We start from the raw sequence: 144,179 nt of genomic DNA on the forward strand, positions 1-144,179 counted from the left end.
AGAAGTTGAGGGAGATGCAACTTTAGACAAATGATTTCAGCAGATCCATTCAGGTGATTCTGATGAAGTGAAACGTGTAATGAACAAATTATTTATGGGATCTGGTAGCACAGTTTTGAGTTCCTACTGGTCCAAAGTAGGTAAAAGGATAGGTGAACTCAACCCACCTGATGCTACCAGATAGGAAAAAAGTACTAAATGAATTTCTATCAGTAAAAAAAAAGGAGGATTGTTGAATAGATTTTGTGAAATAACTTATGCAATTAAACAGTACCTAACTGAATGCTCTGTGAATGTTGGCTATTCTTATATTTGTTACATTTATATGTTTATAGAAATATATTTTGTTTACATATTTTATTTTATACAATAAATAAACATTTATTTTATATATTTGTTTCATGTATATATTAATATAGTATTTATATTATATTTTAAAAGTACACTAGAAAAAATATATTGATGACATACTATCTTATTTAGGGAACTAGTGTCAAAGGTTGTGCAGATGATATTCATCAAATAGACCTACATCTTCTTTAACTCTTCCTTGTGCCTCAAGAAAGTGCTAGTGGATAGTGTTGTTTTAACAACTGAGAGTGAAAAGGTGTCAGAGATGGTCCCTAGAACATAGCTGGGATTCATGACAGATCCAGAGGGAAGAATACTACCTACTGAAATTCAAATTTCAAAATCTATTTCTTCATCATGAGAACTTAATGATCATAATAAACTTAACAAGATGTAACACTTCATAATCATTTAATTAGTTAATCTGCGAAACATCTTTGTGAAGTAGAAAAGGGGCATTACCCTTACGATTACTCATAGGATTCGCCAAGAAAGCAGTTGAGACTCCAGGCCATGACTCTCCAACATCAACTGCTCCACTTCCTTAGGTGACTCAGGAGAAATTTTGTCTGATCATAAAGATTGGAATAGTGTTTGTGAGGAAATTCTCAAGCACCTCATTACATTTGTACTCTCTGTTTCTATCTGCCCTAGATATCTGTAGAGCCACTATTCTTAGTTCACACTCGGTCAATTCTTACCAAGAGAAACAGAACACCCTAGGAGGAATGACTTCCCTTTTTGTTGTTTGCGTGGATAACCCAACACATTACGAGTGTCTTCAGCTGGTTTTTGCATATGTTCTCCTAGATTTATGAAAGGAGTAGACCACCTACTTCTCTTTCTTGAAGGTAAAAGGAACTGGATCACTTTCCAAATTTCTTGATATTTTGCCCAAATTCATGATCATAAAACAAGTTTATTCCAGATTACTTTGTGTTTCAAATACATATTCTCCTCTAACTAATTAGGTATAATTTAGAGGACTTAAAATACTCATCTCCATTCCTCCTGTCTTTACTTATGTCCTTATATGTTGTAGTAAATATAGAGAGAAACATTTGATCCACGGCATTAGTGCACTGAGGTTGTTCTCAGTGGGTAATATTTACTTTATAACAGCTGACCAGACACAAACTCTCTTTTCTCTGAATTATTTTTAAGTCCAACCTGTAAAGCAGTTTTTCAACATGTACTGAAATCAAAGCCGAGACATTTAGGCACAGAGTATATTCAGTAGGTTTAAAATATCCTGCTTTTTCTTCATTTAGCTTTTTGTCAACTATTTATTCACTCAATAAATATATATTTAAAGACTTGGTACCAGGATATGTACCCAATATGAAAAAAATCGTATAGTGACTTCAGTTTATAAACACTTTCACAAGAGTAATCTATAGTTTAAGATGGATAGAGCAGAGTAATAGTTAAGAAAACTGGTTTAACGCTCATTCTAGTCTAAATTCAAGTCTCCACTTTGCTACATATAAGATCTGTGGAACTGGAAGATTTATTTTACCTTCCTGTGCTTGACTTGTCTGTTAAGTGGAAAATATAACCTCTCTGTCATGCTGCTATTAGGAGGATCAAATAAAATAATAGCTGTAAAGCACTTAATGTATTGTTTGAAACACTGTAGTGTTAATAAAGTCTAGCTAGTTTTATAAAAAAAATTAGGGATTCCCTTTAGATTGAAATTTACTTCGTCTCTCTCTCTTTAAAAATTTTTTTTACTGTGGTAAAAGTCATATAATGTAAAACATACTATTTTAACCCTATTTAACTGTACAGTTCAGTGGCACTAAGTACATTCACATTGTTGTGCAACCCTCACCATCAGCCATCTCCCGAAATTTTCATCTTCCTAAGCTGAAACTCTGTCCCCATCAAACACTAACTCCTCATTCCCCCTCCCCACCCACCCAGCCCCTGGCATCTACCAATGTACTTTCTGACTCTATGAATTTGACTATTATTCTAGGTACCTTGTATGAGTGGAATCAAACAGTATTCGTTTGCACCTAATGTATATTGGAATGCATTTTTAAGATTAACTTAATATATATCCTGCAAACAGATTGTACTTTTTTTCCCCCTGTGCTATATAGTAGGCCCTCACCAGCCATCTCCTTCAAATATAGTAATGTATGTACATCAATCCCAATCTCTCAATCCATCCCACACGCCCCTCCCCACACTAGGTGTCCATGCATTTGTTCTCTACGTCTGTGTCTCTTGAAATTTACTTGGAAACAAATCTTTGAACCTGACCCGGTACATCTTCAGGCCGGGAACTTCAAGTCCCCTTTCTATCTGTGATGCAGTGAACAAAAGTGCCTGAAAGTGACTCTGGATGTTGGTTCTGGATTAACTAGATAGTTGCCAGAGACTAGGAGATGTTCCCTCTCCTAGTGGGAGGGACTGCTCCCAAGCTCAACTTCCCACCAGACCTGAGGTACCTCCCAAAGTCAGGGTACTACAAATCCTATTTGCCATCTGGACTTCAGGTGCTGGGCAGCTGGCATTATCAAACGAGACCAGTGAACAGCTGGTACCCCATCTCCAAGTAGCCTGTGTATTGCCCCACTGATAAGGCTGCTTTCTCATTTTTGCCCTATAAAAGGCTTAAGTGGCAGGAAGCAGTAGCCCTCTAGCAGAACACAGACCCATAAGACAGGAGCAGAACCTCTGGCTGCTGTGTACCTCTCTGTGGGATGATGGCAGTCAGAGGACTCATGCTTTCTCTTCTCTTGCAGATCCAGCCTCCTAGGGTTTCTTTTCCCAGTACAGCCTGTATCCTGTGATGAGGTAGAATTCATCTTGGGCCCAGTGCACCACAGGTGGTGGCCCAGAAGGGACTCACCAGACACAATACTTCCAGATTTCATTTCCTAATGGATTCCTTTTCAGTTTGCTAAGATTCCCAATGGGAAAGCTAACATAATTGGCAGCAATCCTGGGTCCACACCATTCTGGGATTTACTATTCGAACATTTCCTTCTGTCCATCCAGGAATTAAAAAAAATAAAATAAAAAACCCAGTTAATATTATCATCCAAGTGTTCAATAAAATAGAAAGGTTTTTTCTTCACAAAAAGTCTATGGATTCATAGATGGCAGAGACTCTTGATGAAAAGAATGCATATAATTTAAAAGATTTAAGAATGTAGCCTGTTTTCAGTTCTTTTGCTCCTGTATTAATGGAGTAATTTGCCTTTGCTTTTCATTCTGGTGAGTAAAATGAAGAATATGATTCTAATCAAGTTCACTATTTTGTTTGGAGACATAAATAATCGAAGCTATTATAACATATTTTTCTTGTATTATAAAATTTTAAAAATCCCTCTTACTTGAAATATTTCTATTATGTGTATACCTGCTCTCTTAGGTGGATAAGAGAAATATCATAGCATAATGTAAAAAGCAATTTTCATTTCTTTGACACAGGTTAGGCTGAACTTCTTCTTTTTTGTCTTCATTGGTAATTCTTATTCTTTTTTTTTTTGTGAATTGCTTCTTAATTATTATTCAGATACTACCTGAAAGTATTTTTTAATTTGAAAATTCTATATATTGACATTTAAAATAGACATATTCGAGTATTTTATCATTTGGTCACTTCTCTACTGCTTTTGTTTATATCATAAAATTCAAGCATGCCAGAATTTCACATTTTTGTATAATTTAGCTTTTTTCTTTAGAGCTTTTGTTTTGCTTACATGTTTAGTTCATCCTTTCCTAATCTAATATTACATAAATATTTATCTATGTTTCTTTGTTTTTTAAACAAATTGTCTATTTTACATTTAACTAATTTAAGCTCTCTGGAATAAACTTTGCTTTAAAATGTAATATAAAGATCTATTTTCTCCCTGGTGATTAAGGCTTTCTTTCCATAGTGATTTTGTTGAATAATCTCTTTGTAAATTTTTTGTATTGGTGTAACTCCCTTCTAGCTTCATTCTGCTCAAAGCCTCCTTTCTGAGAGGTACATTCTATCATAATTCCCCCAATCATGCTTTTTATCTCTTTGCTCTGTTTTCTTCTACATCACACTTTTCATTACTTGACATTATACTTGACTTCTTGGTACACTTATCTGTTCATTGTCTCAGTCATGAGCATGTGAATTTCCAGGAGAGCAGGAACTTCTACGTTCATTCATGATTGTATCTCAATGCTTTGAAAATGTCCTGCATATATAAAAAACAAAGCAAAACAAAACCACTTCCTATATAGTTATCGAACAAGGGACTACTTAGATACAACGTAGATTTTCTGCCTTTCATGTTATCTGACTTTGTAAATACTTTCTCCTTATACTGGATCTTTCTTCATACAATGGATCTTTTAAGATGGAATAAACGACATATTCTTGTCTGTGCCTCATTTGAGTAACTGAGTTCAATTGTTTGCTCTGAATGTCTCAATTTTGTTTTAAGTGATAGAAGCTCTGAAAAGGTTATATATCTCAGTTAGATTGTGATTGGGTGTTCTTTTTGCATAGATTGGTAAAGTAAATGATATTAAGTAACTTTATGATTTCAGATGTTCTTAAGTAAACAAAAACAGCAACCATGATCATTCTTCTGTAAAAGGAAGTAACTTATTCTAGTTTTTTTTTTTTTTTTGTCTTTTAAGACTCCTTATAATGTAGTGTTATCCTAAGAGGGACAGATCTTATTTATTTATTTATTTATTTATTTATTTTTTAAACATCTTTATTGGAGCATAGTTGCTTTACAATGGTATGTTAGTTTCAGCTTCACAACAAAATGAATCAGTTATATATATACATATGTTCCCATATCTCTTCCCGCTTGCGTCACCCTCCCTCCCACCCTCCCTATCCCACCCCTCCAGGCGGTCACACAGCACCGAGCTGATCTCCCTGTGCTATGCGGCTGCTTCCCACTAGCTATCTACCTTACGTTTGGTAGTGTATACATGTCCATGCCTCTTTATTGCTTTGTCACCGTTTACCCTTCCCCCTCCCCATAGCCTCAAGTCCATTCTCTAGTAAGTCTGTGTCTTTATTCCTGTTTCACCCCTAGGTTTTTCATGACATTTTTTTTTTTTTCTTAAATTCCATATATATGTGTTAGCACATATATTTTATTTATTTCCATGGAAATAAATAAATTTATTTTCCATGGAAGCTGTCAGTCCTTAGAAACAATTTGGCAGCTCACGGCACTTTTTTTTTCCTGCCAGTTCTCAGACGTGTAAAATCATGATAGAGGAAGAGAAGGAAATTGGTTTGATGGTCTCTGTGATATTAACTGGTTGCTGAGCAGAGACGGTAATCTGTCCTGAGTTCCTACAGGTTTTCAGGGAGTGTTTGCTAAGCTATAAGGAGTTTGTAGTTGGAATTCCACTGGCTAATTGGCTCTATATTATCACAACTGGAGGCCACTTAGGAAAGGGTGGAGCACACAAAGAACTGTGTGTAATTTATTAGGGTAAGGTCTGAGTGCCAACTACGTAGACCTCTCAATTCTCTCCTAGATTACTTGAGGATTGAAGCTCTAATTCATCTTACTAATTAATGGATTTAGCTTAATTGTTGTAAGTTTAGATTTCGTGCAGGAGCCCAAAGACCGGAAACTACTGTATGTGTCATACATCAGTGATGCACGTAAGTCAACTCGATCTTTTGGAGCCGCCTGTCTCCCTATGATGGCAGTCCCCTGGCCATCATCTCAAAATAAAGTGACTGTGTCACCTTTCTTCCCTCCCAGGAAAGATCCCTTGACTTAAAAGAAAGGTGATTGAATCACAGGGCGCATCTGTGCATACCCAAGATCATTTCTTCTGTTTTTCAACTGTTTCAAAAATTGTTTTAACCGTACTGTGGCAAGTTTGGGGCAACATTCATAAATTTTGTCCTACTTCTTTGTTGGCACACAGCCACGGGTATGGAGCCAGGGCTTTCTTGTGGAAAACTGTCACGTTTGGGGTTTGGGAGCAATAAAGTTCCTTTTCATGTGTGAGGTCTGGGAGCCCTTCAGCACTTCCTGCTCTGGGGATGTCAACGTTCATCTCCAGTGAGACATGGCAGATGGAATCCAGCAAAGCTGTACAGGAAGCCAGGAGATAATCTGGTCTCTGCACGGTGGGCCAGAGCAAGTCCCAAGCCGGCAGGGCCCATGGCAGAGGGCTCAGAGGAGGCTGCTGCTCCCTTGTCACCTTGGAGAAGACGTATCCCGGCTTCTTTCTTAGGCAGGCTTTGAGAAGGGAGCAGGGGGATATTTGAGAAGTTGCTTCTCTTCTTTTGGGCTTTTTCCTGTGTCGACATCGTTCTTTTACTTCCAATTATGTAAAGAGACAATATAGATGGGGCACTTTTCCCATTACTCTGAAGTAGGGCAAAAAATCTCCAAGCTGGCCAATATTTTTACTCTAATCCATTGGGTTCATAGGTCACTGGGGGATATGCCCAGTTGCCATTTGAGGTCATCGGAAAGAGAGGGGAGAAAAGCATAAAGTTAATCTAACTTGCTGATTGAAGGACAGTTTTTTTTCTCTCTGCTTTTTTAGCTTGCTGGGGGCGTGAGAATATGACTTATGGTTCAGGAAGGTAAGTTCTCAAGATAAGGTAGAAAAAACGACTCTCCTAGCGACACGATTGAATTAAGCAAATATCCTCTTAGCACGTTAGAAAGTGCTAAGTAAATATTTTGGTGTACAGTTCCATGAGTTTTAACACGTGCCTAGATTCTTGTAACTACCACCAGAATACAGAACAATTCCAACGCAGCCCAAATACTGCATCACTGTGACCCTCTGTGGGCAGATGCTCCCCTCGCCCAACTCCACCTTTAATCTCTGAATTTGGTAGAGAGTTCTTTGATATATCTGACCCAGGAACACTATCCATAAGGGGGAAAACAATGAATAAATTGGACTTCATCTGAGTTAAAAAGCTTACTCCTTGAAGAAAACAGCGAAGAGTGGAAAGCCAAGCCACAGACTGGGAGAAAACACTTGCAAATCACCCATCAGACAAATGTTCATGGCACTTTGAGTGAGAGGAAATTGAATAAGGCATGATCTTTTTTCTACAAGAAACGGTAGTGAAGGGCAGCCAGAGATCAATATGTAATAAACTATATATGAAGAAGGATGTGACTAATGCTAAAATCACGGGAGTACATCAACGATACAGCAGTATTTGAGGCGGGGAGGGGGCTTTGTTCCAGCTTGGGAAATTAAGGATGGCTTCATGGGGGGCATGGAAACTGGCGGGAGGGGGTGTTCCAGAGGAGAGATTCATGGAAGAAAAGCTAGAGAAGTGAGAAAATACAGGGCATAAACGGGAAAAAGCAAGTAGTCTACTCTGGTCGGCTCCTGTGTCACTTCCACTTCACCGATGGCGGGAGGAGAAAGAATACAGACCTTCTCAGCTTCTAGTACATCTTCTAATGAGCCTATCCTTCAATATTTATCCCTTCCTAGGCCACAAGGATAAAAAGGCAGCTCTCTCATAAGTAGAAGTTGCTCCCAAAGAATAGACTCCCTGGTTTTGCTGAAACAAAGAAAATGACCCGTTAAGGGTCATTGAAAACAAACTGAACTGTTTTAGAAATGCAAATGTTAACTGCTCTGTGATAAGCATAATAAACAAAACAAGGAAACCATTTAGAAGGTTTTTTTTTTTTTTTTTTTTTTGCAGTACGCGGGCCTCTCACTGTTGTGGCCTCTCCCGTTGCGGGCGCGCAGGCTCAGTGGCCATGGCTCACGGGCCCAGCCTCTCCGCGGCATATGGGATCTTCCCGGACTGGGGCGTGAACCCGTGTCCCCTGCATCGGCAGGCGGACTCTCAACCACTGCGCCACCAGGGAAGCCCTTAGAAGGTATTTTTCAGACATTTAGGCTTTGATTAGTTATAAAGGCAGAGAAAAAGACCCAGCAGTTTGATCCTATTTGTCTGCAGATGAAGTCAATAATCTTAATAGTTTTGAAAGGTCCTGAATGTCTTGGGTCTCTTAGACACCTGCCACGGCTCCTTTGTGGTTAGACAATCTGTAATGGGACCAGTTTCCCCAAGTCATTTTTCCTGTGTACCATCAGGCTTAGATATAAATGAAACATAGGCTTCTGTAATACTTAAGCATCTTTTCTACTGGGCAACATTCCTGAAAGAACTGATTCTTTTGCTGCTGGTCAACTGTTGAAACAAGCATAGAATTAGCATTTAAATTATGTTAAACAGTGGAGGAGTGTCAGAATATAAACTTATGCCACTTTCATGTTTTAGATAGATGTCAGGCTTAACGGCTGCTTTTTAATTCTGTTTTATACCTTCTTTAATACAAATAAGATTGTATGCATTGAAAAGCTCTGATTTATGTCATTTACATTCATTTTCTTTCAGATATATTAGATGTGAAAGAGATTTTTCAAGAATTTACATTTACATTTTTGAGTGTGTATAGTACTGTGTGTTTTAACATGTGTATAGATTCTTGTAACCTCCCACTGCAAACAAGATACAGAATAGATCCAACCCCCCCAAATTATTCCCTTTTTTCTGACCCTTTTTAGATAAGCCCCCTGCCCCGTGATTTTGGCAAACACTATTAATAAATGAAAAATTGATAAATTGAATTTCATCAAAAATTTAAAAATTTGCTCTTCAAAGAACACAGTTAAGAGGTTGAAAAGGCAAGTACAGACTGAGAGAAAACATTTGTAAATCATGTATCAACCAAGATCGTATATCCAGAAAAAAGAACTCTTGAAACTCAACAGGAATTGAATAAACAACCCAGTTAAAAAAGGGGCAAAAGCTTAGAACAAAGACTTCACCAAGAAGATAAAGGGCAGGCAAAGCAGCAAATGAAAAGATCATTAGTCATTAAGGCCATATAAATTAAAACCACACTGTGATACCATTATACACCTATTAGAACCAATAAATAAAAATTACTGATGATACAAATTGATAGCGAATGTGGAGCACCTGGAACGCAGAATGGTACAGTTACTCTGGAAAACAGGCTGAGACATCCCATGTGACTCCACAACCCCACTTCCAGGAATTTATGTTAGAGAAATGAAAACTTAGATTCATACTAAAATCTGTACATGTTTATAGCAGCATTATTCATAATCACCAAAATCTGGAAACCACTCAAATGCTTGTTGAAGGCTGAATGGATAACCAAATTATGGTACGTCCATAACATGGAATACAAGAAATAATATAGCTGAATCTCAAGATAATGATGCTGGGTAAAAGAAGTTATATTCCATTTAGGGCTAATGAGTAACCTCTTCCTTTAAGGAATATCTCCTCTTATTCTGCTTATGAAACATCTTTTTCTTCCCCCTCTCCTCTCAGGCCTCAAATTATTCCTGCTTCTGTCCTGAAAATCTCATTTGTGCGTATTTTGGGTATCTTTTGCTACATAACAAATCACCCCAAACTTAGTGGCATAACACAACCACCTTTTTATTATTCTCATGGATTCTGTAGGTGAGGACTTGTCTTCGCCCTGAGACCACATTTTCCTGACAGCACCTAGGATTTGATCTTTGCTCTGAGGCTATTTCTTACTTTGAAGACACTTTACTAGCTGTTACAATCTCTCCAAAATTGCTAGTTGTTACATTTCCTCCAGCGTCTATGTTTCCTTCAAATTATAGTCAAAAACAAAGTAATTAATTCTTTAGCTTATGTCTTTTACTCTTTCATTTTATTTTAGGGTGTTAAAAGTGAGGGGACAGCTTTAACACTCTTCCTAAAATTCCTCTTACCTTGATCATTGAATTTAGTATGTATTCTCTTTCTTTCAAGCTGTCTCTGATAGCTTCCATGAGGCCCACGAAGCTTTTGTCTGTCATTGGGTTCTGAAACCAATGCCATAACTTTTAGATTTTGTTATAGCAGAGCCCACTTCTAGGTACCAAATGCAGTTCCAGTTATTGCTGTAACCACCCTAAGCTGGGAGTTGTGAAGCTTCAACCATTTTACTGTGCTCATGTATTCTCTGGGTCAGGAATTAGAGTGGATTATGGTGAGGACAGCTTACCCCTGTTCCATGTTACCTTATCAGGAACCTGTTGATGGCTGGGATATGATTCCAACAATGGGAGCTTGGGATCAACTGAAAGCTTCTTCACTCACTTGTCTGGGTCTTGGACTAGGATGACTTGAAGGTTGGTTTCATCCAAGTCTCAACCCAAGCATCTAGATACATCCTCTCCGTGTGACTCAAGTTTCTTACATCATGGCAGCTGGGAACATCCAACGAGTTAGGATGCCAAGAGAAGCAGGCGGAAGTTGCATCACATTTATGACTTAGCTCTGGATATTATTGATACATCTTCTGCTCTCTGCAGCTTGGTACACCCCTCTCCCCTCCAGCCATTAAAGTCTTTCCTTCAGAGCAGTTGTAAGTCTTTCCAGACTCTTGAATAGGGGACATAGATCTCACCTCTCATTGGAAAAAGTGTCAAAGAATTAAGAATGCTGTTTAAAAACTCCCACAGTGCCCACAGCTGTACCCATCCTCCCAGAGATCAAGTTATCTCTAGCCTGGACTTTTCTCCTGAACACTAGGCCCACAATTCACACGTCTCATAAATATTTTACTTAAATTCACCAGCATCAACAACAAACAGAAATGGACCCACCTAGAATCATATTTCAGAGCGTCTATCCCAAGAAGAGTACATAAGTCTATTCAACACAAGGTGATTTAAAATACCAAAAAGTCATAAGTAAGCAAAATGCCCAGCGATAAAAGAAACTGTGAAGTCAGCTCTAATATATCCACTGGATGAGATGGAAGATATCCATGAAAAATGATAAGTATGAAGATTATGTAGCAATGTCTTTGAAATATCACGTCATAAAAAAAAAAGAGCATCTTGTGATGGACACTTCCACTGCAATTAAAAGCAAGAAGATGTACATAAAAATATCATAAGAAAAATTGTCGAGGATCATTGTGTTGGGAAAGGTGACATTACGAATGATTTATTTTTCCTCCTCTCTTCCTCCCATTTTCCTTTCTGGTATTATATTACTTTAACAACCTAAAAAAGTATTTTTAAAATTCAAAACCAAAACGATCTGTCCCAAACTGAACTTGTCATTTCATACCTCCTGCCATTCCCCCCACCCCACCTTTTTTTTCTTTCCTTGACTCTCAATTAAAGCCATTATCATCCTCTTACTGGTCCAGGCTAGATACTCAGAGTCATCATTCTGACCTTTTTATTTATTTATTTTTTAACAGTATTTATGTACAGTTAACCTCTGAATACCCCAAATTCTACTTCTCCAATATCTTTGCAATTATAAAATAATATATGGAATTATAAAATAATTAATGGAATAGGCATAAAATTATTTCTAGAATTATATAGAACTATACTAATATCTACCAGGTTCCAATCCCCACTTCACTGCTTACTCTCTGAGTGAGCCTGGACAGGTTTCTCAGTCTTCCTAAACATCAGTTTCCTTATCTGGAGTGTGAAGATAGCATACGTGTCCTGTACATAATTTTGCAAGAGTTAAATTATACGATATATGTAATGGCTAATACAGTGTCTGGAATCAACTAGGCACTTAATAAGTGGTAATTATTGTACGCAATGTAAGAATCTTCAACTATAACTGTTTGTACTCACATGATTTCCTAGCACCTCAATGAGAAAAGCAAACACACAAAACCACACACACATTTAAAAGCAGGATTCTATATCGAAATAACTGTATCTAAGTATTTCTCACTCATTCTCTAATACAACCAATCAGCCTCAGGTGGCTGTAAAACAAGTTTACCATCAGAAATAAGATGCACAGAAAAATCAATAGCCTTGTGGTCAATATTAATCTCCCATCAATGAAGGCCCATATCTTTCACTCTTTATGGTAATTGTCCCAGTGATCTACTTAAAGTGCTTAAAATACTTAGAGGGGCCTGCTGATAGCATCTTATCCAGGCTCTGAGCAGCAGTGTCAAGGAACACCCAGGAGCTGGGGCTGGTTCTCCTGCTGTTTAATTGGACAAAGGGTCTTTGGGTGTCACAGACACCAGACCGTGTTTGCCGATGGGTCTGACTTCCCTCCTTCCTCTCCGAGATGAGGGTGGTTGTCCTTTCTTCTTCTGAGGCGTTCAGGGTTCACTGAAACAAAATAGGCCTGGGCTCAGCTCACCACTTAAGCCAGTGTTGTTAGGAATCTCATTGTATGCAGTCTAGGAGGCTTCGACATTAAATTACTCCGCTGGCAGCAAATGAGACCCCTCTTCTCCACGGAAGTCTATTAATATGCACACTTAGAGCTTATTGGCGTTGACGGCTGTTGTCCAAATAGCTCAGTTTCACTTCCAATAAAAGCCTACTATTCCCATAGAAATCTTGCTTCCATCAACTGACTTGCATTGTTCTCCAAATTAACATCAAGTTTAGGAATTTAAAGATCTACCGTCAGTGGGTTGATTTTGGTTCAAGACGCTTTGCTGAGAATGAAGACATGGTCTATGAAGGGTGATATCCTCCTTCCTAGCTATACCTTGTCTTCTTTTCTTTCTCAGCAGCTGACCCCCACTCCCACCTTAAATACCATTGTACCACCATGGAGGTCATGGAGGCAAGAATCCTTCCTGAGCTTGGTGCTTCCAGTAATTATGAAAAAGCACACTTATTTTTGAAGCTGAGAACCCATATAAGGCATTTGTAGACAGTGCTGCCCCAGTATAACCCACACACATACAGGTAGTTGTGCAAAAGTTTAATGTCTAATGCACTTGTTCATTTTCAATTGTCTTTTAGATTTTATACGAACAGACTAATTCAGAAATATACAGGAGACCTCACCTTCTACATGCCTATATTCTATTTTAGCTAGTCGACCACATCCATTTTTATTTTATATTTTACCCAAACCTTTCCAAGTGGAACATGCTGTTTGAAATCATAATGACAGGCATTACTTTGATGTTACTTTTTATCTTTAACTTAGCCATCATTCACAGCTGCTTCTGCTTCGACTGAACAAGGCACTTAAAAAAGGGAAGATATTATATAAATTAAATTTTCATTTGTCTGTAACTTATCAAAAGATTGCACCAGTTCTGATTTACAGTTAGGATTGGAAATTAACTTCAAAGGGCAAGAAATGGAAAAGTGGAGGCATATTCTTTCATGGCTTATTACTGAAAAGGGAGAAGTGATGTAATGATAACAAAAAGGTTTCTCCTCTCGAACAATAGAAGAAATATCAATTCCTCTTGTACCTGTGTGTTTATATCCATTTATAAGCTTTGTCTACCTCTTAACCCTTTGAACTCATAACTACGATGCAAACAACTCCTATGATACAATCATTATAGAACTATGGCATAACAGAAATTAGAGCTTGGAGACACATCAAGAGACCAAAAAAGGCCAGCCTACTGCTTTCAGGGAGATGTAGTATTAATAGAACCATTTCTAGATGTGACACAGATCAGAGAGTTTACCTGTCCAACTTACACCTGATTAGTGGTAAAGTGAACCTGGAACCAAGTCGTCTCATTCATCCTCGTTCAGTACTCTTCCCATTACTACGCAGGACCTAATTTTGCACTCCTCCAAGATCTCACATTTGATAAACCCCATCTGCAAACACTCCCGCTTTACTTGACACCTCTTCCATCCTCTGTGCCCACGCACTTTCTTTTTTGCTTCTCAAGCTTGTCCCCCTCCATTCTTCTCCCCTGAGTAGAATCCAAAAATCTATGGGACTTCCCTGGTGGTCCAGTCTTAAGATTCCATGCTACCAATGCAGGGGGCACTGGTTCAATCCCTGGTTGGGGAACTAAGATCGCACATGTCCTGCAGCGGGGCCAAAAAAAGTCCCCAAATCTGTGCCACCAGCCACTTATGTAACACCCTCAATAAAATTCTAGACGACTCCTTTTTTTTTTTTTTTTTTTTTTTTCACACTGTCTTTATCCTCTGATGACGTCCATCATTGACTTTGTCATTTGCTGCCCTGACAGCACATATCCTCATAACTTTCATGACCCTAGACACTTTTGCCAGTGTGGGTCCCTTCCTTCATTAAAAAACATTAAAGCATATTTTATGACTGCTTTGGTATAAAGATAAAGATAATCTTCCACGCTGAAAGTTCATTATTCCCCCCTCTGATCTTAAAAGAAATTAAAACATTTTCCTGGACCCCTTAAAAGTATTAGAGGGAGTAGGCTCAGTATGTACTCTACCTGATGGATTAGTTGGCCTGGAGTTAAACCATGGAAAAGCATAGATTCGATCCTGTGCAGCATTAAACTTTTCTAGTCTATTTCTAGTCCATGCTTCTTACCGATATACACAGTCAAAAGAAAGACACTCAGACGTGCACAAAATGGACGCTTCTCTCTATTCTTTGAAAAAAGTCAATATTGACTTTGAAAATCAGTGATGAATAGAGTGATAAGTGATGAAACCCAAAGTTGCAAGGGTTCAAGAGAGAATACGATTATGAAATGATAGGCAATCTGTGTTCTCTTTATAGTATTTCCAGTATTTTCTGATTTTTAAACGTGTATTATACATTTTAAAAATCAAAAAATTGACTTCCAAGAAAAGTGGTGAAGAGAGCATGGAAACAAATGGAAGAAACCGGAAGTTTAACTATGAATCTAAGAGAGAGAGAGGAAATAGTACACACAAAGGAAACTTTTAGCCTGATAAGTATTAGGGAATAAACATCAGATGACCACCTGGCTGCTCTCAAAGCCCAGTTAAAATTAATTCTGCACAGGATCGAATTCTAGCTTCTGAGGCTCTCTTTTTCCTTATCAGTATCTTTGGCATTTCTCGCTCACACGTACATATAAAGACATATCCATATTTTATTGAAAGACAGAACTTGGAAAAGGAAACCAGCAGGAAGTGTATTTTTATTTTCTGTTCTTGGCAAGTAAGTACATCAAATTCTTCATGATTTAGTAGGAAGAACATTTGGTTTCGAGCTAGGAAAACTTGATTTCGGTCCCAAATCTCTTATGTATTAATTGGGTAACCTTGGGGAAGTCATGTCTTCTCTGTATTTCAGCTTTATTATCTATGAAATGAGCCCAACAATACTTTATTTGCCTAAAGGGAAAAAGTTAAGCAACGTAATCTTTTGAAAGCCCATCCAACATCATCTGATGCAACAATTGCAATGAATGGGTGAATATTTTTAATTGACCAAGACTGTTTATTATCTGCCTGGTTATCACTTGAAAAATATATCATTTCCACATAATGTCGTCTGTGACACTTAACTATAATTATGGTTCCAATGTGGATATATATGGATACATATATCCACATATATTTTATAACAATTTTTTTGTGTGTGGTAAGTTGGGGTCACATTACATATTTTTTAAAGTTGCTAAATTCTATTAAACATAAATATTAGAAAGAGTATTTAATCTTGAGTATATAGTTGATAAATGTGATCTTTATCAAAATCTTAGGTCAATTACAATGTACTTTGGTTTCTTGATTGTAAATATCAGATAGCCCCTAAATATAAATTTTCTATAATTTGAAATTCAATTTTAGGAACATTTAATATGTGCCTAAAAGGTGCAAATTACGTTCTAGATACTAAACATAGAAAGGTGAGTAAAACACTGTTCTAGCAGAAAGATGAGATGCAAAAGACTGTGAAACTGGACTAAGTATATATTTGAAAGAAAAAAAAAAGACGGGAGTTTAAGAATTGGAGAAAACCCATTCTTTTGGAAATATCACTAAAAGACAGGTGAACTACGTAGTATTTGTTGATTTCTGTTTTAAAATTTGAACGCCTATTTATTGTAAAGAATGTATGCTTAAAACATAATGTCAAAAGTACTTTCTAAACTGGTTATGTAACTTTATGCCCCTATCACCTATGTACGGAATTGTTAATTTCCTCCTATTCTTTCAACAATGACAACTATCCCATTTTTATGATTTTCAATGGCATTTTAGTTGGATAGAAGAATACTATTTGTATCTAATTTTGGTTTTATTTTTAACACCTTTATTAGTGCTATTTGAAATTCTTTATATATGTGTCAGGCTTTTATGTTTCTTCTTCTTCTGTAAATTACTTGCTCATGCTTTCTGCCCACTTTACCACTAGAATATTAGTCTTTCATTTGTTGATTTATGACTGTTTTGTGTCTGAGGTTGCTGTTGTGAAGGGAAGATTCTTTCCCTTATGTTTTCTAACGGGTATCTATAGCCTACGTGGAAGCTGTAGATTATTTTTTAAGGCTTTTTTTTTTTTTTTTTTGGAGCAGTTTTAGGTTTACAACAAATTGAGAGGAAGGACAGAGATTTCCTGTGCACCCTCTGCCCCCAGGCACGTATTACCACCCCATTATCAACATCACTCACCAGATGGGTATATTTTTTACCAGGAATGAACCTTCATTAACATTTCATCGTCACTCAAAATCCATAGTTAGCTTAGGGTTTACTCATGGTGTGTACATTCTGTGGGTTTGGACAAATGTACCATGACATATATTCATCATTATATCATAAAGAGTACTTTCACTGCCCTAGAAATCCTCTGTCCTCTGACTATTCAATCCTTCGACCCCTGGCAACCACGGATCTTTTCATTGTCTCCCAAATTTTACTTTGTGGTACATACTTTTAACCACTTACTAAGTGTTTTCATTTTGTCTATTACTTTTCAAGTTAATTCTGGGTAGAGAAACATTCATCTCTAAATAATAATTTTATCTTTTCCTCAATATGTCTATATCTCTTTGTTTTTTCTTGTCCCATTTACTTCTCTGAAACATTCAGAAAAATATTAAGAACAGCCGTTCAATGACATTTCCTCCAGTATTTCACTATTAAGTATGTTCAATACATTTTCTTCCATCATATAAAATCAGAAATAGATATTAATTTTAACCAAATGCCTTTCTGGCATCTATTCACAGTAGAACATTATGTGAAAACAAAGCAGGATACAAAATATATAGAAATGGTTATCTATGTGATATGTTTTTTGGATGATTTTTTCTCTCTTCATTTTTTACATAATTAACTAGTATTGTGTTAAAGATAAACATAGGTCACAAGCATTCCTTGGGTTATTAAATATTCTTTAAGTGATGTTACTATGCATTTTGTCATTCCATCTTGTATATTTATCATAAGTTATTTAATTAATTGGCCATTAATGGAATATTTAGTCTGTTTTTCCCAATATAAATAAAGTTGCAATGAATATCTGTATACATCTTTATTTATGTTCATTACTGATTCTTTCCTTAGGACAAGCTCTCAGAATGATTTTACTAGGAAAAAAAGTATAAATCTTTTAAGGCTGACTAGGTACATTTGCCAAATTCCCTTCCAGAAATGCTATAAATTTTAATCCCTACTAGCAATATATGAAGATACCTGCTTTTCTTCATGTTTGCCAATATAGGAGGTTTTTTAAAAATTATTCCTTTACTTTTGGGGGAATCTAATGGGTGAAATAGTTTCTCATCATTGTTTTCTTTGGCTTTTCTTTCATTTTTAATGAGGTTAATCATTCTTTCATACATTCATTGACCACTTAAAAAATTTTTTTTTCTAAATTCTCTATTCATATCCTCAGCTTTTTCCTTTGCTTTCATGATTGGTAGGTTTTCTCTTCCCCTCCCTTCAAAAAACCCTACAAAACCTGTATTTTTTGTTGTTGTTTTTGTGGTACGCGGGCCTCTCACTGTTGTGGCCTCTCCCGCTGCGGAGCACAGGCTCCGGACGAACAGGCTCAGCGGCCATGGCTCACGGGCCCAGCTGCTCCGTGGCATGTGGGATCTTCCCGGACCAGGGCACGAACCCGTGTCCCCTGCATCGGCAGGCGGACTCTCAACCACTGCACCACCAGGGAAGCCCCCAAACCGTATTTTATTCTCATTGTTTTATATTTTTGTTTCTTAAATTTAACTCTTTAATTGACGGTTAGAATTTTGATAGGTAAGTAGGGTGAAATGAAGAAAGAACTGTTCTTCGGAAGAAAGAACATAAATATAAGGCAACATGTTGCACTATGTAGGAAATTAATAAAAATAAGCTAAATTATTTATAGGTAATGGCTGATATTAAGGAAGGAGAGGTAAATAGAAAAGAAAGAGATTCACAACCTTAGCACAGGGGAAGATATTTCTAGATCTTTCTAGGGAGCTTCTGTTCTATATATCTAACCATGTATCTGTTATATCCACTTGGATGTCCCACATCATGCTTAGATCAACACTCATATTCACATTCAGCCTCACACTCATTCTCACACTCAACGTGATGAAAACTGAGATCCCCCAAGCCCACTCCCCCTATATTTCCTACGTCAGTAACAGTGCTCTCCAGCTATTGCCTAAGCCCCAAGCCCCGGTGCTATCCCTGATTATGATTGCATTATAGCCCAGCCCACATTAGTGCCTTATAAGTTCCTGTCAATCCCACTTCCTCAATAGCTCCTGAAAGTGTCTAGTTTTCTCCAGGTGACCCTACCTCCGTCGAGGAGCATTTCCTTAATGCAGATTACTTTCCTCTCACCCAGATTAAGGCAACAGTTTCCTGTGGGATCTCCCAGCCTCTGTCTTGTTCTTTTCCAAGTCATTCTTCTCAGAGCAGCTGTGGTGAATTTCTAAAATGGAAACCTGATCATTTTTTTAAATTCTCTGGTTGTTACCAGTTACCCTTAGGTCTTTCCTGGTCATCCCATCTAGGATAACCATCTAATCACTCAATCTCATCTCCTTAGTTAATTTTCTTTGTAATATTACTCCGCCTTACATGCTGTTGTTGACTGGTTCACGTTTTTACGAACATTGATACAATTAGGGGCTCTCTTGTCTGCAATGTGAAGTTCATAGAGCCGGGACCAGCTCTCTTGTTGGTTAACTCCACACCAGCATGTAGAAGGGTGGCTGGCACACAGTAGATGCCCATAAATATTATGTTTTGAAAACCCCGCACATTCCCTGCTACTTCCAGCTATTATGATTTGTTTCTATTTCTGCTTCCTCAGGATCTCTGCTCTCATTCAACTTAGCTGTTATTGATCCTTTAGGACTCAGCTTTGAGGTTGTATCACAACGAATTTTTTCCTAATTCCCTTCTTATCAGTGTGTTTCCATAGCAACCAATATACTGCCTTGTCATTGCATTGATCACCTTACGTTATAAACATCTATCTCATCTTGGTTTCTGTGGTAGACAGTAAGCTACCTGAGGAGAGGATTTATATCATATTTATCATTGTATCCTCAGGACTTGGCAATATGTTTGGATCATCACAGAAGCTCAGTACATACTTACTTAAAAAGTAAACTATAGGGCTTCCCTGGTGGCGCAGTGGTTGGGAGTCCGCCTGCCGATGTAGGGGACACGGACGGGTTCGTGCCCCGGTCCGGGAGGATCCCACATGCCACGGAGCGGCTGGGCCCGTGAGCCATGGCCGCTGAGCCTGCGCGTCCGGAGCCTGTGCTCCACGGCGGGAGAGGCCACAGCAGTGAGAGGCCCGCATACCGCAAAAAAAAAAAAAAGTATATTATAATATATAATAATTATGATATTTACATATTTATATTATCATGATTTATTATTTACAAATATAATATTTAGTACACCACAAAATTGTTCATTTTGAGCAACTAAAACAGAACTAATTAAATTGTGCAGAATTTTTAAAAAAGTGTACAAATAAAAACTACTTATAAATAATGTTTCTCATGCAAGTGGTTAAAATAATATAAAGGGATATAATTCAAGTTTCTGGAAAATTCTTTGACACTATTGGCTAGCTAAGTTATAATGCAATAAATCATGTTATAATACAATAAATGCAATAGATTATAATAATGAACATAATAAGTTATAATACAATAAATCGTGTGATTACTGTCTTGTAATGAATGTTACATTGCCTCATTCCTTCATTGTCCCCTAAAAACCAAGGAAATCAAACAAAGATTTCTGTGGGGCAAAATGTTATATCCAATAAGTGCTTGGGTATTGGAAAGATACCTTCTTACTGCTAAAATTCTGTTGAAAGCTGTTTTGGACATTTTGAGATTTAGTTATTTCTGGAATTTAGCGGCGGCATTTTCTAGGTCAGGCTCTCTGTTTTGGAAACTCATGGCCTATCTCATTGGTGAAATTTGGTGATCTTTAGCCAGTGAACTGGATCACATTTGCATGTTTTAACTTTTTTTGAATTCTGCTTTAGGTGGGTCAATTCTGCTTTCTTTGGGAGGCAGGAGAACTTGAGTACAATGTCCCCTCAACTGCTTGAGGCAGCTTTCATGGTGGCATGGAATTATACACACAGGTCCACATAATGATGAAATCAATGGCAATGGGGATAAACAACATCTAACAACAATCATTACTACCATCCCATAAAACTATAACCACTGATTTGTTAGTTTTTAAAAGATATATTAACTACCCCGCCCCTGCCAAACATCCATATATGCTATGCACCTAAAATCTGTACCTTCTTGGAGATGTCTTTCATCAACCACTGGCACAGGCTGAAAAGTCTTAGCTTACCTCTAGTTTTATTGTTCAAAATAATTAATGTGCTTTCTATTTTAACAAAGAACGCTTCCCCCAAGAGATATTTATTAATTAACAATTTATGTATCGGGAAACAAAAATGCTACCTGTTTGTGACTCTCCATTTGATTGGAAAAGAACTATCAGAGCGGAAGATAGATAAATAGATTGATAATATCTTTTAAAATAATAATTACCATCATCAAAGTTAACATATTTTGACAGGTTAGTATATTAAAAGCCATTAACAAACAGCTGTTTAGCTGTAGGGAATTTCATTCTTAGGCTGAATCCAAAGATACATGTAGGTATTTATTCAGTAATCAATCATAGAAAGAAAAGACCTTGAATTTTAGTTGGAAGTTTTTATTTTTATCCTTTTCCTCACTCCTGGTCTTTAAACCTGCTCTGAGGAGAGCTATACATGCCAGCCTAATGCTCATCAAAAGCAAGCAATCACAGCTAAATCAGCATGCAAAATGCCACTCAACCTTGGGCCTTTATTAAAATTTGCTGGGACTCAATTTGAGATAGCGATCATTCTTATTAAAAAGCAAAATGTAAGATAGTTTTTTTATATAAATCTCTGGATGGAATGGAATTGTTAATCAGCATAGGCTGATGTGATTTCTCTGTTGCAAATCCTGCCGAGGGCTCAGAAGTGGCACATTACCATAATTCGTAGGCTAGAGCTGGCAGCTTGAAAAAGACCTGCAAGAATCTTTAAAATGCTTAAGCAAAGCTGCAAGTCACAGCAAAACAACACAGGAAGAGCTGTTCCCCGGTGTTTCTCCTGTTATATAACGAAGTTTTGGCCTCTTCCTCTTCAATTGCTTTTCTTCGTGCTTCCCTTGTTTATGTTGCCGGGCGTTGTTTATAAACAACCTCTGGGCAGAGCATTTCTGCGCTGTCAAATCCGTCCATTTACCATGTTCTGGGCTTGCCATGGAGGTTGACTGAAAGAGCTTGGGTTTTTCTTTTAGGACAGAAAGTGGAGCCAATCAATTAACCACATGCACTTAATGCATTGTTTGTCTCTCATACCATATCCTTTCTCCCTGTTTGACATCACCCTCTGTAATTTCTGTCCTTTAAAAAATAGAGCAGCTTCCAAAAGATATAGAACCCTTGCTGGTTGCACAATGGCCTGTTTATTTAATGCCTGTTTTTCACCTCAAGAGAATATTGTTTGATGGGGGAACCAATCCTTGGATTGAGCAGAGTCAGAAATTTATATCATTTTTCCCCACTGAGGGAGGGTTACACTCTCTCCTTTGCGGAAAAACCCATGGCATATCCACTAGGGGACGTCAGCATAAACTGCAATCATGTGATTGATTATATGGTGGAAAATTTACCAACAAAGGCCGTCGACTTTATGTGAACTGAAGACAATCTGACCTAACTGAATATTTACAAGGATTTCGTATGAGTCTATGGGCACGGACAACACAATAGACACACCTTTCTTATGAAAAGTCCAAATAGCTTGGTCATTTGTAAGCCAAATTGCTGTCGAATATTACGCGTGTTTAGGAGACTGGGGGTCTGAGGAAGAGAATTGCTCAGTGTCCTCGGATGTGGAGGTGTTGTATGGAATGGAGAAGTCGCTTTCTCCATCTTTTGAGCTATACTCTGAGTTCAGAGGTGTTTCATTAGAACGCTAAACTACAATAAAAGTGAAAGGCTCAAACTTTTCATCAGGGATCAATGATAGCGTCAGGCTGGTTCATCATCAACGAGATGTTAAAAGAATAGCTCCTCTGGAGTGCTCTCATGAGGACACGAGTTGGCTTTCACTAGAAAGGTAATTTTTTTAGAGTGTATTTCAATGCACTTATGTAAGTGGATGAGCACACGGGTTTTAATGAATGAAAAATATCTTCTGTTTTTTCACGGCAGCTGAGTTCTGTCGCCTTGATTCCACTCCTCAGGTGTACTCCGTGCTCATGAGGCTTTGATGGAGCAGGGTGACATCTAAAGTTCTGTTAGGAAATCTGAATCTGTTCAAGTATGAACGGACATCAGTTAAATGTGTTGGAAATTTATTAACTAGTGGTTGGGAAATCCAGTGGGCAGATTTTGACTGTAACACATGAAAAACGGGAACAAAACTAAACAAGACCCAGAGAAGAGATGAGAGCTAGATTCAAGGAGATGTTCGATCTAACGTCTCCTTTTGACATCTCGTCTGAATCCCTCATTAAAGCCAGAGAGCTGGAAATGGTTTTCTAGTTAAACACAGCAATCAGATTAAACAGATTAGAGGATCCGTGTATTTTTCAAGTCCAAAAACACATTACGAGGGCATTGTTTCAGAGCACGGGCACGGGGGCTTGGCGGCCCCCGACCTTTCTTTCCCGTTTCTTCCTCCAAAAACGACTCTGATTGCTCAGCGTCACCGGGCACAGCTGGACTCCACAACCCCATGTGCAGGCGATGCTTCATCTGAAATGCTGGTAGTATTTGTCAGCCTCGAAGTGTCTTGAGGCTGCTTCTGGGAGATACAAGGAGGAAACTGATAAGGAGAGCATCAGAAGGGCAGTTAATTGCCTCCAGTCTCTCGGTGCTGGGAATATTTAAAATCTATGGGATTAAAGGCAGATTAAAAACTGTGGAAGCAGGGGCCCAATAGCGCTGAAAGATCACAATCAGCAAGGGTAATGGCAGAGAAAAAATGAATGTGGCAAATAAAATGACAGATAGGAAATTCAGATCCGCTTCTAATGCTCTGAGTTCCATCTTGTAAGCACAATTCATCTACGTGTAAATCATTTTTTGGCTTCAAGCTTATCAGCCAATCGGTGAATTAAAAATGCTCTTTCCTTGGAGGATTAAAGAGGTTGATTGAAGTCAGTGTGAAAACTGGCTAATAAGTCTGGAAATGTCAGGAGGGGGCTTCAGAGGAACTCAGTGTACTCCCCCCCCCCACCTCAGTGTTATGAAACAGGAAGTTTGCAAAGCTATGAAGTTCTGTTACTTTGAGAAATGCTCTTGCATTTTCTGTGGGTGACAAAAGTGTCGGGAAGGAGTGTTTGGATTTGCAGGGTAAATGGAGGTATTTACACTTAAGACACCTAGGTAGGAAAATTTGAATGAAAACAATTGCTACTTACTTAGGGAAATCCATTCTCCAAAGGGAAGCTGTTATAAATCGGGGCCCATAAAGTTAGCAGCACTAGGTGTCTTATTTTTAAGTTGTAGCACTGTGACAAGGAGTATTTGATTTGGGGACCGTCAGTTTAATTGAAAATTTGCTGTTTATTTGGGCTCCTGGATTAAATGCACTATACTGTAAAATGTGAGTGAAAAAATTATTTCTCACTCAATTGAAATACTAGAGGTGGAGTCAGTTTCTCCTATACTAGACACTTGTTTTCTAAAACAACTTTTGTTTTCAAGTATGCGGCCATCTACAGTTTGGTTGAAATTTTCCTTAGAGGCAGTATTGATAAGGAGACCCGCGTGTTGGTTCTGGGCTTCACTGTGACTTCTGCAGAGGCGACAGCTTGGTGATCAGGAAGGTGAGATTGTTCAGGAAGGCATTCTAAATGCAGGTGTACCCTTTTCACCCCAAATGCCCAGGTGAACAGGGAACTCCAGCACAAGCACCAAACTGAGACAGGTTGTGAGTCCGAGAAACACTTCTTTTACTCTTCTATAGTTTTTCATGCTCATCTGCAGCAAGTATCAGGTAATTACTTTATGCTAGACCTTGTGTTACATCCGATAGAGAATGACCTAGAATCTTCTAACAGCATGGTGAAGTAGGTTTTATAATTCTGATTTGATAGATGACCTAGCCACTTGCTCAAAGTGACTCAGGAAGAAAAGAGAGAGATCTAGATTCCAACCCAGGTCTGTCTGACATCTAGAATCTTGACCACACAGCAATCTCACGTCCCTTATTCATTTTGAAGAACAGGTAACACACACACACACACACACACACACACACACACACACACACACACACAGCCTAATATGGAGAGGTAGTTTTTTAATATATTTATAAATCAAAGAGGTGGTCTTAAGATACAGTATTGATTGATACGGGGGTGCTAGGGCATACTTGAAGTGACAGATATGTTGTCTGATTTGAAGAGTCTTGGGAAAGTTCCTTCAGCCTTTTCCATCCTTGATTTGTAGGATGCCATCATTAACAATTTGTTTCATGGCATTAAGGTTTTCCTGTAAACTCAGCACTATTTTAAAAATCCTACTCTCTCTTGGTAAATTAACACATTCTGTTTCGATTACTTTAATACCTACACATTTGTTAGGATGGAGAAGTAGGGCCCAAAAGGATGGTGGTTTGATCTTACCCCGCCCCCCCGAAGTCACCAAGATCATCTCGGCTGGGTTTCATTCAGGACTCGAGCGACTTACTGTCTTTACTTTGACCGGGTCTTCCTTTCCTTACTTACTAAATGAGGTTACTCATATTTATTTTTCTCTCATTTCACTCTTTAACTTCCACAGAAATTCTAACAGTAGGAAGAGTCATTGGGTCCTTTGGTTTTGAGAGTGTGCATTGGGTCGGCTATTGGTTGAATCCAGTAGTGGACGGAATTTGCCTTGGCTCTTCCACACTCATGCTGGACAGATGTGGGGACACTCTTGCCTGGAACTCATGGCTCAGCTCTAATCTCTTATTCAGCATCTTGAACTGTCTTCCAAAAGTTTTCATTCTTAGTTCTAACACTTTCCCAGTCCTTACCCATACAATCTGGGAATTGATCAGTGCCATCTACGTGCAGAGGAGAACAACGAGATCAACCACTTTCTTTTCTTTTTTTTTCCTACTAACTTAATTCCTTGCCTGAATCTCTACTTCTCTATTTTTGGACTAGAATTTTGATAATTAATCTTTATTTACTTTAAAACAGTTACTGTTTTCTTCTGTTTTAAAAGCATTATGTGTTTGTTATTGAAGATTTGGAAAATTTATAAAAATATACAAAGAAAATTGAGTCCCTGCCATTCTGTGATGCAAGGCTAATCACTGTGAGCTTTTTAGGAATATATACATTTTGTTATTTATGGTCAAATAAAACTATATTTACTTTATTTTTAATAAAAGAGGAATTAATTTTTATCCAGTGTTGTTACTTAATTTTTCATGCAGTTTATCTTATTTTCTTATGCCAATAAACATTCTTCAACATTACATTTTAAAATTGTAGGTGCATAAGTGTAATGATATATGGATGAAACATACTTTGTTGAACTAATCCCTATTTATGGACACTGTTTTCTGTTTCCAATTTTTTGTTATTGTAAATAAAATACAAATGATCATCCTTTCACATTAAGCATTAATTAGTCTTTTCTAGATTTTTACAGTCAAGCTAATCATATTTATTGTAGGGAATTTAGAAAATACAAAAGGGAAACAAATTAAAAGAATCAGTCATAATTTCCATTGAACCATTCACATTCATTGTATATTCTTCCAACCCTTTTCTATAGATTTTGTGTGTGTGTGTGTGTGTGTTTATGTGTGTGTATGGTTACAAAAATGGGGGCCAGTTATTGATTCTTGATGCTATTTACAGATAACACTTTGTCATGCACTATTCTAAGTGCTTCACATAGGACAATTTATTTAATTAAATCAATTTTTAATTCAACAGTCTTATGAAGTAGTTACTCTTGTTATTCCCATTTCATAAGTGAGGAAACTGAGGCACAGAAAGGTTAATTTAGGAAGGGTAGAACCAAAATTCACCGGTAGAGTTTGGCTTTTGGATGCTAGACTCAGGTCCCTAGCTTCAGAGTGAGCCTAGGGCTAGCAGCTGGGAAAGAGAGCCTGACAGCCATGTGATTCTCTGGTGACTTGGATTTCTGGACCGATAGCTTCCAGCCTAGAAGAATGCTTTTGGTCTGCCTTCCCCATTCCCTGAGGAGAGGAGCCCTGTTACATTTACCTGTCCTGTGTTTCTTTTCCTCAGGGCTATGCTCTGCTAATCTGATGAACTAACCTGGGCTAACGAGTAGTATCTCTTGGGTAGAAACATATTTACCTGCGAAAGGGGGCTTCTAGAAACTTCTCCATTGCATAAGTATTTGTGAAACTGGAAAGTTATTTAGGGAAAGTGGATTTTTTTTTTCTGGTCTCTGAAATGGCACAATTTAACTGACAAGCCTCTCAGAAGTCTGGTTCTTGTACACACACATAGAAGATTATATTAACACATGAGGCTTCCTTTAAGACTGTCACTTTTTGAATGGCTTCTGCATTCAATTTTCTGCATAAAATTTCATGTTAGTAAGAGGAGTCAGGGATTCTCCTTAAATGAAAGTAGTATCCTAAGAGTAGAAGGGTTTATGCTTAGGAATCTTATTAGAATGTTCAAAGTTGAAAAAAGTGAAGTGAACAATCTTAGGGGCACAACGGGTGTTTCGGGACCTCAGATTATGACAACAAACAAAACAAGAAACGCTAGATTTTCTTAAAGAATAGAGCCTAGGAAATAAATGCTCTTGGCTTATCCTCCTCTACAGTGCTCGTGAGAGATTCATAATGGTCATTTCTGTTTGGCAATTTGTAAATATGAGATAGTCCTTGCTCAGACAAATAAGGAGTATTTCTCTCCAATGATGGATTTGGCCATTTTACATCATAGATAAGGCTGGTAAGCAATAAGCTCGTGGGGAAATTCAAGCAGAACTCCAGTTCCCTTTGCTCTCATTCAATTGTACCTTTGAAGGTCAGCTTTTGGAAAGATCCTGACGTTATATAAAGTCAACAAGATTACAGAATGTCCTTGTAAATTGTTCTCCCAACAACCACCACTTTGTTTTACATTGCCTTTAATTATAACCTTAGGTAGAAAGGCAGGAATTGCCAGGGCTAAGAATTCTTTTGCATTTGCATCACAAAAATCTTAAGATCTTAGGAATTTTCCATTTATTTTTTTACATTCTGGTAAGGTAGCTTCTGCCACACCCACAGGGACCAATATCGATGTTTATCTCTTTTAGTCCTGAAGGAAAAAGCCTCAACATGTACTGGTTCTCTGAGAATGGGGAAATAACATCCAAAGGACAAATTTGAGCAAAACATTTTCATTTTTTGAGGTCGGCCCGGCATTCTGCAATTCCAAGGAAAAACTCACTCATTCCAGTGAATTTATATCTGAAAGCAAAGAAAGGGGATAGAATAGGACTGGCAAAGAATACCCTCATGAAGCTGTACTCCTGCAAACTCAAATTGTTGGAGAGAGGTACTAGTTATGTCATGCAGATAGATAGCCGGTCTATCTGCTACGTAGGTTAGAGTAAGTCCTAGGTCAACCACTGTGTGAATTTCTCATCATCATCATCAACTACCAAAGACAGAGACTTTTTCTCTCCTCCACATCAGAGTACCTATCCTCATCCCTTCTCTCACTCACTAAGTGGAGAATTTCAGATTTTCAGATGCTGAGATATAACCCCACCCCACCCCGCAACACTGTATTGCCTATTCAATCAGATGCCCTGTGGTCCCAGGACGGGCTCTGACGATGGGACCTAACCAGCTGGCAGTTCCACCTAAGTACACTGCAGGCTAAGCCCCACCTGTCTGACCTTTTAAACTTGCATAGAAATCTCTCTAAGCTCTATCATCTTTTAAAAAAATTTTTATTTATTTAAATTTATTTTTGGCTGCATTGGGTCTTTGTTGCTGCACGTTGGCTTTCTCTAGTTGCGGCAAGCAGGGGCTACTCTTCGCTGTGGGGTGCGGGCTTCTCATTGCGGTGGCCTCTCTTGTTGCAGACCATGGGCTCTAGGCACGAGGGTCTCAGTAGTTGTGGCCCGTGGGCTCAGTTGTTGTGGCCCGCGGGCTCAGTAATTGTGGCTCGCAGGCTCAGTAGTTGTGGCTCACGGGCTTAGGTGCTCTGTGACATGTGGGATCTTCCCAGACCAGGGATCGAACCCGTGTCCCCTGCACTGGCAGGTGGATTCTTAACCACTGTGCCACCAGGGAAGTCCCTAAGCTCTATCATCTTTGACATTGCTATAAAAAAACCAGTTTTAGTGAAAAGATGAACCAAGCAGAATAGCAGTCTGGGATACGTGGCACAGCTATATTCTTGACCCATATTTTAAAACTTTGGATGCAACAGACATATCTAAGTAAAGTTGTGCCTTGCTGGCGAAAAGGGAAGATTAATATCCAATAAATTACTTCCCCAAGCCCTGCGTCCTGAATTTCAGTTCTTAATGTGTAATACTGTACTCCATCAAGGAAAATCAATTCATCTTCTTATTTTATTTTTCTCATTTTTTTTGATGAATGTGTTTTTATTTTCACAAATGTCTCAAAGGTCTTTGCATGTTATGAAATTTTAAATATATTATTAATATTTGATTTTTTTAAATCAAAGTCACAGAATTTTCCTCTCTGAATATGTAAAAGTAGAATAGGGTGAAGGATTATCGTTTGAGAATTATTTTGATCCAATCCTTTCTGGAGGCAGTAGAATTAATTTGACCTTTAAATGTCTACTTCAAACCTATGCGTCTCTAAAAACATAATCTGAGTTAGGTAGGGGAGAGCCAAATCTCTGCTAAAATGGGACATAATCCATACGGTAGGTACTGAATTAAGAGATAAAGTATCCTTAATTAAAAAAATTGTAACCAGATCAAAATTAGAGATAGTTCCTTCTTTCCTTTTCACAGTTCCTTCTACTTTTAGGGTCCAGTAATGAATACGTTATAGGGCTGGTTGACAGAATATGGATAGCTTTTCAATTTGAATCTTACCTCATGATCCTAGGATCTATTTTAGTTTGTCTACCATATTTCTTCATCTATTAAATGATGGAAAGTTTATTCCTTTTCACCCTTTATAGCAGTATAATGTGGTGGAAAGAACTTGAGTTTTGAAGTCAGGGATACCTGAATTTGGGGGTTATTTTTTCATCTTAATATCTGGGTAATAAAAGGAAAATTCCTTAGCGTCTCAGAGTTTTATTTTACTCACTGTAAAATGAAATAATTATATTTTGATCTCAGTTTTATTATGACGGTTTATGAGATTACGTATGTACATCACGGACATACAGTAGCTCCGTAAACATCAATTTCCTTCGCCTAATCTTCCTTCTCTTAGATCATTGCATCTGACAAGGGTTTATGATATTGAACAATAAGGCTAACACGTCTATAGCACTTACTAGGGCTTAGGTAATCTGCTAAGAGTTTGATATATTTTGTTAACTCATTCAATCCTCATAACGACCCTAAGAAACAGATGATATTATTGTCTCAGTTTTACAGTGAAGGAACGAAGTACAGAGAAGTTAAATAACAGAACTGAGGTCACAAAGCAAGGAAGCAGAGAAGCTATGGGTCTGAGCCCAGGTCGTCTGTTTCTTAGGCCCCAGATTTAGCCACTAGCCTCTGACACCAGTAACAAGCCTGGCTCACCTGACGGGGCGGGCCTGATGGTAGTTGGAAGGCCCTTTGAAAACTTTTGTCCAGCGCTACCTGAACTATTTGAACACACATAGTATTCTTGGGGAAATATGTTTGGGAAACATTACTAAATCAATTTATTTGTTGTAAACGTTTTTCAGAGTGTCTCAAGGAGGCATTTGATACACGAATGCATATTGCAAATCTCCAAGAATGTGCTCTGTGCGTGCGTGTGAAATTCAGTGATACCCCCAAATTATTTGACCGCACAAGTCTTTCAAGAAACACTTAATAACACTTCTGAGGTGCACAGTTTAATACCTATGAATACAATCCAACTGTCTCCTTTCTGGGATGGGGACGTGGACATGCACCGGTAGGATGGAACTTGCTCTCATCGCAGACAGAGATGGGGTAAGACTCAGGCCTTTGCTTTCAGATCCAGCGCTCTGGCCACGATACACCATGTAATGGTGCCCTAGGTAAGGAACCATAGTATTATTTTCCAATATTCCTGCCTCATTTATTTGGTACATTGACTTGAACGGACATGTAGCTTTACATCATAATATCTTAGTTTTTTAAAAAGCAGGCAGTGTTACTTCAAGGTGCATAATCACCGCAGCAGCTTACGATGGTGTGATTTTCCTCTCATTCCTGCTTCTGGAGCTCGTAAAAGTCAGACATCAGGCTCAGGGCTGGAACTTCGTTGGCTATCCTACTCTCAAGTGCCTAGAGATCACATCTCTAAAGCGCTCTTTAGAGAAGTGGGTCATACAAATGAAACAGCTTTGAAACATGATTCTAAAATCTCTGAAATATTTTTAACCTGACCAGACGTTTGAACATGACACTAGACTATCTAGCAAACAAAGGATGTCATTGTCATTTTAACGATAAAAGGTGAATTCTGAGTAGGGGGTGGATTGGTAAATGCAGGTAGGACAAACTACAAAGTGATATGAATAGAATGACGGTAGCTCTCATAATACTGGAAACCTAAATTCCCGAATATTAAAGAACAGTGGAACTTGATTTGAATCGGTAGCCACCATCTGCCTGTCCTTAATTTAGGGAGAAATTATTTCAAGGGAAGGACGGTACATTGAAGCCAATTTTCCAGTGCACCCTAATTCTCTGTAACGATAATGCATTTCAGTGGAGTCACTTGAGAATCTGTTGAGGATCCTTAGTGGTCAAGTGAGGTTTTGGTGATACAGGAAACTCAAAGTTTCAATGTTGGAGAATCCTGTGTTGTCATTCTAATTTCAGGAGAGTAAACACTTACATTAAAGATTGAATCAATCAATCAATTAAACCCATGAAACCAGGACACAGGAAAGATCTTGATTTCTGGAGGAGCGAATCTGAATAGGAGACGAGGATAATCCCCTGTCCCCCATTCTTCTCCCGTAATCACAGTGGGTTTACAGATGTTTCTCTGCAGCTCCAGTGGGCAACAGGTTCTGTAACCGCCTGCAAGCAAGGCTGTGCGGAGCCTGTTTAAAATGATATATTTGATATGCAAATGAAATGCAAAGGCATAAAAAGGAGCAGGCTGATAAGACTCAAGGCCAATTTCAAGTGAGGGTCACTGTGGGGGGATAAACAATGATCAAATTCATGAATTAGATTTCTGTTTACCCTGCCTTTGTCAAAACTAAATATTTATTCATTAAACCAAGCAAGGCTGGTGTGTACAGATGAGCAAATTAGCACATCAAAACCTTGGATAAGAATTCGTGGGAATCATAGGTCATGGGGAGGAACCTGGGAAAAGAAATAGACACTGGAGTTTACAGGGTTTTCTTTTTGATATTAATCAGTAATATCCAGGCGATCTGCTACATCTGAGGCAAAAACGTCACCTAACAAAATTGCTGTTAATTAGCCTGGAATAAGTTTTAGTTTCTTTTATTGGCAGGATTGATGACAGTAAATGTATAGAAAATGATGGTAGCAAATTTGTTGTAACAGCAAATTTCAACTCACCAACTCTTGTAAGAGTATAGCCAACGGACAACAGAATCTTACACAAACGTGGTGAACTTGGTGAAACTACTATCTACGGCTAGTCCCTCACTTTTACCTCCGCGGGATTTTCTTAACTGTCCAGTTCTGGAATTTCAGAGTTTGCTCTTCTGCCCGGCTTCCCCCAAACTTTAAACTTTTAGTAAGAAGTTCCGCAGATATATTTTTCCAAAGTGCCCTGGTGTACTCACAGCGGGGTGATAAAGGGTTAAGTAGGATTTACATTTTTATGGGGGACCTCACCACCACCATCTTTTCTCCATCCTCATCCCTGGCAGCCGTTACCGCATTTCTTCTGCTGCGGGCAACTCCCCTTGCTTCCCTTTACAATCATTTCAAGTTTCTTACTATTTCTTGCTCCCTATTTCCAGACTTTTCTTTTTGTGTTCCTGGTCACACACAGGCAGCTAGTAGGCAGGCCACCTCGCTCTGTGGGTTTTGATTCCTCATCAGTAAAACAAGCCTCCACTCTTGTGATTCTCAACCTTAGCTCTGCATTTAGAATCTCCGGAGAAATTCCGATTTGGGGGTTTTGGGGGTGTGGCCCAGGCATTGGTATTTTGGGGTTTTTTTAAGAAGATTTTAATGTACAGCTAGGGTCAAGCATCACTGAATTTCTAAAGCCTCACTACTCGAAGTGTAGCAAATAATTCCCCATCTCAAACAGCACTTCTAAATATTTTATATATTTATAAAATACTTAAAACATCATTATACATCTATCTTTAGTCTTTGGCAAGTCCTAAATGATGCTCAACCCCAGATCTTTCCTTTATCCAACTATTAGGCCAATTAACTACAAATTCCCCCAAAATCCCCTTTTGGGAAATTATAAAATTTATCGTTATTTCTATTTTTTTCCAGAGTACTTTTAGGAGTTCTAACTCACCTTCAGTTTATTCTTCTGTGCTATGTGATCCTAGAGAGAAAAGGATTTGGGTGGCTGAGGCCAAGAAAGAAATAGTAAAAGAGAGAAAAGTTTGTACTCTTATACGTTCTTAGAGAAAAGTAGTGTTTGAACATTAAAGCTCTCCAGGCTGTGGAGATGTAAAAACTGCATGCATATGTGGAGCTGTTATAATTCTGACAACCGAGGAGAAAAACACACAGCTTTGCACACATTTTCTGAGATTAAGAGAGTGGGGGGCTTTTATAGTCGCTTTCGTATACCTGACTAGGACCCTGGGTCCTGGAATAAAAAGTATAAATGAGGGTTGAAAACGGTTTCTCTTTTTACTCTTATCAGAGCTGAGAATGATTGAGAACCAACTTTTTCACGTTTTGATAACTCGCTGCCTAGGTGTTATAAATAGAGGGGAGAAAAGGTAGGTTATGACTCAAGTCAACATTTAAATCTTAATCTCACAGGCTTAGATCAGTTTTATGTGGGGTCTGGGACTTGAATTGAAATGAGTATTCCTCGTTAGGGAGCGGTGGTGATCTCTAAGAGACAGGCTTCCAAACGTAAACCTAAGTGGCTTTGTGGTTTGGGCCTGTGGTTACGCAGAAAAAAAAAAAAAAGCTCCCCCCCAGCCCATGTATTTACTTCCTGATCCCTGGAACCTGTGAACATGGCCAAAGAATGAATGTGACCTTCTATTGCAAAGGATGTGATTAAGTGAAGGATCTTGAGAGGAGGAGTTTATACCGGATGAGCCAGGTGAGCTCTAAATGCAATCACGTGTTTCTTTTTTTAAAAAAATTTTTTGTTTTATGTTGGATTGTAGTTGATTAACAATGTTGTGTTAGTTTCAGGTGTACAACAAAGTGATTCAGTTATACATATACATGTATCTATTCTTTTTCAAATTCTTTTCCCAACTAGGTTGTTAACAGAATGTTGAGCAGAGCTCTCTGTGCTATACAGTAGGTCCTGGTTGGTTATCCATTTTAAATATAGCCGTGTGTACATGTCAGTCCCAAACTCCCTAACTATCCCTTCCCCTTCCCTTCTCCCCTGGTAACCATAAGTTCCTTCTCTAAGTCTGTGAGTCTGTTTCTGTTTTGTAAATAAGTTCATTTGTATCATTTTTTTGTTTTTTTTAGATTCCACGTATAAGCGATATCATACAATATTTCTCTTCCTCTGTCTGACTTACTTAACTCAGTATGACAAACTTTAGGTCCATCCATGTTGCTGCAGCCACTGTGGAGAACAGTATGGAGGTTCTTTAAGAAGCTAAAAATAGAGCTACCATATGATCCTGCAATCCCACTCCTGGGCGTGTGTCCAGAGAAAAACCTGGTCCAAAAGGATACATGCACCCAAATCGTGTGTTTCTTTATGACAGAAGCAGGGAAAGATGAGATGGAGACCCACACAGATGAGAAAGCAACGTGGAGATGGAGGTGGAGATTCCACAGAGCCCTACCTAGGCCAGTGCATTAGTTTGCTAAAGCTGCCATAACAAAATAGCTCGGACTGAGTGGTTTAAACCACAGAAATGTCCTGTCTCACAGTTCTGGAGACTGGAAGTCCAACATGAAGCTGCCAGCAGGGGTTGGCTCCTTCAGAGCAGGGCTGTGAGGGAAAGATGGCTTCCAGGCCTTTCTCCTTGGCTTGTAGACGGCTGTCTTCTCCAGTGTCTCTTCACATTGTCTTCCCTCCATGCCTGTCTGCCTTTGTGTCCACGCTTTCCCTTTATAGAAGGACACTAGTCATATTGGATTAGAAGGACACTAGTCATATTGGATTAGGGCTGTCCTTAATGACCTCACTTTAACTTGACGACCCATGTAAAGACCCTCTCTACTCTCTGAGATTCCAGGGGTTAGGACTTTTTTTTTTTTTTTTTTTTTTTTTTTTTTTTTGCGGTACGCGGGCCTCTCACTGCTGTGGCCTCTCCCGTTGCGGAGCACAGGCTCCGGACCCGCAGGCTCAGCGGCCATGGCTCATGGGCCCATCCGCTCCGCTGTATGTGGGATCCTCCCGGACCGGGGCACGAACCCGTGTCCCCTGCATCGGCAGACGGACTCTCAACCACCGTGCCACCAGGGAAGCCCTAGGAGTTAGGACTTTAAGATATCTTTTTTCTGGGGAGGGAGGGACACAGATCAACCATAACACCTGGTACCTGGAGAAGCCTTAGAAAGACAGTCCCTGTTGACCTCTTTGCTCATCTTCTTGCCCGTGTCTGTACATACCGCCTCCTATTGTCTGTCATCTCACTTCTCCCTCTGCCTCCAGTGGAGCTAGAGTCATCGAGGCCATAGATAGACTGCATCAGACGGCTCATGCTCAACTGGATGCATTAATTGTAAATGTCTGCTGGAGGTCTTAGGTCTTGTTTCCTTGATGATTTAAATCATTCTGGAGAGGCAGTGAAGACTGATGATTTGGGGAGGGAGTATTTGCTGGATGTTGGTGAAGCAATATATCTACATTTTAGGAATATGGCAGTGAGGATCAAATGAGAAAATCTGTCTAATCAAGGCTTCATATTCAGCAAGAGTGAGAAGACTGGCTAGAGGTATGGGGTAAAGAGCCCATTTCAATTTGATAAAAACTTCCACTTTCCCCAGAACTAGAATAAAGTAAGGATGCAGCGTTCTCAGTTGTATCCTCCTGGTAATCCCAATGTTTATCATTCATTATGCAATATTTTTCTATACGGTGCCTTGAGGTCCTTAGAGGATTTTCAGTCTAAAAACTGAATGAATAATAACTGATTTTTTAAAAATGCAAGGCTAGTTTGGAATGGAGAGGCATTGAAGCTAGAATGTGGCAAAGAAAAAAAACACAGGTAGGGAAAGAAAATCTGACACAGAGATGGAGTATGTGGTTACTTCCTGCTACTGGAGGGGCTTTATTGATCAACGATATCACTCACCTTCATGGGCCGGTGTTAAAATCCCCCAGCGCTAAAGTGTCCCACTGGAGGTTCATTTGGGTTGGGTTTGGCAGAGTGAAAAGCCCATAAGCTGTAGAGAAAGAGTCAGACAGACTTGGGCTGGAATCCTGAAACTAGCATTTATTAGCTTTGCGATCTTAGGGGATTTATTTAACCTCTAAAAAGGGATATTTTAGGCTTACAGAAAAAGGTTGTTGTGAGGATTAGATGAAACAATCCTTGTGAAAACAGCTCTACGAGTGTCTGTCACACAGTGGGGTATTTGTGTATCTGTATATCTTCTCCACTCTCCACCAAGAGGTGGTCAGCGGGTTCCAAGATGTTTTAAACTCCAAACATTCTAGAGGAAGTGATGTATTACAGCACAGATACCTTCATCTTAGTCTGAAATAACCTTGGATTGTTAAATTGTTTTCTTTCCTTATGAGTGGAAACGGTTGGAATAATATGAAAGCATCAGAGGGTGAAGTGGGGCAGGGGCGGGAAGGTGTGAGGGGGTGACTTGGGTGCTGGAATGGAAAGTAGGACTCATTTGGGTTAAAAGCATAAGGAAAAGATCTTGGGACCTGGAGGAAAATATCTTTTATATTTTTCTTTTGGAACAGACTGGTCTTATCACTTAGAGTCCTATGATGTTATTTCTAAGTGGGTTGTTGCCTCAATTTGCTTAATGAAGTGTACAGAAAAGTGAAATTATGAATTTTATTAGAAATGATGATTTGGGTAAATAAGGAATAATTTCCATTCAGCTATAGTCAAATCAAACTTGACTGAAAAACTAAGTGATCTAATTTGGGACTAGTTTAAATGTGTTCAAAGTGCCTAGTAGACACCTAGAAGCATAAGACCTGCAACACGATTTTGTCTTTGTCTGTTTGGGTTGTCATAACAATATCATTGACTGAGTAGTTTAAACAACAAGTATTTATTTCTCACAGTTCTGGAGGCTGGGAAGTCCAAGATCAAGGCACCGGCAGATTCTGTGTCTGGTGAGGACCCACCTCCTGGTTCATAGACAGCCATGTTCTTGCTGTGTCCTCACATGGTGGAAGGTTGGGAGGGAGCTCCCTGGGGTCCCTTTTATGAGGGCACTAGTCCCATTCACAAGGGCTCCACCCGCATGACCTCATCACCTCCCAACCATCACACCTACCAGCCATCACACTGGGGGTTAGGATTTCAACATATAAAGTTCAGGGCAATACAAACATTCAGTGAAAAGCAGATAACAAATGAGCAGATTGGATCATCTTGGTCTTACTGAATCCATCCACAGTTGTGACAGCTTAGTCTCAGATTGCTGTGTGTCACTAATATTAATGTATATGTTAGCTTTTCTATTCTCAAGGCCATGCTATTTGCTTAAGTAACAAATAAAAGTAAGGCCTGACCAAAGCTTTTATGATACAGAAATATGATTTTTGAGCCTGCTTCCTTAAATTTGAGCAGAACAGATATGCATGCATATAGTTTTCTCAAAATCTAGATCTTCTGCACAGATACTTTTTTGAGAACAGAAAACTTAAAACTTTATTGCTTTATTGTGGGGTATCATTGAAATAAGCATTTAATAATTGACAGAGGCTGATGGTGTAGAAGTGACTAGGAAATGATTGTGTTCCACATTTCCGATCCACATGGGATGTCTACTGTCAGCGTGGCCATCATCCTGTTAAACAATGTCAGGCAGCACCACGTACAAAGGACGTTTGGGCTGAAAGGCATGGCCCCAGCTGGAGAAGACAAAGTACTAAATAAACCCACTTGACCCACCATTCGGTGCTCATCCTGGCTGTCTCTGTTCTGCAAGGGAAGGAGAAAATATATTCATGGAAAGACCAGGAAAACTAGGTTCCCACTTGATAGGCAGAGGAGGAAACAGAATCAAGGTCAGGTTCTCTAAAGACATCGAGGTAACTCCTTTCCAAATCATCTTAGTGAGTTTATACTCAGCTTTCATCTTCATGCTTCAAGATGCAGTTTGAATAGGATATTTGATAGGTTGATTTTCTGAGGGAGTAAGCCATCCAGATGATTCTTTTTTGGCCATGGATGGTTGACTCCTAGGTGTTACCTCCCATCTCCACATTTCATTTCAGGTATTTAATCCAAGACTGACTCCGTTAAAAGTATCAATTACCTAGGGGAATTTCCTAAAGCTCTTTTGGGTTCTTTAATTCCAGGATTGGCCAGGAATGAATTTATTTATCTAGGAATGCTAAATATAGTGGCTTAGTATTAAGTGACAGACATCAGAAGCAGTTTACTTTGAGATTATCAGCTGTTTATTATAACTGGGAAAGTAATGAGAGAAACTTCAAATGTCTCCAGGAAGATTTTCTTGTGGATTTTCTTTTTCTTCTCTACATGCAGACCTAGTAAGACTGCATTGCACGTCTCAGTCCTCAAGGTTCCAAAAATATTTTTGGATCTTGGACTTCTAGCCTCCAGAACCATGACAAAGTAAATGTTTGTTATTTAACTTATCCAGTCTGTGATACTTTGTTATGGCAGCCCTAGCAAATAAATACACTTGCTGATAAAAATAAAAATGTAATGAATAAATAACGGTATGTATGGCAGATTTTGGCTTCAAACTTACTTTCATTTCAGTCTACTAGTGAGGTTGTGTTTTGTACCTCGAAATTTTTTAGTGGATTTTTATATTGACCCCAAATAATTTGAGGATAGTGCACTAAAAGCTCAGCTTAGTTCAGTTCAGAGCAACGGTGATAGAAGAAAAATGGCTCAAGGTGAGCTTGGAGCAGTCAGCAGGCACTAGATCCCAAGGGCCATGTTGAAAATTTATTTTCAAATGCAAGGCTGTTCCAGCATTGTGATTAAGGAAGTGACATCATCCAATTTAAGCTTTATCAAATTATACTGGTTGCTGTGATGGGGTAAATTGGATGTGTCAAGAATGGAGGCAAGAAGACAATCACGAAGCTATCGCCGTTGTGGAAGATGACAAGATGGTAGGTTAATGTAGGATGGTGACAGTGGAGAAGGGGGCAAATTGCAAATGTATTTTGGAGGCAGAATGGACAAGAGTTGGTAGGGAATTGGATGAGCAAGTTAAAAAGGGTAGATGTCAGGGATGACTACCAGGTTTTGGGAACAAGGAAATGTATGGATGGAATTGCTATTTACTTAGATGAAGAAGACAGGCAGAAGGGGCGTGAAGAGAATGAGTTCAGATCTGCATCTCTTAAATTTAAAATACTATTGATACAAGACATCTAATAAATGGAGCTGCCAAGCATGTGTTTGGATACATGAATCTGAACCTCGGAAAAGAGGTCCAAGTTAGAAGTCAAGATTTGAGAGACACCGATACATAAGAGAGTTTCGAGGTCATGGGAGCTGATGAGATTTCACCAGAGGAAATGTCAATTTAGAGAAAGCTTAAGACACGATTTGATGTGGAAAAGTAATGGCTAATTGCCATTATTTTTGGCTGCCAGGCACCTAAACCATCATTGTGCTATACTAGCCACAGTGACCAGTGCTTGTTTTCCTGCCGAAGTTTCCTGCCTCTAAGAACCAGTCAGTCCTTTGGGATGATTTCTGGTATTTGTCTTAGTTCCATACTTCTGAGCCTCCCTCCGATTCTACAAGCTACTCATAATACTTAATTTGAATTATTTGTCATCCATCTTTGGCTATAGCTGCTTGTAGCTCAGCGCTCTAACTGATTTAGGGAAGGAGAAACTAGCAAGGTACTGAAAATAAAAAAATTTAGAAATGAAAAGAAAATTCTACTACTGGCTACAAATGTAAGAGGAAACCATGAAAGTAGAAGTCACATAAAACCGAATCATAAGGGGCCAAGAGTGTGAAAAGTTGCTGAGAAGTCAAGTAAAATGAAAACCATTGTCTATCGGAGTTTATTAATATAGTAACAATTCATGACCTTAGCAAGAGAAGTTTTAGGTTAACTGGAGGCATGGAAGATGAGCATGTTAAGAAAGTTTATATGGACTGTTTTGAGACATTCGGCTGTGAAGGGGAGGAGGGAGCCAGGGCAGGAGCCTGAGAAGGAGATGGGATCAGGATTTGGCATTTTTGAGATGGAAGGTGTTAGAGTAAACTTAACTTTGGCTTATGGCAACGTCCCATAAACACTGTGAATGAATGGGTGGGTGGATGAATGAGCTGAGTATTGAAGGGTAAGGAGGAACTAGATGGGAAGATGAGATTAGGAGAGACTTTCTAAAGAGAGAACACACAAGAGTAAAATTACAGAGACCTGGTAGGATGAGGGTAAATTCCCTCCACCAAGGTTGCTCACTTATTTATGTTTTCCTAGTGCTGCATATAGCTTTTGTCTCCTGAACACGTTTATTATAAACCTAACAGATACAACACGTTCATAATAGGAGAAATATGTAAAATAATAATATAATTTCAATGTTTTCAATGTACACATAGATCAAAATGATGGCGAGTAACATTTTCATATTTGTAACTGACATTTGCCCATATGCTTAGAGTTTACAGAGAAATCTTTCCATATGTTATCTTATTTGAGCTGTGCCACAAATGTGGAGAAAAAGAATAAGAAAGGTCTTAGTTTAGGTTCTTCTACCCTGAAATATGGACTTGTATGGGATGGGACAGGATAAGAAAAAGGCCATAAAAGACTACTTCTGAGCTGTCCTACCAGAGACCTGGGAGGCTGGGCATTTATGCAGTGACCCCTGTGCCCCACTGGTTCAGGACTGCCAGGGAGAAGCCCGGGTGGGATGGTAATTGCCCCGTACTTTTAGATTGGGCTGGTGCACGTACACAGTGCTTTCCAAGGTCCTCAGAGAAAGCCAAGAGGCAGAAAAGCTGCAGACACCAGCGCCTGTGCCCCAGGTGGGACACCTTGAAACGTGCCTATGGGAAGGAAATCCAGAGAAGAGAGGAGATATGTGTACATAGAGCTGATTCATTTTGCTGCACAGTAGAAACTAAACAACCGTGTAAATCAACTATACTCCAACAAAAATTAATTAAAAAAAAAGAAAGAAACGTGCCTACAACTGCCCATCACAGCTATGCTAACGGGCCTCAGGAATTAGCACGACAAACACCTGTTCCAGGTCCAAGTCTCATCCTCCCCAATTTCAAGATTGAGAAGATTGATGCTCAGAAAGGACCATGACTTTCTCAAGATCACACAGGAAGACGGGATTCCAGTTTAGGTTTATCTCACTCCAAAAGCTACGTTGTCTCAAAGCCGTCACGGAGAATCCACACAGGTCAACATATCTTACTGCATTTAGTAAGGTTGCCAAGTATATGTACCATTCCCCTAGAAACATCATAAACAGTGTGGTGGGACTGATGTTTCACTCCAGATCAGATCACATGACGTGGAATCTGAACACAGGATCTACTGGCATTTTGGGAAACATACATATACACAAATATATTTCTTTTTTCCACTTTCATCCTCTTTGGGAAAACCTAGAGACTCCTGATTGCCTCACTTCAAGTCAAGAGACTGTGGAGTGAGAAAGCCCTTTTTCTGAGACCCCTAAGTCTGTTGAGAGCCTATCGTGAAGGCATCATTTCATCTGCTGGGCTCCATGGGCGATGTCTCAGGAAAAGTCTGACTTTCCAGAGATCTCCTGCCTGAAAGATCTCTCTTTCCAGGGATCTCTGCCAGAGATCAGACTTTCCTGATCTCCTTCTCAGTGTGAAGGGGTTTCCAGCTCTCTAACAAACCTCTGGACCTATTTCTAAAGGAGACTTGGTTTGCATACTAAGGGTCCTTGGGGATTTGGTGAGGGTATCGTCCTGAGCACGTGCTGTGGTTGCTAGTGCAAATGAAAGAACTAGTTTGTTTGTGTCTTAATTATCTCTTCTAACAAGATCTACCCAGCAGTATTGCTCCACATGGCTTGAAAGAATTTAATTAAACAAACAAACAAACAAGAAAAACAGCCATGCCTTTGTTGTTGTAAGTTGCTGGAATGACATCAGACTATGATTATGCCAGTGTGTAGAGATTTTTTTCTTTTTCTTATTCTCCTGAAGAAACTGCTCTTAAGACTAAGGACATAAACACTTAGGGTCACAACACATTTGTTTATGTATTTATTCTGGATTCTATGCAGGGTCTCCCTCTTTCCAATGGACCAGAAGATTGCAGCTTCCAAGAGATTGGCACCCTTCTATCCCATGAAAAGGCCTAGAACTCTGTAGGCTAACTGAAATAGAATGAAAGGATTTCTGTAGAACATGAGTGCATTTTTAGTTCTCCAGAAAAGCCACATAGAAATAACAGAAGATGGCTGTAGTAGCACAAAATGTCAGCTCTGGGAATAGTTTTGAGACCAGCTGGTATAGCTATTGAAAGGTACAAGGGAAGGGACCAACCAAGAGTGGTTAAGTGGCCGAGTGGATTTCCTTGGCTAATAATGGCGTGAGACTTTATTCACAAAGGAATACATTGTTGTTTTCAGAAAGGGAATATTTCTACTGTAGAAACATGATTATATATAGACAAGCAATACTTGAAGATTCCTCAGACACTCATAGCATTGAAGTCCCTAGAAGACCTTACAGTTAGACTCTTCCTCTTTTTGTCTCATTTCCTTTCATCTCTTCTTCTCACGCTGTCAGAGGCTTGCCAGAGGAAGAGAGAGTAGATGAAATTGAAAGCAGACACTGATGGTCCTGAGCAGTTTAGATAAAGTACCTGCTGCAGTGGAGAGTCTCAATTTTTAAGAAGCTACCCAACCTAACAGATTTCTATGAAACACATGCTGTGTGCAGCCCACCATCCAGAAGCTTTGTGGGTATAAAAAAAAATGAATACGGCATTGTTCCTGCCTACCTTCAAGGCACTTACAATCTGGTTGGCTCCATGGGCAAAGTAGTGTATATTTTTAAAATACAAATGTCTTTTGGAGGTATTTTTCTTACTTGAGAAACAGGAGACACGGAGGTGGGACAGAAAAGTTCATCTCTCTTTCAGTTTCAAACTCTCCATTGTAAAGGTTTGGGTGGTATTTAAAAGTCAGAAAAAAAGAGCAAACATTGCTCTTAGATATTTCTCTTAGTTACTCATTTTGTATGTGATTCTTTTCTGCATCACCCCACCCTAGAAGCCAATATATGGATAACCATTTATTTACAGTAATAGATTTATTTTTTCTGCGTTGAGGAAATGTGTTTGCAGGTTACTTATTACTGAGACTTCAGAACTGATAAAGAGGTATTGATATGTTCAATAACTTTGTTATTCCTTCATTCACCAGATATTTATAACCTACAATGTTTTAAGTCATAGGGAACAAAACAACCAAACTCTGCTCTCATGGAACTTATATTTTATGACCAATTCTCTCTAGAGAATAGAACAATGGAACATTATAGAACAATGGAACTATTAATTAAACCTCTTAATTACAGGAGAAATATACTGTTGCCTATGCGATGCTATCTGAAGAGTGCTTTTAAATTCCTTACTTAAAAATCCCTTTCCATTGCCCCTGTAGAGATGCCCTAAATTCCACCAGCTTTGCTCCTTACAAAACACAAACATCTTTGAGACAGACAACCATTTAAGACGTAGTGACTGTCAGCAAATCAGTAGAAACCTAGTGGATCCTTTCTAACTTCATAGGTGGCTCTCAATGAATCAAGTGGGTAGCAGGTTGGTTTTGACTGAAGGATGGTGTCAGTTGGTAAGGAAGGCGAAAGGATTAACTCTTACATTCATGATTCAGGATCATGGGCTTCAGGAGGGGAAGACAGAGAGTGCAGAGCATCCGGAGAAGGGCACCAAAGATGAACTCATACATTCACTGCTTTGTTTTTGGTTGACCTTGATCCCCTCATGCTTTTCTGTCAGACCTCTCAGTCACTGTTCGTTTAGATGGCATAGAGATTTGCTGCAGATCACTGAGAAGAAACCTCCACTGCCTGGTTGACCTAAAGTTATAGTTAGAAGAATGACTTATTACTGCATGTGACAAAATACCTTCTGCCTTGTCCTCAAAATAAATGTTCAAATACTGACTCATTTGCAGTTTTCCAGAACGATCATATTTAGATTTTTTGCTCTAATTATTTAATCTAGCATCATTTTTGCTTTGACTGTGGGATACAGTCTTGAAGTACAAAATCCCAGAGTCTGTGGGATATAATTCTTTACCCTTCAGAAAGGTCAATCACGGGAAGCTTTTCAAAATTTCAATCATCCAAAACATGGATCCTCCAATGACTATCCCACTTTCCCAGTTTGAAGCTGGAGAATTATTATTATTTTTTAAGCAGACTGTGTCTGTCCCCCTGGAAGCACAGGTTTCTAATTGAAATGTTGACACGACCTTAAAAGTATCATAGCGTGAGTGGTGTTGTTCTAATAAATCTCATCCCTAATCCTTGGAGAGAACCTTAAGCAGAGATTCACTCTCTGTATCAGGTTTCATTCACTGAAAGACTTCTGAAGATAAAGCTCATAAACTATGAAGGGACAGATACAATGTGGGCTAAAGGGTTAAAGGGCGCAGAACGCTCAGTAATTCTCAGAAATGGGAAACAGATGTTGTTTGACATTTTGAAGCAGTTTCCTTCTTCTTTGCACACTTTTCTGCTATCACGGTTTTCAAAGCAAAGATGTATGGCTGTAAATGAGAATTGCTTTGCAATGAGCTTCCTGCTTCGAGAACAGAGGGACCTAATATTAAGACTAATTTTTATTTAATATAGTGTCTTTTCACGTAACGGAATCACAAATTGCATTGGAAAAAGGAACGGCATTTGTACCATTTATCAGGAAACCTCAGGAATTAAATAACACCTCATGAAAATGAGTAAATATAATTGGAAAGAAACACTACCTGAGCCTGGAACTCTCCTACATATTAATTTTTGTTGCTCGGGGAACTGCCCTGATTTACACTGACTTCTGGTGACTTCTATACAGATAAACACCTGCAGCTTCAGCCTTGCAGGTGCAAATAAGAAATCAGGACTTGGTATTATGTTTACAGAAAGAGGAGAGAAGAATCATGGTAACAGTAAATGATTAGCACAGGAGACTCTGGGAGGCAAGATCCAAAATGAAACAGTGGGCAGATAAACCCTCAGCTGAGCCATGGGCTCCCCCAGATGGAAGCTGGGAAAGTATGGGAGACTTTGTATCACCAGAGTGATTTCCTGGATGGCAGGGAGGGACCAGATTGAGGGGAAACACTGAATGAACAAAAAGAGAAGCGACAGTACTGGAATTTTATAAGGTGCAGAAAGTAAACCTCGTCTCTATTTAATTTGTATCTCTGCTACCAGTTGTGATATCTATTTTGGCTTATGAGATGTAAAGCATGAACGATTGCTACTTTGGCTCTTTCTGTGTGCTGGGGAGATGTCTGTTGGTTCCAGAGGGGTGTCAGATCAGAGGGAAAGTTAACGAGATGGACTGAACTGCGTGAGGCGTTGACAGCTTGTTCTGGATGTGTTCCCATGGCCACGGGACACCGTACTTACGCAAAAGGTGTGAATTTTCTGTGCTTATAAAGTCCAGTGTGTAATTACTTTTACTATGCAACATTTAATATTTAGGGAACTAATACAATAAATAAAGCAACAATATGAGCAATAGTATATATTTAATAGATAAATGTAGCTAACTATTTGACTAAAGCTACTATGGCAGGTGGGTATATATATAATGGAATATTACTCAACCATAAAGAAGAATGAAATAATGCCACTTGCAGCAGCATGGATGGACTTAGAGATTATCATACTGAGGAAAGTAAGTCAGAGAAAGAAAAATATCATATGATATCACTTATATGTGGAATCTAAAAAATGATGTAAATGAACTTATTTACAAAATGGAAATAGACTCACAGACTTCGAAAACAAACTTATGGTTACCAAAGAGGAAGGGAGGGAGGGATAAATTAGGAGTTTGGGGTTAAAATATACACACTGTTATATATAAAATAGATAATCAACAAGGACCTACTGTATAGCACAGGTAACTATATTCAATATCTTTTAATAACCTATAATGAAAAAGAATATATATACTCATATATATACATATATATATAACTGATTCATTTTGCTCTACACCTGAAAATATCACAACATTGTAAATCAACTATACTTCAATATAAAAGAAGGGAATTTTATGCCTTGTAATCACCATTAGCTGTCCCAGTGCCTTGTATGTAAGTCAACATCAATAAATGTTTGATAATGTTGCTAATAACATTTGTAATGAAATGAATCGTCAGTAAATATAGAAAAATATAATATATGTGAAGTTCCCATTTATGCCAAACACACCATGGAAACTTATGGCTTAGGAGGGCAAGCAGCATGTGTCAAATCTTTGGACGCACTGCTGTGCTTCCCAAGACAATCATCTTACTTCTCTGGGCTCACCGTCAGGAGTTCATGTACAACAGCTACATGGGGCTCCAGGGCTCAAAGCAGAGCCAATAAGCATGGAAATGATATTACAATTTTCTCTAAGATGAAAACAAATGCCTTTGTCTTCATGGCATGAAAACATACTACTCCTACCTAGAGCCTTGTAGGATAAGGGTCTGAACACTCTTAACAGAGTGGTTTATGCCATGACCTTTCTTCACGCCATTGTCTTTGTCATTCGAGTTCTATCAGTTGCCAGAATTTTGGTTTCTACAAGTTGGTAATGCTGCCTCGAGGTTTCTTGTGGCCTAATGAGAATGAAGTAACATGGAAGATGTTACTGCTCCAAGGGGAGGAATGCCACCTCCACAGGGCTATTCTCAGGCGTGTTTGGAGAGGCCAGGGAAACCGCTGAGGTTGGGTCTCCACCAGTAAGAGAATCCAAAGGCATATCCCTGCAATAGGGGCCAAGAAACCTAAAAACCATCATATAGAGTATTCATTGGTATTACTGCTACTTCTTTATTAAGGCTTCAGACTACTGCCCTTGCTTTTAGGTTTATGTATCAAACACTTGATAGCACACACCGTCCCCCCCTCCCGCCAAAGATATGGTTAAACAATAAGGTTTTATGTTCTCACCTGAGAAATGGGCATTCTTGGTGGTGTACATCCCTGGTTATCTGCCTCCGTCAACTTAATACTTGTGATTATTGATGTGGAAAGCACACCATTGTGCTGTGGAGAGATTCTTGAATTGTAAGGAATCAGGAGATAGAGTTCAAATTCCACAGTCTGTCATCTCTGTGGTCCTAAGTCCAATGAATTCACCTCTCTGGGTTTAGGTCTACAACATGTGAAAGGTGGATTAGATGAACTACAACAGGGGTCCCCAACCCCCAGGCCACAGACCGGCAGCTGTCCATGGCCTGTTAGGAACTGGGCTGCACAGCAGGAGGTGAGCAGCGGGCGAGCAAGCGAAGTTTCATCTGTATTCACAGCCGCTCCCCATCTCTCATATTACTGCCTGAGCTCTGCCTTCTGTCAGCATTATGGGGAGTTGTATAATTACTTCATTATATATTACAATGTAATAATAATAGAAATAAAGCACACAATAAATGTAATGTGCTCGAATCATTCTGAAACCATCCCCTCCCCACTCTCCCCAGTCCGTGGAAAAATTGTCTTCCATGAAACTGGTCCCTGGTGCCATAAATGTTGGGGACTGCTGAACTACAAGATCCTTGACAGCCCCAAAATTCTTGATTATTATAATTTTAATGTGAGAATTGCCCACTGGCTATTACTGATACGCAGGCAATGGAAAACAATCCATCAGAGCAAGGATTATTGAAGAGCTCTTTTCTCTGCAGCGACTTGTCTCAGTGGATTACACAATGTTCAATAAGAACTTCAGTGCCTTTTATTACCACGATACCTCTTCTGCCAGAAGATGCTTTTGCCCCAAGAAAGCCTCATGGCTTGTTCCTTCACCTCCAGGTTTCTGCCCAAATGTTACCTTCTGGAGAAGTCTTTCCTAACCCTCCTATGTGAGTTGAAACTCATTCTCACCTCAGTACTTCCTGTCCCCTTTCTCTGCTCTATTATTTTTTTCTCCATCATACTATCACCATCTGACATTCTGTATCAGCCAGGATCCCTTCAAGAGACAGAAACCACATAATTAAATTAACAGAGAGAATGTAATATAAAAGAATCTTAACCAAGCATTAGAAAACTGAAAAGAAAAAAAAAAGGAACTGAAGTTTCACAGTGATGGTAACCATAGGAAGCAGCTAGGGCTGTGTTTTGGGGTTGAATTGTGTCTTCCCTAAAATTCATATGTTGAAGTCCTAAATCCCAGTACCTCTGAATGTGGCTGTATTTAGAGATGGGGTCTTCAAAGAGACAATTAAATTAAAATGGCATCATCAAGGTGGACCCTAATCCAATAGGTCTGATGTGAGGACACAGGAGGGGACGGATGTCTACAAGACAAGGAGAGAGGCCTCAGGAGAAACAACTCTGTCCACACCTTGATCTTGGACGTCCAGCCTCCAGAACTGGGAGAAAATAAATTTATGTGTGTAAGCCTCTAAGTCTAGGGCACTTTGTATGGCAGCCCGAGTGGACTGATACAGGCTGGAAGAACAACAGGAGGAGGTTGAAGTTATTAAAATTTAGAGGCATGGAGGTGGGGTTCCCTTGGCTGAAATTCCATCTTCTGAAGAAGGGGTATTGCCTCTCTGGGGTGGGCATACCTCAAGCAGTGCCCCTTCCCCAGAGTGAGGGGTACAGTGAAGCTGGTTCTTGCAGTGTGGAAAACCTGCAAATTGGAACCACTGGCTGCTTCTGGAATCAACTGTTGCTTTGAGGGTGCAGAGCCATAGCAGGGGCATTGATGGCAGGAGAGAGGAAGCAAATGGGAAGCAGCAGTTTCCATCTTCCTGCCCAACCACTGCAGGCTCCCTCCAGTGCCCTCTGTTGGCCGAACTTAGTAGAGCATCTGGCCAAGCCCAGAAAGACTGCAGGGTCCCAGCCCCATCATGGTAAAGTGGCGTATAGAAGCGGAAAGATGATAACTTAATAAAGCTTGCAACTCTCTTTTCTGTCTCCCCCACTAGCAATAAACTCCATAAAGACATGAATTTTGTTTTATTTCTGGATCCCAAAGACTGAGGAGAACCTGGAATATAGTAGGTACCTACTAAATGTGTATTGAATGAATGAATAAATGAATGAATATCTTCTAAATTCTGGAAGGCACTTTGGAGGAAAAAAAGTGCAACATCTTACCAATGAGAAAACAGAGGCTCATAGAAGCTAAATAATTTTGGAACTGAGTAAGGATTCTATAGCCACAACTTTCTTCCATCAGTCAAGTAAGCATGGATCATAAGGTATGGCAGGCTGGACCTTAAAAACATTTTGGAGCTTTGAGTTTTTCTGCTTATCTTTATGGGAATTTGTGACTTTGGAGTTAGGACATGAGAGGTGATAGTTTTGTCTAAAAATCATTGGTTGACAAGAGATGCAAGAAAGTGTGGAAGGATGTTAGTAAAATATTTTTGGTGATGTCTTAAATAATTCTCAAATTATCTCTGTAAGGTAAGTTTTATGATGACTATTAAAAAGACAGGGATCAAGACAGAGAAAGTTCAAGTCATTTATTCACTGCATTAAACAGTTTAGTGGATCAGGTAGGCATCAAAGTACCTAAATGTGTATCTAGGCATGGAGTACCAAATCATCATAATTTCCCTTTAGGTTAATCACATTAGATAAATTACCTAAAATTTTGTTCTAGTATGTGGTTTTTCTTCTGAGGAAGATGATTTTCAATTGTAAGTATCTTATCCATCTTTCTTTCTTTTATTTTCTCCTTTCTACCTATCCATTCTCTTCTGATTAATGCACCTCTCTCTACTATTTTAATGATTAGACAATTAATTGAAGACTTCCAGATTGATTATATAAATTAGGATTATATTCTGTTACATTCTGATACAAATATCCTAAAACAACTGGCTTAAGCAAGATAGAGTTCATTTCTGTCACATGAAATAGAAGCATTGCATAATGTATTTCTGGAAATCCACAAAACTCTGCTTTACATCTCATTGGTCAGACTTTAGTCACAAGGCCATATCTAGCTGCAAGGGAGGCTGGAAATGCAGTATGTTAGCTGTGTGCCATTCAACATAAATAAAATTGAGATTCTGTTACTAAGGAAAAGAGATCAGACAGGTGGTAGAATCTACAGATAGATCAGAATCTATCAGTAGATTCTACCACACAACATTCGTCTACTTTCTGCCTCTCTCTGTTTAATCTTGTATCTAATCTTGGCCCTTTCTGATTCCTTGGATGCCTTGACTATTTGGCTGTTAAAGAAGAAGATTTGGGAGGAAAGAGGACACAGGAGTTTAGAAGTCTCAAAACTCTAAAGGCTGAAGTATATTTATGAAGGCTCTTGAACTGGGAATTTTGATAAAAATATAGGTAACATTCACTGAACACTTACTGAGAGCCAAGATTTATGCCAAAGTATTTTATCTATACCACCTCACTTAATACTGAAAGCAAACCTATGAGGCAGTCATGATTACTATCCTTGTTTTACACTTGGGAAGACAGCCCTAGAGAGATTTGATAACTTGCCTAATTTCTCATGGCCAGTGATGGCAGAGGCAGAGTTTCTTTTTTAATCTCACTAACTCCAAAGATTTATTCAATTTCTATGTTTCTCACCACCTCAAAATGGGGAAGATAAGAGGATAGCAAGGTAATGGTGGGAAAGATCTATTTCAAGGTACCTGTAGATAGTTCTTTTCCCTTAAGCTTCTAAGAGAATATTGGCAGTGATGTATGTGGTGTGGACCCTGATTCTTGAGGCAGAGTTGATTGGTCCAGGGACAGACATCACCCCTTAAACTGCATCATGATGATTCCTTTCCTTGGAATATCCAGTTGGATTATGGAGGAACTGAACTGCAGGGGAACAGAATTGAAAGATTTATTGGAGAAAGTAGGGGCTTGGTTCTGAAGATGGAAACGGGAGAAGCTGCACAGTGTGGGTACAACTGTTGCTTCTGAAATGCCTTGAAGTCAGAACTAGTCTCTGGTTCTAGCTCTCGGATGTCATGACTAGGAACCTGAGTTTCATGGTCTCAAGGGTCTCTGTTGGGCTTACAATCAACTCTTTGATTTCATGTTTGTTTCAGTGTGTTTCTGTTTCTTAGAACTGTAAGCACCGCCAGTGTGGCAGATACCTACCTGCATTTAGAATAAATTTATTTCAGAGAGTAATGCAGCCAGACTGCTTGGGTTCAATTCCAGCTTCCCTACTTACTAATTATGTAACTTTGGGCACCTTACTTTCCCTCTCCATGCCTCAGTTTCTTTATAGAATGATCCATTAACTATGCATGGCACATAGTTAATATCACAGATGTGTTTATTATTCTTATTACTCTTCTGTGTTACCTTCTACGAGAAAAATAGCTTCTACTGCACAGAATAGAAAGAAATAGTAACAATAAAACAGTAACAATAATAGCTACTATTCACTGACCTGCCAGAGATTGTGAAATATTTTATGTAAATTAGTTCATTATCACTCCCAGCAACACCGCGAGGTAGGTAATGTTACCCCCCTTTTTTTCGAATAGGGAATTGAGGCCCAGGGAAATTAAGTAAGTTTTCCAGGATCACGAATAAGGGATCAACTCACAATTCACACACCTAGGTCTGATTCTAAAATCTCTGTCCCTTGTCTGGACCACCAATCACTAGTACTTGCTCTGTGCAAAGTAGGCTGGGGAAAATGGTCCAGGGTCTCTTTAGACCCTAATGAAATATACCATAAACTTCTCAAATACCTTGTATCTGTATAGTTCTTTTTTTTGGCATTATGAAATTACTTTAACATGAATTGCCTCATTTTCTGTTGTATATGCCAGAGTTCATTGGCATAAAAAGCACATAAATCTTTTGAGTCGATAAGAAAAATTCACTCAAGGCTTCGTTAATATCTATGAGTGTGATTTTTTTTCTCCTCTAGCTCTGACCTATAAATGGCTTATTTTGTCAGTGTGTTGAGCACGGAACTTTCAGCCGGTGGGCTATGAATGAAGTCTGTGACTGATGGTGGCGGAGTTCAGGGAAGGGGAAAAAAGTGAATGACAGAAAAAAGAGGCAATCAGTGTTTAAACAATAGCCCGCCATCAGCAAAAGAAATTCCCCGCGGGCTTCAGAACGCTGCTTTGTGTGGGAGGGGTCAGAGAGACCACAACCGTAAGCCGTCTCATGTCTTTTGAATCCATCTTGGCAAATTAGCTACTTGATGGCTTTCAAATGAGCTTGGGCAGCTTGTAGTTGTAATGACTGACAGGCTGGGGAAATCTGGACCTCTATGGAATAATGGTCTTAGGGGAGAGAAAAGAAAATGTTCTGATTAGATGCCATTGAAGGCTTTATTTGCACTATTCACAACACTAAATTATGAAGGTACCATCCTGACTTGATCTATTAAAAGGGCTTAAACAGGTCTAGGAATGACAATACAGATTCTTATATAGCTAAGCCTAAAGCAAAGCTGATTTTCATCCAAATTGGCTGGGGACTGGGGGAGGTTAAGTTTGGTGTCAGGTTTGAGCAGACACTTGTCTGGTTCCAAAGCCCTAAGAAAATTTCTAAAGAGTCTTAACCCCAGACATCGCTTATTAGTTTCTTTCTTGCCCATTCTCATTTCATGTCCCCTTTCATAAACTGAAAACATCTTCTTTGGGGGTCAGATACTTTGGGGAAATGGACATCAAGACCTAGTTAGTTTTGTTCCTTTATAACAGGAAATGATATTAGTGTTCCACACGTTATTACAAATATGCTAATCTGATAGACAAATATTTTAAGACTAGTGAGAGAATCCCATCTAACCTCCTCTCCTGAGACATGAAAGTTTATTGTAGACCACAATGTTAGAGATGTTTATATTTCAGTTCAGGCATACTTTGTTTCATCATCTAGGCAGTAACCATGGTTGACTACATAATATTTTTGTACTTAGCTATGCAACTATTTCTTCATATAGCCTTCTTACATAGCGTCTTCATTAATAACCAGCTGAAATGGAGCTCCTGTAACAGGGATGATAGCAAAAATTTTAAATATGATTGTTTAGAAAGTAATACATACTAGTTTTCATAAACTTCTGATTAAAAACATTTCAGTGTTTCTGATATAATACTGTTGCATTCCTATGATCACAGTGTAGCAGGTAACAAATATATGGTAGAATGATTTTTTTGGTATTTAGAGTTCGCTTAGCATTTTTACATGCTACCTCATTAATAATTGAAGTTAGTTATTTGTTCCAATTTAGAGATGAGAAAACTGACATTGACGGGGCAGGTAATTTATCTAAAATCATTCACTGGCAAGTAGGCAATAATCAAACCCAGGTTGTGACTCTAAGGCCAAGCTGTTTCATTCTCGTGTGAGAACAGCAGAACAGGGCAAGGGGAGTTATTTTGGCAGGTAGCCAGATACAAGGGGCCAGAGACTACCTCCCCATAGAGGAAGTCTTAACAAGATGCTCTTCACTCAATTCAAAATCAATTAGGAGGAACTAAGAATTTTCTTCCTAGATGAGTTCCCATTACCTGCCGTATTCATCTTCTTCCTTTTAAATCCTTTTTGTCCTTCTTGTTAACATCACCAGAGATGAGATCTTCACTTTGCTTTTCCAGCAGAAGTTCAGGTTTTTATGGGTTAATGCCCCTGAAGTTTGCCTTGGCTCCCAGGTTCCCCAATGAAAGCTGCATAGCATCGTCCAGTGGCAGGCTTACAGAGATAGATCCACCATACAATTATCGGGTAGAGCTATAATTACCTCTGCCTTCTAAATCACAGTGTAGGATCCTTATGCTATTTCCTTTGAACGTGATTGAATTAATTGCTATTACTATGTTATCATAAGCATGAACTAATAAACCCAACTTAGCTACCTCGTAATTCGAGAGTGCTTCCATAACAAAGAACCTGGCGCCTGAGAGTGGGATCGTTGCACTGATGAAATATGCAAACTGCCTTCGCCATCAGATTGCTGTTGCTTGCCTTTAGCGGGGGATTATAGCTCTCATGAAAGTCTTAGAGGTAGTGTAGTGTCCTGAGCCGGAGGCTTGGAAACGCCTGGAACTTCCCAGAGGCTCGAAGCCCTAGCATGGTTGACCGCACAATGGAACGTCGCTCACAGTACCATTGGTGTGTGTTTAGGAAGAGAGCTTAGGACTGGGTTTCTGTGTGCACATAAATGGACTCAGGACATTTGGGAAGGAGTAGGTATGTCTTTACGTTCCATCAACAGGCAAGCCTGTTATACTGGTAATGCTCTGTCATGGAGAGATAGAAGAACTGGTTTGGAAAAGCTTAAACCCTTGTTCATCCCACTCACGTTCTGACCTATCACCCAGTTTTTTAGGAGAATCTGGAGCCAACATTTGCAACATTTTCTCCCTCCTTGTAAGGTATGTTTGAATTCTGGGATAACAAACAGGTATCCTTCCAATTATGCGCTGTGCCTGGATCAGTCGATGTAGCTTGGTATCAGTCTATCTGTGTATCTTTATAGCTATGTACATGCCTATTTGTGAACTTCTGTATCTCCTTTTGTATCTTTTTGGGACATGCTGGCATGAATAGGCCCAGATTACTAACTCCAGGCTGGAGTTCATGGATAACAAGAGGAAACTTGAAGAGGACCTAATAATTTAGAGCCTGAGGCTTTCTGGCTTTCCAGAAATCCTACAACATTTTTTCCCTCCCTAACACGTTGCTTCTGTGATGTCTCTCGCATCTGTCTGCTCCAACTGCTACCATGCCAGCTCCTTTATTTATTACCCATCAGATGGACAGTTGTGACAGTTTAGTAACCAAGCTCCCTGCCTCTTCCTTCTCAACCATCCTAAACCACATACCCTGTCTCCCGTTCAGACACTGCCAATGATTCCCCAAATCTTGGCTGGCAGTTTAAAGCCCTTCGTCCACATCAGCCTCTTTCTCCTTCTTTTTCCTCCCTGGTGAGGACACTTTTTTTTAAGTCCCACTAGGGTGGCTGCTCTTTTTGAGATGTTATGTGGCCCTTCCTGATTCTGTACCATTTCTTATACAAGTCCTTCCAACTAAAATATTCTTTCCCCCACCTCAGCATTTGAGCCCATCTTGAATAACATTCTGATATTGAAAAAAAAATCTTTGATTTCCCCAAAAAGAAGCACGGCATGGCATGTGGGATCTTAGTTCCCCGACCAGGGATCGAACCTGCATCCCCCTGCAGTGGAAGTGTGGAGCCTTAACCACTGGACTGCCAGGGAAGTCCTCTTTCAATTTTACAATCCTAAGTATATCTAGCTTGGATGCCCCTGTCTACCCCCATTGCCATTGCTTTAGTTTAGGGGATGATTTCTTTGGTTTTTTAATGAGCATTTTTTTAAAATAAACTTATTTCTTTATTTATTTGTTTTTGGCTGCGTTGGGTCTTCGTTACTGCCCTCCGGCTTTCTGTAGTTGCGGCGAGCGGGGACTACTCTTCATTGCAGTGCGCTGGGTTGTCCTTGTGGTGGCTTCTCTTGTTGTGGAGCATGGGCTCTAGGCGCATGGGCTTCAGTAGTTGTGGCACGTGGGCTTCAGTAGTTGTGGCTCACAGGCTCTAGAGCGCAGGCTCAGTAGTTGTGGTGCACGGGCTTAGTTGCTCCGCCGTATGTGGGATCTTCCAAGACCAGGGCTCGAACCTGTGTCCCCTGCATTGGCAGGTGGATTCTTAACCACTGCACCACCAGGGAAGTCCTAGGGGATGATTTCTTCTCTGCAATGTTGCAAAATGTTATTCCTTATCTTCCATCTTCCAATCATCCACACATATTGCTACCCTTGTGATATGTTCAGAACGCTAACATGATCATTTACTTATTACTCCTCTACTTAAAATCATGTCATAAGACGAGAAAATTTGGATGGATGAGTCAGGGGAAGCTATTGCATTATCCTTCATATTTTTATATAAAAACACAAATTCTTTTTATACTACAAGTAAATCCTTTCATTGTTCCTTGCTTCCTACAGATTGGAAACCAGTCTGTTTACATGACATGGAAATCCCTTCATAATTCAATCGGTGACCTGTTGGAAGGTCAAGCTTCCTTGGATACCAGTTTCCAAGATGCACTCTTGACGTTTGCATTCACCATAGAGATTTGAAGGCTCTTTGGCATCTGTGTCCTGGCACAGCCTGCACTGCATCCCTGCCTGTATCCTTTGCAGGGTGGAGGGATCTCCTTAACCTCAGTGTTCAAGTGCCACCTCATCTGTGTAGTTTTATCTCCCCAGGTAAAACATGCCTCTGTTCTAGTACTTACCATGTGGCCTGTACTATTCATTGTTATTTATTTACAGACACCCAGATCCAAAAAAAAAAAAAAAAAAGATTTAAGGTAGATTTGTGTATTTCCCAAGCCCAGGAATCTGGTACTTTTTATTTTGTACCCTGGATACCTGGGTCACACCAAATTATAGAATTTATTATTATTATTTTAATATGGATTTGTGGACCAGTTAAAACAAATAAAGCCATAAAAGCTAGAGTTAGAAGAATAAGTAGTGATTATTTATATAAGCCTTTTGCAATGCAGCTGAGGGGTCTAAGGTTTTTGTAGTCTCCTTAGCATCCAATACAATTTGCTGTATTTAAATAATTTAGTTTCTTTTCTAAATACATGTTACTAACTATACATGATTGCCTTTATATAGATTTGTCTATTTTTCTTCAAAGATTTTCTCTTCCGTCTCCTCACTGAGTTGCTTCTGAGCAGAAACCTGCTGTGATCTTCATCTTTGTTTCTTCATCTTTGATTCTTTATCTCTGATCCTTTTTCATATATTAAGATATGGAGTTTATCTTTTTCCTCTGTTTTTAAGATTTTCTCTGTATCACTGGTGTTGAAGAATTTGGTTATAATGTGTCCCGGTGTTATTTTCTTCATGTTTCTAGAGATGGGATTTGTAGAACTTCCTGTATCTATTGGTTTACAGTTTTCATCAGATTTTCAATACTTTCAACCATTTTTCTTCACATAATTTTCCCCCCTCCTCCTCTCATTTGGAGACTCCAATTACATGTATTGGCTGCTTGACATTTTCTCACAGCTCAAGGATGAACTATTCTTTTTGAGTCTCTGTGTTTCATTTTGGGTAGTTTCTATTGCTATGTCTTCAAGTTTATTAATTTTTTCTCCTATAATATTTAATCTGACACTAATCCCATCTAGTGAGTTTTCCATTTCACACATTGATGTTTTCACCTCTAGAAGTGGGATGTGGGTCTTTTTTTATATCTTCCATCATTCTACTTAACTTTTTGAACAAAGGGAATATATTTATAGTAACGATTGTAATGTCCTTGTCTGCTAATTCTAGTATCTGTGTCTGTTCTGGCTATGTTTTGATTGATACATTTTTCTCTTCATTTTAGATCATATTTTCTGTCTTCTTTGCTTGCCTGATTAGATGTCAGATGTGAAACTTACATTATTGGGCGCTGGATATATTTTATTCTCAGAAGTGTTCCTGAACTTTGTTGTGGGGTGCCGTCGAGTACTTAGAAGCAGTTTGGTCCTTCCGGGTCTTGCTGTTAAGATTTGTTAGGTGCATCGGATCAATGCTCATTCTAGGGCTAATTATTCCCCACTACTGAGTTTCCTCATTATGAAACTCTCTACCCAATGACCTGTGAATCTCGAGGCTTTCCAATCTGACTTTTGGGAACTATTCCCAACTTTTTGTGAGTACTGGGCACTCTTCCTCTAAATCCTTTTGGATGGTTCTTTTTCTAGCCTTAGTAGTTTCCTCACATGCATGAGCTGATCAGTACTAAGTTAAATACCAGAGGGGGTTTCCATGCAGAATATCTGTCATTCTCTCTCTGAGCAGCTCTCTCTTTTCTGATACTTTGTCCTTAGAACAGGGCTGCCTTGGTCTCTCCAGAGCCTCAACTCCATCTCCATGCCAAGCTCCACCTGAGTTACCCCTTCAAGTCTTGTGGGCTGGAAACCTCCCAAGACAGTAAGCTAGGCTGTTAGAAGGCTCAGTGTTTGCTTCTCATCTTTTAAGGATGACTGTCCTTCATTGTCTGACATACATGGTCTTAAAGATCATATTTTTGTGTCCTGGGCACCTACGTCATGCCAAATTATAGAGGTTATTATTTTAATACGGATTTGTGGGCCAGTCACCAGTTTCAGGTGGGAGGGAAATTTGGTCACCATTATTACCTCTTGGTTGGATTCTCTTTATTTGAAATTATATTTCCCATGTTTCTCCTCAAATGTATGGCTAGAATTAAGTCTTCTACTTACCCAATCTCCTCTCAATGTTATTATCTTTTTAACTTTTTTTTTTTCAAGAGAATAGTTCCAACCTTGCTAGAGTAGAATGATTCTTCTGAATAATGAGTTCATTGTTCTGCAGGTTTTTCTCTTCTTCATTCCCCCAGCTATTGTCCTTTATCATTGTAGAGTTTTGACACTGATCTGCAAATGTCCTGGGCAAAATATAAACTGACATGTTTGCCTCTACTGTGTCTTGTTGTATCATAAGATGTTTTATTGCAGATAGAGTGTGCAAACTGTGGGCTAAGAAGGTTCAGACCAACATTTACAAAAGTGATACACGCTTTGGGTAAAAAGAAATCATATTTCTAATATTTTGTACTATTGGATAATGTTACTGCAATCCTACCTGTAATGGTGGATTCATATTTGATTCTTTCGTGTCTCTCTCCATCCCCTGATATCTGATGTTTAATTATAGCAAGTATATTTCTATAAAATCTTTCTCAACTGTTCTTCCCTCTGTATTTACACTTCTTAGTTTAGGTTCTAATAAAATATTCATTGACTGCTCTAATAGTTTCTACTTCCAATACCTGTGCATATTGGACAAGTCATCAAATATGTGTTTATATTCTTTGCTCTAGGAAGTGTTGAGAGCTGGCTTGGGATGGACCAATAGTATTAAAGCAAAGCTTTATTGGCTGCCTCCTTCCTGTTCAAAAACCCTAATGAATTCCTCCCTCTAAGAGAATAAAATCCAAACTCCTTTTTATGACACTCACAAGATCTTATACAGCCTACATTTTTTGTTAAACTAAAAAGTGTTTTTGTTCTTCTGATACACTGAATATTCTCTTTGCTTTGCTAGACTTTGATACAGTGCTTTGCTAGACTTTCTCCTTCAAGTTCTAACTCAAACTCTTCTTTACCACAAAGCCAAATTTGATCACCTCCAAATTGGGTTTTCTTTTCTCATGGACTCTCTCACTTTTTACCTTATGTTATTTTTACTTATGTTTATATATCTTATCTCCTTCACTGACTATAAGACAGTTTGAGGACAGGGTTGGCATTGGCTTATATTTCTATTTTCCGACATGCTTTGCAGTTAATCACAGGTGTCAATAAAAGCTTGGAGAATGGATGAGTAAATTAGGACAAGGAATCACTTTTTATCAAAACAGTTCTAAATGAATCAAAAAAATTCAGGAATGTTTTATCTTGTGCCTACTTGTGACTATGGGAACAAACAGAACTCACGGCCCATTGGGTTGAGCAGCGGAGAATAGAGTCTTGTGAGATTGTTTTTGATGGTTTCCTTTTGGATCAACACAGAGTACTAAATTAGCAATTCAACACCAAGCTTCAATTGATAAAATACCAAGATGACTGGTATAGAGGTATTATAGTCCAGTTTAGTGTCCTTCATAACCAAATCCTTTGAGATCTACCATTATGGAAGCTGAGCTAAGACCAAGGTGAGTTGATAACAAATGGAGATGCCTGCTTGGTACATTGAAATGCAGAGTAGATTCATATTTCTTTTAAGTAAAAGTTGTTAATGGGGACCTTGAGGTCATGGAAGTGGAAAATAGAAAACTTAGAAAAAACAAACTCCTAGCTCTGCCTCTCTAGCTAGATAACTAGATAACTAGATAAGCTAGATAACTAGAGCCTTAACTTAACCTAAGCCTCAATTTTCTCATCTGTAAAATGGGAATAATAATACTCCAGAGTGTTTTTGTAGGAGTAAATTAGTTATTTTGAATTAAATTCTTAGCACAGTACTTTTTGTTATGCTAGTAAGCATTATATAAGTTCTATTATTACTATTATTATTATTATATCATGACTTACAAAATATTTACATTTTCCTTTTATCCGAGTTTGATTTGGGGCTTTATTTGTGTGTTGGACGTGCTTAAACTGTATTTGTTGACAAAATAAGTGAGGCTAGGCCTTCCCTCGTGTCTTGTCATGGAGGGGCTTATACTGGAAAGCATCCCATGGCAGTGAGTGACATTAAACACTGAAATGAGAGAGAGATTCAGGAGGACTCTTCACTGAGACCTTTAGGATTAGCATAGGAACTCATTTGCGTCATCTTAGATAGAATCCTGTTAGAAGGCCAAGAGAAGATGAGAGGGCAGGCGAAGTCATATCTAGTTCATGATTTTAAAATTGCAAATATCAGTCATTCCGCCATGTAGACAACGCTGCCTCCTGGCATATTCCTCATACCCAAGTTACCTGCTTCGGAGAATATCAATTAAATCCCTTTGGGAGCATGACACTTGCTAGATTACTACAACCTAACATTCCAAACAGCACAGCAGGCTCCAACTTGCCATCAATATTAAAACATAAGACAAGAACCGGCAAAAATAATGTGTAAAAAAATATAGATGGTTGCTTAAAGTGCTGAGAAGGCACCTTATTTCCAGACACACTCCTCTTCTTGTTGCCACAACGTCTAGAACTTCATAGTTATACATCCATTCTTTTGGGACAACATATTTGACCAGACTCATCTTTCCCCTTTCAATTTGCTATTATTAAAAAGAGGGGAGGCTTCCCTGGTGGCGCAGTGGTTGAGAGTCCGCCTGCCGATGCAGGGGACACGGGTTCGTGCCCCGGTCTGGGAAGATCCCACATGCCGCGGAGCGGCTGGGCCCGTGAGCCATGGCTGCTGAGCCTGCGCGTCCGGAGCCTGTGCTCCGCAACGGGAGAGGCCAAGGCAGTGGGAGGTCCTAGTACTGCAAAAAGAAAAAAAAAAAAAAATGAGGGAAACCTTAAATCCTAGAACTGTTAAGACCTTAGGTGCATTTTCCTAGCAGGGAGGCAGGATAACATGGCATGGGGAAAACGTTACTTTTACATGAAATTGGGAGGAGTGGGAGACTATTTGGGTGGAAGACACAGGACTTGTTAGGAGCGGAGGCCACAGTGACTCAGTGTGGCTTGGATGGCAGAGGTTGGAGGCAGGTCAAAATAGACACAAGAGGACTGAGAAGGTATTGAAGTAAAACATCTTTGGTTTCTCACTATGGCTGAAAGCCACGTCTCATGACTCTCATAATTCAGATAAAGGTGTTGGATTAGATACAGTGTTTCTCAGCCCACCTTATACTCAGACCCTATACCTCCAACCACCTTGAGTGAAAGAATGGAGGAGAGGTTTGGGTGTACATATGGGTGGGATAAAGACCTGGACCATTGCTACTGTCAAGGTAGAGAGAACACATGACTCTTTATTTTTGTAGAGGTTTCGTCTTCTATGCCTGTGCTCGGGGGCTGGAACCCTGGGCTGCAATCCCTTCCAGCTAGAACATGCATGGATTCTGTAAACTCAGCACAACATTCTGCCTTGGAGATGTGCTATGTTCATCAATTTGATTTAAATGTATGATCTAAGTATTTCCAGCAACGTAAAACCACTGTCCAGGTATACGGGCATGTGATGTGAGAAATGGAGCCAATTACCAGCACAACATGGGAAAAACAAACCCAAACAGAATTCAGCACGTCTTCCTCACTTATCTCTTGATTTCAAGTACCCGTGGTTTTAGGGTCTGAATTATCTACACGAATTGCCTCAGCATTTCCCTTCAATTTCTATATGGAGATAAATCAAATTATGGCCAACATTACCATTGCCCCCAATCTCTTTTAAGCTTCAAGATAATAAACATCTCCTAACAACTTAAAAAAATTGAGATGCCCTTTTCACTTTGACCATACAGATGGGAAAGTTGTAAGTAATGATGCTAGACCCTCTTCAGAAATAAAATGTGATGAAGAGTTCAGTCTTCTGATTAAATTCTCCCAATAAAATCTCACCTAGCCTATTCTTCCCCCAGGGATAAAGGGTTGTGCATACAATGGACATTATTTTTCTTTTGAACGTACTTGTATCTTGTCAAGATGTCATCAGTACAAGTACTTTGATGTTTTTAGTGCAACGATTGAGAAGCAGGTTGAATTTTTCAGTCCTCCCAGCCAATATAAGTCAGTCTGAGATACTTAATTTCTACTTGAGATCCTTCGTTTCTATTATAAACAGATCCCGCAGTGGGAGATAAATTTCATGGTAACAGTTTGGACTTTTTTATGAACCACCTGCAAGTTTTCTGCAAACAACATGTTTTATGGAAGCTCAAGGCAGTGTTCACCCATCAAGCCCTGACAGTAAGAGGAGGATGGATGGGGCCTTATCTCGGGCACACATGTAACCTTCCTTGTCCCCTGGCCTGACCTTCCTCTGCACTCATTTATGAAAATGATTCATCTTTAAAAAGCTTCCTCGCTCTGCCTGTGGGCTGTAGATCTTTATGCACTGGGCTTGTGTAAGCTGAGGTTATAAACTTCGGTGTGTAAGCCATTTGGAGGGGCTTCATTTTGAATATTGGAAGAAGGAAAGTGCACAATACATGTGTTTCCTTAAAGGAAAAAGTCCTGGACTCTCTTCTACAGAAAGATGCTCCCAAGGGATTCCATTGAAAGAGATTTGTTGGGATTCGCCTTTTATTTATGTTGCTAATGTGCTGCCACATTTAGCACATTAACTGTTTGCCATGCCAGAGCACGGCAGACGGTGCCAGTGACGTGAACATGCCACGCTCCACGTGGAGAAAGAGACCCTGCACTTCGCATTTCATGTTTGTAAAGGGCACTGCAGCGGGAGTTATTTGTGTCAGGACTAGTGAGAACTGCTAGCATCCCTCAGAATATTCCTTTGAACTGAAAAGCCTTAGAAGGTGGGAGTAGGAACTATAACTGAGGGAATCACGAGCTGAACAGAAGTGGAAATAGGAAGAGAGAACACAGTGTGAATTGATTCACCCATTCAGGCTGAATTGATGGGTTGGAAGAGCCAGGGTTATTTCTACAGTTCTTAAGAATTGCGTCACATGTCGGAAATAGGGCAAGACACACAAGGAAATAAACATGCATGAGAGTTTTGAGTTAAGAGAGAGGAAGAAGATAGAAAATGTTGATACAATGTTTTTATTTTTAAAAATTTTTATCTTTGAATTATTTGTTTATTTTTCTTTATCTTTTTCTTCTTTTTATTGAACGACAGATTCTTTCAATTCTATAGTGCTTTACAATTTTCAAAAGGTTCACACACATGATTTCATATAATCCCATAATAACCCTTTTACCCCTCTCTCCCTAGCTTGCCCCTCCCCACCGTTAACCACTAGTTTGTTCTCCATTTCTATGAGTCTGCCTCTTTTTTGCTTTATTCACTAGTTTGTTGTACTTTTAAGATTCCACATGTAAGTGATATCATACAGTATTGATCTTTCTCTGTCTGTCTTATTTTACTTAGCATAATGCCCTCCAAGTCCATCCATGTTGTTGCAGGTGGCAAAATTTCATTCTCTGTTATGGCTGAGTGGTATTCCATTGTGTATATATATATATATATATATATATATATACCACTTCTTCTTTATCTAGATATAATGTTTTTTAAAATTCAAAACCTGGCTGCATCAATCTTGAGCTGCAGACCTTACTGGTAAAGACCTTGGCCTTCTGTAAGAAAATTTAGGGATAGGGAGGGAGGGAGGGAGACGCAAGAGGAAGGGGATATGGGGATATATGTATATGTATAGCTGATTCACTTTGTTATACAGGAGAAGCTAACACACCATTGTAAAGCAATTATACTCCAATAAAGATGTTGAAAAAAGAAAATTGAATCTATACAATTCTTAACCATCACTTAGTCTAGGCTTAACCTGTACCTAACCGTTATAACCATCATATTCTTTCAGATGTGATTCCTTAATATAAAGAGATTCTTTGTTTATCCAAAATAAATTCTCCGTAGAATAATTCTTTGTATGAAATATACTTTGAAACATACATCTGTTCCATAGGGTTAGATGGTCGGTCATCAGTAATGTGTTTTGGTCTATTTACTTCTAAGGTATTTACTTTCACACCTTTGTTCTTGGATTTGAAATTCTTGGCTTTGAAATGTCCGATCAGCCAAGCTGCCGCTTCACCATTGTTTTTATAACATTTGCACAGGGCCTTTCTTCTTTCACTTGAAGCTCCATGCTTCAGTACAAAGATGCAGAGCTGTGTGATCACTGTGCAAGGAGCCAGTTGACATGGAGTGATAGCAAAACCTGCCCAGGTACTGGCTTGAAAATGCTTTTGTCTTCAGTCCAGTCTGAGCATTAACCATGGCACTCCAGAACTCATCCGGTGCTTTGCATCTTCAAAGTTCTTTGCATGCATTGACTAATTCATCCTTATGACGCTCTTGCCAGGTAAAAGTTACCATCATGGTGAATTAGAAGATTAGGAAATCTCAAAGTCCTTGCAGTACTAGACCCTCAGGCCCCTCAATAATGCCTCCAAACAGGAATCCCTTCAGCGGTGACCTCCATTGTGTTCCTCTCCCAAAGCAGATGCTGCCTTAGTTGGTTCCAAATTTAAACCTCAAAACAAACAAACAAACAAACAAAACATGTATTTTGGAAAGACCAAACACTGAATACCTGTAAAATACCTATCTACCTCACTGAGCTGCAAGCAGTGTTATAGTTTTCCTTTAATTAAAAAAACAATTAAGGTGTAATTTACATACAGTGTAATTCACCCTTTTTAGTGCAGGCATCTGTGCGAGTTTTCACAAACGCAGACAGTTGAATAACCACCATCACCATCAAGACATAAAACAAGTCAATCACACCTACCAATTCCCTGCCACCCCTCCTCCTGTACTCAGCCATAGGCAATGCTGTCTCTAGAGTTTTGTCTTGGCAAGAATGTCAGATAAATAGAATCATATAACATACAGCCTTTTAACTCTGGCTCTTTTCACTTAGGGAAATGCTTTTGTATGCAACCGTGTTGCTGTGTGTGTTAGTATATTAATATACTCATTTTTGTTGCTGAGTAGTGTTCCAGGGTAGGGATGTACCACAGTTAGTCTATCCCTTCTGTGTCTGAGGGACACTTAGATTGTTTTTAGTTTTTGGTGAGTGCAAATAAAGCCACTATAAACGTCTGCGTACAGCTCTTTGTGTGAACGTAAGTTTTCATTTATCTTGGCTGGGGTGATACGTAAAAAAAATTTTTTTAGGTGAGAAAATAAGGATGGATATGTCACTTCAAACAGTAATGAGAAATTATTATTGACTCCTAATACTTAAACTTTTTGAATAAGAATGTCTTTAGACCTTAACTCACAAGTCTCCCAGATCAAAAAACACTGTGTCTTGGGGCTTCCCTGGTGGCGCAGTGGTTGGGAGTCCGCCTGCCGATGCAGAGGACACGGGTTCGTTCCCCGGTCTGGGAAGATCCCACATGCCGCGGAGCGGCTGGGCCCGTGAGCCATGGCTGCTGAGCCTGCACGTCCGGAGCCTGTGTTCCGCAACGGGAGAGGCCACAACAGTGAGAGGCCCGTGTACCACAAACAAAACAAAACAAAACAAAACACTGTGTCTTGATGAATGGATAAAGGAGATGTGGTACATATATATACAATGGAATACTACTCAGCCATAAAGAAGAATGAAAAAATGCCATTTGCAGCAACGTGGATGGAACTAGATATTATCATACTAAGTGAAGTAAGTCAGAAAGAGAATGACAAATACTGTATGATGTCACTTATATGCGGAATCTTAAATGTGACACAAATGAACTTATCTACAAAATAGACTCACAGACAGAGAACAGACTTGTGGTTGCCAAGGGGGCAGGGGGTGGGGGAGGGATGGAGTGGGATTTTGGGGTTAGCAGATGCAAACTATTACATATAGAATGGATAAACAACAAGGTCCTATTGTATAGCACAGGGAACTATATTCAATATCCTAAGATAAACCTTGTAATGGAAAAGAATATTTAAGAAATAATGTATATATAGGTATAGCTGAATCACTCTGCTGTACAACAGACATTAACACAGCACTGTAAATCAGCTATATTTCAATAAAAAAAAGTGTCTTCAGACTGCATCCAAACACTTGATAATCACTTTTTCAGTCATTTAACAAATATTTTGAGCGACTACTGTGTGCCAGCCATACTTTAGGTACTATTTTTTTTTTTTTTAGGTACTATTTTTGATAATGAAGTAAGAGAGAAGGATGTTTCTGAACAAAAAAAAATTCACATTTGCTGCCTTATACACCAGCATTCTCTATTCCTATTATTCTTTCTTAAAGTGTGTGTGTATGTGAGAGAGAAAGAGAGAGAGAGAGAGAGAGAGAGAGAGAGAGAGAGAGAGAGAGAGAAGACTTTCTCACAGATCCCCTGTATCTTCCAGCAGGGAATGGTGTATTGCATTTCTACTCTCTGTTAATTCCTTTGAAGATTTCAGAAAGCCTTGTTTACAGCAAGCACTAAACTCTCTTATTATGCCCCCAAATTGGGTAGTGGATTGTGAACCTATAGCCGAATGGTGTTTCAGTAAGGTAAGTGAGGAGGGGGGCTGCTTATTGGTTTGAGGGGAGAGAACCTTGGAAGGATCCTAAGAGCAAATTTTATCCCCACTGTCTTGTATATAAACGTGTGAGATGCTATTAGATATTTGTTGCTTTGCATCAAGCATTCTTATAAATAATTTAAAAAATAAAACATCACATTGTACTGGAAAAGAGCATGCATACTCCAGCATTCTCCTATTCTTGTTTAGGGGCATGAAAGCAAATCTAAGGAAGTAGCTATATGGAGAGGAAAAAAGAGAACAATTGTATTGGAAGCTTAGAGGCTGCTGTGTGCTGAGGTAAGCCATGCTTACTTCACATTTTTGCCTAAGATCGATTTCCTGGGGTAAAAGGAGACAGAATTCTGTGTCCAGTGATCTTGCTTTTCAGTCTTAGAGTGCTTAGTTTTACAACCAAATCAAGAAATTAGCTGGACAAGTAGGTCTTCAATTCATTGAGTAATTTTGTGGCTGTAGAAAAAAATTTTTAGATATTTAATCAATAGAGTTGTCCCATATGTACTAACTGGTTTGGGAAACAGGAAAAGCTCTTACCTAATTAACCATGAAACAAAGTGTAGCGAAGACATTTGAAATGACAGGGTCCTACCCTACCAAGGAATCTGGGCATTTGTCTCCTAATGGAAAACTCAGAACTGGCTGCAAACATTTCCAAATGAGACACTTAATTGTTAAAATGATCTGGGCTATAATTATTTGATTTCCTATCAGCACACTTTAAAAATTACAAAGAGCCTATTTCTTTCCCCCAAAGGGCCGGGACCCATCTTGTTAGTCAAGACCACTTGGGCTAACATTTGGCTCCAGTGATAGGGAAACCTCAGGAGGACAAGCAAGGCATTTTCTGGGAACCTTCGCTCACTCCTTTTCCTGATGAATTGTCATGCCCTTCTGAGAAAGTAACCCATCAGTCCTCTGAAACAGAGAATCAGATAACCAAGTTATGCTAAGCTGATTTGCCCGCTGATAAGTGATGAACTTCACCGAGGCTACCTGCCCACAATTCTTTTGAGAGCAAAACGGCCAGAGCCTGAGATAATGAGGATGTACATCAGAGTCACGCTTTTCCTTGGCCTGCGCGGCGATAACGGTGACTTCCGGGTCTTCATCAGCATCCTATGTGTACATTTCATCTGACACAGCAAATGCTGGTATAACAGAAATGACTAGAGAACTGTGCAATGCCAGAAATGCAGTCAATTTTCAATCAGTGTTACAGAATGTAGCTCACGATGGTGATCATGGCTCTTCTCAGTGGTTTAAGCAACACGCTTCTCTAGACCTGTTGCCTTAACTACCATGCCAAAGAGGCATTCCACTAAAACATGACACAAATGAACTTATCTATGAAACAGAAAGAGACTCATAGACAGAAAACAGACTTGTGGTTGTCAAGGGGGAGGGCAAGTCGGGGAGGGATGGATTGGGAGTTTGGGGTTAGCACATGCAAACTGTTTTTTTTTTTAAACATTTTTATTGGAGTATAATTGCTTTACAATGGTGTGTTAGTTTCTGCTTTATAACAAAGTGAGTCACCTATACATAGACATATATCTCCATATCGCCTCCCTGTTGCGTCTCCCTCCCACTCTCCCTATCCCACCCCGCTAGGTGGTCAAAAAGTACCGAGCTGATCTCCCTGTGCTATGCGGCTGCTTCCCACTTGCAATCTATTTTACGTTTGGTAGGTAGTGTATATAAGTCCATGCCACTCTCTCACTTCGTCCCAGTTACCCTTCCCCCTCCCCGTGTCCTCAAGTCCATCTCTACGTCTGCTTCTTTATTCCTGTTCTGCCCCTAGGTTCTTCATAACCATATTGTTTTCAGATTCCATGTATATGTGTTAACATACGGTATTTGTTTTTCTCTTTCTGACTTACTTCACTCTGTATGACAGTCTATAGGTCCATCCACCTCACTACAAATAACTCAATTTTGTTTCTTTTTATGGCTGAGTAATATTCCATTGTATATATGTGCCACATCTTCTTTATCCATTCATCTGTCGATGGACACTTAGGTTGCTTCCGTGTCCTGGCTATCGTAAATAGAGCTGCAGTGAATATTGTGGTACATGGTTCTTTTTGAATTATGGTTTTCTCAGGGTATATGCCCAGTAGTGGGATTGCTAGGTTGCATGGTAGTTCTATTTTTAGTTTTTTAAGGAAACTCCATTCTGTTCTCCATAGTGGCTGTCTCAATTTACATTCCCACCAACCGTGCAAGAGGGTTCCCTTTTCTCCACACCCTTTCCACCATTTATTGTTTGTACATTTTTTTATGATGGCCAGTGTTACCAGTGTGAGGTGATACCTCATTGTAATTTTGATTTGCATTTCTCTAATGATTAGTGAAGTTGAACATCCTTTCATGTGTTTGTTGGCGATCTGTATATCTTCTTTGGAGAAATGTCTATTTAGGTCTTCTGCCCATTTTTGGATTGGGTTATTTGGTTTTTTGATATTGAGCTGCTTGTAAATTTTGGAGATAAATCCTTTGTCTGTTGCTTCGTTTGCAAATATTTTCTCCCATTTTGAGGGTTGTCTTTTCGTCTTGTTTATGGTTTCCTTTCCTGTGCAAAAGCTTTGAAGTTTCATTAGGTCCCATTTGTTTATTTTTGTTTTTATTTCCATTTCTCTAGGAGGTGGGTCATAAAAGATCTTGCTGTGATCTATGTCATAGAGTGTTCTGCCTATGTTTTCCTCTAAGAGTTTTATAGTGTCTGGCCTTATATTTAAGTCTTTAAATGTATTTAAAGTTTATTTTGAGTTTATTTTTGTGTATGGTGTTAGGGAGTGTTCTAATTTCATTCTTTTACATGTAGCTGTGCAGTTTTCTGGAAAACAGGCTGTCTTTTCTCCATTGTATATTCTTGCCTCCTTTATCAAAAATAAGGTGACCATATCTGCGTGGGTTTATCTCTGGGCTTTCTATCCTGTTCCATTGATCTCTATATTTCTGTTTTTGTGCCAGTACCATACTGTCTGGATTACTGTAGCTTTGTAGCATAGTCTGAAGTCCAGAAGCCTGATTCCTCCAGCTCCGTTTTTCTTTCTCAAGATTGCTTTGGCTATTCGGGGTCTTTTTTGTTTCCATACAAATTGTGAATTTTTTTGTTCTAGTTCTGTGAAAAATGCCACTGGTAGTTTGATAGGGATTGCACTGAATCTGTAGATTGCTTTGGGTAGTATAGTCATTTTCACAATGTTGATACTTCCAATCCAAGAACATGGTATATCATTCCATCTGTTTGTATCATCTTTAATTTCTTTCATCAGTGTCTTATAGCTTTCTGCATACAGGTCTTATGTCTCCTTAGGTAGGTTTATTCCTAGGTATTTTATTCTTTTTGTTGCAATGGTAAATGGGAGTGTTTCCTTAATTTCTCTTTCAGATTTTTCATCATTAGTGTATAGGAATGCAAGAGATTTCTGTGCATTAATTTTGTATCCTGCTACTTACCAAATTCATTGATTAGCTCTAGTAGTTTTCTGGTAGAGTTTTTAGGATTCTCTGTGTATAGTATCATGTCATCTTCAAACAGCGACAGCTTTACTTCTTTTCTGATTTGGATTCCTTTTATTTCTTTTTCTCCTCTGATTGCTGTAGCTAAAACTTCCAAAAATAAGTTGAATAATAGCAGTGAGAGTGTGCAACCTTTTCTTGTTTCTGATCTTAGTGGAAATGGTTTCAGTTTTTCACCATTGAGAATGATGTTGGCTGTGGGTTTGTCATATTTGGCCTTTATTACGTTGAGGTAAGTTCCCACTATGTCTACTTTCTGGAGGGTTTTTATCATAAATGGGTGTTGAATTTTGTCGAAAGCTTTTTCTGCATCTATTGAGAGGATCATATGGTTTTTCTCCTTCAATTTTTTAATATGGTGTATCACATTGTTTGATTTGCATATATTGAGGAATCCTTGCATTCCTGGAATGAACCCCACTTGATCATGGTGTATGATCCTTTTAATGTGCTGTTGGATTCTGTTTGTTAGTATTTTGTTGAGGATTTTTGCATCTATGTTCATCAGTGATATTGACCTGTAGTTTTCTTTCTTTGTGACATGTTTGTCTGGTTTTGGTATAAGGGTGATAGTGGTCTTATAGAATGAGTTTGGGAGTGTTCCTCCCTCTGCTATATTTTGGAAGAGTTTGAGAAGGATAGGTGTTAGCTCTTCTCTAAATGTTTGATAGAATTCACCTGTGAAGCCATCGTGTCGTGGGCTTTTGTTTGTTGGAAGATTTTTAATCACAGTCTCAATTTCAGTGCTTGTGATTGGTCTATTTATATTTTCTATTTCATCCTGGTTCAGTCTCGGAAGGTTGTGCTTTTCTAAGAATTTGTCCATTTCTTCCAGGTTGTCCATTTTATTGGCATAGAGTTGCTTGTCGTAATCTCTCATGATCCTTTGTATTTCTGCAGTATCAGTTGTTACTTCTTTTTCTTTTCTATCGATTTGAGTCTTCTCCCATTTTTTCTTGAGGAGTCTGGCTAATGGTTGATCAGTTTTGTTTGTCTTCTCAAAGAACCAGCTTTTAGTTTTATTGATCTTTGCTATTGTTTCCTTCATTTCATTTTCATTTATTTCTGCTCTGATCTTTATGATTTCTTTCCTTCTGCTAACTTTGGGGGGTGTTTTGTTCTTCTTTCTCTAAGTGTTTTAGGTGTAAGGTTAGGTTTTTTATTTGAGATGTTTCTTGTTTCTTGAGGTAGGATTGTGTTGCTATAAACTTCCCTCTTAGAACTGCTTTTGCTGCATCCCATAGGCTTTGGGTCATCGTGTTTTCACTGTCATTTGTTTTTAGGTATTTTTTGATTTCCTCTTTGATTTTTTCAGTGATTTCTTGGTTATTAAATAGTGTATTGTTTAGCCTCCATGTGTTTGTATTTTTTACAGGTTTTTTCCTGTAATTGGTATCTAGTCTCATAGTGTTGTGGTCAGAAAAGATACTTGATGCGATTTCAATTTTCTTAAATTTCCCTAGGCTTGATTTGTGACCCAGATCCCCTGGAGAATGTTCCATGAGCACTTGAGAAGAAAGTGTAATCTGTTGTTTTGGAGAATGTCTTATAAATATCAATTAAGTCCATCTTCTTTAGTGTATCTTTTAAAGTTTGTGTTTCCTTATTTATTTTCATTTTGGACGATCAGTTCATTGGTGAAAGTGGGGTGTTAAAGTCCCCTACTACGATCATGTTACTGTCGATTTCCCCTTTTATGGCTGTTAGCATTTGCCTTGTGTATTGAGGTGCTCCTATGTTGGATGCATAAATATTTACAATTGTTATATCTTCTTCTTGAATTGATCCCTTGATCATTATGTAGTGTCCTTCTTTGTCTCTTGTAATAGTCTTTATTTTAAAGTATATTTTGTCTGATATGAGAATTGCTACTCCAGCTTTCTTTTGATTTCCATCTGCATGGAATATCTTTTTCGATCCCCTCACTTTCAGTCTGTATGTGTCCCTAGGTGTGAAGTGGGTCTCTTGTAGACAGCATATATATGGGTCTTGTTTTTGTATACATTCAGTGAGCCTGTGTCTTTTAGTTGGAGCATTTATGCCATTTATATTTAAGGTAATTATCGATATATATGTTCCTATTACCGTTTTCTTAATTGTTTTGGGTTTGTCATTGTAGGTCTTTTCCTTATCTTGTGTTTCCTGCCTAGAGAAGTTTCTTTATCATTTGTTGTAAAGCTGGTTTGGTGGTGCTGAATTCTCTTAGCTTTTGCTTGTCTGTAAAGGTTTTAATTTCTCCATCGAATCTGAATGAGATCCTTGCTGGGTAAAGTAATCTTGGTTGTAGGTTTTTCCCTTTCATCACTTTAAATATGTCCTACCACTGCCTTCTGGCTTGCAGAGTTTCTGCTGAAAGATCAGCTATTAACCTTATGGGGATTCCCTTGTATGTAATTTTCCCCCTGCTGCTTTTAATATTTTTTTCTTTGTATTTAATTTTTGATAGTTTGATTAACATGTGTCTTGCAGTGTTTCCCCTTGGATTTATCCTGTATGGGACTCTCTGCTTCCTGGACTTGATTAACTATTTCCTTCCCCATATTAGGGAAGTTTCCAATTATAATCTCTTCAAGTATTTTCTCAGTCCCTTTATTTTTCTCTTCTTCAGGGACCCCTATAATTCGAATGTTGGTGCATTTAATGTTGTCCCAGAGGTCTCTGAGACTGTCCTCAATTCTTTTCTTTCTTTTTTCTGCTCTGCAGTAGTTATTTCCACTATTTTATCTTCCAGGGCCCTTATCCGTTCTTCTGCCTCAGTTATTCTGCTATTGAGTCCTTCTAGAGAAGTTTTAATTTCATTTATTTTGTTGTTCATCACTGTTTGTTTGCTCTTTAGTTCTTCTAGGTCCTTGTTAAACGTTTCTTTTATTTTCTCCATTCTATTTCCAAGATTTTGGATCATCTTTACTATCATTATTCTGAATTCTGTTTTCAGGTAGACTGCCTATTTCCTCTTCATTTGTTTGGTCTGGTGGGTTTTTACCTTGCTCCTTCACCTGCTGTATGTTTCTCTGTCTTCTCATTTTGCTTATCTTACTGTCTTTGGGGTCTCCTTTTCGCAGGCTGCAGGTTTGTAGTTCCCATTGTTTTTGGTGTCTTCCCCCAGTGGCTAAGGTTGATTCAGTGGGTGTGTAGGCTTCCTGGTGGAGGGGACTAGTGCCTCTGTTCTGGTGGATGAGGCTGGATCTTGTCTTTCTGGTGGGCAGGTCCATGTCTGGTGGTTGTTTTGGGGTGTCTGTGGCCTTATTATGATTTTAGGCAGCCTCTCTGCTAATGGGTGGGGTTGTGTTCCTGTCTTGCTAGTTGTTTGGCATAGGGTGTCCAGCACTGTAGCTTGCTGGTCATTGAGTGGAGCTGGGTCTTACTTAGCATTGAGAAGGAGATCTCTGGGAGAGCTTACATCGTGTGACATTATGTGGAGCCGGGAGGTCTCTGGTGGACCAATGTCCTAAGCTCAGCTCTCCAACCACATAGGCTCAGGTCTGACACCCTGCCAAAGCACTAAGACCCTGTCAGCCACACGGCTCAGAAGAAAAGGGAGGAAAAAAGAAAGAAAGAAAAAAATAAAATAAAGTTATTAAAATAAAAAATAAAACTAATTATTAAAAATAAAGAGTAATAAAAAAAGAAAGAAAGAAAGAAGAGAGCAACCAAACCACAAAACAAATCCACCAATGATAACAAGCGCTAAAAACTATACTAAAAAGAAAGAAACAACAACAAAAAAAAACGACAGACAGAACCCTAGGACAAATGTAAAAAAAAAAGCTATACAGACAAAATCACACAAAGAAGCACACACATACACACTCACAAAAAGAGAAAAAGGGAAGACTATATATATATATTGTTTCTCCCAAAGTCCACCTCCTCAATTTGGGATGACTCGTTGTCTATTCAAGTATTCCACAGATGCAGGGTACATCAAGTTGATTGTGGAGATGTAATCCGCTGCTCCTGAGGCTGCTGGGAGAGATCTCCCTTTCTCTTTGTTCGCACAGCTCCCAGGGGCTCAGCTTTGGATTTGGACCCGCCTCTCCGTGTAGGTCGCCTGGGGCGTCTGTTCTACACTCAGACAGGACGGGGTTAAAGTAGCAGCTGATTCGGGGGCTCTGGCTCACTCAGGCCGGTGGGAGGGAGGGGCACGGAGTGTGGGGCAAGCGTGCGGCGGCAGAGGCCGGTGTGACGTTGCTCCAGCCTGAGGAGCGCTGTGCGTTCTCCCAGGTAAGTTGTCCCTGGATCACAGGACCCTGGTGGTGGCAGGCTGCACAGGCCCCCCCGGAGGGGAGGTGTGGAGAGTGACCTGTGCTTGCACACAGGCTTCTTGGGGGCGGCAGCAGCAGCCTTAAGGTCTCATCTCTGGGGTCCCCGCTGAGAGCCGTGGCTCGTGCCCATCTCTGGAGCTCCTTTAAGCAGTGCTGTTAATCCCCTCTCCTCGTGCACCACAAAACAAAGAGAGAAGAAAAAGTCTCTTGCCTTTTCGGCAGCTCCAGACTTTTTCCCGGACTCCCTCCGGGTGTGGCGCACTAGCCCCCTTCAGGCTGTGTTCACGCAGCCAACCCCAGTCCTCTCCCTGGGATCCGACTGAAGCCCGAGCCTCAGCTCCCAGCCCCGCCCGCCCCGGCGGGTGAGCAGACAAGCCTCTCGGGCTGGTGAGTGCCGGTCAGCTTCGATCGTCTGTGTGGGAATCTCTCCGCTTTGCCCTCCGCACCCCTATTGCTGTGCTCTCCTCCGCGGCTCCGAAGCTCCCCCCCTCCACCACCCGCAGTCTCCGCCCGCGAAGGGGCTTCTAGTGTGTGGAAACCTTTCCTCCTTCACAGCTCCCTCCCACTGGTGCAGGTCCCGTCCCCATTCTTTCGTCTCTGTTTTTTCTTTTTTCTTTTGCCGTACCCAGGTACGTGGGGCGTTTCTTGCCTTTTGGGACGTCTGAGTTCTTCTGCCAGCGTTCAGTAGGTGTCCTGTAGGAGTTGTTCCACATGTACATGTATTTCTGATGTATTTGTGGGGAAAGAGGTGATCTCCACGTCTTATTCTTCTGCCATCTTGAAAGTCTCTCTGCAAATTATTATATATAGGATGGATAAACAACAAGGTCCTACTGTATAGCACAGGGAACTATATGTAATATCCTGTAATAAGCCATAATGGAAAAGAACATGAAAAAGAATATATATATGTGTATATATATATAAAACTGAATCACTTTGCTGTACACCAGAAACAAACATAACGTTGTAAACCAACTATACCTCAATAAAATAAATTAAAAATAAATAAATAAAGCAGAAAAGCTAAGTGACATTCCACATACATATGGCCTGATTAAATAAGATAAACGTGGGGTTGTTCTAATTCACAGAGGTTCTTTATGAAGGTTTTACTATCTCCTTGTTCTTCTTGTGACCCACGAGTATTGCAAGCAAACACCAAAATGCTAAAGACGGCGAGTAATTTATCGGTGCCTACTGCAGATTAGAATGTAGCTAGGTACCGTAGGAGAGCGTTCTGGAGAGGGACAGCAAGAACTCTGTTAGGTGCTGTGCATATGAGATCTTCTGTTTTCTGGAACGGTAAGAATATGGAGTAAGGTGGAAATTTTTTTTCTGGGGGCTGTGTGTGGAATCAATAGCGTGATAGTATATTGGGGAGAGTGGGGAGGGTGATAGTATAGTGGGGAGAGTGGGGAGGGTATTTAAAGGGCTTTTAATTCACCTCTGAGGTAGAGAGTCAGTCCATAGAGAATTGCAGAGGTGAACTTTAGGAGATGTGGTATTTTAATGTTTTTACCTGGGGTGATGGTGTTGTGGATAATAGCAGTGTTAATAATAATAATAATGCCAATAGTCCTAAGAGTGAACATTTATTGAGAGTTTACAGTGTGCTGGGAGTTGGGGTAATTGCTTAGCATGCATTAGTTGACTGAATGTCTACAGCACCAACCCTGTGAGATAACTACTGTTATTACAATGAGGAAGCTGTGGCTTAGGGTTGAGTGAACTGCCCAAGGCCACACAGCTTGCTCAACACGGAGGCTGAACTAGATTCTGGAGCTGAACTACATTTCATTCAAGTGATATAAAGACGAACGACAGACAGTGCTTTTGAGACTGAAATGAATACAATGTGAAAATGGCCGAAAAAATAACATCACGATTCCAATTTCTTTCCAAATGTCTTTGTTTTAATTGTTTTTCATCTCTTTGATCGAGGGTTAGCAAGGCATTGATGGGCCAGATCTGGCCTGCAGCCTGTTTTCATATGGCCTGTGACATAAGAATGGTTTGTACATTTTTATTTAATTAATTAATTTATTTATTTATTTATTTTGGTTTGTACCTTTTTAAATGGTTGGGAGAAAACAAAATCAAAAGAAGAATGTTTTATGACTCATGAAAATAGTATGAAATGCAAATTTCGGTGTCCATAAATACAGTTTGGCCGGAACACAGCAAAGCCCATTGGTTTAGGTGTTGTCTAAGCTGCTTTGGGGTTAGAACGGCAGAGCTGAGGTGCTGTGGCAGAAACTATTGGGTTGGCCAAAAAGCCCATTTGGGTTTTTCTGTAAGATCTTGTGGAAAAACCCGAATGAAATAAATAAAACAGTTATTATCTGGATCTTCACGTACAAAACTTGCCAACTCTGCTTTTTGATTATTCGTGATAAAGGAGTTTAGAGCAAGGGCTTTGACTTCAGGCTGCTCGGTTTGTATCCCTTACTTGCTGTGCAAGCCGGGAAAAGATGGTTTGACTCTTCCTCACCTCACTTTCCACATCTGTAAAATGGGAATGATAGTACCAACTGAGTACCAACTCAGTCCTCAGAGGACTGAGCTCTTAAATGAGATACTCCATGAAGGAGTTTAGAAGAATGTCTGGTACATGGTAAGTGCTCAAACAAATGTTTGTTAAATATTACCCTTATCATGCTACTTATGATAGATATTAATTGATCTTCTAACACCTAGTAGGCCCACCACTGATGAGTCCAGTTAAGGAAAGCGGTCTTCGCGCATCTCCTCAGCCTGCCTTGCCCCTTCCCTTATCAGAGCTGGAATGGTTTCCTTGGGTCAGGAGCTGGTGAGACACAGATAACGAATCTACACCTCCCATCTCTTCAGTTACTGCTGGCTCTAGCCTCTCTGCCCTTGGCTTTGAGCTCCATGGTTTGGGTGGGTGTGGGAAAATCCCTGTGGATTTGGAGACTGAAGCATGGCTCGGTAAGTCTGTTCATGACCCCAAAAGGCTAGGAGGCTTAGAAGGCTTTGCTTGGGTCTGCAAATTATACCGAAGGAAGTGGGCTGGCTTATGGGAGAGGGGTGGGAAGCTGTTTCTAAGAGGTGACTTTTAGGGTGTCCATCACCAGCTGGGCCATACCAACTTTATTGACTGTCATTCTTCTTTTAGGAATTCATTACTTCATCAACAGAGAGTGTGCATGAGGGGACTGGGGTCTAGGAGGAGGGGACACCAGGAAGAAAGAAGGGGATGTGGCATACGGTGAAGAGAATGCAGACCAAAATATTAGCAGCAAAGCTGATTTCCTCCTAAGAGCTCCCAGGACAGGACCTTTCTAGAGCATTTATGAATCTGACCCTTAAGCAGGTAAGGCCCTGACATGACTATTTCAAAACAGGGCATTACTAGCTAATTAGTCACTTAATTGGACATTATCACAAAGCAGTAGTGAAACATTCTAGTTTCTTTCTCAAAACCCACAATCTGTATTTGTCCAGTGGTTTATTCTGTGTTCTGTTTCTTAGGGAAATCATACCAGAACGCAATTGGGAGACAGGTTTACAGGTCCTAGCTTGCGACTCAATTAACCTTCAAGCTGGCTCTGAATTTTTGTCAGTTAACCCTCTTCTTAATCTTTGAGGAGATAAGGGAATTGTATCAGATTCCCGATGGTTAAATGCATGGATTCTGGGTTCAAATCCAATTTATAACCACTTCTTATTGTCATGATGCTGCATAAAGAAATTCACCTTTCTGTGCCTCAGTTTCCCTGACTGTAAAATAGGCATAATGGTAGTATGTCACTTTGAGGTTGTTGAGAGGATTAAGTGAGCTGATTTAGAGGGAATGCCTAGAATGGTAAGTGTTATCAGGCTGTTTGTTAATGCTGCCTTATTACCTCCCGAGTAGTGTCATTCTGCTTAGCATGGAGTATATTATCACAGTGAATCCAGACAGCAGCCCTCTGAGATAGGTTTTAGTCCAACAGATGAAATCATGGTTCTGCAAGGTTGAGTAACTTATTTAAAGCCACACAGCTGGTGAGAGAGTTGGCTTTCAAACCCAGTCTGATGAACTGCAGAGCCCAGGCACTTTCTGTGCATACCCTTGCCGTTCTGAGATTCATTGATCCTACACTTAGACTGGGTCTCATAATGCAAGCTATGTTAATACTTGAATAATTAATAAGGTCGCACACGATCCCTTGAATATTGTCATGTAAAGTATTTGCCTTACATTCTTTTTATCAAGAAGTAAAATATGAAATCGAAGAGCGAATGCTGTTTAAGATTAAGCTACATGACTTTTGGGACTACTTTTTTAGTTTTAGGTTTCTTTTTTTTTTTTTTCTACTTCCAGGTACTCAGTAGAAAAGCTATAGATATTTTATTTCTTATCTCTCTCCTCTGAGTGCCAACCAAGCGAAGCTTAGATGAGCTTGTAAAATCAGAGTGAGTGTGTGTGGCCACGTAGAACACGTGATTGGATGTTGGTGGAGGTGGGAGTGGGAAAAGAGAAAAATGTAATTAACTGTTACCAGAGGGAAAAGGTGAACTGGGTGGAGGTTCAGAATGATTCAGCTGGATCTTTGACTCAAGTGTCTTAATGAGCTTCTGCAACGCCTCCTGACAAAAATTGGGCCAAGGAGACGATATTTTGTTCAGGGTGTAACCACTCTGAACCTTGATTACGATTTAGAAGCAGCGGCTGCTATCTTGCAAAATGATGATTCACAGATTGAAAAGCCAAGGGGAATGGCTCATCATAACTGGAATGTTGGTTTAGGACTCCAAATGGCACAAGCTTTAGCTGATTACCCTATTAAGAGTTAAAATAATAATAATAAAAAAAAAGATTTAAAAATACCCAGGAACTAAACTGCATTCCAAAAGAGGGGAAAAGCAGATCAGAAGGTAGAAAAACAGATCCAAGTAGAGGGAAGCAGCCTTTGTTAGAAAACAGTCCAACCCAAACAACAAAAAACAAGGATGGCAATAAGGACTTGTCTTCCTATGAAAATAATGGATTCAACGAGCACTTGGGAGTCCACAGGGAGAGGTTTTAAATCACTGTGAACCTTGCTGTACTTATACTAACCTATATAGGGTACTGAACTTGGGAGACATCCCCTGCTATTCATTTTTAAATAAGCTAATTTTAAAATATCTTATTCCATTTGGTAAATATCCAAAAGAGAAAAGTGAGATGGTCCTACTAACCAGAGTGGTTTTCTAAAGTAAAACAGTTGTGTTAAGGCTTCTCTTTAAAAAGCTCTAATGGTTTGCAGTTGCAAAATAGAGTCTGGGCTTATTAGCGTGACGTATAGATCTTAATTTTATTTTTTTAATTGAAGTATAGATTTACAGTGTGGTGGCAATCTCTGCTGTACAGCAAAGCGACTCAGTTATACACATGTAGACATTCTTATTTAGATCTTGTAAAGACTGGTAGTGGCTGGTTTTTTGTTTTGTATCTTATCCCTTCTTCCTTCAAACTCTATGCTCTAATCATTCTGAGGTATTTGGCTTTTCCAGGCCACAATAAGTGTTTTTAAGCTTTTAGCCTCTCCACACATTATATTCCTTCTGCTTGGAATGTAATTCCCCATTTTTCCCACCTGAGAAACTTCTATTTTTCTTCAAGAGCCAGATTCTGACCCTTCCAAAGAATTTGTGTTTTGGCTGCATTTGTTTCTATGCCCATGTACTAATTTCCCCAATCATACTTTCTGTGGTTACATAACAGTATACATATATCAAACTTTATTTAACCTTTTCTCTAATGGGAAGTTGCTATTTTTTTCCTTTTGTAAATATATCACAATAATTGACCTTGTACATGAATCCTTCTTTGCTTTACTGATACTTTTTTAGGAAATAATTTTTAAAGTAAAATGATTGGCTTGAAGGGTTTTAATACTTTCCTACCCTTGCTACGTATGTCAAATTGCTTTCTATAAAGTTGCTTTCTATAATGACATTTCCTTGTCTACTAGTAACATAACAGTACTTGCTTCAAGAGATCTGCCTCGACTCTGGGTCTCACTTAAAATAATAAAGATAGAAAAAGAAAAATTTTGCTTATTTTGTAAACAAAAATGATGTTTATATTTAATATTTATTTCTCAGACTAGTAGTTAAGCCAAAGTTATCTTTCTATGACTAGTGAGCATTTGTATCCCTTGTTTCATGAATTGGCTTTTTTCCCCCCATTTTCCCATTTTCCATGGCACGATGCGTATTGCAGCACTCAAATAGGACAAAACCCACAAAATCTATTGAGCTCTTATGATATTCCAGAGACTTTGCATTATCTTTCCTAACAACCTCAGGAAGTAGGCGCTAAAACACACCCATTTTAAAGATCAGAAAGTTGCAGCACAGAGAGTTTAAATAATTGCCTAGGGTGATGTAATAAGGAAGGAAGGTGGAAGAAATACAAACTCCAGCAGCCTGACCTGAGAACCTTCACTCTTATCAAATTAAATTGCTTTACTTATCACCATTGAAACTGTCATTTATGTTTGGTAAAAGTCATCCTTCTTAGATGTATAGCTCCTTTCGCGTTGAAAATATATGGAGTCATGCAATCATCCCCATAGTCAAGATACAGAAGAATCCTATCGCCTAACACCTTCTAGATAATCTCTTCTTCTCCTCCACTCTCTGGTGACCACTGATGTGTTTTGGTTAATATAGTTTTGCCTTTTATCACATAAATGGAATCATACAGTATACAGCTTTTTGAGTCTGCCTTCGTTCACCTCACATCAAGCTTTTGAACTGTGTCAATAGTACATTTCTTTTTATTGCTAGATAGTATTCCATTGTATGGATATAACATATTCTTTTGCTGTGGCTTTATGTTTGTATTTGTGTCCCTCGTTACGATCTGTGCTGAGAGCACGGACGGCATTCTGTTCACCTTCATGAGCTTCAGTCTTGACACAGCACTTGGCACACAGCTATGGTCTGTAGATTTCCATTGCATGGATGAAGCAGTAAAGGATCACGGTGAATGATATACAGTCTCATCAATAGAAAAATACGTGAATATTATCCAAATTTTAGATATTGTCATATGCCAATTAACCCAGGCAAACAAAGGAATATAATTTTAAAAACTCAGTGAAGCCTGGACTACAGGGAAATGTACATGATTATATGACGGCCATTGGTGGCATTTATAAATTGCATTAATCTTGCTGGCCACAAACCTGAAATGATGTAATAAGAGATATACGTTTTTCTAGACCTAGAGCCAGTCGTCTGATTGTCAGGCATGTACACAAAAGAGAAATTTGAGTAGAGATATTCATAGCAGCACTATATATACGACCCTATCCAAAAAACCTTCAAATTAGGAAATTTGTAAGTTAACTACAATATTACAGAATAACTGTGTAGATTAAAAATGAAGATAACAGGACCGTTGTTACTTACAAATGCATGAAAATAAGGGCGATCAAAGTGATTGAGGATTGGTAAGGTTCTAGTAATTTTTAAAATTTGTAAATACTTCAGCTTGTAATTAAAGAAATATATCCTGAAAAGTTCTTTCCCTAAATTATATTTATAGGTATCCCCACACATTTTTATTAGCCGCATTATACTCAAATATTATTACTAAAGTAAGAGAAACAATCTCTTTGTGGCAATGACAATTCTGATGTTAACGTAGATAGCTCTGTTTGAACAAAAGAACATTTGGAACACAAACCACACCATCTGATGTTGTGGTGAAGGAAGTGACTATCTGTATGAAATCAAAAGAAAATGGAGTTAACATTATAGATTTTTCAGATCAACTTCCTTATCTTCTTACTACCTCTTTTCTCATACATATGTTACCTCAGTGACCAGAGATTTTGTGTAGAATAGTTTAAACAAATTAATTGAATATGTATTTTAATCCAAATAGGACAATGTCATATATTTTCTTCAAAAGTTTTCATGATTGCTTGAATATTTGTTTTCTATTTGATTCTAGGTCCTTCCTCTTTCTTGGAAGACTGTGCTAGTTTGGTGAGTGCCATTCAAATTTCTTCTATGTAGGAAGCATTGGAATGACATTACCTAAGAAAATTCATGCTAAGGGCCACAGGCTGTATGAATCTAAAACTGAAATATCTGATGCTCTAGCTCTATCCTTTTTATCCTCTTTCTTTCAAAACTTGTTTCAAACATATTAAAGAGATTTTTGTCTATGCTGGTGCAATCCATTTTGACGCTCATGACTGACTGTCAGATTAGTCATCTGTTTTGTTGATAATTACTTTTGTAATATACTCTTGTATGGAGCTAGTAGGAATCTTTCAAGTCCTTCTCCTAAGAGATGAGAAAACTAAAGTGTTGAAAATGACTCGTCCCACTTAAAAGAAGGAGCCCCAGATTAGGGAGCCAGAACATCTTTGGTCATAAAGTCCTGATTGGTTCTTGGTAGGGCATATTCCACTCTGCTTCCTGTCAGTAAACATTCCAGCTCCTTGCTAGATGGAAATATAATGACAGTCTGTCCCTGTTACATGAGAGTGAAGGGAGAAAGATGCACAATGAACCATAATTCACAGGAGGTTAGGATGTGAACACTGGAGAGATGATGATACATCCTACGTAGACTTTTTGAGCATCATTTGACTGCTAGTGAATGCACAAGGGTCAGGGGTAATTGAAGATTTAAGAAGAGCAGTGCTTACCCAAGGAGTTCAGAGCTGAAGTTGGGAGACGTATATACACATGCCTCAACTTCACAATATTTATCTACAACGTTCCCAAAAGTGAAACTATTGCACATCCATTTAACAACTACGTTGAGAAGGGATGCAGAGTAAGGACTGCCCAGAGTAGATTCCCTTCGGAAGATTTCCTGAAATAAACATGATTCATAATATACAACATAGCAGAAGGGGCAAATACTTCAGGGTGAAGAAAAGTATGCACAGAGGAAGGGAAAGTTAGTTGTTTTTTTTTAAATTTATTGAGTGCATATTATATACCAGGCACCATAGATGGTACTTGGAAGCAGGGGTAACTGAGACACCATGATGAAAAATTGGTCCTTTCCTGAAGGAGATTTCAAGCTACAGGAGTGTACAGGCAAGCAGAAGGCAATTACAAGAGAGTGGGAGGAGGTTCAATCGGGCTAAGTGTAGGGTGCTAACCACTTTTCAGAAGAGAGTAAATAGGGAATTCTCTCAGGAGACCTTATTCTAAGTTGAGGCTTGAAGGCAGCAGAGGGGGTGACCTAGGTGAGGGAGGCCCTGGCTGCCGTGGGAAGGAGTTTGTATGTGTGGTTCATCTTACGTCTTCCTTGCAGATGGAAACGGGGAGTCGGCGAAAGATTGTAAACCAGGGAGGGATAGCATTAACTTTGCATCTTAAAGAAATTACTCTGGTTGCAGAATGGACCATGAATTGGAGCGACGCAGAACTGAATTTGGGCAGCGTAGTTAAAACACTGTGGCAGTCATCTAAGCAATGGGTGGGCTAACTCAAGGTCTTGGGTATGGAGGTGCATGATTCAATGAGATGGAAAGGAGACAGAATTAGCAGGAATTAGTTCATCTTGTGGAAGAGTGAGGCCAAGGGTGACTTCCAGGTTTTGGGTTTTGGCCACCATGTGGGTGGTCACACACATCCTGAGATAGACAACATGGGAAGAGTTGTAGGTTTCAGGATGGGAGGCGTGAGAAAGGAAGAGATGACAAGTTTAGTTTTGGTTTTCTGAAATCTGAGATTCTTAGGGACCATCCGAATGGAACTGTCTCAAAAAAAAAAGTTAGCAATGAAGACGGTAAAGGTCTCAAGTTATGAAAAAAAGGCGCATGGCTTTGAGGACTATGGGAAGGATATGGGAAAACTTGGAAGAGATATGGAACCAAATTATGGATTCAGAGATGTTATTTATGCTCATGCAGGAGCTATGGAGGAGAGAGCTTAATATTTTCAGTGTGTTGTTTTCCGTGAATCCCTAAGAATCAGAGTGTTAGTGGCGCTTAAGGAAAAATTTAAAAGGAAGTAGTAGCGAACATCAGGCCCAAACCTACTGACTAGAACAGTGAAGGCATTTCATTTTGGTGCTGTCATTAATTTCACTTCAATCGTTAGCTTCTAGGTAACTTCCAACTTTCATCTGTAAAGTGAGAAAAACCATCTGATCTACAGCACTGTTTAACAGGGACCACAATCTACCTTAAAAGAACAGCAGTCTTGATCATTTTAGGACTTCTTCACTAGATTTGATATGGGATTTCCAAAGGTCGTGTTTCCTTTGCCTAACAATGGACATTCATATTCATAAGGTAATTACCTTTGTACAAACACCTTGAAAGATGTTACATCATTTGACTCTCACAGTCAATCTAGTGAAATAGGTAAGAGAGTTGTTATTATTCTTTCAGTTTTACACGAGACAACTGAAGCTAAGGTAGGTGAAGTGACTTGTCTTAGACAAGTACGTGGCAGATTTAGAGATCAATTTCAGGTGACTGGGCCACAAATATGATTATAATCTTTTTAAAAAATTAATTAATTAGTTAATTAATTTTTGGCTGCGTTGGGTCTTCATTGTTGCACGCGGGCTTTCTCTAGCTGCGGTGAGCTGGGGCTACTCTTCGTTGCGGTGCGTGGGCTTCTCATTGCGGTGGCTTCTCTTGTTGCAGAGCACAGCCTCTAGGTACGCCGGCTTCAGTAGTTGTGGCACACGGGCTTTGTTGCTCCGCGGCATGTGGGATCTTCCCGGACCAGGGCTCGAACCCGTGTCCCCTGCATTGGCAGGACTCTTAACCACTGCACCACCAGGGAAGTCCCTGATTATAATCTTTACAACTACTCCCTAACAGTCCCTGCCTCTATCTGTGTATTCAGATTAAATGATTTCAGTAGATCAGTGAAACGATCCAGATTACCTAGTACAATCAACATCGATCACATGCAAGGCAACACGTAAGGCACCGGACAGACATAAAGACACAGAGGACATCTCTGGGAACTGGAAACCTACTTGAGACATATAAAATAGAAATGCCAGGTCAATTAAGTAGTAATAGAGATACACAGTAATTGCAATAATCCAAGAGATTTTAAAACGTGTGGAATGAATGATCAGGACTCTAGGGGGCTTCGGAGAAGAAGCCACTTGTAAAAATGCCATGGAGGAAGCATGACTTAAATTTAGCTTAGGAGGTGAGCAGAGAGAAAAGGGGTAGCACCTCGGGCCAGGACACAGTGGAGACAAAGGCAAAGGGTGGGGAAGGGGAAGACATTCTTGGCAGTCAGTGGACCAGGTTGGCGGGAATAGATGGTTTATACAACAATGCCATGTTGAAAACCTTGTAGAGGTCAAGTGGGTCAGATGGTAGTGGCTTTTGAAATATCCATCTAAGAGAGTCAATAAAGTTTTTTTTCCCCGAATTATTTTATCAGCCTAGTTTAAAAATTAGCCGTTCAATTCAGTGAAAGACTTCTGAAATGCCACTGCACTAATTGATTAATTTGGTCAAATTGGTCACTTTGGTTCACTTTCCTAATCACAGTTTGGGAAAACCTTCAGGTTCTGGGTGAGATCAACTTCCTTTAAGTACCAATCAAAGTTTAATATTGAATGGATGTGCTAGTTTCTATTGTCACTAAGGTTTTCGAAAAGCAATTTACTGAAGATGTTTGGAAACTATTTTATCTGCTAATGGAGGCACAGACTTCAGACTTTTCTTGGGACTTCCCTGAGAATTTCCTTGAGGTTAGCTCTCATTACACTCACTGGAATCAAGGAGCAATACCTTGAAATCGGCAACTTTTCCATCAAGGGAAAGCAAATGTCGAAAGCTGACCATAAAGTCACAAAGCTTAGGAAGCCTTTGGCCTCTAGTTAGAGAAACACACCCAGCAGCTTAAGTCACTTGTTTAAAACAAACTAAGAAACAAACCCATAAACAAACCCCAGTATTTAAGGAATCTAAGCCTGAAGTTATTTAAAATCTTATCGAAACCACTATCAGGAAAAGATGACAAAAAATGCTGTACATATTTACTGATCACTCCAGTCTCTATTAACGTCTGGCAAATTATATAGCCAGTAGACACCTTTGCGTTATCTCTTAGTGATATCAATGATATTACAACATTGAGGATGGCTTAGCGTGAATGGTGACGAGAAGCTAAAAGCTTCTGTACTGACACGTGATTATGTAATGTTCAAGATGTACCCAAAACATCTAATCCTGATGAATGAGTTCTGAGCAGTGAAAAGGAAAATGCGTTATTTGTCCTGGGTCCTGAGATGTGCATCAGGAAACACAGTTCGTGGGTCCACAGGAGCGGTCGTGGCTGGTGGTACTTCTTTGAAAGGAAAACACTTCCCAGCGAGACAAAGGTTTCCCTATCACTCGACGAAACTGAGTCAGGTGCTCTTTTACAAGTGAATGGAGTCAAAGAGGCAGCCATATGTATAAATGTCCGATCCTTTTGACTCCATGGAAGAGGTAATTTCTACTTCCAGAACACAGGCAGACTCTAAAGAAGGAAGGATTTCTTTCAACTCCAGCATGAGGTGAAATTAAAATCTGAGAGTAGCCAATTTGAGGAATTGTTCCTTTAAAACACTACTCTATTTTTTTTTCTTCTAACAGATCTGGGTCACATAATACAGGGTAATAAAAGATTTTTGACTTGAGTTATATAAACAGTCTTTCGACTGTAGCTGGCAAGTAGTAATTCTGAAGAAAGACATTTATTTCTTGATATGTTGATAATATGATGAATCTTTATTGGCTGTGGGGATAAGTTCTAAGCATATTTTCATGTGCAGTGGCCCCCCCTTCTCCACGGTAGGGGTAAGTTCCAAGACTCCGTGGATGCCTGAGACTGTGGGTAGTACCAAATCCTTTATATACTATGTTTCTTTCTTACATATATACCTATGATAAAGTTAAATTTATAAATTAGGCACAGTAAGACATGAACAACAGTAACATAATAAAATAGAGCGAGTATAACAACACACTGTAATAAAATTATGTAAATGTGGTCTCTCTCTCTCAAAATATCTTCGTGTACAAATGTAATGCCTTTTTCCTATTTACTAAGCGCATCATGCCCTGTGGTCATAACTTTTGCAGTTTGGGATGGGATGGCAAAACCAACAGAAATTGCTCTTTCCCTTTTCACAATTTCACAGATAGAAGATTCATTCTTATGGTTGACCTCAGTGTATATTTTTCTTTCCTTATTGAGAGCTTTCATCTTTTCACTTAAAGGAAACACTTTCCAGCTTCTCTTTGGCATATCCAAATTGCCAACATTGCTACTCTTGGGCTTTGGGGCCATTATGAAGTAAGATAATATAATTAAATATGTTATCTGAATCTCATCAAAAAATCTTGTGGGTAAGTGGTGGTATCCCCAACATACAGGTCAGGGCAGGGGAGGCAAACCTTGGAAAGCCTTCATAATCCACCCACGGTCACACAGATGGCAGATGAGGGAAGGGGATTCCAATCCAGGTCTCTCTGGCTCCAAACCTATACTTCACCTATTATGCTCCAATGGGATGTGATAAATTATGGTTGAGTAAGAGCCATTAAAGTCCTAGATGCAGTTGAAACGGGCATCAGAATGGCTGACGCACCTCAAGCTGTACCAGGTCCTGTGCTCTGCCTCTAGGACCTCACTTATTCTCTTCAACATCCCTGGAGTTCTTATTATTCTTCACATTTTATAGATTTGATGAAGATGTGCAGAGAAGTGAAAATGTTTTGCCCAAAGTTGCATAGCTGGCAGGTGGCAGAGGCAGGATTGAAACCTCATTGAGGTCTGCTTGAGTCCTAATTTCTGAACCCATTACTTTCTTGGTTGGAAAAAGAGCCAGAGGATGTGAGAGCCAAGGGAAGAAATCACTACTGTAGATGAAAATGTAGGAAAGCACATGTGACTGGAGTTTGAAGTCAGGCTTCACAGGAAAGCTTGTGCTGATCACCTGGCCCCAAACGCTCTCACCCTTAGTCCAACTCCCCGTTGGGAGACAAAAACAGTTCTGGACAGCCATACCACCTCCACCGTGGTTCTGGAGCTGCCAGACCAGGAGAGATGCAAGAGGGCCAGAAAAGCTGGGGCAAGGCTTCAACGATAACCAGTGACCTTCTGCCCAGAAGGAAAATGATCAGAAAACTGCTCATCCCCAAGCCTGGAAAATGCTAATAATTTGGCTAGAAATAGTTCTAAAATTGGTGGCTACCTTGACCAGTTCACTAAATGTAATCCAAACATTTTAAATGACTTGAAATCTTGGTGGCGTTAGTGTACTTCATTCTGTGATCATAATGGTTTACTCTTTTTTTTTTTTTTTTTTTGCGGTACGCGGGCCTCTCACTGCTGTGGCCTCTCCCGTTGCGGAGCACAGGCTCCGGACCCGCAGGCTCAGCGGCCATGGCTCACGAGCCCAGCCGCTCCGCGGCATGTGGGATCTTCCCGGACCGGAGCACGAACCCGCGGCCCTTGCATCAGCTGGCGGACTCCCAACCACTGCGCCACCAGGGAAGCCCCATATAATGGTTTACTCCTGATGTCAGATTGTTTGCAATCACCCTTGCATACAAGGTGTTTTTCTGCCAATATTCTTTCTCCTTCCTAATTTGGGCTTCCAACTTGCTGTACTCTGAGAAATCAGATAAACATGTTGTTAGAACTGCATGTAAAATAGAAAGCAATAAGGCCCAAGTGACTGACCAGCAGCAGGGTGGATGAAAATAAGTTCTGACGGGGACTCTTTGTAGCTACAGAGATTTGGGGAGGCTGGGTTATTAGCTGCACCCTAAATGATGGTTTTCCTGAGGATGTACTGAAAGAATTCATTAGGTCACCTGCTCTGACCCTCTCCTGTTCTACACGAGGAAACAGTGAATCAGAGCTAATAACAATGGTTCATATTTATGGAGGACTTCCTATGGTCCAAACAGTATTTTACATTCTTATCTTTCACCACAGTCCTATGAACCTGAAACTATGATTATCCTCCTTTTCCAGATAAGAATACAAAGGTAAGAAGGTTAAGTAACTTGCCCAAAGTTACACAGCTATTAAGTGATTGAGAAAGGATTCAAGTCAACGCAACTTGGCCAAGAAGAGCTCTTGAGATGATGGGGACACTTGAAGTGACTGGTCTGAGCTCAATCAGGAAATCAGCGAAGGGAAAAGATTAGGATTAGGGTCTTCTGATATCAGCGCGGGGTGTGTACACTGTGCCCGGATATCTAAGTCAAGTGTAACTACGTGTAACTACACACACACACACACACACACACACACATGGTCATGCTGGCTTACAGATCTTTCCAGGGTGCTTTTCCATATCACTGCTTTCTTTTCGCTCATCCCCTCTTCATATCATCCTGTGATAATTCTCAGCGCGGGTGTAGGGCTGGGATAGGGATTTGGGCTGTTTAGCACTCTGCTCTTTGGCAGAATTACCCTGAGGATAATGATTAGGGAACACTTTGGAAGAAAAAAAAAAAAAAAAAAACTGGAGAAACCACCCTGAGTATCAGTTTCACGAGGGACCAAAATCAGCCTGTAAAAGTTTTCATCAAGCTAGTAAATTCAAATATTTTTTAAGAAGTTCTTTCCAACCCAAAGTCAATCAGCAGCTAATTAAACTCTTCCAGTCTTTCCCAGAGCTTGATCAGAAGTCTCTCAAGATGTCACCTTATTTCTTTGATCACATTCCCAAAACGAAAGGCAGTATTCAGGGTCGTCTTCCTCCTCCGAGATGGTCAGCGGTGTCGTATGTGTCATCAGGCTTATTGTGCCACGTTAAAGCTTATTTGTCAGAGTAACTGGCAGTTAACCACCATTCACATTTCTTTAGGAGCTTTTATTCATAGCTTGGAAGATCCTTATTGCATAGGATGGTTACCACTCTTGAAGAAAATTACACTTAAGTTAGCAACTCTGCAAGGTGTCATTCTGTCAAATCAATATTTTGCATTTGCATTGTGCATTTACTTTTCATTTAATAGTGTTAAAATTTTGCCAGGGTTGCCAGTAGAATATTTCTTTGGTCAGTTTTAGGATGTATGCAGGACTCGTGTTTGGTATTTCTGGTCTCAAATATCATTGTTTGTATTAGAAAATGTTAGTCTGATTAAGCAAACCATACCAGCTTCGGGGATAAAAAGGTCAGTGAAACATCTATTGAAATCACCTAGTGAATTAATGCATATAGTTCTTTTTTTGGGCTTATGGGCTGTCATATATTATATGTTATAGGAGGGAGACGGAAAGATTTTCTTCTGTCCTGCTGGAGTATATTGCCTTTCTTAAATGGGAACTCCTGTGGCCCCAGTGATATGCTCTCTTTTGCCCATCACTTCAAAAGTTTGCAAAAAAGTGGTCGATTCAGTGTGGCTGGTAGTAGCCTAGATCACGCACAGTCACAGGAGCATTAGAGAACCGGTCCTTGGTTGTTTCATTTGTGGCCCATTTACTCTTCTTTCCCCTCTTTTTCTACCTTGTTCAGGTGACATTTGCACCCAACACACGGTTCAAATGTGCATCAGGGGCTGGTTCCTTAAAAGGAAACATTGCTTTCTAGAATGCGTTTGTGTTCATTTCCTTATAACTCCTATGCATGCCCCACAGACACGCATGCATGTACAGACACACAGATCCGTTCAAGCATGCCAACACACAAACATACAGACACGGACAGAGTCACATTGTGCCACATACATGGACACATACAGACACAACTTATGAAGAGCTACACAGACCTATAGGTATAGACAGACACATCCTCAGATAGATACATCCTCTGACAGACACTGACATACCTACAGATGGACACATGCATATACAGACACATACATATACAGATGCATATACAAACACATACAAATTTAGACAAACAAATACACAAATAAAGACAAAGACACACATGTGTATGCCCTACCTATTAATTCTATGTTGGTCACAACTGCTCAGTGAAACTCATTGCTCTCAGTGTTAGAAATGGTAGTAGTAGTCAGAAATCAGGATGTATGAATTAGGTCAGGTGTAACCCTTTACCATTTGCATTCTCCATACCATGGTATGAGAAATACCAGCCTCTAGGATTGCTCCTGGAAGCCAGTGACCTCTGTGATCATGGAGAGCAGAACTCCAGCTTTGTTTCAGGAGCAGCACAGAGAAACTAGGGCCAGAGCAATGAGACAAACACCTGGAGAGTGAGCGGTTGCCCTACCCCCAGCTTCTGTCTATGCAAATCTTGTAACCACATTCCTTCTCTGACGGGGGCGGGGGGGCAGGAGGTGAGAGAGGATGAGAGGAAGAATACACAGTAAAATGTGCTCTCAACGTTCTCAAGACACACGGACTTAGGTTACTGAATCGTAAATGTATTTGGATGGGCCTTATCTAATTATAGCTACATGGCTGTAACTTTCTTCTTTCAATGAGCGTGCCTATCCGAGTTTCCATCTTTGTATCTGCTCTAACAGATCTTTCTAAAACAACTTTCACCATCACCCATAAATACTTCCTTTGAAAGCTGATGATTACGTCCAGGGAGTATTAGTTTATGCATTTGCTATTTCTCATCTGGAGTTCTGTTCAAGGTATCATGTCATAGCATCGTGGTTTGTTTTGATGGGTGAGTGGGAACTTGGATTTCCTTCCTGAAGTGAGCGTAGACATCTAAGTGCAAGATAGATCTGATAGTAAGGAAGACAGGGAAAATACCCAATAACAGTTATAAATAGTAGCTTCCCCTTATCCATCATCTATCCTGTATCGGCCTCTGTGCCAGGAGTTTTACACCATTATCTTAATCCTCACAACAACCCTACAAGGCAGGGTAGCTATTTCCATGACGTGGATGAGGAAACTGGGGCTCTCCATACTTCTTGGATATATAGCATAGTTATTCATAGGTGGCTTCAGATGTACAAAATTCGATCCATGAATTTAGATTCGCAGACTTTAATTATGGATTTTGGGAAATCACTCCTCAACTCAATCTGCCACCTTTTCCATAACTCTTTGTATTTACAGTTTTTACCTGGACCAGATTTTACAAGTGTGTTGACTGAATGGGACTTTATTAAGCAATGCTCCTGTATTGTTTTCAGTGGAACAATAGGAATTAAGAATGTAGAGCTGGAATCAAGCTGCCTGGATCCCAATTCTGACTTTGCCACTTACCTGCTGTGTGACCTTGGGCAAAACAATAAACTTTTCTGTGCCTTAATGTACTGTTCTATAAAATGGGAGTAATTATAGCACCCAGCTTATGGATTTATGACAAGTCCATCTGGGCGAGATTCTCAGAACTGTGCTTGACATATAGTAAGCAAAATATTAAGGTCAGTTATTACTATTTTTATTTTCAGTCACAGTTTTGGTTCCTCATTTCTTTACAAGTTACTGGAATGTCCTGCTTCCAAATGTAAATGTGAAGAAGGAAAAAAATAACATATATTTTCATACATGTCTTAAGAGATGGAATGCTAAATTGAGAACATATCTCAAGCAGCACTTTCATTATCCAAGGACTAAAGAAAAAGTGTTCATGGTCCTAGAGGGCCCCTCAGTCTCAGAGAGCCAATCAGCTGGCTTGTCTGGCGGAGCCTGGGAGAGCAGTGAAAGCCACCGGAGTGGTCAGAGCCATTTCATTGCTTTTGTTCAGTGGGATGGAGGTTGACCAACTAGTAACCTATGGCAATAGGTTAGTCAAATGGAGACTTAACTCAGAGACCGACCATCATAATGTAACAAGAAAAATGAGCAAGGCATTTGAGTGGCAAGGTTGTGTGGGTGGGAAGCTTGTGAAGTAACTGGTGTTCTAACTTTATTGCACTATTATTTCAGTGAAGGGAAAGAGCTCTGGGACAAGCCAAGACAGAGCTCTGAAACAATACGTGCTTATTGTTCTTTTCTCTCTCTCTCTTTCTCTCTTTTTCTTTCCTTCCTCCTTCCCGCCCTCTCCCTCACCCTCTCTTTCTCTCTCCATCCTTCACTGCTTTGTCCCTCCTTTTCTCTTGTTACTGTTTTTATCATGGGAAGTCTGCTCTCCTGCATTGGTGAAGGCCGCAGAAACGACCTTGGTAACCCATGCATTGTAGGCAGCTCCAAAAGCATAGGTTTCTATCTGCTGCAGGATTAAAGAGACATTCCTGTCAGCACCGAATTGTGAAAAACGTATGGTGGATAAATTGTCGGAACACATTAAATCAGTGTTATAACAAGCGTCGAATTGTGCAGAAAGTTTGGGCTAAAATGGCTAGACATAACAAAGGAAGTTTAAAAAAAAATGACAGGTCGAATGTAGTCTTCACTTCTTCATTAGCTTTGTTTTTGCGAATCTGCACTGACTTGTTAGAACTACCATTACGGTAATATGGGAATGGTATACAAAGAAAAACAGAGCATAATTATTCAGTGTGCTCAGAGATTTCTTAAACACCCCCGCCTTATGCTTCAGATAGAAGTCAGCAAATTCATCCCCAAACATTTTTACAGGAAAGGAGTAAATCAAACTAAACAAATTAAAAACCCAACAAAAGGAAAAATAAACACCTTTTAATGTTTGTTTCTGTTGCCACTTCCTCTATGGTGATGACCTCATCTCGAAAGCTTTTCATTGGTTAGAGAGTATTTTAAATGAATTAAGGAGAGTCAGGAGCAATAAGATGCTGGGTAAATTCTTAACATCAGAAATAATTATTGTCCCACCTCCAAAGTCCTTCAGATCTTCAAATGCTCACAAGCTATGATTTCTTTCTTTCCCAGCGATCTCAGGAGCCTGTGATCTCACTTTTCTCAGAATCCTGCAGGATGTACTTATCATTTTAGTTACACTTAAATTGTAGACCTTTCATGTGTCACTTTTTTTGGTGAGTCTTTCTCAAAGTCTCATTTGAAATCTCATCTGCTCATGGAGATTTTAAACACCTTGAAGGATGGGTGGTACCTTATACTGATTTTTGTACTCCTGGCAATCACCTACATACAATGATCAGTCCTCAATGGGGTTTGATGCTTGAGTGATGGTACATTTAGACCTTTTTTGTGTGGGTTTGAACTCAGGATGGAGTTCTTTTCTGGGGGCTGCATGGTTGCCACTTACTGGACTTTTCTGTTCTCCACAAAAGGAGGATGAGATGCTGAGTCTGATTCAACCCTCCTCTCTCCTAGTGGTGTGAGATGCTGGGTCCCCCGTTTGAGTCAAACTTCTCTCGTCCTAGTGATGTGATGTCTCCGTAGACAGCACTGTTTACAGTCGGAGCAATTCCCAGTTTGTTTTACTTGGGAGTCCAGGAGAAATTACGCTCTTGCCTATAAATTCTCGCTGGCTTTTACAACATTGCCTGGCTCACACCAGTGGCCTGGTCGGGGTGGGGATTGGGAAGTGTGAGCAGATGAAGACTAAGCTCCTTGGGCTCCTGTCTGACCTGCTTCCCACTCTCCTGCAGCCGAATCCGGGGAAATGAGACAGAGGCAGACATAGCTGGAGGGTTAAACCTTATTCTCACACTGAGGCTCTCTGGAGGTCTTCAAGTATTCTTTCTGTCTAGAGGGAAAGAAAAAAGCTAGAGAGGCAACTACAGCTTCTTTTTATCTCTTTTTGGAAACAGAATTAAGATACTACCCTTGACTTCAACCTATGCACACCATCCGGACAATTTTTCAGACTCTAGCTTTTAATTTTAAAGCCAATCTTTGAGTGGGAATGTTCAATCAAACACAGAGCTAACGAATAAGCAAACAGACAAGGTTGAATTTATCACCGAGTGTTCAGGTCATCTGCTAACCGTTCCAGGTATCTGATTCCAAAGCAAACATATCATCTAGCTATTAGGATCCCCTAGAGGCATTTAAGCTAAGTGAAAGGGCAAGCAAAGATCTGTGGCACCGATTGCCACTGCAGTCAAAGTCACTAAAATTTCTGGAGGTGGAAATTTCATTTTGTTACTTTCGCATTAAATTATTCATTATGGCTTTTCACTTGTGCAGTTTTATGGAAATGACAATTATTTAATTGGATATACAGATAAAACTAATAATTATAGTCATTACTCTTCTCTCCCTGATGGCTACTGGGTCTTTCCGGGCTATCCACCAGCCTCACTGATCCTATACAACCTTTTCCAGCACCCGTGGGCATGTGCAAGTCGGCCAACTGTGCCTCAATTTCTTTCTTCGTAATAAGGTGATATGAAGTCACTGATTTATTTAATATTATTATCTTTTTGGTGCAGAAAACAGAGTTTTATGATGATTAGTGGTAGTAGCAACTTATTCAGAAGAATACGCTGGGAAAAATATTTAGAATAGTAATTGCATGATGCGATAAAAGCTTGTTTATCTCCACCCCACTACTTCAACTTTAGGTGTACTTGGTGGAGACAGGGGATGGGAATAAACCTCCTCTATTACATTAGAGCAGCTTGTATTACACAGAGTTTGAATCAACTGGCCCAACTGAACTAACGCTTTTTTTTTCCCCCACTTGTTTGTTTTTTAAACTAGTACATAGGCGGCCTGGATGACTTCATATTCTCTATAAAAACTCAGAGTTATTAACCATTGAGGTGTGTGGGGAAGTTGGGTGCAGTTTTCTCAATCAAAAGGTAAAACTAACGCAACTTTCATGTTACTATATTTATTGACATTTTGTGGCTTCAAAATGAATATTATTTTCAGCACAGAAGAAGAGAAAGCACTATGTTTTTGTGACTGCACGAATCCATCTTACTCAAAGTAAATTACCAGCTTTTACCTTTAGAAGTTGTATTCTTGCATGTCTACCCGGATAGCTGCACAAAGACATAGTCTTCTTAGGTTCACATCTTTATGACATATTAAATTCACTGCATTGGGATGGATTCTAAGAAAATGCCAAGGAGCTCCTGGATAATTAGATACCGTTAGGTGTTGAATAATTTTTCTCTTTCATTTCACATTATTGAACAATTTTTTGACTGCTACGTTTGAAAATTTTGATCCTATCTACCTCCCTAAAGCTTTTGAGATAATTTTTAAAAATATTGCTGTATGTATGTTTGAGTATATTCAAATTGGACGCCAACTACTGGTTCTCTAAACCTATATACCAGACCTCAGAAGGTTTCTAAGGAAAGGGATCACCGTGTTTTGGGGGTGCTATGGTACAGATTCCTCTCTCTATTCTTCCTGGACATTTTGTTTTTCAATATGAAATCTATTGAAATTAAGCTGGGTTTCCCAAACTTGCCCAACATAAGCATCACCTGGGAAACCTTAAAAAATGCCTATGCTTAGGAGTTTTCTTTAGAGATTTTGATTCCATAGGTCTAAGGGCAGTGCTCAGGAATATATATTTTTAAAAAGCATCCTAGGAGGTTCTTAGGCTTAAGCAGGTTTTAAAACAGTGCTACTGAGTAAAGACCAGAGTCCTTATATCCTCAGAAATGAGATAGTCGCACAGAATTTAGCTGATTAATTGAGTTAGCTTAAAATAATTTTTAAATAAAAAAATTAAACATTCTACACGTGTCATAAAATTGGGGAAAATATTCTTTCCTTTTGATCTTTGCAAAACCATAAGTTCTTGGAAGGATATCCACTGACAGCATCAGGAACTATACAACCACACAACTGATTCTGCCTACAGTTACTATAGTCGAAACAGTCCCAGACTGGATGTTAAAATGACCAAATTCCCTCAGTCATTTGCCTCGTGGTCCAGACATCTTGGCAGAAACAGACTCAATGGTGATTTTAAATTTTATTTGATACTATTATGCTTAGTTTATCATCAAAAGCATGGACACTGGGAGATTTGTTTGCATAATTTTTAATCCCTTGTGAAAATCTAGAATTACTACGGTGAAGAATAGAAATGGCTCTGCCTTCCTGGGTGACCTATACTGAGCTGCTGTTTCTCTCTCCTTAGCCCTCTATTGTGAAATCGTGGCCAAGCTTGTTTTTCCTGCCTAAGTTCACCACAGCCAAGCCCACGTGGAGAGGAGATTAAACCGACTTCCTTAAAGCGCACAGAAAAAGTTGACTGGCTGTTTTCTTCTCAATTTTCACAATTTTATGAGTCTTTAATAAGCATTTTCTCAGAGCTTGTCAGTTTCTGCGTGTTTTAAAATCATTTTTACTAGCGACTTCCAAAACACACCCATGTTCGAAGTCTGTGCTCTCAGCCATGTTTTTGCAGGAGATGTGTAACCAAAGATGCAACGAGGAGAGACAGCGTTTCACTTTTTTCCTGGCTCTAAACCACAGGGAGAAAACAGGAGGCCTTGCCTGTTTCTTCCTGTTTGGGGTTATATAAGTTGTCGAAGTAATGTGGTTCCAACATGCAGGTGCTTTAATGTCATTTTGTTTCCATACAGAAAGCCTCCTCAGAAATACGGTTTATGGTAAACCTGGGAAAGTAAATTCTCCAAGTCATAAGAAGGACTGCATGACTTCAAAAAACAAAATGAAACAACAACAAACTTTTCAAAACTTTTTAGAAATGACTATGGAATTCTAGTTGCTGAGAATAAATTGGGCACTGGGATTTTTCTGTGCAGGCGCATGACAAATTAGTATAATGATATAATGATTTGTATACATCTTTTCTTTGCGTGGAGGGTGTTTAATTTACTGAAATGTAAGCTCGTGATTAAGATCTAAGACTTTTCATTAATAACTTTCTGATTCTTCAACCCACTTCTAGAAGCAATCCCTTACCTTTGGCCCGCTGGAGCTCTCGCAAAAACTAATTATCACAGTTCCAAATGAGTTCCGAATATGTCATTATTTAACCCTTCTCTAACTCAAAACATCCGCTAATCGCTTAATTGCATCATTTACTGGGCATTTGAAAAGTTGAGTTTAAAGACCTAATAACCCCCTTTGTACCTTTTTCTCTTTGACAACACTTCAGATACATAACCGTAAGGAAATAAAGCTATTAAGGCCGAATTAATAAAGAATAGACTCATGTAAAGTAGCTTCTGTTTTATAAGCTTTATACGCTTATAAAAAGCATAGACTTTCTCCCCCCTCCAATCAATATTTAAATTAATCGGTTCCTTGCTCATTAAACAATGTTTTCAATAAGAAGCCATATTTTGACAAAGGGAGGGGAAGACTCAAGTTACATAAAGATCTGCTAAATTATTTTTATCATGCGTATATATTTTTACTTTATTTTTATGTGTATGAGTTTTTAAAACAAAACCGTAGTGCTGCTTTTGACATTTAGAGTTGAATTTCTTTCTGCCCTCGTGGAACTGAACTTAAAGTTGTTCCTTCTGCTTTGCCTTTTCTGTATAAGGTTATAAAACACATAGTCCAGCAAATGGGAGACCAAGTCACTGAAAAATACCCAATACCTAGAATGAGTGAAAACGGAAAATGTTTATTTATGCTTAATAACTTGTTAACTGAGGGAACTGATTTCCTTTCTCAAGGCAAAAATAAAAATTCATATTTAGAAAAATGTACTTTCTCTGACTGCACAGATCAAAAGCAAGCAAGACATATATTTTTGAGAAATATCAAATTATGTGCCTGCATCCATATTCTTATATAAAGGTACAATATATGACAAAACAGGTTAAACAAACTTTTGAATTTTTCAGTGCTACTACACGTGCTGTCATGTAAATTAGTATATATTTATTTACTTCGTGCTGATAATATTTTTACTTCACACATTGTAAAAACTGTTTTATATTTGCCTCAAGTTACGGATTTGAAATGATGCAATAAAAAGTCAATCTATATTTTAGTAATTACTCTCTTTTGAACAACTTTTGGGGGAATAGTGTGAGATAAGATCATTTCATCCAAAGAAACATGAATAAAGTAAAATTTCTTACGTGAGGTTTGGTGAGACTTTTTAAAATTAAATAGGGACAGAATCCTTCTATGATGACTTTTAGATCCAGGATACCGCACTGAGATGAATTTTTCTTTTTTGTCTGTTCCTCTTTTAATTAATACTGATCATCACCATTATTATTGAAAAATTGACATTCCTAATACGTGACCTTTTACAGAACTTTCCTTGTACATCAGGGGATGGGCCTGAGTGCTGGTGACCTGTTCTATTGCGAAGACCTCTTCATGTCAGTGTGGCCTGGACTCTGACAGTTTTTGCCTCATGACTAGTGATTCAGGTCTGACTATTCTTCAATTTCTTCTGTGGCAGAACTTTGGAACTTACCTTTTAACAGTTAACATTGAAATAATGTTTCAATTTCTTTCTTTCCATTCAATCGAACGGGGAAAAGAATGACAAAAAGGAAAATTGAATCAAACTACCTTGTAGAAATTGGGTGATTTCACTGCAGCTGGGATTGACTTTCATAGGATCCTTCTAAGCTCTTCATTGTACGGTGAGGGGAAGGATTTTAGCTGCAAAGCAGTTATTTCTCCCAACATCGTGGGATCTAATAGTTTAATGCATCCTACGAGAAAGACAACGATAAAGATATAATTTGGCATCATTGTAGCCAACTTTACTACCCTTCCTAGTAGTAAACCTATTTATATTTTTCAGTATCTTTGAAACTCAGGTCCAGTCTGTGAGAGTCAATTCCTCAGGCAGATCTTTAGAATAAGCGATCATTTCCCAAGGCAAAAGGGTCGGACTTGGAGAACTAATTAACCTGTAGTCATAAGCCTGACGGAATGAATCCGAAATGCGAACCACGTCGTAGACAAGGACACAAAATGGAAAGTGTCACCGAGACCAATCTGGTAGCAGTGATTCAACGCATACATATCCACTCATCGCCCCGGACCAAAACACACCGAACCCTCCCAAAAATTCACTCTCAAGGCATGCACATGAAAACAAAGAGAAACCCAAGACTCACAGTTCATTTGAATTCACAAGGGAACATTTTCGGGATGAATGTTGCTTTGACGTTGCCTTATTGATGCAGAGGGAAGCCAAACCTGTTTTTAATTGCAAAGCCAAATGGTTTATGCATGGGCTCTGCCATGCTTGTGAGAACATGTCGCTTTTATAGCCCCCTCCCCCCTCCACGAGCACGAGACGAGGCTTGCCGGCCCTGTGTTTGAGCAGGGTCACACTGAAAAGGAGAAGCCTTCAGGTGTTTTTCAAGGGGTTGGGGGGGGGGATGTCAATCTGTCAGAGATGTCACTATAAGTGGATGTATCTGCTTATCTGTTACCACTTGCTAATTACGGATTTGGGCGATAATTGTCATAAATCTTGCCACAAAATGCGCTCTAAAATGCATTTTCCGGGAGTAGAGGGTGATGTGGGGAGAGGGATGGAGGTAGATTCTAAGTTCTTGGGATCAAGAGACCACAAAGCCTGGGCTGTAGAACTGTTTCATATTCCAGTGAATACGCATATTGTTGCATGTGTCAGGTCGCTCCAGGCAACATAGCTGGCATTCCATTATAGGAATGGTGAGTGTACACAGAACAGAGTCTGTCAAGAAGTTTCTCTTCATATGGCCAAAAAAGGCCTTCAGGAATACTCTGTCCTTCTTAGAGCTGTCCTGGAGAGGGCTAAGAAAGAAAACCAAATAAATAACTGATAAAATAAGGAGCAGACCAATCACAGCGAAGTGAGATCTTGGAAAACATTTTGAGATGAGTCTTAAATATTTGTTGTTCCAGAGATGACTTACAGATAAGGAAGACAAAAGCCTGAAAAGAAGGCCCACGGTTCGTGAAGAAAAATGGATGCTTTTCTGCAAAGAGTTGGCAATAAAAGAAAGTGTAACCTAAAAATAGCATCTGCTTCTGTATCCAGTTCTTGAAGGTATTGCCACCACCAGCTGCTGACTCATTAACGGTCACTGTCACCTTATCTCTTCCCAATCTCTGCTCCTTCTTCTCTCATCAGCTCTCATGAACACACACACACACACACACACACACACACACAGCTTAAAATATTAATTTCACACAGTTTGCAACATGAATCCAAAGGCTGAGTGTAAGAAGCCCATCCTCCCCTTAGAGGAGGAAAGAACTGTAAATTGGTACCTTGGGCTGATATTCTATGAAAGACTGAGTTTTCTTAAGGGCAGGACATGGACTTATGATCCTTCTGCCTCAAAGTAGATGCTCACTAAATATTGAGGAATAAAGGATTCTTCCCCGAAATGCCTTCCTCTGAGAAGTAGAATTTTAAGAGACAGTGAGTACCTGGCCATCAGGGTCTCAGGAGCGCCGCTGGACGCTGATGCTTACCACTCCTTGATGTAATCAGGCAAGCAGCTCTTGGCCTGTTAGAAGGGAAACATAGAATTTTTTAAAAATGCAATAAATAAGAAAATGCAGTCCCTACCTATAAATATCCTATGTTCAGATGCAGACCACAGATTCTAAGTAAATATATGCCAATTTCTCTATTGACTCATATGCACATTGAGCAGTAGTCATTGGCCAAGGCTTAGGAGTGACTGATTCGTACAGCTTCAAAGCAATAGGAGCCTGGAGCAGTCTAGGCCAGCATCCAACACAAAATGCTCTTGGGTTACCCACCCTTTTGCCCACCGCCCACTCTACGCACATAGATTGGTTTAACTGTGAATAAGAACACTGTCATGTGCATACTTTGCCTACATCTTCCTCCCAGCCTTGAATGTCCACCCTTTACTTCTCATCATAGACTAGAACTACTTATTTCAGGCTCCAGCTCTTCCATGAAATCTTCTCAATAAGAGAAACAAGGTGGATAGTCATAGCGCTTAGCCGCTTCAAGGAACAGCCTTCTCTAGTCTTTATGTGCTCTTAACTAGACAGTCAAAGGATGCAACACTGATTTGGAAACTAATAAACTCCTTGAAGACAGGAATAGCAATACATATCAGTTACTCATTATGAATCTAAAAAATATTGGCTAATATTATAGAAACGCCATGCGCTCTCTGCGGGGTAGTATTATCACATGTATTTAACACAAGGAGGAAACTGAGGCTCAGAAAACTTGAGTGCTTTGGCTAGAGGCATTTGCTAGAAGCCAATCTAGGAATCTGGTCTGTAGAAGTCTATACTGTCATTTATGTCTTCCATTTCCCTCTGACATAAGTGGCATGATAGACTGAGAAGTGTCATGGGAAGGAAGAAGGGGTTTGTTGTTTGTTGCTAGGACATGTTTCTTAGGTAGAATCAAATTATTTGCCCTTGTATTTAGTTCAACAGAATACGGAAAAGACAAGAATATAGTTCTCTCCTCTACAATTAGGGACTAAGGGAGAATAGATTTTATTATATATGTTGGGGGAAGTGCATGCAGGTGGGTGAGCAGGTGGGCATTGGGAGGACGAGATGTAAATTAGTTTACTGATGTCGGTGATCGGCTGCCGTCTGCAAGGCCCCATGTTCAGGGTCTGGACGTGACAAGATGAATGACACCAGTTCCTCGACTTCATCATCCAAGAGCTACTAATGGTCCAGTGAGGAAGGGAAAATGCAGGAACCAAGCCAACGTCGAATAAGAAGTGATGTAGTGAAGCTCACTGAGGACTCCCGGAATACAGAGGAAGGTGATTTAGTCCAGCCAAGGTGAGGGAGGTGTAGGGAATGAAGTAACAGGTATGATGGATCCAGTTGCTTCAAAGCAGTGGGAGGATAATTGGTCTTGCTTTCCCAAACACACCAGGAGTTCCCTGGGCTGAGTGTGACTCAGGACACATGGGAGTGAACTCAAACAAGAAAGGGGGGGGCTTCCCTGGTGGCGCAGTGGTTGAGAGTCCGCCTGCCGATGTAGGCGACACGGGTTCGTGCCCCGGTCCGGGAAGATCCCACATGCCGCGGAGCAGCTAGGCCCGTGAGCCATGGCCGCTGGGCCTGCGCGTCCGTAGCCTGTGCTCCGCAACGGGAGAGGCCACAACAGTGAGAGGCCCACGTATAGTAAAAAAAAAAAAGAAAAAAAAAAGAAAGGGGGATGCCTCAGAAACCCTCTCGCTCTCGGGCACGTGCAAGTTGTCAACTAGGGCTGCTACTGGGCAGATCCAGTGCAAAATAAACACGAAGAGCCTCGTTCAAAAATCAGGAAAAAAGTGTCATTAAAGGCATAAAATATAAAGCTTTTTCCCTTTCTTCTACAGACTCTCTCTCTCCACTGGTCGTGTTGTTATTTGCTATTTAATGTCATTCTAGGTAAAGAAAACATAAAAAATTTAAACTATTAGCATGAATTTTACCATTCATCTTTATATTGTTCAATGCCAGCTTTCAGTGCAAGTATAAGAACATTTGACCAGTATGCACCAAATTACATAATGAATATGTCATCACTCACATATGCGTATGTAGCTTACTGTTTTTATTTTACTTTTTGACACGTACACATTCTAGCAACATATCTTGCTTACCTTGTACTCTCCTTCAGTCTCTCTGAATTCCGTACATCATGGGCCACAAATTTGATACCGTTTGAGGTGACAAGGGATGGAGGAAACCTCTGCTCACATATATTCTCCATTGTCTCATTGGATGCCACTTACAAAACACCCCTTCCAAGATAAAATTATTAAGATTTCAAGACAGCGACAGCAGAGCCTGTAATCAAGCACAGGGTCCTTCTGAGCATGAGGCTGGGGTGAAGGTACAGCTTTGCCAGCCCATGATCGTAGCTTTCCTGTCAACACAATTTCATCTTGGACAACAAAGCAAGGTCAAAAGATCAAATAGGAATTCTCTGCTCTTTGACTCTTAGGCTGAGAGATCAACCATCCTTTATCTTGCAAAAATCCAAACCAGGAATACACACTGATTATTCAAAAGGAAAGATAAATCATGGCCAACATTTATTAAGATGGACTTGAGCAGGAGACCAGCTAGGTGTGCACACACAGATTTGACCCTCCTGTCCATCCTCTAGGTTTTTCGCCCTGGATGGCTTGAATTTTCCTCCTTGGTAACAATAGGGTAAGGAAAAAGTGAAGGTCTCCTGTCTCTTTTTCCTGAGAACTCAGAGGACAAGATGAGGAGGAGCCTGTGGTATGGGGAAGAAGGGAGATCTAGGAATATGCTACACTGCTTTCCTTTCCTCAAAACCCAACATCCTTGCATAAGCTGATCTTCCTGGGCTAGATTTCCAACCACAGGCTCTGTCCCAAGCAACTTTTGGTTCAGTTTCCTCCTGGCCAATCAGTCTCTTTAATTTCATGTTCCAGTATACTGTATACATTTTCCTGAGCTTTCAAACCCTCTGGTGCTCACATCTCAATTGCATTATCCTTGAATATTCCACTTTTTTATAGATGTTGCCCATTCTCTTCTAATGAATTTTTTCTAGAACATTGATTTGTCCTGGTTTTATTCATCACCGGCTTTGTATTCTGCATTTTGAAGAGGCAGCAGAGTATGATCTTACTCATAATAATACAATTAGTTAATATTTATTCAATGCTTATTATGTGCTAGGCACATTTCTAAACATTTTACATATGTCAAATCATTGAGATACTCACAGGTCTGTGAGGTTGGTATTATAGCGAAAACTATTTGAAGGGCCTTCAGTCAGGGTAAACCCTGGTTCAGCTGTACATCAGCTGGGAGACCATGGGCAACTCACCCTCTCTGTGCCTCAGTCTCTCCATTGATAAAATAGTGGCTGCCTCATCATGTTGTTGTCCTAAATGAGATAAGACCAATCAAATGCTTAGAATGATGCTTGGCACATAATAGCGTTCAATAAACTTTAGCTATGCTTATTATCTATTTTTACTCCTTTTCCTCCAGAAGGGGTTTTCTGTTGAGTGGCTGTGTGCTTCTGGGATAGCTGTGTGATGCTTCTGGGCCTCTTTTTCCTCAGCACCAAAGCTGTAAAAACATGGGCTTCTGGTGAAGATTGAATGGAGGTAACGCATGGAAAAGGCTCAGTGCAGAGCTGGACATTGAGTAAATTCTTGTTAGTGATTATGAGTGTTTTGTTAAGGCATTCCTGCCTCATTCTCACAACCTCATTGATTCTTGACCAAATGATGTTCCTTCTTTTTTAAAATTGAGACATAATTGACATACAACAACATTGTGTAAGTTAAGGTGTATGGTATGTTGGTTTGGTACATTTATGTATTGCAACATGATTACCACCTTAGCATTAGCTAACACCTCCATCACCTATCATTTCTTTTTTTTGTGGTGAGAACAATTAAGATTTCTTCTCTTAGCAACGGTGAAGTTTATAGTTACTGTATTGTCTTGTTGCGCATTAGAGCTCCAGAACTTGTTTATCTACTAGTTGCAAGTTCATATCCTTAATTTTATTTTTCTTTAATCTTTAAAATACTGACAGCATCCTCCATGCAGTCTCCTGCTTAACATTTTTTCTCCCTTCTATCAAGAGTCTGAGCTCTGTTCAGTTTTTCCTTTCACCAGTTTCTTGTTTCCTCCCTTCTCATCAGTATAATACACTTGCATTTTTATAACACCTTTGTCTGGTACCTCTCACCACTCCAATGCTCTGTTTTCTGTTTGGGTCCAAGCAATGAGCTGAGTTTGCAATCAGTAGATGCCTCCAATCTTTACCAGTGTGGTCAGCATTCCAAGGAAGCACCAGGGAGGATGTCAGGGGTGGAGAAGAAATTTAAAATATCAAAGTGCATTCAAAGGTGATGGTAGGTTTTTAACTTCCTGTCTTTAACTGAGATTTTTCTGCTCAATTTTGAATGTGTGAAATACAAGGGTGACCACGAACATTGCTTTACCATCTCTTTTCTTCATCTATTCTTTGTCATCAATATCTGCTATTTCCTCTTTCTTCTCCAAGTTAGGTGCCCCCCTCTTTTATAAAGTGAAGAAAAAGAAACCTCATTAGATATTTTCCTTAGTTATATTTTGAGGTTAGAATTTCTTTGTGTCCTTAACCAAAGTTTAAGCCAAGAGTTAAACTTTTCTTCTGTCTTTTGAATACTGTTACCAATTAATAACTATGATTCATACATTTTAAAATCCAATTCTTTACATTATATTTTAATCTACTTACCTTTTTTGAAACTCAGTTTTCCTTGGAGCAAAATGGTACAATAACACTTTATTGTGGACTGTGTTTAAAATGAATTAATTCAGGTCTATAAAGTGAATTGAATTCAACTGGAATACTTAAAGGCCACTTTGAGTAAAACTGTCACCATATTTTACAACTTGAAACATAATTCTTTCTCCAGAGCAGGTTAATTCATAGGTAGTAATTCCAGATCACTGGCTTTATCTACATAACTCCTCAGGCCCCATCTCACCTTTTCACCATCTCCAGGCTTCACTTGCTCAGACTTTACCAGCCATGGGTTTGTTGAGTCATCTAATTGAAGGACAGAGAGCCATTTTTTTCCCACACCCTCAAATTTATATTGTTAAGAGCATATAAATATCAAATTCATTACCAATGCATATTTAGGATTTACAAGGCAGCCTCATGAGAATGATACTTACAACCTTTACAGAGAACTTATATTCAACATATATCAACAGTTATAAAAACTGTTACGATATAGGAGAGCTCTCTCTTAGGAAGCACAGGCCTGGGTTTAGGTACAGTTCACCCAATATTCAATTAGGTGACCTTGTGTTGATGATACTAGAAGTGATAATATCACTTTTAGTATCTTTATAGGAATAGTGTGACAATTCATTAACGTAAAGTATGTGGGTGAAATGTTGTAACTCACAAATGACTAAGCCTATCACAAGTACAATTAGGACCATCTACTGTAATCTATATGTACAAAGCAAATTGAAGATCTGAATGAATTACCCACCCACCCCCTTTTTCTCCTGTCATGCTACCAACTGAGATATTGATCAGATATCTAGGACAGAGTGCTTTAAAAATATTTTTGGCTTGTACTTTCTCAATAAAACCTCAATTCTCTATTTCGGGTCTTATGTTCTATCAGTACCTGAAATATTTACTTCTGGAGTCTTGCTCAACTATTTCCAGGAAGAAAGAGTCCTATAAATGAATTCCGAAGTTATCTTCAACAAAATCTAACTTGTTCTTCTTTACATAATATAAATTCCATTTAGTTGTTAGTTTGTTCTTTCCAGAAGGGACGTTCAATCTAATTGGCCATTTTAGAGTGAAGATTCTTTCCCCAGAGAGGAGAGCAGACCTCTCCTTATCTCTAGTCCATGAGTTTGCATAAAAATAGTGGCAGTACAGCTGCTGGGAGGCCTTTCACGCTCCCCTAAAGGACTGTCCTCTCTGAATGTTGGTGTAGTCTTATCCAGGCAGAAAGGCCACCAGAGGACAGGATGTGGAAACTCCCTACTCAGGAAATCTGTTTGTATCCAAGATTTTGGAAACTTCAATATCAGAGAAACTTGTACCAAGACAAGAAAGATCTTAATCATGTTCCTTCTTAAGTTTTTAAAAGCTTATTCTTGTTAGGGGTATTGGAAACAAAATGGACACTTCTGTCAACTCTGAAAATGTGTAAAATCCTTTTAATTTTATTTTTTTAAGCAAAGTAATTTTTTAAAAAGGGGGAGTGGGAGGGAAGAAGAAAGAACAAGACTCACCAAATTCAATAAATAGCACAGAGAACTCTGCTCAATAGAATCAATTTTGACAAGATAATTTCAATTTATGTGCAATGAACAGGAATTTGGGGACTAGGTGTGAAGGTCATCTGTCCCCCAATTATGACTAAATAAAATTCCATTGTATGTGTATATATCACAACTTCTTTATCCATTCATCCAAGGATGGACACTTAGACTGTTTCCTAATCTTGGCTATTGTAAATAGTGCTACTATGAACACAGGGGTGCAGATACCTTTTCAAGTTAATGTTTTTGTATCCTTCGGATATATTCCCAGAAGTGGAATTGCTGGATCATAGGGTAGTTCTGTTTTTAATTTTTTTGAGGAACCTCCATACTGTTTCCCATAGTGGCTGCACCAATTTACATTCCCACCAACAATACACAAGCGTTCCCTTTTCTCCACTTCCATGCCACTGTTTGTTATTGCTTATCTTTTTGATGATGGTGGCTGGCCAGTTCTTGTCTTAATTCAAAAACAGGATTCCTAACATTATTCTATTTTCTGCTCATTCTTTTCAGTTGCCCACTCCATCTAGCCCACTCTCTCAACCATCACTTTTCAGGACCCACCCCCAAACCAACTGAAACTGTCCTTTAAAAAAAATCCTAGATGACTCTGATGATCACCTCATCTTTCAGTGTTGTTCCCAATCTTCTTTATTACCATGAGTTTCCACTCCCTGTATTTCATTTACCTGCACCTTCCAGTTATTGGGCAAGGGAGGAAAACATGGCTAGACCAAGTGGTCAGATATCATGAGACAGAACAAGAAGAAGAACGATTGGGCTGAAATGATCGTTTCAACAGCTGTGGAATCTGAGAAAAGGAATAAAAGATGGAACCAGCAGTCCACGGAGACACAGAACAAACAGATGATAGAAGCAGACGTCAGGGTACTGATTAGCAGAGATTTCACTTGGGAAAGTAATTTAAGCAGTGGTGGTGGTAGGGTTATAACACCTGCGGTTACTGTAACAGATTTGGGACTATAATTCATATCTAAAGCAATCTCTTTAGCTTGAAGATAGGTCACTCGCAAAGTATTTATTTCTTTGCTGATCCATGTGTTCTATGCCAAGTAATTCTATGCAGAAACGTTCTTTTCACTCCACATACATTTGCAGAAGTTCCTGTGTAAACATATTCTTTGTTACACACATGCCTATATTTATAATTTTACCTGTCTACATTTATAATTTTACCTTTCATTTTAACTGTAAAAATTTCAAATGATCCCGGGTCCCACAGCAAGGCTTATTGCTAATACTGTTCTCTGGGTTAATGTTAAGCCACTGACGAACGTTTTCTGGATGCCTCTGTCCAGTCAGCTGTGCACCCACTGAATAGTTGTGTGGTTTAGATTAGATCTCCCCAGTTTGTTGATGAGAATGTCAGGTAGGACAGAATCAAAGGCTTACACAAGTCTAGAGAGATTACATCTATTGCATCCTTTTTATCTACAAGGCCTGTCACTCTATCACAGAAGGAAATTAAATTGGTCTGCCATGATTTGTTCCTCTAAAAGCCATGGTGGTTGCTACCCAGTCCGTTATGTTCTCCTAGGTGATTGCAAATTGATCATTTTGGTGATTTATCTTAGTAACTTCCCTGGCACTGTGTTTTAAGCTGACCAATATTTCTTTCTCCTTCTTTTAAAAATGGACTTGCATTTACCTTTTTCTCTTCTTCAAGTATTTTCCTTGACATGTATACATTTAAAAAAAAATCATGGCCAGTTGAGGTCCGACAACATATTCTAAAACATTGGTTCATATATTGTTACAATCTGTCATTTGCGTAATTTTCAACAATTGACTATTAATTCAGCCTATATTAATTCATTCCATCTATTACTCTATTGAGTCACTTACTCAATGTTTTTTGAGAATCTAGGACCTGAGAAAGCAATAAATATACCAACAATGAATTTATAAGCCCCTTGAGAAATTTATAGTCAAGCGCAGGAGACATACGGATAAAGAGATTATTATAATACAGTGCTGGAAGCAGTGTAATAGGGGTGAGTAAGACGGAACACCTACAATAGGCATTTACTCCAATAAATCAGGGAAGCTTCCCAGAGGAGGTAGTGTCTAAACTGAGTTCTCATGGCTGAGCTGGAATTCGTAGGTGTTAGGGAAAGTGATAGGAAGAGAAAGAGTAGGACAGACAGAAAGGGATTCTAGGCAGAGGGAATCAAATTTACAAAGATAAGCTGTGAGGATGTAGTGAGTTTGGGGACTCATGGCATGGCAGTTCAGTAGGATTTGAACAGAGACTCTCTGCTGCTAGGTACTGGGGAAGCAGGTCTGTGATGGAGGTGAAGAGGGTGGGGCTGGCAGACATGTAGATCTTGAAAGGCAACAGAGTCAGCTTGGGATTCTTCCCGAGAGCCAGGGAGGGTATTCAAGCCTCATTCAGTGAACTTTTAAAAGAGTGCCTATCGTTTTAATAACATGGATGGTCTTAAGTACCAGAAGGAGATAGAACAAAATTTTAGGATATAGTCTCACTCCTAGAGTACCTTGAAAATTACTCAAAGAGTAAGTACTTATAGACACAATACAATTAAAATACAATGTTAAGTCATTTAAGGAAGGGCTCAATAGGTCTCTCAGAGGAGTCACTGGGATTTGAGAAAGAGCAATCTTGAGCTTGGGTTGACCTATTTTATTTAAATTAAGATAAAGTAAGAAGTAACTCTGACTTCAATTATTTGGGAAGGTTCCAAACAGCACACATTCAAATTATAAATGATACTGTATTCCTACAGTTGTTCACTCCCAGCCGCAAACTTAGTTTGCCAATGTTCTTAGTCTCCATTGCCACAGCAGCAACTGAAAAAAAAAAGACAAAGGCAAGTACGAAAAGGGTTATTTTTTTGTTCTGCTAATGATAAATAGTTCAAACCAAGCCCCTGCTAGTTGGAAAAAAACAGTTTTAAAAGTCTGCTTGAATGCACTGGAGAGAGAAATAGGAGATGGATTACTAAGCCAGGATTTGGGAGAGGATGAAAATTTAGGGTAATAACCTCAATATTGGGGGTTGTTTTTAACCCTACTGTTTTCCCTTCTTTCTCTCCCAAATATCAAGGGAGCAAGTAACACTTTTGACAGTCTTGCGAGGCTCAGAAACAGGAATTGATGAACAGATATGGTCACCTGTGAACAACTCTTACACTAGTGAAGATCCTGAGGGCTGCATCCTGGGAATATGGATGAATCAAGAGTAGGTTCTATAATCAGAGAAGCTCAGCTTTGTACCATCTCAGTCCACAATACCAGATTAAGAGTTTCCTGGAGTATTAGTGCTTCTGGGCATCTTTCAGACTTGAACAAATAGATCCTTTCTGGAGGAAGATGACATCAATCTTGGTCTTAAGTTTTTTCTAGAACAATCCGAACATGAGGAGATAAGACAACATGAAGGAAAACCAGCAGAGGCATCAGATAACAGAAATAAACCGTGGGTGCTGTAGATCCTGGAGTGTTGAAAGGTAGACGTTAGTGGAGCTTTACCTTCTTTGTTCAAAGAGATAAAAGATAATTGAGAACTTTGATAGAAAACTGGGAAATGTAGCAAGAATTCAAATAAAAATTCTAGACTCAAACTAAAGTATCTGAAGATGATCATATATGGTTTTAATAGCAACTTATTTTTAGGTTAAATAGTGGTAAGATACAGCTGAAAAAAGATAAAAAGGATCATGATGCAGATTCAAGAAGCCCTATGAACTTCAAGTAAGATAACTGAAAGGAAAACCTCACTTAGGTATATCATAAAAATCTTACAGCCAGTCGCAGCCAGAGGGGACAAAAAGGAGACAGGTTGCCTTTAAAAGAATAACAATTAGATTCACAACTGAGTTCTCAATAGAAAAAAACCCCGAAAGACAATAGAATGATATATTTAAAGTGCTGAAAAAAATATAACTGGCAACCCAGGCATCTATACCCTCTGAAAATATCTTTCAGGAGTAAAACATATTTTCAGACAAAAGTGGGGATAAAACAGCAAGATAGATCTACTTAAGATTGTCCTCCAAGTCGATGGAGTAATCAAAAAGAAGATAGATGTTTTGAATTGAATTCAAATGAAAACTCAAGATAAGTTTGTGAGATGGAGCCAACTGGGATTTAGAGGGAAACTCACAGCAGTTAGCAACAAATTAAAAAGAGTTTACACGTTTTTTCAGTTTATGGTAATTCCTTGAGTTGTATGTTTGTATTTTGTGTGTTTTCCATATATGTGTTATATTTTGCAATTAACTTTTTTTTTTTAAGTGGTGGGAGGAAAGAAGCTACAAAAAATCAGGAGTATCTTAAGTGGAAGTGACCTTGGTGGTAGATTTCTAAGTAAGCCCTAAACTGTCTTCTCCCCACACCAGCTGTTTGCTTTCCACCTCCTTCTGAAATATTACATGTAATTTCACCAATTACAGCTTTATTCTGGCATACTAAGTATCTTTTGTAAAAATGCAAATACCTCTGGTAGTTTGAAGGGCTGTCATCACAAGTCTCTTATTTCCAGATCCCAGAATTCTGCCTAACAAGCTTACAATGATTCATTTTCATTTTACAGGATAAATTGTATAAATGTACAGGATAAATTTCCTGAACTAAACAGGGACTTAGCTGTCATTTATAATATTGTTTCTGTAGAGATTAAATTCAGATTTAAATTCCAAAACAAAGTATTGGAATATGATCTATCTGTCATTTGGAGAATGCATGTAAAGGAGAATTGATAGGATTTGAATTTGGATTAACTGGACTAAAGTTTTATTTCTACAAATTATTAGCTACTTTTACTCTGAGAAAATTATTATGCATTTATGAGACTCAGTTCCCTCATTTGTAAAATGTGGGTATACATAGCTATCCCCAAAGATGTTATGGGGCTCAGATGAGAGAAGACACTATATAAAGGTGAGAAATAAAGATTTAAATTCATAACAGTAGGAATACAATCGGATGTAACAGATAAAACAGACTAATAAAAATGTCACGTAGGACTAAACCATTACTCCATTTAGCTGGTATTCCATCTCTCACACTGTCAGTATTTTGAGCAATAGCCTCTTCATTAAATCCCTCTATTATTCTCAAAGTCTCAGAAAATATCATGGAGTATTTCTCACGTCACTTGTGTAAACCTTTATGAATCGATCATCCATATTTTCAGCTGAATTCCTAATCTGTAATTTCCACGAGTGAAAAGATAGTGCCTGGCATATAATCAATCCCAAATATTTGTGGAATTTGTTAAAAAAAAAAACCTCTTCTTGAACCTATTTATATCTACAACCTGAACAACATCTTGAGATGGAATGATCTAAGTCCTCTCTGCTAACTAAAGTATGTACTTTTATGTGTCCTGTAACCACCTTGTATGGATTTAGGCTACTCTCCCTAGAAATAGGATATAAGAAAAGTGACCCACATCATTTGAAGCCATACTGACCATTAAGGAAGGTTTTGAGAATTTTTCTCTGAAGTCCTCAAGCAAGAGGCTACATATATCTCCTGACTTATTTACATACAGTGCTTGGTATTTTTAAAAATAGAGACGATACTTATTGAATGATCATAGACTTTATAAAGTCCTAAGCCCCTATGGTATGATAAAAAAATGTCATGTCTAATTTGGTTCTATTTGCCCATTTTATTGCCATCCCCGGGACACTGGGTGACTCCTAGCCAGGATGAGGAGATGCACTGTGTGTTGATAATCACTTCACACAAGTCAAAGCTTTCTGGCCACTGAGGCAAATAATTCCATGACCTTGTCCCCCTTATCTCAGTGGCAACAAAGCCACTGGCAGTGCCACAGACATTCAGAAGCTGGAGAGGACTGGGGGCCACACGGATACTTTGTCAAAATAAAACTTACCCTTTCTAGCAACAGCAGTAGCTGTATAATTATGTGAAATTAAAATACAAATATTTAGCTTTTCCATTTCTCTAAAATTTCTGTTTCACAGTTTCTGGTGCAAAGCATCTAAACCCATGCATAGATCTTTGAGATGGTTTAAGACGCTCTTCTCCTTGCTGTGAGTGGGCAAAGGAAAGGTGACCATACACTGTGGCTTAGAATCTCTGAAGGAGAGATAGTATCAAAGATTGAATTAGCTACGTAGGCTTTGGGGCTCTGGTCCTGAGAACCATTTGGACAAATAGAAGGATCAATAGAAGATTTCCCAAGTGGTCCATCCTCCCAGGAATTTTCCAGCTGTCTTTACGGAGCTCTTCCTAGAGATCTTTCAATAGGTTATTTAATTTACTATTTAAATTTAAATCAGAGGGGTACTTAACTCTTGGGTCGGGTCCTGACTTTGAGGACTTAATTAATCGAAAGCCAAGACATGTTATATTATCTAGAGCCCTTAAATCCACAAAGGTGTATCTTTTCTACCATATAATAATTTTTTTATATGAGAAAAAAAATCTCGATGTATTGATTACTCTCTCCACGGTGGATAGTTTATTTTTTAGCTAAGGAATGAGAGGGAGCTGGGAGAGGGTATAGAGAGCTGCCTCTTGGGTGGTTATAGTTTTTGCATCTTTCCTGGAGATTTTTATTTTCTGGTTTCGCTCACACTGGCAAAGAAATAACCCGGTTGTGGTTCTATTGTCGTGGGTCCCAAAGGTCAGGATGGCTTGTAGATAGAAGCACAGTTGGTTTCGTGGTGACCCAAAATTATCCTGGACTTCAAAGGACTTCCTCTTCTCTCTGCATGAAGAACTCTTTAAAGAGGTCCTTTTTCCTTTTACAAGGTGAATGCTTCAAAGCACGTGGGAGGAGTATTTCCTTCTCGGTGTTTACCTTTCAAAGGTGAGGAGTTCATAGACGGTTCCCTGTTTGTACAGTAGAATCTAATCACTGGCTTGGAGGCGAAGGCTCTCCTCGCCCCCGTTCTACTGTCAGGAGTTTTCCTGCTCATTTTTCACTTACTGATGCACTAAAGAAGCTGTGCCAGGAACCAAAAAAAGCTTCATTCAATTTCTCTGGAGTATATTTCTGTCAACGTGGTATATCCCCCAAAAAAGAACTCTGTTCTGTTTTCAAAGCCTTGCTTTCTTTCGCAGGATGTTCACTTGAATGACCAGAAATGACAGACGAAGTGGATGAGTGGAGAAGTGCACACATTTTCTCCTGGGCGAAGAAAGACTCTAGAGTAAGGTAACACTGGTCACGTATTCACGTGGATTTATCCATCCAGTTGAGTAGGAACCCTCACTTAAGAAAACCCAGGGATGCTTCCTGCAAGACATCCAAAAGTGTGCAACGTGGGGCAAAAATAGCTTTGGACACCCACTGAAATTGCATTCAGATCCTGTGGTGCATCATTTTATACCATTTATAACCTTATATTTTCTGCCCTAGGAAGCTCTGTGAGGGTGAGGGCAGGAATTGTACCTTGTTAGTCTAGAAATTTCCTTTCAGGAATAGAACAATGAATTGGACTTTAATCGAATTTTTTTTAAAGTGTTTTCTGCATTAATATGGAAAAATCTCTAACTTGTGAGTGAAACTTTACTTTTGGAAAACAGATTAAAAGTATTGGAATAGAGTCTGGTAAAATAAATGATCAATCTTTGTAATATTGTTTAGCAAAAGTAACACATAAATAAAAAATAATGGAGATATATCTATATCTTTCTCTCTATATATATAGATATATATCATGATCATGGTAAATAAAAGAATATCACACTCGGGGAAAAACCAATCAAAGAAAACTCACCAAAATGTTAATATTAGAACAATGGGATTATGAACAAATTATTATACATTTATTAGAAAAAAATCAATTCATGTTTAGAGAAAAATAATGTAGCATTATCTTTGGCAATTAATACAAATCTCTGCCTGAGGGAAATTATAAGCAAGATCAAAACTATTTTAGGCAATGGAAACATCATTGCACAAATTTCTTAAAACTAGGATAAAGATAGCTGTTGTTTATTGGAAAGCTACCACATTCCAAGTACATTGTTCTATGCTGCATGTAAATGATCTCTTATCTAGAAAATACCTTACAAGGTGAATACTTTAATTTTAATTTCCATTTTACAGAAACTGAAGGGTAGAAAGATGAAGTGACTTGCCTGAGGTCACACCGTGGTATCTGGGGTTGATGACCTTTGACTCTGAAGCCCGTGGTCTTTCAGTGACACCAGAAAGCCACTTTTGGTGTCCGCTCAGGCTCCCCATTGGCTAAAGGCAAACGCCCTGACATTGGACGCCTCTTATAGCCTGACCCCAGCTACCCTCATTCTTACCTTATTTCCCCTTCTCTACCCGTATTCTCTCTCCTGCTCAGCCCCCTTTCCTGCATCGTCTGCAGTGTCCTCCCTGCTTTTCATCCTCATCCAGCCAACTCAGTCTCCGAAGCCATAAACATTCCCGGACCTCTCCAGTTTGCTGGAATCGTGCCTCCCTTTGAATTTTTGATGACTCTACTATTCACTGGGCATCTGCTTTTTTGGGGCTCTTGCATTTTTTCATATCGTTATTCAATATTTTATGTATAAATGTTTCTCTCTACAGCTAGAATTTTCTCTTTTTGAGTCAGGTTTACACATTTCATTTATTTTTGCATTTATCGTGGCACAGCGTAAAGGTTTAGAGAACAGAACCTGGAGTCTGGAAGTCAGTGGATCCAACACTTTTTAACTGTGTGGCCTTGAACAAGTGATTTCATTTCTCAACATTGTAGTTTCCTCATCTGTAAACTGCAGCTAATAATACCGACCACTTCATAGATGAGTTGGGAGGATGAAACAACATAGTAAATGTGAAGCATTCATGAGACATTGAAAGCACCCCTTAAATATTATTAGTATCATCATCATCACTAATGGTAATATTCTTATTAGCCAAAAAAAAAAGAATATAGGAAACTATATAATAATAAGAGAGTAAACAAAACAACCCACAAATCTTTCCTTATCTCTTTAGATCTTTTCAATGTGCATAGGTCTCTTTGTCTTATTCAAAAACTAATTTACAATGGCCTGTATAGCCATGTTACTTAACACAGTGCTAAAAGTTTAAAAAGCATTTGCTACATATTTGCAAAATGCATGTGAATACTGTGGCTACTCTCAAAGAGTAACCAAAGTAAGAGAAAAAAAAACAAACAAACAGAAAATGGGAATTTTTTCTCTTTCTTTTTTTAATCTTTTAGCTGCACCACGCAGCATGTGGGATCTTAGTTCCCGGACCAGGGATTGAACCCACATCCCCTGCATTGGAAGTTCAGAGTCTTAACCACTGGACCACCAAAATGTCCATCAACAGAGGAATGGATAAAGAAGATGTGGTACATATATACAATGGAATATTACTCAGCCATAAAAAGGAATGAAATTGGGTCACTTGTAGAGACGTGGATGGACCTAGAGTCTGTCATACAGAGTAAAGTAAGTCTGAAAGAGAAATTCTAATATCCTATATTAACACATATATGTGGAATCTTAAAAAATGGTTTAGATGATCTTATTGGCAAAGCAGAAATAGAGACACAGAAGTAGAGGACAAATGTATGGATGCCAAGGGGGGAAGGGTGGGTGGGATGAATTGGGAGATGGGGATTGACATATATACACTATTGATACTATGTCTAAAATTGAAAACTTACTGTATAGAACAGGGAACTCTACTCAATGCTCTGTGGTGACCTAAATAGAAAGGAAATCCAAAAAGGAGGGGATATATGTATACATATAGCTGATTCACTTTGCTGTGCAGTGGAAACTAATACAACATTGTAAAGCAGCTATACTCAAATAAAAGCTAAAAAAAAAAAAAAAAAAGAAAATGGGAATTTTCAGTATAACTTTCTGGTTGGTATTGGAACACTGATGAGTTGAAAAATTGAGGCAGACCTGTGCAAATTAATAACAATAGGTGTGGGGAGGGAGAAGGGGTGATTTTTGAGCGTTGCAGTCTTTTCAAACGAGCAGTTACTTCATTGTGGAGTGATTCACCAGGAAACAGGTAGGACTCCGTTGATATGCTGGCTTATCTATTGGAGTTAGTCAGTGACTCACGTATGTCTCTCTTGGGGTGATTCTAGTTTGTGACTAATGTTTCCAAGCTAATAGATGATTCTCAAACATTTCCCCAAGGATCAAGATGCTCAATGATGCAAACCCACCCCTTGAGAACTTTACTGGACAAAATAAATGACCCAAGCACACTTCTCCCCTGTGTATACTATGAGTGGTACCTTGTAGATGGATTTCAATTTCAGACTCAACATTTTAAAAAAGGTTACAGCCCAAAATGATTCTGTTTTGACTCAAAAGCAAAACTACCCAGCATCGCAAGAAGACAAGAAAATAGCTTTGGAATTTCTCAGCCTTCAGTTTCCACCTGCACTTGGGTGCATGTGGGTTTGTTCTGCTTAAGGCTTACGCCTGAGGTTTTATTCCATCTGTGAACGGCAGAAGGAAGGGACAAGTTTAGGTTACAATAATAATGAGGGTGATCAGTCAATTCTCCTGGCTGTTACTGAAAACAGTCAAGTATTTAAAATATCAATCTGAATTGCAGGGGGTTCTTACAATGGTAGACGTACAAGAACCAGAAACCACTGTGCATTCAATCCTGGGTGTGTTTGAAGAACATCAATAGTTGGAGAGCTGTCTTTCCCACGTTAAATTGTTATATTATGCAGAATTGCTTCCACCGTTCCTGTCGATGTGTAGGACGCCAATAACGTAATTTATGACAAGTTAAAAACAACACACATAATACCTCAGTGAGAAAGAACTCACATGACAAATACCCCCTAAACAGAACACATGGGTTTTTCTAATCAATAAAAGGCCAAACGATTTCAGAAATAATACCAGCCATCACTTACTGGAAGCTGCTATGTGCCAGATACTTTACGGGACAGCCGATCGTCACTATAGAGCCACCCTCCTAAATGGAGAGTCTGGTGGTGTCACCATTCCATGGCTTCTCATTGTCTTCAGGACATGAACCTAACTCAGCCTGGTGGGAAATGCCCCCCTGGATCCGAATGCTTCTCACCTCTCCACCATCTGGAACTCAGTCTCCTCTCGCCCACTCACTCCACCCTCACCCCTGACCTCTCTCCTGTCTGCTGATCCCTTGCCAGCCACCCCTGTGCCCTGTTCTGACTTGCCTCCCTGCCATGTTCTGATGTCCTCTCTGCTCTTCCCTGGACCCATCCCTCCTTCCTGATGCAGACTTCTTTTTTAGACGCCCTCACCTCTGCAAAGTCTTCCCTGTACATTCCTTCTTTTGAAGAACAGTTGAGGTTTTCCTTCCCCATGTCCCTGTAGCTCTTTTATTCCTTTGAGATATAATTGACATCTCACATTGTACTAGTTTTAGGTGTAGAGCATAATGATTTGATATTTGGACATATTGCAAAATGATTACCGGAATAAGTTTAGTGAACATCCATGGTCACACATCGGTCCATTTTTTTCTTGGGATGAGAACTTTAAGATCTCCTCTCTGCAGCTGTCAAATATACAATACGGTACTGTTAACTATAGTCACCACGCTGTACATACATCCCCGGGACGTATTCATCTTATAACAGGAATTTTGTACCTTTGGACCCTGCTCACCCATTTCTCCCACCCATGCTCCACCTTCCTCACTGCGTCCTGTAGCTCTGTATTCACCCCCAGCCCCCATCAGAGCACTGGGCACATGGTAACATAACTTTTATTGCCTGTGGGTCTGCCCCGCCGTGGCACAGTCTACACAGAAGAGTTCAATAAATATTTGTCAATTAAATGCTCAAAAGAACCCATGTCAGATAGATATTATCGTCCTCATTTTATGGATGTGAAAACTTAAGCTTGGTGAGACTAAATAACTTGTTCTAAATCATGCAGTTAGTACATGGCAAGACTCTGATTGAAACTCAGATTTCTTTGCATCCAAAGCCCACTGGTTTGCACGACACCTCCACTAACCTCTGAGTTTAGAGGCAGCTGGACACATAAAAATTGGTCACGATAAAGCAGTTCGATTCTTCAGAAAACTGATACTCATTTCACAGAGGTAATTTAAATGAGTGAAGGAATCAGTGATGGCTCTATTTCGGGTTAACCAAAGACTTGAAAACGCAGATTGCATCTGATCTGTGACAATACTAATTCTAGAATTCTAGGAATTCTAGAATCCTGATGGTGGGAGGGGCCTTACAAGAAAAGGCACAGAATTCCTCTTGTGACAGCAGAATATTTCCACCCTGGTCGAAGGCTTCTGCCCACTCTGAACTTGCCACTCCCCACTGAGCAATGAGCTGGACGGTCTCCAGGTTCTTCCAAGTCACCTTGCCAGCTGAAGTGTGCAGCATGGTGCGGGTGCAACGCGATTAGCAGGAACTGAGGGTTTGCACTGTGGAGCACGAAATTGGGGGTGGGGCAGGGTGGGACCTCTTCCCAATGGAACCCCTGATGACCCTTCCTGGTCAAGCTTGTCTTCTAAGGCCACCTCTTTATTCGGAGTGGACAGACTTGGCTTTCTCGTTTTTCTTTTCTTTTCTATCCTGTTGCCTCCCAACAGTCTTTTTTTCCTTCCCTTGGGAATTTGACTATAGTCTTAATAATGGTGAAGCAGACAGGGATTTTCAAAAGATCTGTTTCTACGATGCTGCCCCTTCCCTTTTCCTTTTTCCACATCGATGTGGTAAACATTTGCCTGCCTTTGTGAAGGAGAGATGGGTGGGTCTCTGGACATAAAACATCCTTTTTGTTTTGGTGTCTTTATCTGGGCGTTTCCACGTTGGGGGTGAGACGCAGCACTGCTGTGAGAGTGTGGAAGCTGGGCTGGGGTGTCAGGACGGAGCATCTTGTTAAGTGGAAGCAGCTGTAGTGAGATTCGGGGAGGAAGAGCTCTCCCCGCCCCCTCCCTGTTCTGGCCACCCTCACCTGTGCTCTTGGCTACACTCTGGGCTGTCAGTAGGGTGAAGAGTGGGGTGAATGTAGGGACTCGGAACAGGGCAGGAGTAAGCATTCCAAGTAAGGGTGTGAATGAATAGTTCTCATATTTTAGTAGGTTTATTACTAGGAGGTTGTTAACATGCGGATTCCCAAGCTTTCTCCTTATGTTTCTGATTCAACGGGTTCAGTGGGGCCTAAGAATCTGAATTTTAAAAAATACCCCAGGTAATTCAAATATGGACTTATGTTCCAAACTTGGAAACGCATTGGCTGTCCCGGCTTTCGATATTCAAAAGTGACTCCGAGGCCTAAAATACTCATATGACCTTACACGCTTTTCTGTAACGCAGGAAGTTACAGTCTATTAATTAAACAATAGCATTTAAATTAAAATATATACAGAGAACAAAAGACCTATTTCTGTACATCTAAAGCAGATATAATTTATCTTATTGTTGAAAGTTCTACGGTAGTGTTGTGCTTTCGCTCCGAATAATTGGCATTGTGACATTCTACTATCTTCATTTTTTAATGGTTTAATATGATTTTTCTCCCCTGTTTCAGCTTCCTATTTAATCTGCTACTGCCTGTTAAATCTGCTTCCCTTCATGGCAAAGACTGAGGCTGCTTTTGTTAGATTAAACATTCTTTTTTTATCTGACCCAGCTTTCAGCTTCATCTACTTAGTTATATCATTGGTTGGGTAACAGAAATTGCCAAGATGTCACCCAGTGGGAAAATCAATTCACGAAAGAAGGCCGAGTGCGGTGCGTTTACTATAGGGCATCTCTTTTTCTTTTTCCAGGCATATCTATCTCAGCACACCTGGGTATTCCTCCCCAGGGCTAAGGAGAAGTTTGAATTGCCCTGCTCTTAATTAGCAACATCCCTTTCCCCTTCTACTACTGGTGAACGTGTTTCATTCTCTTGTCTATATTCCTAAGAGAGAGAGTCGCTGAAAAAGGACGTTTCATCACAAAATGAAGAGTTGGCCGTTAGTGAGGTGCTTGAAGGAGAATTCCTCTTCATTGTTCTCGGAGGTTTTAAAAATCAACGTTTCTCATGATATGGTCCAACATCCAACTAAGAGTGAGGAACTCTCCTGTTCCATGAATTTAGATGTTCCAAAGATACCTCCCCACCCCCTTACATTTAGTACCTCCTAGCCTAGCCTTTGGTTTAACTCAATGGGTCTTGATCTGTGTATATGATATTTTACAGAGGACATAGCACAGATAGCCTTCATCTAAAAAAAGTCCTGAAATTTGCATATGTGTATATATGTGCCTTTTTGAGGAGGTGATTTTTCTTAAATTCCATGAGCTTTCTCTCTGTCTTCTCTATGACACCAAGAAGATTAAGAGCCATTGATGATACATCTTAACATGCTGGTCTATAAAAAGTTAATCCTGAGTTGCAATAGTAGTATTTTTCAAGGAGACTCGGAGTTAATTTCCATAGGAAGCTAAACTTAAAAGGGAAGTTTCTTCCTCCTCAAAACTCTTATTTGAGCAGGAACTGCAAGGTGATCCCCACCCCCTGAGCCTGAGGGGGTGTCTGTCTCTGCATTAGATTCTAAGTGGTCTGTGATCACCCACACGAACCAATTGCAGGGTGTTCAATGGTAATTAACTCTCACACTCCATTTTAAAGTAAAACTTTTTAAGTGCTTTCTGACTCGGTCAGTTTTTAAGGAGGGGGAAGTAGTGGATAGTAGAAAGACAAAACATATAAAAATGTCTCCTACCCCTCTCCAATCCCATAAAACTTTCTGATATAAGGATTCTTTATTTTTTAAATTAAAACAAAAGTTTTTGAATGGAATAATGGCATTTATTCATATAGTAATATTAAATGTACTGTATTCAGGGATTTTTTATTTTCTTTTACTTCTGTTCTCTTTTTTTTTAACATCTTTATTGGAATATAATTGCTTTACAATGGTGTGTTAGTAGTTCCTGCTTTATAACAAAGTGAATCAGCTATACATATACATATGAATTCTTTATTTTTAAAATCATACTATAGTCAAAAGGGCAGGTTAATGGCCCTTGCATAAAGGCAACAAATTGTGGATGGATTGAAGAGAAATGGGAGATCTGAATGATCTCAACTTAATTTCATTATTATTTACTCGATGAGTCTACTAAGTTTCACCTTAAGAAAGTCATCTTGCATGCTCTATAAAATTTAGGGTGTGATAAAATCAAGTGCTTCAGTTTTCTCATCTCTAAAATGGGAATAATGATACTCTGTTTTGCACAGGATTTATGTGAGGATTCAATAAAATAATCCAAACACAATGTTTGGAACAGAGTTTTGTCTATATATGTTCAAAGTTTGCCATGATTATATCATAATATCTGCTGAATAAAAAATTGAGAAATGCAAAACTGAGATGCTTAGATTAAGTTATCTTTCACTTTTTATTTAATGTTCATTAGGTTTGAGTTTTTATTTTTTATTTTTTTGCGATACGCAGGCTTCTCACTGTTGTGGCCTCTCCCGTTGTGGAGCACAGGCTCCGGACGCGCAGCCTCAGCGACCATGGCTCACGGGCCTAGCCGCTCCGCGGCATGTGGGATCTTCCCGGACCAGGGCACGAACCCGTGTCCCCTGCATCGACAGGCGGACTCTCAACCACTGCACCACCAGGGAAGCCCAGGTTTGAGTTTTTAATGCCTTGCTGGGTTTGGCTAAATATATAGATGACAGATCTTAAGTCTGCTTACATGCTGTATTTCTTCATTATCCTTTTCTTCTCAGATAACCTCACATTGATTTCATATTTTTCTGGAATTCTTATCTGTCCTGTGTTCAGTTTCTTCACCATTCTATCCCTTATAGCTAAGGGATTTTAAAAAAATTGTCATCAAAGCAGCCAAACATTTTGTGCTACTAAGTAAGCTATAATAGGCTTTATGTTTTTCTGATAATATTTGCACTTAATTAGGGCCTCTTGAAAATTATGGGGATTTTTTTGGGGGGGTTCTATATTGACAGAAATTTGGGATGCATTGGGGAAGTTACTTTAAAGTCCAATAGGATGTTAAGTGTAAGGACTTTGTGGAAACACGGTTCCGCCCACCCACAGGCATGTTGATCACACATCACAGAGATAGCTGGGGTCAGGCTCTGGTTCCAGTCTGCCTGGATTTTATACCCCAGCTCCAACTTTCAAGCTGAGTGACCTTGAACAAATTACTTAACCTCTCTGTGCCTACATTTTCTAATCTCTAAAAGAAAACAAGGGTACCTACATCAGATGGTTGTTGTAAGAATCAAAGCCAATATAATGCAAATCACTTAGAATAATCAGTACCTGATGCGTGTGCTTATATAAATGTTTGCTCTTATTTCTAGAACAATCCTAATTTCAGTTCTGTTTTCACAAAATACATTTCTAATCAGAGACTAATCCTTTGTCAAACCAAGAATCTCAACTCTGAGTTCAGACTTATCAAGACATCTTTCTCTATGAAAGTTGGTTTTGTTTTCATCTCTTGTACTAAGATGAAAAGGATCAAAGGCTTAGATATAATTAAAATCACCTAAAGTTTCACCTAAACATTATGCATTGCACTATTGCATTATTCAAGAAAGTATGGGCACACTATGGTCATTTTTTAATATTACAAAAATATCTGAGACTATACTTCTACTTTTCATCAGAATGGACTACAAACAGATGTATTGCCACTCAAGGAAGAGTAGCTAATGGGCTTTTTCCTAAATCAGTACAAGTACAAAAACAACAGGAACAAACCGAATTCCACCATGTCATTTTATTAGATCTCCAATTGGGTATGACCGATTTTTTAACTCAAAAGTTTCTCTTCCAATTTCTTTCTCCAATTCCTCTTCCTCTTGTCTCTCTTTTACGTTTAGAGAGATGAGATGAGTGAAGATAAATTACTTGTCTAAGACTTTAACTCAAATCAGATAAAGCTACCCACTTGTGTGAAAACTGTACCACACCCCAAATCTGTGTCTATTCACAACCTCCCAAATACTTCTGTTCCAAAGTTTTTCATTTTCTCCTTGCTCAGGAGTATAGAAAACAGGTTTTCTTGGTGATGTCTTATATCCACAACCTAATGAGCTGGGCTCTACTGCAATCCTGCCAATTTACAATTAATCTGTGAAACCCACGACACTAAGATATTACTCTGGCATGTAGCATAGCATGTTTTTAACAGGGATTAAATATTTATGTGTGAAAAAGAGAACATTTGTGGTTGCTGAACTTTGGGTAAAATTACAGACCTATCAATCTTAATGCTGTGGAGCATGAAATCAGGAAGTATTTTTCCCTGCACAGAATCTTGTATTGCGTGTTAGGCGTATTTGGGGAGCAATGCTTCCATGCAGGAGGAGAGGATGGAAAGTAGAACACATGGACTGCAGTAAATTCCATCCACCTTCCAATTATGATTTCTGCATTTGTGCATGGCATGGGTTCACAATCTCTGCCGTTGGTTGCTGAGACAGAGGGGCCACACCCAACTCCTTCCCATTTCTCCTGTGTGGCTATCATTTAAGTTGTTGACATGTGTCTCTATAGCAATATGGAAACACCCAGGCCATGGTTACGAGACAACTTAGGTTTTGTTGTTGTTGTTTACTGGCTTGAGAGGGAAGGAAATGATGGAATGTGATTTGATGATTAGAGTTTGATGGCTATCCTTTTAACTAAGTTTTTTTTTTTTTGCGGTACACGGGCCTCTCACTGTTGTGGCCTCTCCCGTTGCGGAGCACAGGCTCCGGACGTGCAGGCTCAGTGGCCATGGCTCACGGGCCCAGCCGCTCCGCGGCACGTGGGATCTTCCCAGACCGGGGCACGAACCCGCGTCCCCTGCATCGTCAGGCGGACTCTTAACCACTGCGCCACCACGGAAGCCCTTAACCAAGTATTTTTGCTAGCATGGAAGATTAAGCCTTACTACTGAAACCAAACTGAGAGACTAGATTTTTCTTTTGTTTCTTTTCATTTTTTCTTTTTTATCTTTTGGTTTGTTATGGAGATTGATCCACGGCTGGGCATCTCTTTGTAATGCGAACTGTTGGTAAATTAAATACGAAGCCAGTCTTAATCCGAGAGTGCTTTTGGTGGCTGCCATTTAGAAGGATGATAAGAGAAGGATGATCTCTAGATCTGAGATACCCAATACCATAAGGTGGCCACTGAACGCTTGAAACGTGGCTGGTCCGAACTGACATGTGTTTTAAGTTTCTATTACATGCAAGATTTCATAGACCGAGTATGGAAGATATTTCAATTATTTTTATATTTATTGCATGTTGAGATGATAATATTTTGGCTATATCGTATTAAATAAAATGTGTTATTGAAACTAGTGTCATATTTCTTTTTTTTTTTCTTTTTAAATGTAGATACTAGAAAATTTTAAATCGCACACGTTCCTCACACTTGAGGCTAGCATTCTGCTTCTATGGGGCGGCACTGTTCTAGATCGAGTCACCTGATTCAGCAGCTCAATGTTGCGTTAAAATCCCAGCTGGAACAAGTACCAAAGGACGCTTCTCAACATGCGGACAAGTCAAGACAACATTTGTGTTTTTGCAGCTGGAAAAAACCAAGGGACTTAACTGCAAAGGACTTCCTTGGCGAAAGTGCTTCACATTTTCCAATGTCACCTGTTGAATATGCACATAATCACAAAGACTACTTTTTTTAAATTAAAATTCTGGAGGCAACATAGCTGTTTTGTGAAGATATGAGTTCCTCCTGACACACTAATGCTATTAGTTCTTCGGTAAGAGAATTGCTTGGAGGCAATCATTAGACAATGATGAATTGAGGGTGTGTGTGTGTGTGTGTGTGTGTGTGTGTGTGTGTGTGTGTGTGAACACAGGTGTTTCTGAGCATTTCTTGTAAATCTTCCACAGATCAAAACATCATGAGATTTCTCCATTAAGTCTTGGTAGTGAAATGAATTTTTTAAAGTGACACAAAATGGGAAACCAAGGACCCATTTGAAAGTTAAGATTCAGTGATCAGGTAACTTAAATTAGATAGCTGTCTACAAAGGTTGCATTATCTTAAAATAGTTTTCAAGTTAACGTATGATTGTCACTGTTCAACTGAAGTTGAGCAACTAACTAGAAACATCCTTTTAACATTCATGCAGTTATCTGTATTTGTAGTACCTATATGTGGTATGCCAATCAATCAGATGATATTTGGCCCATACTATAAGCAAGAATGTGTCAGGTGTGATGGCAGGTCCAGGTGATTTTTTCATATTCCAAAGCAGAGAATAAACGAGCTCAGTTTCAAGATTTTTTGCATATTTCAAAGCAGAGAATAAACTAGCTCAGACCTTATGTTCTGCATCATTTGAAACACCTATGAGTAAATTCTGTTACAGCTCAATTATATTACATAGAATTTCAGGATATCAACTTCCTGAAATAATCAACATTCCAATATTACTTTTAACTTATACCTGTTTTAAAGATTTAGTAGTGACTTATATTTAATAAACTCCACTGCATTTCTTGAATGTATGTTTTAGTTACTGTTTGGGAGGAGATTACAACCTTAAATAGCATACCGATAACAAAAAGGCAGTCAAAAAAGGAGAAAACACAATAGCATAAAAGTATAACAAATTGAACAATGGACAGGCTTTGGGAGCTGTGAGTTCTAATTGCAATTTGATGGTAGAGGAATAGTTTACTATTTTTATTATCTATAAAAGGTTGATAAACTTTTTATCTAGTTCATGGGGCTTTTGTGAAAGGGAGCTAATAAAGCCCCAAAGGATTAAAGCACTTAGCACAAATAAAAGTCTTATATAAACTAATAGAAAAGCAGTGACTGACGAAATGAGAAGTTTCACCTATGATTTACACTCCAGTGAGATGTAAGATACTGTCAAAGGACACCAGGACAAGAAGTTTATTAAAGAAAGTCAAGAATTGTCTGTTCCAGGAGTTGGCAAAGCTGAGAGTGAACTCAGAGGAGATACCTTAATTGCAGCTACGATTAGTTGTCAGAATACCGTCCTTTTCTTTTACCCTAAATTACAAGCATTGAGGAAAAATACACAGTTCCTGATTTCCAAATATAAATATATGCATAATAATGATAAGTGGTACGTTTCAAGGCCCCAGATCCTGACATATCCAATAATACAAGGTACTAGTATATTGTAATATGGCAAGAATAGAAATGTAAAACTATTCTGACATAAGACAATACATGGTGTTTGTGTTTTATAGGGAACTCTTATGGATAAAGGTTAAAAGGCAGCTAGGGGAAGAATCTATCAGTCAACCAAGCAGTAATCATTGCATTCCTCTCTGGCATTGTGCAAAAGTTGTGGGCGGTCCTCATCCAGATGAGGCGTCCTGGCAGAAGACTGTTAAAAAGCGCAAGATTGCATATGATTAAACAAAAACTTGTGTGGAAAGTCAAATACTAGTCAAGAAAATGGAGAGAGTGTTACAAGCAAAGTGAGTGGGAATAGGGTTGGAAGGACCTGAAGTAAGAGAGACTCTAATGAGATTCAGGAGTTGAAACAGCTCAGGTACAGTGATGCTTAGTACTGGGAAAGAGGCTGGGGTGCCCTAAGTGTCCTAGAATCAGGACCTGGCTGTGAGGTCAGGCTGCTTCCCTTAGCATTGGTATCACTTTGGGTAGATCTCTTCACTAAGAAATCATTGTTAGACTAAGTTGCATCATTGGTCAAATAAGAATCATAAAATTTGCCCTGCAAATGTTGTGACTGAATTAGATGATAAGTAATTATACTCTGAAAATGGTGGTTTGAGGGGGCAGAGCTAGTTTGAAGCCTCTGCAGCTCAGGCAGAAAGAACAGGTGATTCAGGGGAGGGGGGTTTCTTTTCGCAACATGACGGTCTGTGTTAATAGACCAACGTTCCAGTTACAATATTGAGAAATGCTAAATGAAATGTAACACATTATTTTAAAGATGTCAGCTGAGCTTACAGGAAAGGGGGCTTCCCTAGGGGCCAGATGTGAGTACTGTAAAAGCTATTTGAGCAACTTGAGAGGTGAGGAGTTTGTTTCTGGTCACAGCCCCGGGGCTGGGTTTTACTGCCCATGCCTAAGTGGCAGATAAGACCTTGTAAAGAGGGAGCTACAACAGAAACCCCAGTTTTAAAACCAGATTTATGAAGGGCTACACACATAGCAAAAGGGGACTAGGAAAAAAATCTCCTCACCAACGTAGGAGACAAAAAAAAATCTTATTTCTTGTTGGTTCCTAGACAGAGCCAAGTTCTCTGATAAGAAATCAGAATGCTGGTCTTATTCCTGAAATAGGGTAGGAGTTTGCATTTCCAGTGGAGAAATTAGCATAAAATTGGTCCAAAGCCAGTGGAGGAATTCGTGGGACATGTGGCAGAATCAAACCCAACGTAGGTCCAGAGGAACCTTCCCTAATCCAGGCAGTAGGGATTTAGCACAGAACGAAATCCTGAAGATGAGCTCACAATCGAACATTGAAAGAGACACAAAGAACAAATCCATCACAGTCAAGGGTCTACACATTCAACAACCAAGACTATTACCGCTTTACCCCCAGAACTTGACATGGTAAAGTCAAATCCGAAAGAGATTCTTAAAGAGATGGGTCATTAGGCAGGTTAAAGACATGAAGTAGAGGCATATATACTAACACTGATAGACCTTAAAAAGAGTGTTGAACTAAAAACTATTATAAGATGAATGTGATCTCTCTAACACAATACCATTTATGTATAGAGAGAGGAACAGGAGTGAGAATTAAGATAGAAAAAAACAATAAAATAAAATAGGAACAGGCTGATTTGTGAAGGGAATATGACAGCAGGTTATGAACGAAGGCACTGAAGCGTAGTAGGATGTGCCCAGGCTTTGGAGCCCAAGGGCCTCATTTACATCCTCGTCGACTACGTCACTTTGGTCAGGCAAGTTTCTTCATCACTCTGTGCCTCATTTCTCAGTGACCGTTCACCACAGTCCCCGCCTCACAGGAGTGTGGGGTAAGTGCACAGCGCTCGCCCTGCGACTGTCACTGTCTGCTTCCCAGGAACCCAGGCACACAGCAGCTGCTATTAGCATTATCTGAGACATATGGTTAATTCAATTCTCTGAGCCTAAGAGTCCAAACTAGAAAGAGAAATCCATAAAGTGAAAAGGGGGAGAGAGCAAAGAAGACAAGAAATCACAAGGAAAGGAAAGTTACTGAAGGAGAGAAGCAGATTTGAAGAAGAACCAAGTCGAATTTTGCAATGAAAAACAAAATATACCATCATAGAAATGAATGCCCAATAGGCACAATGAACAGTGACTTAGATGCAGCTGAAGAAAGGAAATAACTAGAAGAGAATAAATTATAAATAAATCACCTAGAAGGTAGCATAAAGAGTTAGAAAATCTTAAGAAGTTGAGACCTGAGAAGAGAAAAAACTCGGACACACGTCTATAGGAAAACAGTTCAAACAGGAAGAATAGAGAATGGAGAAGAGGAAACATTAAAGCAGGTAATGGTTGATGACTTCTCAAAAGTGATGGGCGGTACAAATCGTTAGAATAAAGGAACACATCAATTTCCAGAAAGACACATAAAATGCCCCTGTAGCCATCTATAGGTTAAGCTGTAAAACACCAAAAAAACAGATTTTAAAAGCAATTTGAGGGAAAAGACTTCTCTAAAAAAGGGACAATTGTACTGACAGCAAACATTTTAAAACACCAGTCCAGAAACAACAGAATGAACTTTTGGTCAAGTTGAGGGAACATTACTGTTAGTTGAAAATTCTATATCCAGCTGTTGGATTATTCAAGAGTGGGGGGGGAAAGGACTTTCTCTGGCTAAGAGACTGTATGCAGCCTCACCTGGAAGACCTATTAAGAATGTTTTGGGGAGGAGATGTAACTGAAAAAGTAGCTGTGGGTTGGCATGCAGTAAGTCGTTTTGATCAAAGAAATTGGCGGTTGGATGGGTAAATTTAAATAAGCATTGACTATATAAAGCCAATAATGACAATAACAATACCATAAGATAACAACAACATAGCAGCAGCAATAACAGGAATAATGACTAATTGCAGGTGGTTAAATGTTAAAAATAAGAAAAAGACTAATAATCAATGTAAAAAAGAAGAGATGCTAGAACCAGTGTGTGCATATATATACACACACATGCATATATGTAATATATATGTATATATATAAAGCCAACATATAAAAGTTATAGCCTATATATAACATATATGTATATAACCTATATATAACATATATACGAATATATATATATATTTGGTATATGGCCCAAAAGCCATTAAAAACTATTGATGAATGGATAGACTATTTATCAATAATAACTAGTTCTGGGATAATCAACTCTCCAAATAGATGAAAAATCTCCACTTCATATATAAAGACCTAAATATGAAAAACAAAGCTTTTTTAAAACTTAGGTTAGGAAATGTTTATGATATTTTGTGAAGGAACAATTTCTCAAGCAAGACTCAACAAGAAAAAAATTTTTTTAAATATGGAACATTTGGAACATTCTACATGTGACCAACTTAAAAATATAAGCAATGATTTAAAGATGAGGGAAGCTGAGTAAACGTAGAGGGAAGGGCAATAAACACGTGAAATGATGCTCAACCTCTATATTAACCAGGAAAATGTAAACTAAAACGACACGATGCTCTTTCACACACACACTACCTTGGCAACCCTGTAGACATCTGAGGACTCCAAGTATTACTGAGTATGTGGTGAAAAAATATTTGCATGTAACGTACATTAGTGAAACCACTTTGGAGAACAATTCTGTTACCTAGTTAAATGGAAGATGTGTATTTTTTTTTTTACCTCAAATTCTACTGCTAGTTTTCTCCCAAAGAAAAATTCTAGAAATGTGCAGAGGAGATATGTAAAATCTTGTATGTAACAGAATTATAAGTAATAGCAGAAAAAAAAAAAAAGTGGAAACACCGATTGTCCATCAGTGGTGGAAGCTTTGCTTTGCACTACTACACAGGGTTAAAATAACTACACTAGATCTATGTGAATTAATAGGGATAGTTGTAAAATACACTATGTCAAGTGAAAAAAAGCAAGTTTTGTAAAAAGATATATATGATGGGATGCTTTCAGATAAGTTTTTTAACCTAGTAAACCACGTAGTGTACTGTTTGTGAATTTAGACCTGGGTAAAAATCAAAAGAATGGAAGAGATATCCCTCTGTTGTGATTATTTCTACTTAGAGAGAGGAAAATGCATGGTATGTGGGGCTTTTGCTATTGTTTGTAATTTTTTTATCTAAAAAAACTGAAGAAAATTAAAAAGAAAGTAATTAAAGAATGAAAGCTAATGCAAACATGCAAAATGTTAATATCTTTTTCATTGGGGTGATAGGTTAAAAGGATTTCTTTATTTTATACACTTACATATGTTTCAAAGATCTCATAATTAAAAATAAAATAAAGAAAACACGATACAGGGCCTTCATTGATCTGAGTTGCCTCTATTATTCTCCCTCAGTGATAGTATTTCTATAATTTTTAATCCTAATCTCAATGGCCTTCATGATGCTTTCACTTTCTAGATGGTAAATTTCCACACAAGTATACGCCTTCATCATGTATAAACTCACCATGCTTTTCTTTCTGGTAGATAGTTTCCTTTTAAACAATATCATTTAGTTTCCATTTGAAAAAACAAAAAGACCCGTATTGACTTTGTTTTCTGATTCTACATATCATATTCATAAACTGTTCCTAACGATCTTCCTAAGATAATTATCTCTTTAGAAGCATCTTTGCCACTTTGTTTTTGTTTTTTTAATCCAAATCAGTCATATTGTCCATAAAATCTGTGGGGTTTTTTTTCTGGATTTCTTACTGTCTACTCCTCAAATTCAATTTAAATTTGTTCGGGGATGGCATCTCCGAGCCACTGGCAAGGCATTTCCCACCTGTTCTTTGTAAAATAAACTCCGCTTGCCAGTCAGAATGCTATCATCAAACCATAACAACAAAAATAACAACAAAAAAACCCCATAACATTAACATGGGAAAGGACCCTCTTACTATATATATTGCAATTTTTTATTTTAGTAAGTTAGAAAGGCTTAATTTAGAAAACAAAATATTGATTATTGCTCTACCATCGATTTAACTGATGGTTAACAACTAGCTTCGCTTCTGAGGTCAGGCTCTGTGATGAAAGACAAATAAAGATACTACCTGTGCCCTCAGGTCTCTGTTTCCTGACCTGAACTTCAAAGTCCTACGAGGTGTACTGTAGATCTTTAATGACTATATCATTTGTTCCTCCCTTAGTCAGCAGAATTGGGGAGTGATCACTGTCTGATTATTCCTGGCAGCTTTTCAGTCCCAGCTTGCATATGTGCCCCAGGAAGATAGCAGTCCTCCCAATTTCCTTCTCAGAACTATTTATATTTATCTCCCTATCCACTCAGGAGGGTGTTACCACCTACAGTCCTACTTTTTCCTCCTGGGACACTAACATCCTTTTTCATAATTGCTAGCAACTGTGGAGTCGAGTGTTCAGTGGAACAAAGGATGGGATTTCTTCAGAGTGTTACAGCTAGCCATGAAGAAGAGGCAGTGTGATAAATTAGAAAGATAGTGGGCCCAAGAATCAGACAACCAGGGTTTGGTCCCATTCTTTTATTCTAGAGCAATGAGAAATCAATATCGTTTTAAGACTAAATCCCAGGTCTTGAAAGAAACTTCAAGCTTTCTGGGGTCTAGTACAGGCTATGCCTGTTCTTCCTTCTCTTGCCACGTGCCTCTCGATGCACACAAGGGTCACACGTGGTCACTTTGCCTGTAGTCACACGTTAGTGGGAAACTTTGATAAGCCTTGATAAGCACAACATTTTTAATAAACTGCAGTGTTGTACGTGTATAAATTCATATGACTATCTTCCTTATTCATAAGTATCACAGGAAATTGTTTCTTCTTCCATTTTACTGTGTTATATATTCCCGCCACACTCCTTCCCTCATCCCCTTGAAAATGTTTTCTTTCTGACTATCTTCCTAATGTTTTCTTTTTTCCTTCTTGTCTAAGAAGCCTCCATTGTAGTTAATAATCTAGAGCGAGGAAAGGCATTATTTGAGGGCTTTTTCCTGCCTCTGTGGCAGGAAGAGGAGTTTGCCCTTGCCACAAATAGGGTCAGTTGTCTCTGCGGTCACCGCATCCTTCCCAGAGTCTCTTTGTGTCCCTGCTGAACTCACAATTTTAAAAGTCTCCCCCTGTGGACTATTCCAGAAACTTGTTTGTGTTCGTCTGTGTCACAAGGTCTTACCCTATAGCAATCAAGCTCTGGGGAGAAATTTCAGGTTGCTGGGAGAAAACAGTTTGAAACCTGGAGTCTTCAGAATATTTCCGCGGATGTCTGACAGGCTGATTCATAAAGGCAGACTCGCTCCCCATTACAACAATTTGAATGAGGATGAAGCAAACTTACTCTGAACAAAGAAATGATTTGTACCCATAAGATAGCAGTTTATGCATTCGTGAATGGTTAGTCTAAGATCGGGTTGATAGGATATAGTTTTTTCTGGAAAATAATGATAGCCAATATTTATTGTTTATTATATGCCAGGAACTGTGCTAAATACTATACATTCATCATCTCTCTTTTTTTTTAATTTAAGTATAGTTGATTTACTACATTATTTTAGTTTCAGGTGTACAACATAGTGATTCAATATTTTTATAGATTATACTACAATTAAAGTTATTAAAAGTGATGGCTGCAGTGTATACATAGTAGTTTGTATCTCTTAATCCCCTACCCTTATCTTGATATTATATTTAAAACACACAAGAAAAGGGCTTTTTTTTATTTTTTCTGTTTTAAAATTAATTTCTACTCATTGTAGAAAATTTGGAATGCACAGAAAAGCATAAAGGTGAAAAGAAAATTACCCAAGCCCCGGACTTCACCCTCAAGGGCAACAGAACCTTTAGAGATAAGAGACCAATCTAGTAATGGGAATTGTGAATTGAATGCCAGGAGTTGTGTGGTCATCTCAGTGACCAAGATGAGACCCACCCTCTGCAGTCTGGCCACACGCTGTGCTCTTAATCCCTTGCGACTAACAATACTCTCTGATAATGTGCTTCTGCGATCCTGGAATAAACGCAGTGCTGACGACAGCAGCAGGAGGATGCCTGAGAGTTACTACTTAGCCCTTACTTTGTGCCAAGCCCCCTATGAGCAGCGTCTTCTTCGTTAATCCCCTCAGTAAGCATTCAGGTAGACAGCCATCATTATCCCCATTTTTAAGATGAGGAAACTGGGGCTTAGAGAGATGACACACTTGCCCAAGACCACATTTACACGGCTAGTCAGCAGGGACCCTGGGGTTAAAACACACCTTTGCAGCAGAATCTTTCCTGTTGGGCACCTTGATGAACATGGACTACTTTTCTGAACTGTCGGACCAGTCATTTCCCCCAAATTGCTTATTATATAGAAGGGACAATTAAGAATCAGAGACAAGTAGAAGGAGATAGAATTGATTAAGGGCCATGATCAGCACCCTGGCATCCTGTTCAGCAGCACGAATTCACTCCATTGAGAAGGGCTCCCATTGGAAATGACGTTTCTGAACACTGGGCAGTTTCTTTGAAGGAAACTATATTCTTCTAGTCCCTCAACATCATTCCCCACCTCATTTTCTCTGGTCATCTTCAGTGACACACACACAAATTCTCAGGTTTTACTTACTTTTTTCATACTGTAGGAAATACCAGGAAAAGTGCAGTTCAGCCTCTAGCATGTGAAACTCCAATTCCAAGAAACTGAAGGCAGCGTCTGAAAGCCAAAATTCCAATCCCTTGTAAGTCATGAAATGGACTTTTGACTCTCCACTTCCAAATGTACTATACTGCTCATACCCCAAACATTTTGCAGATCAAAAACAAGAGAAAATACCCCCAAAATCACGTCCCTAACTATGAAGAGGCAACCTTTCTCAGTGCTGATTAGGTGAAAGGTGACAGACGCTCTAACCTTAGGTCTGGTGAGAGAGATCTGGGTGAAGTGTCTTCATTCTCTGCGCGGCTGCAGAATCCATCTATTTTCTATCCATTTTTCAATCAACAGAAGCTCCCTGTACAGAAGAGAGGAGGGAGACACAAAGGCGAAAGAACCAGGCAGCAAGGAAAATATTTAAGGTCACAAGGTGAACAAGTCTCAGAAGCCAAGAAAAGAATTCCAAAGAAATCATTTGCAAGAAACAATGGGTTACGTCTTCTTCAAACAGTGTTCCCAAAGGACAAACTCACGTTGAGCAACCTCACTGCTTTCTTCTTGAACTCCTTGTTTTCTGTCTCCGCTGCTCACCCTTTTACCTCTTACACAATGCATTTCTTTAACCTCATATTTGCACGGAAGTGTAGGGGAAAGGCTCACAAAGTCTACGGTTTCCCCAAATTCTTGCCGTTAGTGTATGAGAAGGACGGCCAAATACCATGAGTGGCTGGGCGGCCAGCGGTGCATTACCCGATGCAGCTATTAGATTCCCTAGCACCCCATCGAGGCACAGCCTTCTCTTTGTACCTAAGCATGCCTAGAAATAAAGTCTCTCCAGGTTTTCCTGTGTCCTGGAATTTCTTGTCTCGTTCTCCCCTATAAATGACACAGCACCCGCTCTTTTTCTGGCTGTAAGTGTGCTTTTCATTAGACATACGTGTTTGGAGGCATTTCCGGAGTAAATATTTTTTTTTTCAGACGTTGGGGAAAAAAATCCCCAATTACTTCACTTCTTGTGTTAGGCTTTATCCGTCGAGGTTAGAAATATTTTGTAGATGGAAGAGACTATATCAGCCAAAAACGTGTATCATGTTTCCAGTGATGTCAGTTCCATGATTTTTAGCAAAGAAAAACCATCTGGGGGTTGATGAATACACTTGCCAATAATTAAAATATTGCTGACTTTATAGACCAATTTATGTGACTTATTAGAAAATGTGGTGGGTGGAGAGAAAACCATATTACAAACTTCGGCTTCACCTAAGGAAAGTGTCAGAAGGTTCACTGGTTTATAAAGCTTGCCTCTTCCAGTGCTACACTGGATCACTCCTATGAGTTTGGCACAAAGAAATATGTTCAACCTTCAACGCCCATAGGCTACTAAAGGCTACATCCTCATTTTGAATATTTGATGGTGGGTTGGTTTTGAAAAACCTACTACATGTGTGTTTCCCCCTATGATAGTTTATCAATTTCCATTATCATTCAGCTAAGTGGAGTGGCCTAGAATTGCCTAGACTTCCTGAGGAATTAGAGATAACCATCGCCAATAAATATTTATCGAGCACCCTCTTTATGGTTAAGAGACTGTGCCAGGCACTGTACAAAATCGGATTACAACTGCACAGCTACTGCCCAAAGGGGCCTGCAATCTAATTAGAGACAACCAGATGAGATAAACACAGATGACGAGCTCAAGCCAGGCAACCCCATTTTGTTCATCTAACGGAGAGAGAAAAAGATAGTGTGCTTTATTGGGTTAAAAAAAAAAAAAGACTTTCCCCCTCTCTCCATATCCTTTGTGTTTATTTCAGTCTGGGTTTAAGAAAATAGCTTTGATTGGGGTAGATGTTGCTATCACTGAGGTCTTATCCAAGAATGATGAAATTGGAGGCACACTTTGTAATTTTTCTTGTCCTCTCCCTCCTTTCCATATACACCCCCAGGGCTCAGGCTTCACCTAATGCCATTTACAGCAGCAACAGTTAGTCTCCAAGGAGTAGCCTCTTTAGAAGCAACAAGGTTCAAGGCCTTCCTTATGTTCACCAAGGAAGTGATCTTTATGAATCACCAAGGTAGTGGGGAAGGTCAGCCGAGAAACACTGTGATGAAGAGGGTTGACATACGCCCCTTATGCTTTGTATCAGTCGTTCTCAAAGATGGGTTCCTGGACAAGCATCACTTGGGAACGTCTTAGCAATGCAAATCCTCTGGCCCCAACCCAGACCAATGGAATCAGCACCTCCGAGGGGAACAACAGCCTGGGCTTTCACAAACGCCGCAGATGACTGAGGCACATTCCACTGGAGAATCTCTGCTTTCTGTGCTCAACTATCAGAAGGGTTTTGAGGCAGCTCTGTTGTTAGCCCTATTTGCTGCCAACTGGTGTAAAGACCCCAAAGCAGAGACTCTCCTAAATTGTTGTTTGATTGGAGTTGGAAAGATGTCTCTATAATTTCAAGGTAAGACAACTTAGGACTTTAACAACAACAAAAAAGACCCTGGAAACTTTTGCTGGGGAAAGAGACCAAAGAGGATTTCTGAAGGAACTGATTCCTTGGGTGGGTACCAGTTTACTTTTGAAGAATCTGAGGGAAAGCACAGGGACAGAACCTCAGTTACTTTCTGCAGTGTCTTTGGGGTTCCATCAGGGACCTCGTACAATAGCCACTGCAAGTGCATCAACCCCAGTGACTGACACTATGATCCTTCAATGAAGACATTCTGAGTGGAAATGATCTCAGAGGGAGGAGAGGATTGCCTATCAGTCCCTGATGCCAGGAATTGCAAAACTGGAGGTCTCAGCCATGGAAAAAGAGGAGATGACCAAGGCATCACATGAGCAAGACCAATCAGGAGAAACAGGAAGAATTTAATACTCCTCCAGAGAAATCGAAATGCAATGATGTGACCATGTGTGGTCCTTATGCAATGTATAGATTTATGACTTCGTTATCCCAGGAAAGAATGAAAGGGAAGAGAAAAGAAAAGAAAGAAAAGTTCAAGGACCAATGAGATCTTGGGGGGCAAGTCAAGAGAGTGCTAACACCTTGGTGTACATTATCTTGTGGAGCAGTCACACTTGGAGAACGTCAGTGACTGGCTCAAGGTTTCTACAGTTTGTAAACACGGGAGCTGACCGCACACCCTTGGAAGATGAACGTGGCTAAATTCCCACTACCTGTGAAGCAACCAGCTGAGAATTGTAAATCTCATGATATCCTCTTTTTGGTGGTGATTATCACCCCTGTGTAAGAAATAGGCTGAGAGAGAGGAAGCAATTTCATTAGCGGTACTGGGGTTATTGGAACAGAGCCCTGCAGCTTACGTCTTCGACTATGGCTTGTTGGGGGAAAGCAGACCTCCAGTAGATGTAAAAGCAATGCCGGATTCAGTGAAGGGGGAATGACGAATTGAATGAGGACACTTTATGGTATGAGCTGGGGAGACCGTAAATTATCCTGGTTAGGTTTCTGGAGGCCAGAGAAGGACATTGCCTTTAATATCTCATGGGGATGATGGAGAAGAGAATAAATGCAGAATAAACTCTTCCATTCCAGGCAGCAGGCTGTCTATAGAGCCCAGTCCTGCTGTCTCCTAAGTGGCTGCTTCCAATAAAAAAAGACTGAAGGGGGAACCTACAATGACACTGGGATTGAAGACAGAGGAGCTTTTCGATGTAGGGTCTCAGGGATTTCTATGCTTGGAGGAACTTGCTTCAAACAAGGTCCATCCTCAAAGACTTCTATAAGAACTCACAAATTACCAAACCAGTTGGGAACTCTGATATTTTTCCTTCTTAAATTATTTTTCATGAATAATTTCTTATGAGTAGGTAAGCACTTCTGGAAATATAAGACTTGGAAGTAAATAGGGCATTCTTTAATAATTAACTCGAATAAAAAGAATGTGTAGTTAATTTCAATTTAGATTTATAGGGGCATATTATTACACATTGTACATATTATACATATATTGTATACATACAATATTATACATATTATTATACATTCTAGAGTGCTCAACAAGAACAATGTTTAATTTTCAAATGAATGTAAAAGGTTCCTCCTCCTAATGTTTTATATAATGCAGTTAAAAAACTAATTCATGTAGCCATAATGTGCACATATTCTAATATAATTATGTATATATGCCACACGGGTATCCATTTATAGAATTACCTATGTATAGTTTTATAGATTTAAGTCCATACAAATAAAATATTTATAGACTAATTAATATTCAACACGCACATACATCTATGTATAGCATTAATATTAAAATAACCGCGAAGGGTCGGCTGTGTGGTTTTCAGTTTACGCTTGCTTGTATATCAAAGAGTCACATTTTAAAGATTTGTTTGCTTAAAAATACCCCAGTCAAGTTATCTATTAATGGAGTGCATCGGCTTCCCTGATAAAGAATGATGCCATTTAAAGAAATACTGGGTCATTATGTCCCACTGACAAGCATAATTAGGAATGTCTGTCTCCAAATTTCACAAGAATAGAGAAAAAGTTGTTGTTCAGTAAAGGCAAACCATGCTTTCGCGGAGTAATTTAAGCCCAGGCTGAACTGGGACAGGGACAGGTGTAATTGGCCTAGTGTCTGCTCCTTCCAGCCTGGCAATTACCATAATAAGATCGACTACAGAGAGGTCAGAAGCTAACGGCCAGTTTGGCTGTCACCTTCTAAGACTGTCATCGGTGGAGAACAAGAAGTCCATTGGATTAGGAGGAAAAGCTCAATAGATGCTGGTAATTGGCCTAGTGACAGGAGTGTCTGCGGACGACGACAGAAACAGGCAGCAGCACTGAAAGACAGGGCAGCAAAAATGAAGTCATGTGGGATGAAGGACCGCAGTGAACTTAGTCACGTTGTAAGTAAGGCTGGGGGCGTAGGAGGGCACTAACTATAGGACACATATTGTATATGAATTGCACATTCATTGAGAAATACAAACGCATAGCCACGACCAGTTCTCTTGATTTGTCCAAAGTGTCCTGGTCATCATGCAAATCTCCATGGAAGAGGAAGCTCTACCTACCAGTGTCTAGGAATAATGAAATTTCATAACAGACCACTCCGGGGAGGAGTACTTCAGAATAGGGTTCAAAATGGGGGGCCCTCTGTAAGCACAGACGGCTTTATTTCTCTAAAAATGAATGCTGGTGACACTGGGGTGGGGAGATCGATACTCCCAATGAATACATTCTGCCCAAGGACGGGCATCATGCGACTTTAACTCTCATTCTATCAGCTTTGGACCTGCAGGAATCTTCCTAGGGTCTAAACCAAGAGCTCTCCAGTAACTCGTGCTGCCCCCCACTCTTTTCGGTGTAGGTCAGTGCACACCTGTTACCTTGGGCTCAGTCCCTTGTGTGCATTAAAGCTTGAGGAATCCTTTACTGATGCTTCTCTACCAGCTGTTCCCACTGAGAGTCCCAATTCAACAAGAACTTTCTTTATGATGCTCCTTTTTGATGAGTCTCAAATTATAAACAGTAGTCACTATAATACAATTTAATTCAGTGACAATCTCCTACCAGCATGCTGCTGTGGCATTTCTAGGGGCGATTCCTCCGAAGTACCTCATGTGTTGGAAAAAAGGGGAATTGGGTAGAGAAGGAAGTACACTCCAGGTACTTTGACTGTTGGCCCAGCTGAACACAGAAATGGCTTCATCTCTGCTGTACATTCATACTCTGTCTCACCCACATGTTATCTAATGCCTTATAGTCACTGAATAACTGATTTTTGAATGAACGACTGAATAACACAAAGAGATTTCTAAATGCAGAAGGACTTTTGTGCATGAATACAGGGCAACTGTTTGCTGAACGTTGCTAAAACATTTTCCGGAAAATTTCTATCATCATTAGATACATATGTATGTATATATGATTGTGTTTTTGGTAAGTAACTCTGGTAGATGGTTGCCAGACTTAGGGAAAAAAAAAACAAAAACAAAAGAAGAGGAAACCCAGTGGGAGGTGGTAGAAAATGATGTTGGAGAGATCGAAAGTAGTTATATAATGAAAAGACTTGTGAAAACATTTAAAAATGGATTAACATTGTAACCAAACACTTCACTTTAGGGTGCCATTTGACCATTTAAAGACAGGGATACCACGGTGGGATTTATGGTTTTGGTAGTGACTCTGGTGTATGGTTGCCAAACTTAGAAAAAAAACAAAAGAGCAGGAAGCCCAGTTAATCCTGAATTTTAGGTAACAGAGAATAATGTTTTGGCATGGAACATAACTATACTAAAACATTATTTGTTGTTTATGTGAAATTCAAATTTAACTGTTTTTTTTTTGTTGTTGTTGTTGTTGTACGCGGACCTCTCACTGCTGTGGCCTCTCCCGTTGCGGGGCACAGGCTCCGGATGCGCAGGCTCAGCGGTCATAGCTCACGGCCCAGCCGCTCCGCGGCATGTGGGATCCTCCTGGACCGGGGCACAAACCCGTGTCCCCTACATCGGCAGGCGGACGCTCAACCACTGCGCCACCAGAGAAGCCCAAACTTAACTGTTTTTTTTGTTTGTTTTAGCTGGCAACCCCAGCCTGGTGACCACGTGGATGGTGGGTTTGGGGGAACTTAGGCAGGAGGCATGGAAACCAGTTGGGTGTGCAATGAATGGTTTGAACGAGGGCAGGGGATGTGGGAATGAAAGAGGAAACTGAGTCTCAGTTGAATGAAGCAATTTCCCTGAAGATCTCAGGTGGGCAGAACCAGATTTGATTGCGGGTCTCTTTGACTTGAAAACCCATGATTTTATCTCCAATAGTCCACTCTTCCATTGTCTTATTCACCCCCATTTCGTCATTAAAATTGCAGAGTCCAGTTGGTCTAAAGAGTATGTCATTATGATCTAGCAAAACTACATCGTTGGACACCAACCCACCTCAAGGATTGGCTGTCCCTAAATAAAGTTACCACTTCTGGATCAACTAATGGACACCTCAAAGTCAACCTTGGGTAACTTCTCTTAGCAGGTGCTGCAAGCAAAGCACATTTTGTAAGGGGCTTACTTAGCCCAGGAATAAATTGGATGAAGTTGGAAAAATTTGAAGTTGACTATTTACTCCATTACTAATGGAGAAAATCCTTACTGACTTACTATGTTCTTAATATATGTTATCCGGTTTAATTTTTGCATCTATCATAGAAAGTAGGCTTTATTACTAGCTTCAGTTTATAGAGGAGGAATCTGAAACACAGATAAAGTAGGTAATTTCCCCAGGTAAGCAAGCTGGGGAGCTGGCCTTGGGCAGGGGGTGGGGATGGGGGTGAGCCCCTCTGACGGGTGTCTATCACTGAAGTGTTTGCATGTCTAAAGATGGAAATGAAAACCATTTAGGATCATTAAAAGTTATCCCCAAACTTAAAAATAATCATGAGAACAGATCTCAAAAGTACAGAGACACAGCTACAACTTGGGAAAGACTTTCTTGCTAGCTGTGTGAGCTTGAGAAGTTTACTTAAACACAGGGATTGTAAAATGGGAAAAATTCTCCCCTCCTAGGCTTCTTAATAGGAGATCACATTTTTTACAAACCAAAAAATTCTTCATGAATTTTGTTATAACATAGCTTTAGGATGATTTTTTTTAACTTGAGGGTAATTTCCTACATATGAGCCAAATAGCATAATCACAGTTCAAAATATTTATTTCTATGAAGTATTCAATTATTACAAGATAATAAAGATAATGTGTGATTACTAAGTGATTCAGTTGAAAGATTTTATTATATAGCATCTACTAGTAACATTTTTAGCCCTAGTTTTTTTCTAATATATTTTTTATTATACTTTTCATAAAATGGAACTTGTCTTAAGGTTCATCTCTGCTGGACCTCATCCAAGGGGATTTAGTTCTCAAGTACAAAAATGGTGTCATTAAATGTACTCTTTACTATCTAAGGTGTAAAGGTGTACTCTCTACCACTTAAGGTCACCAAGCACCCTGGACAGCATAATACAAAGCCTCCAGTGTAATGTAGCTTTGATCTCACTCTCCTTGTAATAAGAGATATTAACAAGATCGATGTAATGGATTCAACAAAAATAATCAGAATAAAGATATATGTATATGGAACGAACAGATTTGTCGAGCTATGTATATTTTATATGTTGTTTAACTGAATGACCCAATTCAGTTAGACTATTCATATACCCAGGTCTTGAGTGATGCAGTAAT

General features: G+C 39.3%; 2 long non-coding RNA genes across 5 annotated transcripts; both read right to left on the reverse strand.

Annotated features, from left to right (window-relative positions):
- Positions 1-23,120: 23,120 nt before the first annotated feature.
- LOC137204426 (uncharacterized) lies at positions 23,121-47,347 on the reverse strand. 2 transcript variants are annotated; one of them, XR_010933624.1, is made up of 4 exons: positions 47,238-47,347; positions 33,248-33,277; positions 30,702-30,805; positions 23,121-23,413 (listed from the first exon to the last, which is right to left on the reverse strand). It is a non-coding gene; the product is annotated as an uncharacterized lncRNA (long non-coding RNA). The 2 variants fall into 2 exon arrangements; XR_010933631.1 differs by lacking the exon at positions 33,248-33,277.
- An 822-nt stretch (positions 47,348-48,169) lies between these two features.
- Positions 48,170-100,691, reverse strand: LOC137204473 (uncharacterized). Of its 3 annotated transcripts, XR_010933664.1 has the most exons (4): positions 100,576-100,668; positions 100,019-100,164; positions 96,492-96,621; positions 60,282-61,239 (listed from the first exon to the last, which is right to left on the reverse strand). It is a non-coding gene; the product is annotated as an uncharacterized lncRNA (long non-coding RNA). The 3 variants fall into 3 exon arrangements; XR_010933649.1 differs by lacking the exons at positions 60,282-61,239; positions 96,492-96,621; positions 100,019-100,164 and adding exons at positions 48,170-48,258; positions 50,915-51,089 and having other exon boundaries at positions 100,576-100,691; XR_010933672.1 differs by lacking the exons at positions 60,282-61,239; positions 96,492-96,621 and adding an exon at positions 64,063-64,944.
- Positions 100,692-144,179: the final 43,488 nt, after the last annotated feature.

This window comes from Pseudorca crassidens, chromosome 1, assembly GCF_039906515.1.
Source record: "Pseudorca crassidens isolate mPseCra1 chromosome 1, mPseCra1.hap1, whole genome shotgun sequence".
Lineage (NCBI taxonomy): Eukaryota > Metazoa > Chordata > Mammalia > Artiodactyla > Delphinidae > Pseudorca > Pseudorca crassidens.